Genomic DNA, 144,179 nt, shown 5'->3' on the forward strand with positions numbered 1-144,179 from the left:
TTAAAAGTATTTAAGTAATTACTCAAATACTCTTAAAATAAAGTATTTAAATACCACCCAAATACTATAAATAGTAAAGTGTTTGAGTGATACTCAATACTTTTCAGAAGTATTTGAGATCATCTTAAATACAAAAAAAAAATTCTTTTTACTAAATAGTAAAAAGAATTTTTTAGAGTGGCTTATCTTTCAGATCAAGATGCTTGGTCTCAATGTGTCGACGTAATTTATTAGGATGCATACTCTCGTTTGCAAGTATTTCATAACAAATAATACATTGTGGTCGTGGATCATCATTATCCTCATTCCAAGAAAAACCAATTTTTAGGTATTCTGAATCGTACTTTCTCGTCACTTTTTTTCGTTTTAAATTCAAATTCTCGATGTTGAAGGTTCATCTTCATTGGTTTCAAATGTTCGCTTATTCGTTAACCATTTATCCATCATCACATTTTTGTTTTTAATTTGTCGCAGAAATAGCACCAAAACGAACGCACTAACGGTAAATAATATAACAACTACCCAGCGCTGGTACAACTTAATGACTAATATTGAATCAACAACGACTGATATTCGTCGTTGTCGAGCTGCGACTTATCGTATTTTATCGAGGAATTCTTCCGATAGTGATGAATTAATAAATAAATATACAACGAATTAGTATTTATTACCCACGTAATTTACACGCATACTTTATGAATAATATATAATTATATAATAATAATACATTACTACAATAATTTAAGTATATTTAATAATATAATAATAAAGTTAATATTAATTTAACATACATTTCTTGGAATCTATATAATTCAAAAAAATGTTCGCGACCCACCAAAAATTGACTGACGACCCACACTTTGAGAAACGCTGATATATTATATTAATTTAAAGCTATATGTATTTGGATATCCATATCTCATACCGTCATCGATCGTCGTCGACGATAAACAATAATGATAATTATTGATAACAATTTTCTTGGTAAATACTTAGTAGGTACTAATAATTAGTAATAATATTTTTATATAATTATATAATTTTAAAGTATAAAGTATAAATGGCTAATAGTGAAACCGACTACAGATGTATCTTTTCGATCTTCGTCGACAATAAACTGTCTCCTGGAGAAAAAAAACATTCAATCGACAAAAACCGTCTGTAAGAATATAAGTTTGTCTACCTTTTTCAAACAAAAATATTCTACAAGAAAATCTAATTAAATTTTTAAAAGCATTTAAAAAGTTCAAATTTTGACTAAATTTAACAAATTACAAATTTAATAATAATTCCACGTGATATTGTATCATTGAATTCAAATTTAACACCTATTTGCCAGAGTGACACCCACTTACCCACATTTTTTAGTTTTTATTTCAATTATTTTAATAAATTAAGGAAAACCAGGAAATTTTACGCTAAATCGGTTTTCGACAAAATCGATTTTGGTTTTTGGTGTAATTCTAAAACAAATACTTGACATTTTCCAACTTTTTTAGTTTTTGTATTAAAGCCAATAAAATTTTGTTTACTGAATAAAGAAGCTTGGAAGTTTAATACAAGGCACTTAATCTATTGTTACAATGACATTTGCAAAATATTAAAAATCCATAGTAACAATGTTTTTATAAGCATTTGTAGTTCAAATTTTGACAAAAGGCGTAAAAAACACGAAAATGTGCAAATTATTTTGAGTTAGAAATTCCTAAAAAATTTTTTTTTTAAATTTGAGATTTTAAAACGTAATACAAGATTCCTTATAAGGTTATCTACATTTATCAAAAAAGAAAATGTCCATAAGAAAGTCAAATTAAATTTTTATGAGCGTGTGCATTATACCGATGTCGTGATCTACTTGCCCGGTGTTGTGTTCTCGCTGCACGGTGCGTGCGCGCGGACTTGGGAACAATATCCGAAACCTCCCACCGCTTTACTGTATATGGTTTACCGTGCCGATGCGATCGCACACGTCTTGGCCTTTAGCCTTATGATATATTTTAATTAGAAGTCCACTATACTCTGGCTAAGTTTTATTTTGTTATTGCCGTGTGCTCTATCTTGCGTGTGACATTTTTTTTTTATTCTGAATAAAATGTACATATCTTATACTATACGTCTATACCATACACCAAGAAATCCCTCCCGCTGTGAGCTTCGCCGACGGGCAAGATTAAGGGGAAACCCTGGGGAGGCTTGTAGACCTCCATTGGATAATATACAATGTATGTGTTTATTTGTATGCCTAGGCCGGCTTTTTGTTAGTATTTCCACAAATTGTGAATACTGTATTATTATTATATTATATGTATTATTTTGTCGGTAATTGTCCGATCGTGTCCACAGGACCGACGGCCCCTTATTTAGTTCCATAAAGAAATACTATTATTTACTATATTTATATTTATCACACTGGTATAGTGTTGCGTGTTTATACACATCTATATCACGGGGTAACGTAAGCTCCCGTCGAAATTGTTCTGTTTTTTAGATTCTGAGCGAAGCGATGGATGTATGAAAATTTAAAATGATGTGTGTTTTTTTTTATACAAAATTAATTGTAATTGTAAATTAATTGCTAACATTCCTTCTAACAGTAATCGGTAAAAAAAACCAAAATATAAAAATACAGTTTGATGAAAATTCCAAACTAATTAAGCTTAGTAATAAGGCACGGAACTTGATGATCTAGAAATAACATTTTCAAAAAATGTCCATTACATTTTCTGGGAATCATAATTTCTACGTAAGATCTGATTTTGTAGATAATTTCCTGGTAGCACTGAAAAACATGACATTTTAATTAATTAATTGATAATGACGCATGACGGTTTAGCAATTACATGAATAATGTTACTTACAAGGCTGGGCAAAGTTAACTATTTTTTTTTAACTCTTTAAGTTCAGTTAATACACAAAAATATAAGTTAAGTTTAAAGTTACCTTTATTTTAATTTTTACTTATAAAAGTTACAAGTTAATTATATAATAAAAGTAACTTAACTTAGTTAAAAAGCAATTACTTTTTTCTCATGCATAAATAATTATACATAGGTATATCTTTAAGGCCAACAAATAACATAGTAATAATTCAATAAATGTCTTAAAATGTTTAAATAAATGTATGTATTAAAATTAATTACTGTAGGTATTTATCAATGATTGAATCTAAACAAAATAATTAGTTTTTTTAATGTATTTTTTTACGTAATGGTCCACAATTATATTTAATATTATTATAATAATCAAATTCATTATTAGAATATAATTAATTGTTTACACAGCTCCACAGAAAGCAATATAAAAACAAGATTGTGAAAGATATTTCAATATATTAAATATTATTAATTATTAATTTAATAAATATACATACATAAATTTAATGATTCAGATTATTATTATTTTTTTTTTTATATAAAAATAATTTTACTAAATTGAATATATTTTTCATCTGTGGTTTAGGAATAAAATTAACTTAACATGACGATACAATAAATTGACTCATAAATTACTGAATAATATGGACATAAAAGTAGCTAACTTAGTTAAAAGCAGGGCTTTGCACCCGAATCATTTATTCGGGTTTCGGGTTTCGGGCGCTGGATGTATTTGGGTGTTTGAACCACCCGAATAAAAAATTTAAACAAACATTTGGGTTTTCAAAACCGTTATTATTCGGGTTAATATTGGTTAATATGGGTGCTGAGAAATCTGAATAAAACAGAACTTTTGATGACCCCCCCCCCCCCCTAAAAAAAAAAACAGAAAGTGTTCATGTTTATGTTATTTATAATAAAATATAAATGTTTTACCCAAATTCGCAACGTTTGTTTTTAACTAAACTAGAATAATTAATGTACAGTAGTTACCTTTTTCTATGAGCTATAAGAAATAAGACAATGGGAAACTAATTATTTAACTACCTATTCGTTTTATTATAGGAATTAGACTATAGAGTCCACGTAACTCATTTTTTTTACTATATAACATGTCTAAAATCTAAATAGGTACTGGACTTAAATAACATACTAGCATATTTAAAAAAAAAATTGTACTTATTAAAAATATTCAGAAAAATTTTATTTGATAAGCAAACAAAAAACAGTCATCAAAAATCAAAATGTTTACTAGGCTTTTTGTGGTCAAAAAATAGTTAACTTGCTAGAGCCTAATCCCATTTAAAAGTAAATACAAAAACATAATGAAAATGAATAGGTATATTTTGCAAAATCAACAGTTACAACAGATTGATATTTTAATTTTGCATAATGTTACGTACCTATATAACAGAATTATAGGTATTGATTATTTTGTGATGACTTAAAAATTAAAAAAATTAATCTTTATAAATATTATGAATAATATTATTATACTATAACTATAAGGTAATATAAAAAATATATAGGTACTTACAAATTGTACGATGAAATAATAATACAATTGAAAATTGAGTAGGTATGTAGTGAGAGGCGCGTCGTAGACTCGTAAACCGAATGTGATACAAATTACAAATGTACAATTTCCCACATGCCAAGTCGATGGATATAATAAATAATAAAATATTAAAATGTTTAAAATAGATGGCCATAGGGGCGCTGACTGTTGAGCCATAGACAAATAAAATAAAATATAAATTATGATTTCGTGATTACCGAAAAACTGGTAAATAATAAATATAGCCGCGTATTACGATATTCGGGTTACTAAATTAGATATTAATGCCATATTATAGGACATAGGTAATTCCGCTTTGGAAGTTCATCGCAAATAATGAAATAACACAAGTTATTATTAGTTATTAGTGTTTGGTATTTTGGTCACGGCTGTGGCTGTCAATACTTTCAGTTTTGTTGGGACCACGTCTATTTTATATTGCTATTGGCTATATTTGGATTTATTTTACTAATAAAGTAATAAAGTAATAAATTATATCATATAATAGGTATAAGAAATAATTAAATACTTAATATTTTAATCAGAATCAATTAAATAATTAAACATTTTAATGGATTTTATTTTCAAGGATTTTCCTATGATTGTTTGTTAGATTGTTCCTGTTATTATTATTATTGATTATTTAACTCTACAAAATCGAACTCACCACAAGAAATACATACGAAATGATATGTCGCATGAAGAATGAGAAAAAAAAATTATTCGGGATTTCGGGTTAACCCGAATATTTATTCGGGTTTTGGTTAACACGGGTGTTTTGAAAACAGAATCATTCGGGTTATATGGGTTTCGGGTGTATGCTTTTTTAAAGGTGTTTAGGGGTGTTAGGGGTTCGGGTTAAATCGGGTGCAAGACCCTGGTTAAAAGTAACTTAACTTTAACTTTTTAAATTGCTAATGCCCAGCCTTGGTTACTTGTACTCCGTTCTTGGTTTTTCTCCAACAATTTATTTAATATGCAAAATTTGCTTCTGGACGGTAAATAATTTTGTTTTGATATTGAGTTTTATCAAACTAGTAAAAAAAGTGTGACTTTTAATTAGGAAAATTGCAACTATATCTACAAAAAGTAGAAAAATACAAAAAAATTACGTTTTAACCAAAAATTACTGAAAAAATGCAATAAATGCAAAATAAAATTGGTACACCACATAGCGTTTTACATAAAATAAGCTGCATTCACCTAAAGAGTGTTGTATAAAAGTTTTAGGAAAAAATCTTTAAATGCATCAAGTACAAAAGACTTATAATATACTAATAATATAATAACTAATTGTTTGATGTTAAGTTTTTTACATTATAATAAAGTCATTATGTGTAAAAAAAAAACTACCGATTTTGGAATAAAAATTAAATTTTAATTTCAATTGACACAGATGATTTTGTATTAAATTACTTGTAAAAAATTGTCCATAGACACATGAATTATCAACGTAAGGTCAGTTAACTATCCTGAAAGCTCGTACTGCCATATCAATATGCACTGCAGTCACCCTGGATACAAAAGTTTTAAGCTTATTGTTGAACCCCAAATAAACAGCAGTTATGTTTTGATCAATATGTGGAGTACCAGCTTACATTACTACTACAATCCTGATTATGCGCTAACAAAACATGTCGGAGGTATAGAAAGAGACTTGGTCAGAGGAACGTTGAAAAAGACGAAAGTATTTACTTACGACGATGAAGCGGTAAAATCTGCTTTGCCGAGCAAGCATGCCCGAGGTAACAATCAAAATGTTAAGTCGGTCGACGTACTAAGACGAATTCGATCGGAAGCAATAAGTGCTGATGCCTATGACAGAGACGATATGGTAGACATGTTGTTGATGTATTCTGAAAATAGTAATTATATAAAACATGTTGGTTTACCTTCATATGTACATTGTTATAGTGATGAACAGTTGAATCTACTTACAAAATTGAAATCTAAATGCAAAGGAACGATAACTGGTTATTTGGAATGCTACGGGTTCTGTAGTAAGAAAAGCTAGCGACGATAACAAAAGAGTACTGTATTATGCTGTAGTGGTGAACGCTCCACTACCAGGGAAATTTAGCATTATCTGTCCAATAGTAGAAATGTTCAGCTCGTCACATGACATAGTAGCGATCTGCAAAATGTTGAAGTTTTGACATGCAAATTAGTGAGCTCCTTGTTGGCAAAAAGAGATGTCGGTGAAGATATGGATCGAAAGATTGTCATTGAAGAGAACGGTATAGTTATTTAACCATGGCATATTAACAAAAAACATTGGATTGTTGCTATTGTTGATTTTAACACTAATGAATGTAGGATCCGGGATCTCATAAAACCAATTGATGTAGATAACAGAATACATGAAAACCGTTTCAAACACTTGTACACAGAAATGAAAAAAAATTGTATCTACGGTGACAAAAAACATTTTCCATTATTAAATTTAATTTCATGTTCTGAGGAAAATATACCATTTCAGACAAATGGATATAACTGTGGAGTTTTTGTAATATATTATGTGTATACTATCATAAGTAAATCAGATTTTAATCCTCATTTCAATCATGTGGAGTACAGAAATTATCTAAAAAAATATCTTTTGGAGAAATCTGAGGACATTACCAATATGTGCCTTTACTGCAACACCTTATCAAACAGACACCGATGCGAGGGAGACCAAAGTGTTGTGGAATGGGTGTCATGCACACGGTGTTGTAGATGGATTGCCATAAATTGCATCCCCGAAGGAGATAGGATTGATGACTATGAGTGATTTTCTGTGTCTATTATGCCAGTAGAACAGGTAAAATATGTGCAGGGTAAAAGATACTTTTTAAAAGTATTTAAATACAGATATAGATTCTTAAAAGTACTTAAAATGCGTATTTGAATACTCAGTTAAAAAAACATATTATTATATTATATAACATTGCTCTCAATTTTTATATTTATTTAACATGATAGAAATTAAAATAGAAAATATAATATAAACTAAAAATAAGTATTTGAATATTAGTATTTGATCATAAATACTTTGAGAAAGTATTTGAATACATTTAATTTTAAGCAAATACTTTACTTGACTACTGTAGAACAAATGGTATTGAATTGTATATCGTTTTTCAGAATTTAATTTATTATTTTAATATGTTTTTATTTATTTATTTAATTTAATTTTAGTTTAACAGTTGATTTGTCACAATTAATGTACAAAATGTAACCACACCAATTATGCACATCTACACAGCTTATATAATATTAATGTAAATTGTATTGATTTGTATGATTGCCAGTCCGAAGTCTAGAACTCAGAACAATCATAGATTAAATATACCATAGATTTACAACAGTTGACAGCTTGCATTTTAAGACTGATCCTAGTACTGAATGCAGAGTGTATCATACTTGTTCAATTGATATATTATAACAATATTGTCTGGTATATTTGATTTTAATTCAAGGATATTTATCATCTAATGATGGTTATACATTCTTGAATTAATGATATCTTAAGTGGGACGGCATTTTGTATATTTTATTGATGAATCAAAATTATTTTTATTTGTTAAGTACTTATTGGACTTTATTGTGTAATGAGGTCATTGTGAGAAAGTTAATAAAGAGCACCCTACATGTATTATTTAAATAAAAGAAATAAAACGGAATCTTAAACAGAATCCTGGTTACACCCACATAGCAAAATTCTTCCCGGGACGTCAATTTACATTAATATCAAATAACTCAAAAAATAACTGTTGTATATTACTAGTTTCTTTCCTAATTATAAAAATTTCAAATTGTATGACCGCGCTGTTATACCAATGGAAATTCCAAACACACCCACAACTACTTGGGATGTACACAAGATTAAAAAGATATTTAAAAAAAACAGGTCTGTCATGCATTTCATATATATTAATTGTTAATAATATGCGCTTAAATTTAATATTTTTATTACTAGACGATTTTATTAAAGCTAAGGAAATATTAAGTAAAGCCGAGTATAGGTCGAATTTTGAAAGTGATTCTAGTACTGCAATAAAAATGCGCAAAGTTTGGGTTGCAAAATCAACAAGTGAAAGTGAAAATTATGAAAATTCTGAACCAAGTAATAATATTCCACCATTTCCAAATCCACCTGGTAGTTATATACATAACTCATAAAAATAAAAATAATAATTTGATTTTTAAAAAGTTAAATAATTTTACTTAACAAAAGAAAAAATATATGCATCTACCCAGATAAATAGTTGTGTGGAAAAGCGTTTGTTTAAAATACAATTTTATATAATATTATACTACAGAAATGATAAAACTATTCATAGGTAAAAAAAAATATACATCAATTCAGAAACCAGCCTACCAAGTATGTTCTCCAGTTGTTTCATCTCAAAAACGTTTAATTAATTTAGGTAACATACAATATTTAGTAGTAATTAATGATGTTACAGTTATTTAATTTCAATATTTAACTATTATAGAGTCAATGACAGTCAGTACACCATCCCAAAAAATTAAAAAATGTCTTGGTACTTTTAATGATTCAATTTCACCTTTACTCAGTACCTCAAGGGATTCAAGTAATATATTTTTAATTTATGCAAGTTATGTTTAAGTTAAGTAATTGATGTGATTTTATTAGGATTAAAAAAACTAGGAACTCAATGTTCCACAATTGTCTTTATTATCGCCAAATTTATTTGCAGATATTGATCTTGATATTAATCAGTTACCCTTTGAAATTGAACCAGGTACTTTTATTATTTTGAATTTCAATTGAAAATTTTGTTTAGCTTGTAATTTATATTATCATCATTTTATAAGGTTCTAAAAAAACAATGATAATACATCAGATTTCATTTCAATAGCAGAAGTTAACAGTTTGCAAAATAATATTAATAATGATGGTAAATATTCCTAATTACATTTTAATAGTCAGGTATTAAAAACAATTGTATTTTATTTCAGGACCATTTAACAGTCATGAATCCCAAATATGGTTAACTAAATCTATTACCCAACTTAAAAGTGACATTTCAATTATAAAGATAAGTCTGTAAATGCTAATAACCAACTTTTAAAACAACTTCTTTTTGATAATCATCTAGAAAATGATTTAGAACTTGATAAACTCATTTTACAATTTCCTATTGGGAACAAAACTAGTTTATTTGAAATCGAAGAAAAGCTGACTACTGACAATATTGCAAATAAATATTTGGTATTATTAAATTGCTATAATTTATATTTAATTATCAACAACTATGATTAATGAATTAATTCCGTAGGTTAAAAAAATGTCAAAACTAATATCAAGTGACTACAAACAAAGCATTTTTAGTCTTATGAGATTTCTATTAACCAATGAACTGGCAACAAAAATGACGTTTTTTGGGAAAACTTCCAAACTAGCATCTGTTTCATTAAAACGATATGCAAATTTTAGTAAGTTGGTTCAATCATATTTTTCATTATTATATACCTTTGTAACCATAGCATTTTATTTTTAGAAGTTTTGTTAAAAAATAATGCAGAAGTTACAATAAAAAAAAATACAAGAACCAATACAAAGCTGGTTACGGCATCCAAATGAAAGATTTACTAAACAAAAATTAGCAAAATATTGTAGAGAATGTAAGTTAAATAATTATAAAAGTTTGTATGATAATTAATTTTTGTTTGCAATTTCAATTAATATTATTAATACTTTTTTTAGGAAAAAAATTTAAAGTTGTCGTAGATGTACCTTGTAAAGAACATACAAACTATAAAATACTGAATTGTTATTATTTTTTTTAATTTATGAATTCATATTACCATAATTTAAAAATATATAATTTATGTGATCTATTTTTAAATTTTTTGTTTACCATATTATTTGACTGACTGTTCATTTATACTAAATTATAATTATTTTTTTTAATATATGAATTCATGTACATGATTTAAATATTTGTTACCCTGTGACAATATATACTTTGACTATGTGATAATTATAAGACTGTTGTATACTTTTATACTAATAAAATGAATGTTATTTTATTGTATAACTATTACTGTCATAGTAACATTTTTAATTAAATATTGTTTTTGTAATTAGTTACTATAATACCGTAATAATTATACCTAAACAGATTATTTGTTACGTTTTTTTTTCATACATTTTTATTTTTACTGAGTATTAAGATTAAGTAGTTACAAATCTTATAGTTTCAATCGGTTATTTATGAATGGGGCTTAAATGTATTAATCATAAATAGTAACTTTATCAGACTTAAATTTATTAAACTTTTATTGTGTTGAATAAACTAAATGTTTGAATCACGATTAAATTAAAGTAATTATATACACTGAAAAATAAAAACAATTTATATACTCTTAGTTATACAGATTATTTTGTTTATATTGAGTTGTATGTATGTACTAATATATTTGATTTATTAAAAGAACATCTGGACATTCTATGGGCTATGGCAGTCCTGAGGATAGTCCTGACCATCCTACTCGGACCATTTAAGTACATACTATGGATGTTCATTTGCTATGTGGACATGCCAGTTTAATCATAAAAACTGTAAATTAATGTTTAATTTGCTTGTAGCAATGTTTATACTTAAGCATAATATAATAAGAAATTATACAAGTAAACATATTTTATCACATACTTGAATGTTACTTACATTATTTTTGTTTTTACAGTTGACTGGGTAACAATGGATTTTAACTCTATTAGTAATCATTCAAAGTTGGTAGAAAAATTGAAAATGCCCAATGAGCTGTTTAATACCTAGGTTTAACAATGTCCAGCATGCTTTAATATGTTTTATATAATTACATACTTGTTTAAGCTTACACAACTTAGAAAAATGAATATTAAGTATTTTATATTTTACAATTAAAAATAATAATACAATAACCATAGATTAAGTACATTTGGAAGACAAATTAAAATACAAGATATTAAATGTCGAGAAAAAAAGTTTACTTATAGTTGTAACTGCACCTACAAGGCTTATGGACTTTGTTAGATTTCTTGGTGTCACTATAAATAGTCAATACTTATAATGGTATCTTTTTATTAGTTTAACTATGGAAACAATTAAGATGTTCTGTTTAAAACACTTATTGTACCTATATTATAACATAATACTATGAAAATGGTTTTCTATGCTCTTGTACAGTACCTATGTATAATATACTAACACAATTTGTGTCCGGGGTTAAAATATTGTACATTACATTTAACTATGTAATAATCAAAACAAACAAATATAATACCAAATTTTATTATTATATTACATATTTTTTACAAGGAAATAAAAAAACTAGGTTTGTTATAAAAAGGTATTAATTAAGGTAAAAAAAGCAATTTATTATAATATAATGTGCGCTATCTAGAGGATTTATATGAGTGGTTATAACTTAGATGCGGGGCATACCATAGGCAACTCATCGTACAAATCGGTAATGGGCAATATGTGAAATTCCTTATCAATGGCTGGGTCAATTGCTAACTTCACACACGTTAGTTTTCTTGGTCGTAGAAAACACGTTACAATTTCATATAGTAAGTATAGATAGATACTGCTATACAATCTATATAATCATTAATAGTATAGCACTTTCTTACTATATAACATATGTCGTATACTCGTAAACCATTATACATTTATGCGATTACTTATCCGGATTTGTAGTGCGTGTGAGTAACATTCAAATAATTACTTGCATGTTCTACCGGTTGTGCTTAAACATTTTTGTAATAAGTCCGGCCCTTTAGCTGCCCACTTTCCATAGCAGTGTTATACATAGGCACAGTTAAATTTTAAAGTTCCAACTACCTAAGACTTCAGATTACATAGGTATAGGCGTTTGTGTTTATGGGCTGGCTACTAGGCTAATGGTCTAATGTAAACTAGTATAGTAGGTACTACAGTATTATAGTACTATAGTACCTACTATATTTTTTTTTTTTGTAGGTACTCTGTATTATGTTTGGGACTTGTATAGGCAACATATCGTACACATTCTTATCAATGTCTGTCTTGGTCAATAATAATTATTACTGATTAGTGGGTAGTTTTAGACTTTTTGGTTTACACATTTTGTAAGTGCCTAACTCACGTTATATAGTTCAAACACGGAACACGCGTAATTAAGTAGTTGTCTGAGGTCTCTAAAGACCTAGTAACAATGTTACTGCCGTTAAATACTTTATTTTTATAATGGCATAATATACATCGGTAAGCTAGTTTGAAAAATGCTCTCATTCAGGCACCATTCAATATTAAAGAAAAATATAAATCCAATGACCAATACAATTACGAATGACCAAGACAATTTTTTTTATATTAAGCGCATCAGAATATCAGATAATCAATCAACACACAATCATTTTGATGATAATTCTTTATGAAAACCACAGCAAGCATAATTATTGTCTAATAGTGTAATAAAACAAACTAAAAAAAAAATTTTCTATGATATTATTAATCGACTAGTGAAATAAAAGTTAGTTACCGTAGAAGTGGCTTACTTGGGGCATCTGCTTAACTTGGGGCACAAACATCGTTTCGGCTTTTGTCGCAATTACCTCTTTTGTTAGCACTATAAGATAATTTTTGAATCGGATAATTAATCAACACAATATTTGCAAAGTCCAGAACACATCAAAGTCGTTGTAAGTTTAAAGGATCTTAACTATTCATATTTAAAAAGTAGATCTTTACTAACAGCTTTAACAGCATAAAATCAACCACGATTTACTCGTGTAATAATTGACTTGACGTAAATATTGTTAAGAAACATATTTATTCTCTGCATCTTAATTAGAGATGAAAAAAAAATCATCATCGTATGTCACATATTTTTAAAGTTATCGATGTTTTTTTTATTTTAAGCGTAACTTGGAACACCATCTTTTTAATTCATCGGTTTTTTTATTCAATATAATAATGTTTCTTTTCATAGGGTAGTAGATGTACATAGCGTAATTTTTTTAATTTGACTTGATATTACCTTACGTACTTGTTTTAAGTTGAATATTCAAAATTACAATTTATAAAATCGCATTTTTAGTTGTATCTATTAATCTATTTACCTTATACATAGTTATAAATTATGTACAATTTTAATGACACATTCCTATGTTAAATGTTGTAAGTGTATGTTATGTTATGTATGTGTAATGCATGTTATAATGAGTTTTTCATCTAAATTAAATAACTGCACCAAGATACGCTCTTTCAAAGATTACTTGGGGCAGCCACAAAAAAAAAATATATAAAATCAGGAATTTAGTATTGTACCTATTATAAGAAATGCTAGTATTTTTATCAATACCTATTATAATCATAAACTATTTATAGATTGTTATGATTAAATTAGTGTCAATAACCTCTTAATGTTATAATCAATTATAATATTGTGTCTTGTTGTTTTAAACGTTTTGTACGTAAAATGGATTTCTACACAAAATTCAAGATCAAAGTTAAATATTATAATATGTTGTATTAATAAATTTTATCTCAAAAGTATTACCTAATTTTTTTTTTAATGTAAAGTAGGTACCTAAATTTTATCAAGTAGTTAAAATATGCAATACTAACGAGTATTTACATACCTATTATTTTGTATTTAATAATGACATAAGTCAGACTGAAACCAGATTTACAATAAAACAAAGGTGAAATGGTACTTAAATTATTAATTTAAGCAAATAAAAGTAAACTATAAAATATTAGGAATAATGTAAGATTGAAACAGAAAAATTAATTTAAAATCCTATTTATAATGACTATAAATGATATAATGAAACAATTGATTTAAATCACTATTCTTTCAGTGTTGCAAATTATTTTCAAGTTTTCAATTACAGTTCACAATAATATAACATTTAATTTTTACAAATTGTTCCATACGATCTATAGACAATTTCCCTGCAGAGTACAAGTTAAGTAAAGTATATATTGATCTGACGCATCTGAATTAATTAATAGCTTGATATTAATTGTAAAATAATATTAAATGATAGTTGGAGAACCTATCGAGGGAAGTGTGCAACATTTTTATACTTATTAGGACGGTTATTGACCTAACCAAACAAATATTAAAATGACAACTCTTACCTAAAAGAAAAGTAATGTAACTTCAATTTTTCAAATAACCCAAAACAAATATTATATTACTTAGCAATACAGAAGTTTAAAACTGAACATAATAAATATGTTAATGTAAATAATTATTTAAACATTTTATAATTTCCAAGACATTTCTTTGTGATCTTGCAGTGATTGATTGAATTGTAATTGCTAACATAGGCTTAGCAAAATTAATTTAGAAAAATTACTAATAATTAAATAATTAAATGTATATATATCCCACAAAATCCCTTTATTGTTAAACGTAATGTATCCCCATAGTTGTAAGACCAATATTCACTTAATATTTTTTTTGTAATTTTCACAGGCTAATAACCTCAGGAGTTGAAGCCTTATTTAAATAAATAAAAAAAAAAATAATATTTTAAAATATAAAATGTTATTGCAATTAATATTGGATGATTTAAAACACATTATTGTTGTAAGATATCCTTTTTAAAATAGTAAAATCTATTACGGTTAGAGAGTGTAGTGTATTAGGGTGTAGTGTATCATAATATTAGGGCACTATAATTGCCTAAGCTCGACCAGAAATTTAAGTCTGCGCACGCCTATGTATATTCTTAATTTAATTATATGAAAAATTAATCAGTACTACCATTGATTATAAATACTAGGTACCACGTAGATGGTAGCGTAGTAGGTACCTACTTGAAAAATTGTTTATCGTCGACAACACAGATATATAATATAATATATCTGTGGTCGACGATGACCGTTGACGGCACTCAATAGAGCTATACTATATAGTATAACATAGTATTAATAGTATAATAATATTATGTTGCTATCATAATTTAATCAAAATGTACTATCTAATATAAAAAAAGGAAGTCTGTTAGAAAATAAAATAAATATTGGGCTCCGAAATCCATTGGACTGGGACTGTTTGAACTGTGTACTAAAATTATGTGATACAATTTACAGATACTCTAATTATTAAGACTAATAAAAATCCATCATAATAAATATTTATAGTGTCTCCTACACCATAATTTCTTTTCATTTTGAATTTTTGAGTTTACTTAGTTGAGATATATTATTTAGTAATAGATAAGCAAGGACTTAGCACTGGCGGACATCACTTGGTACAAGTTGTAACATTCTTCTTCGCTCTGACAGCCACTCAACAGATCGTCTACGTAGAAGTCTTGTTGTATCGCAAGCTGAGCATTTGCATCTTTGACCATATAACTTGCCTCAAGTAAACACCGTGTGGCTAGGAATGATGCAGCTCTAGTACCATAGGTGACAGTGAGCAGTCTATAACTCTTTAATATTTCATCAGCATTTGACCGGTATACTATTCGCTGCATATCACAGTCTGAATGTGCAACCCAGACCTGGCGATACATTTTCTCAATGTCCGCAACCAAAGCATATCTATAGAGACGGAATCGTAGTACAATGGATAACAATTCAGGTTGAACCATCGGTCCACATACCAATATATCGTTAAGACTTAGGCCTGATCTTGTAACTGCTGAGCTGTCAAACACAACACGAGTTTTTGTGGTTAGGCTGTCACTCTTGGTCACAGTATGATGAGGCAGGTAATAAGTAGGAAGGTCAGTGTCTTCAGCCTCTTCCATATGACCCATTTTAATATACTCAGCCATGAATTTTGTATATTCTTTAGCTAGCATAGGATCTCGGTTCATCTTTCGCTCTAGGTTGAAGAAACGCTGTTGCGCCATAAATTTTGAATCACCTAATACCTCAGGATCACGTATGAATGGCAATTGGACCACAAATCGGCCAGAATGATCCTGGGTTACTGTCCTGGTAAAATGTGATTCGGCTATTGACTGGACATTCTTGACACTACAAGTGGGACGGTCTGTCAGCGCCAGAGACGATATTGATTGACACTGTACTAATAGACTTGACATGCACATATGAGAATTTGCAATTGGCATTGAACCAGTTAGCACCCATCCTAAACAGGTATTATGTAGAACAGTGTCCTCCTGTGTTTTCTTGCCTTCGCCAATTAATAGCTCATAAAATAATTCTGCACCAAGCAGTACATCAATCTTGCCTGGTTCATGAAATCCAGGATCGGCTAAACAGTGTGTTATTGGGTCTGGAATATTTAATTGATTGATGTTTACACGGTGGATTGGTAACTTGTTTGTTATCGAATCGATTACATGAAAGTTGATGTATGCTTCATAATCTCTAAGTCGTGAACGCATGGTGGTGCTTATCGTAGTGCCAGTCGCAGTTACAGATCCAATACCAGCTAATGATATTGTACTTTGAATTCCACTAATATGCAGTTTTGATGCACATTCATTAGTTATAAGACAAACCTGAGACCCGGAATCCAATATGGCACGACATGGAATCTGTTGGCCAGTTGAATTTTGTTAAGTTGACCACTGCAGTAGCCAACATTATCTGCTTCAGCGCAGCAGGCTTATTGTTAGCTTGCTCAACGTAGGTTACAACAGGTTGATCTTGGGTTGACGATGACTGTTCATTGGCTAATGTAGGGGGCCTGAACATTGCATCATTATGTAACTTGGTGTTGTGACGTCTACCACATTTAGTGCAACTGAAACTACGACATTGACGAACCTGATGCCCAGGATGCAAACAATTATGACATAACCTGTTTTTAAAAACTACATCCGATGGACATTTTATTGAAATTTTCACACATTGTTAATCGATGGTGTTCGGGACATACTATACATTTTCTTTCTTTGGATGGACTGCTAACATCTTGATGAGCAAATAAAACCTTTTTTAGCATTGATCGTTCACCACTAAGTGGTTTAAGTTGGGTGGACTGGTTACTAACTTCACCGACTTCATAAGCAGAAACCCGGTTTGCCAGGAATTTTTCCAAATCGCGGAATTTCGGAAGATCCTTTGATGTTTGCAGTAGCTGCCATTCACCCACAGTAGTAGGATCTAACCTGCAACACAACAAGGTCACCAACCATGCATCCCACTCATGTGTGTTTTGACCAAGTGCCTGTAAGGCATTAACTTGGGATACAACATGGTGGTGTAATTGACGTAGTTCGCTGGCAGTAGGTCTTTGGACTTGTGGTGTCTGAAACAATGACCGTATGTGCGACTGTATAATAAGAGATTTGTTTTCGTATCTTTCGACTAAAGCGTTATACGCAGTATGATAATTTACATCAGTTGTTGGAATAGTGCGCACTACATCCGCTGCAGGAACAACTAGGCAAGACTTCAAAATAATGTAAGCGTTGCACATCTGACAGTCCAGTATTTTGATGAAACATAGCGTTAAATGAATCAAGGAACGATACCCAGTTTTGCAATTCACCATTGAATGTGGGAGCTGGAATAGATGGCAATTTCATGGAGTCACGAGTGATGGAATGTGACTGTGCAGTAGATACATCAGATGTTGACTTATTGTTGCGTTCAACTAGGTCCAAAACCTCAGCCTTAAGTGAACAGAAAAAGTCATCAGTACTGATACGATCGTCTAGCATTTCATCGGTAACTGAGTCAGAGTCCTCAATTTCATCCTGCAGCTCCTCATATTTGGACATGTACTGCGTTAAACTATCTAATCTTGTTTGTAATTGATTAAGTGATCTAGTGGAAGGGTCGTATTTATCGATGAACTTCTTGATTGAATTCATTGACTTTTTGACTTGATTCCTTTTCTTGATTAACTTCTGTAACTCAGCTTGTTGGTTAGGATCGGATGGTGGCATGTTGATTGAAGACAGTACAGTTTACAACAATTACAATACTAGGTAACCCACAGATGACAGGTTGAATACAATAATACAATATCTAGTGCACTATTTGCAAATTGACTATAGAATGACTAGAATGTGTACCTAATTAATTGGTAACATTTTACAGAATTGAATATAAAAATAAAAAAATAAATAAATATACTCTCAACTAACTTGACTAGTGAATGAATGCGATATAAATGTTTATTTTGAAACCTAATAATTTTATCAACTAAAACAATTGCCTAAAATATAATATCACGTCGAGGTCACCAATGTTTGGCTCGCCTTCAGCTTTAATAGGTAAATAAATTAATGAGCCTTGACGGCCGGGAGGATTTGCAACTTGATGCAAACCGTCCCAAGTGTAATAAAATATAAAAGACAACTGTTTTTGGTTAAAGTATGTTAATAATAATATTGTTGGTAGACATATGCATTAACATTTACACTTAATTATGTGACCACTTGGTCCAAATACATTAATAATAATTTATAATAATTAACAATAGTTACAATCACAGTCAAGTTGCTGGTAATAATAATAATAGTAGGTAACTAAACCAAGACCCGTCGGTCTATAATAATAATTTATTGGTGCACCACATACCCTTGAGGTTATGTCGCCTTGAGGTGCCGGGATCCGTATACTCAATTTTAATACAATAATAAAACACAGGGTTGATCCCGCACACGCCCAAGAACGCCGCTAACCTCAACACGACGAACAAATCACAAAACAAGCTGCTACAGCGGACACACAACTCGACAATTCACAAAACTCAAATCTTCTGCTGGTAATCAATGACCGCCCTAGACTAGGGGAAAAACAATTAAATGATGTGCAAATAAATGCGCTAACGATAGTTACCAAAAAGAAGTATTCACAAACACACACAAGGAAAACGTGGTTTGACAGCTGCAGCAGGAACAAGAAAAAAGGTACATAGGTGCTTTCACACCAACCAACAAAACGAGAGAGAAAAGGGTGGCCGACAAACGTTACACGAAGGCTTCGTTAGCCGGTCAACAAGATTACCTTTCAGTGTCACCACAACAAAATACACAACCAAAACTTTAAGAACCTTTGTGAGGGCATCGGGCAGTTGGGTCCCCCGAGATAACAGCTTATCATATCCAGATTTATATCATGGAATAAACGCTGAGATCGGGGACCAACGAAAATACAGGGGTACCAACTTAGAAATATAAAAATTCCCATTACATTTCAATTTTCATCCCAAATTTATGTATTTTAAAATTCAAATATTATTGTATAGTTATTGTACATACAATAATTATTGTAGAGCTTGAAAATTTAAAAATGTGACCGAAAATTTCCAAATTTGGAAAATCTCGCTCACGAGTTATATTCGTTAGTAGATATAGCATAGGCCTTTTCTAAAATTAATGTAAAGTAACCAAAAAAATAATATTTTAATATATTATCATTACTTACCGCTTGTGGATGACATTCGGGCTGAAATTACTACGTTATATGTAAATTTGGTACTCGTGCACAAGCTCGTGCACAGCTGCATAATAAGTACATAATGAGTCTATAAATAATTGTGAGTTATACGATGAATGATGACATAATGATTTATTTTTAAAAATAAACAATATGCAAATTTAGTAAAAATTCCACAAAGTAATTATTGATATTATTGATAAATAAACAGCAAAATAAATTAATTTTTTTACTAATTTAAAACAATAAAGTATTCAACACCATTTAGTGTTGAATTGAATCATAATTATTAAAATTGTGTAATACTGCACTTCTGTACTTGGCTAATTAATGATGTATTTATACATTACATCAATATAAATATTTAATGAAAGCCAAGTAGGGTCACAAACAAAAAACAAATAATGAAGATACCCATCTAAACTTACAAACATTTACAAGTTAAATGCTCAAAAATAGTTTGTATGTGATACCACTGCTGAAAGTTGTAACACAAAACTCATAATAATTTTGATTATTCTTGATTAACTATTGATTAAATAATATTATGTTTCCATTTGTACTCCTTTACAAAGCAATGACATAACGACACTTAAAGAAATACACAATTGAGCGATATACATTTCCAATAACAATATGATGAATATGGTGTAATGCTATCAATTGTATGTCCAATAACAGTTGTGTGTTTTAAATGCAGTTTCAAAAACTGACATACAAACATACATATATTATTAATATCAATTGTAAATTCATCAGAATATATAATATTAGCAATATTAAACTTTAAAAATTGCATATACTTGCCTAAATTCTATATATATTTTATGTATAAGGTACATAGTTACATAAGATACAAACATAAGTAATTTATAAAGTATAAAACTAAGATTTTATATGTATTAAAAAAAAAATTATATAGCTGAAATTTAAAATATAAATATAATATATATATTATTTGTCTAAGTTTATCAATAAATAGAAGCAAAAAAAAATACATATACATATATAACACAAAATTATTATAGATATCAGATTATTAATTGTTAGTAATTGTCGTAATATGTGATAGATACCTATAGACAATAATCAGCATTTACAATAGTATATTATAATATTATTGTTCATTTTATTAATATTTCAATCGTCAAGATCAACAATAGTGCATTTGTGCAAGAACCAAGATGTTATGTTGCGGAGTATGTAATGGAGTTGTAAATACAGTTTCCGGATATATGCCGGCAAATATAAACTCCATGTTGACATTTTTTCAAAGGTGAACCTAGAAGTTGAAGCTAGATGCCCATTTTGTTCATTACTCGTAAACCGCCATGTGGAACCGTTAGTGGAAACAGTTTTCTCATAAGAAGTTTTTCCAAACAATCTCTTAAATGGCGTAGGTACATGCATACACCAGTTACTGTAACTTCCTGACTAAAATTGAAAAAAAAAACAACTATATTAATTAAATTATTTTGAAAATTGTAATAATTTAATGGTTCAATATCATATTATTAAAAATCAATGTAGTAAAATAGTAACCAATCAACATTATTCATAGTTCCAACACATAGTTTGTTCCATTTTAATATAGCAAACATCCTTGTGTTATAGTTTTGAACATATAGCGTTTACTTGTATTATTTATTATTATATATGCCTAATGGAGAAAAATAAAAATATAAAAATATAACAATATAAACGTTTTAATTGGTAACTCTATCACCATTTACCAATACTATATAATTGATGCTTAAGAATAAGTATTGCTTAAGTAGTTAAATTAATTTAATTTTGATAATTTAAATAATTTAAAAAATAAAAATGTGTGATAGTAACCTAAAAGCAATGCTTAAAGTAGGTCTCAACCATCCTTAGTTTAAGTAATACTATTTCTTTTCTTAGGCCAAAGTCTAGTTTATGAATCTTATTTGACATAGGCTATGAATACTGCCCTAAACAATTACAAAACCTCAGGTATTAAATCCACATCTGACTGCAACTTTATAACATCGTTTTAATGTATCTGTTAAGTTGTTTCAGATGTATCATAACCAATAAGTAATACATTATAGGAATTGTAGTACTATATACAGAACTTACATGATTTGAGTTATGAAGGTTTGAATGTGATTGTAGTAACTTGTAAATGGCATATTAAGTCTGACTTGGTTTTTGAAATGATTTTAATTCTTTGTAGATACATTATACCTAGAAATAATACACTGTTGTATAACATAAAATTTACAGAATACGCAAGCAGGTTAGTAGCTAAAATGTATGTACGACTTACAAACATTTGAGGTGAACTGTTTAAATTTGTAATTTGTATACTGCACACGATAGTGAACAAAAAACCTATTGTACAAAACCTACTTAAAAATTAAAAAAATTAAATAAAAAATATCAAAATATTAAGGTATAATTATTGTTTACATTTGAATTGAACATATCCTCAATTATTGTTTGCTTATATTTGAAGTGGTAACCATCTATAAACTGAATCGTGGTTACACATGTTAATAATTCGTTATCATAATTTAAAATCTATGATTATTATGATAAAGCAAACTTTGTATAATTTTTTTGTTTTTTTATGCTTTTTGAAATCTATCTATTTAAGAGCTGAAAAATTCTTTACACCGACCATTTAAATGGAATCTCCATAAAATTTTCCATCGGCATAATTTTGATTTCACCATTTCTCGTTCTCCTATGTGGGATTAATCTTATCCACAAACAAACGACCACTATAGTTCTGAATAGAGTACATACCTAATATTATAATATACATCTGTCATTTACTAATTTACTATACGTTTATACCTCTTGTCCAGCGTTAGTAAATTTCAAGACTTGTCATATTATAGTATTATAACAAAATACATTTAGTTATAATCGTTTTCGAGACGTATAGGTGCATCATAAACTTTGATGATTGAAACTTAAAGTTCATCAATTATATAAACAATTGTTCATGTTTAACACTCTTAAATAGATTTATTATCGATACGATTATATGAATAGGTAACTACTTCTGGGAAAACTAATAACATAGAAAGTTGTATGTTACTGGCGTTATTACCAAATGCGAACTAACGTATAAATATGTAAAAGTTTTTAAAGTTCAATAAATCTATAAGTTGTAGATGACGTTCACATAAAATAATATTATACTTTTAAGTTCCCAAACGTTTCGTTTTAGGCCCTTCTAAAATGTACTCCCGGAATCAGGGGCGTCGGACCCCCCCCCCCCCCTGGGTGAATTTTGGAAAAGGTTTAGTTTTTGTACGACTTTTCTGAAACTGGAGATTTGTATAGTTTGGAGGTTGGTGATCAAATTCGACGTCATGTATCGAGACCATAGGAGCCGTTTTTCTCCGTCTTTTGCGGCTTCGAAAATTTAGAACTTGCGTTTTTCGGGGTTTTCGGTACAGACACTTGGATTTTGGGCGCTTTTGTGGTCGGACGTTATAGAAGACTTTGCGCCGTATCGATGGGTACCGAGATCGAGGTTATCCGACTTTTGGTTCAGGAGTTATGATTTTTCAAGTATTCTTTGTACTTAAAAAATTACGTAGTTACGTGTATTTTGGATTTTGAGTTTTCGTTTGATCAGTACGAAATTCGAGATCCTGGTCTTTTGGTGTACGAGGATTCATAAAGGTTCTATGGTTAAAGTACATACGACCATTATTTCGCCCGTAATCGGAGTAGCAAAAAGTTGAAAAACGCAATATGTGATTATTCGTATAACCAGACGTCTCCTTATGGTATACGTCTGTATAACGTTTTAAGTAATAATTATTTTCAACTTTTTTTTTCACACTTATTTTAGTAGGCGTGTAGCTTATTATTTATTAAGATAAATCGATAGGCATTTAAGAATAAATTATTAAAACCTATAAAATAATAAGTCAATTAACTCTAATACATATATTTGAGCTAATAATACAAAATTTGATGTACATTTTGAAATACTAGCTCCTTCAATATGGGTTGTATCATCTTGAAATCTTTGAGGTTCAATGCAGTGACACCTCTAGATTAAATTTCTGTTCTTAAAAAAGCTACTTCTCGTATTGAAGTTTGAGAAATTGGCAAAACAAAATTTCCTGCTAATTTTTTTTTTTTAAATTCAAATTTTTATCACAACATTTACCCCTTTAATAATTGAGTTAATAAACTTTTAAAAGCTGGTAACTAGTCTAGGGACGTTTTTGCTTCGATCCTCGAAGGTTTTAATAAGATAGTACTTTTTTTGAAGGATTTGTTTTTTTTCAAAATCGTAATATATCGAGAAAACCTAATAACTCCAATATTGATCGTATCGTCTTGAAATCCTCGAGGTTTAATGCAGTGACCCCTCTAGATTCAATTTCTGTTCTTGAAAAAGTCGTGTATCGACCTAAAGGTTGAAAAATAGACAAAAGAAAATTTCCCGCCAATTTCTTTTTTGAATTATTCAAAATTTTGAACACGTAATTTACCCCCTTAGTATTTGAGTTAGAAAAACTTTTACCAGATGGCAAATGATCTACGTACGCTTCTCCTTTGATCCTCGAAGGTTTCATTACGATAGGACTTTTATTGAAGGATTTAGGTTTTTAGATAGGTTTTTCAAATTCGTATTATATTGAAAACCTAAATCATTCAATATAAGTCCTATCGTTATGAAACCTTCAAGGATCGAAGCAGTCAACCCTCGAGATCAAATTTCTGTTCTCGAAAAAGTCGCGTATCGACCTTAAGGTTGAAAAATTAACGAAAGAAAATTTCCCGCCAATTTCTTTTTTTGAATAATTCAAATTTTGAATACATAATTTACCTCCCTAATAATTGAGTTAAATTTTTTTTACCAGCTGGGAAATGATCTGGGTACGCTTCTGTTTCAATCCTCGGAGGTTTCATAAAGATAGTACTTTTTTTGAAGGATTTCGTTTTTTTTAAGGTTTTTCAAAATCGTAATGTTTCGAGAGAACTCAATATCTTCAATATTGGTCGTATCTTCTTCAAATCTTTAAGGTTCAACGCAGTGACACCTCTAGATCAAATTTATGTTCTAAGAAAAGCCGCGTATCGATTTTAAGTTTGATAAATTTGCAAAACAAAATTTCCCACCAATTTTTTTTTGAAAAATTCAAATTTTGAACTCAACACTTGCCTCCTTAATAATTGAGTTAATAAACTTTTAAAAACTGGGAACTGGTCTAGAGACGCTTCTGCTTCGATCTTTGAAGGTTTTAGGTGGATAGAAATTATATTAAAGGATTTGGTTTTGTTGTTGGATATATAGAAAACGTAATAATAAAAATTAAAAAATTTAGTTTTTGGACAAAAATTCATAAAAAATTATGTGAGAGAATGAGCAGACCATTTTTATATATTCAATAGTTTGAGAGGAACATACGAAATAGTGAAGGATGTGTTGTAGGATGAGATGCCTGTACAAAACACCTTCAAAACCGTATGCCAGTGTATTGAAATACATAATGTGTTAATGTGTTTTTAAGGTTTACCGTATTTAAGGTCCACTGTATGACAAAATAATATTAATTATTCATAAACTGTATCATAGAAGAACTAACCAATGTTTTTTATTTCATAAACAATTCATATATTAGAAAACAATTAGAAATTGCCTAGTTGCCTGTATAAACCCCGGCTATTCATATTTTCGGTATTGAAATATGGGGAATTAAAATAATTAATGTAATCAAAAACAAAGTGTATTAAGTCCTTTGGGCATAGGAGTAGTTTAAACATAGTAGTATTGAGTTGTCCGGTCTCTAAATTTTAACATTAAATAGCGTAACTTAAAAAAATTAATTCTAAAATTGCTATAAAGTACTTATTAAGCTAATTAATCTTTAAGAGCAATTATTGTTAATATGTAAATTATGTTTGTCATTGCCCCATTATTACTCTTTGTTTTTTTCACTTTTCTCAAATAACTTTAATGCCAATTTAAATTGTATGTATAATCGTACTCCTCATCTCTAACACAAGCTTTGCTTAAACAAGATGAGCAAACACATTAATTTATTTATTTTTAATTATGTATAGCCAATGTTTGTTTTGTTTGCAATAGTAAATAAATAAATGTAAAATTATGGTGTAAATAATTATTAATAAAATATTTAGATTATATTAACTGGGCAATGATCACTAATGACCACAAGATTCACACTTGGGCCCACTTATGTTTATAACTAAATTATCTGCATAATTTTTTTGACAACAGTTCACTTATTTTTATTTGCTGATGATGCCAAAATATTTTCAATAATTGACGCAATAAAATTGCATTTGATTTTAAACAAACTAGTAAATTGAGTCATGATAATTACCCAAATCTAAATGTCAATAACTGTAATATTGTAATATTATATATTTTACTCACTCAAGAAATTCTATTTCAACCATACCTAATATTGATAATTTAAAATTAGCAAAAGTTACTTTTAGTAAAGATTTAGGTATTTTATATACTTAGATCAACACAATGTGTCTTTTTCTTTACACATGAATTATATTGTAAATAAAGCCTTCAAAATGTTAAGATTTTTAAACAGAAATACAATTAATTTAAAAAATATTAAACCAAACATTTAAAAAAAAAAATAATAATAAAACCAAAAATTATATGGAATAAAATTAATCTTGATAGAATTCTAAGGAAAAAAGTTTTTTTTATTAAAATTCAATAACTCTTTCCGATTAAAAATATTATACTTTTCCTTGGTTAGATCTAACCTTAAGTTTGAGTTAGTGGTGTGGTCACTAAGTTATACCACTCAAATAAAAAATGTAGAAAACAGTTAGTATAAATTTTTTTTAATGATATGCTTTAAATTAAATTTGCCAATATCTAGACTTTTAGAGTTCAATATTAATACAAATAACATAACATTTTAATTTTTAAATCATAGTTAGTAGTATAAAAACAATGTAATATGTAGTGTACGCTAGTTTATTAATTTTACAATTAGTGATTATGAGAAACATAATAATTATATTATATTTTTGAACAAAGATGTGAAATATGATTTTTAACTAATAACAAACTTATTAAATAACATGGTTGAATAATAATACATTTATAAATACAATAATTCAATAACTATAAGCTTAATAAATTACATTATTTAATAATAAAACAATGAACAATAACAGACTTCCAACAATGATAAGTACAATATTTTTATAAGTGAACAACCAGAAAATGTAATTTAAAATAATTAAAATATGTACGGTATTTAGTATTTACAAGTTACAACATACTCATGGATAAGGTCCAATTTGTTCTTGAACATAGCCATCGTTTCGGTGACCGGTCCTCCTCAAAAACATTAATAAGTCACCGTCTCTGTTTAGTTGTTGTACTGATTCTCTTATTATCCGCGTCGTATTTTGTCTTTCGGCTCTGGATGTACCATCTCTAATCTAAAAAAGTAAATATAATTGACATAAACAAAAAATCATGTTTATTCAAAAAATTAAAAAATAAACAATTACCGTGAGGTTATTTGTGCGCTGTTGAAATTCTATGAAGAACTGATTTTCGACAATAATCAGTCTTTCTGTTTAAGAAAAAAAAAAATATTTATAATAATATAACATTATTGACAGTAAAAATAGTTTAAAACAATTTGTTTTCAAGCTACAGATACTAATAAAAGTGATATATATTTAACAAAACATGCAAACTATTTAAAAAGCACAAATATTCACCACACAACTAATATTTATAATGCTACATCTACACACAAGTTAGTATTTTAAGTAATAATTATTTAAATTTCTCAAAATTGAAACTAATTGTATCAATGATTCAAAACTAAGGGAATTAATTTAATTTTACAATTCCAGGTTAAGCTTGTCAAGGCAATAATAAACAAGTAGAGCAAATAGAAAACAAATTATATATTTTATTAAAAACAAATATTGATGGAACTTACCAATTTTATTCTTAAGAATTGTTCTTACACTGTTGATTATGTTAAACATGTACCTAACAACACAAACATAAAACACATACCACATATAACATATAACACAAACATTTATAGGATAATGCAACATAGAGATCACAGTATGGTCAAGTGAAACTATGATGACTCACGAAGAAAATCCCAAATGTTAGGGTGGCGTCCAATTTGTGTGAGCAACGTTGAATGGAATGATTCCAAGTAATTGTTGGTCCGGTGATCTTGACCAAAAACGCTTAAACGCTGTGGACCTATTTGCACAAACCAATAATCCAATATGTAGTCCCTCAGGAAACGACTCATAACCTCACTGATATCAGGAAATTGTTCGGTGTACTCGACAATTACACGATAACCATCCATCATACAAAAATTAGGGCACCCAGGATTATCCCTTTTAGCAGGTAGATGAAGCAATGCTAATACCTGAAATATAAAATACAATTGAAATACAACAATATTTACTTATAATCAAAACTCAAATTTACCATTCTGAAAATATGAGCTGCCACTTCATGCCTCTTCACCAAATTCAAGTCACCATTAACTTTTCGGTGACAATATCTAACAACTGACTGTAACAATTATATAAATTTAAAATAATATTATTAGGTTTATCTGGCGCAGGTATGATCATAACAAAATATTTTATATTGCCTGTGAAAAATGGAACCAGCAGCAGAGCAATTCGCTGTTTGGAAATATTCGCTGGACAGCATTCATAAGAGCACGCTCATAATCAGTAACAAAACGGATTCTATCATAATTCAGCGGTAGAATATTGCGGATGACACTCCCCAAAAGGACATAGACCATTGGAAATGCCTAAATTGTAAAAAAAACAATTTATTAGACTATAAATATAAATTAAATAATAAATATTTAATTTAACTGTAAATTCTACCATTTAAATAATAACTTTAAATCACTAATTTTATACATCTAGGTTTGTGGACGTTGTCCAAAACATTTATTCTTTATTCTTTAAATTTATTTAAATAACAAAGGATTTAACAAATTACTGATTTAAAATAAACATTTTCTGTCAAATAACTATTAAAAAAATGTTAGTTTTATGAAATCATTTTGTTTTTATCCAAAATTTTTAGTAAAAAAAGTAGGAAACTAAACTTAAACAAGTATTATTTCAAACTGTTACAAAGAGATACAATTCAAATAAGTTCTGCAACATGTGAACCCAGTTTTTTAAGTATGCAACACATTAAAAATTGGTTGAATGTATGTTACAGCAAGGGTTAAATTAATTATTAATTTTAGATATTGAGAAGGATGTTGCCAATAACATGAAAAAAGAATCAGTCTTAAATAAGTACAGCACAATAAAAAAAGGAAAATAGTATTTTACGCATTATGATCTTATTAGGTTAGGTATATGAAATTTAGGTTTGTTATTTGTAGCTTGTAAAGTATTATATTATAATAATAAGTCAATTATTTACTTCATCAGCGTAATAACATATGAGTTGTTAATGTACAAAATACAAATGAACTATATTGTTGAAGTTGTGTTACAAAAATTTGTTATTTAGTACTATAGTTGCGAAAATGGGTAATAACTCAAATTGAATAATTATTAATTAGGTGTGAACCTGTTATGAATAAATATGAACATTCAGATAGGCACATTACAAACTTATTATTAAAGTCAAATTTAAAAATACAAGTTTTACTTACATTTTAACATGGTTGCTGAACCAAGCGGCAAGCACCAAAGCACAGCCAGCGCTCAGCAGCGGCTAATGTAAAATGAGGAACCATTTACCGTTAAATAACGGTCATTTTCGACGGATAAATGACGGATAAATAATGTATTTGGTCTTGGACCAGGGTGAGAAATTCGTTTACTCAAAAATCGTACTGAAATATTTACAATGCCTGACGGTTGGTATTAAATTGTAATTTTTTTATTTGAGGTTAGAATTTGAACTCTTGATTAAGGTTATCAATTATAATTTCTTATCACGGGACCCAACTCTTATCACGGGGCCCAACTGTCCCCATCCCCCTTTGTGACACTGAAAGCATGATTTAAACTATTCACAACTCACAAGTACAATTTACATAACAAATTTTACAGAAGACACTTATCACTTTTACACTTATCACGGAAAATAACGATCCCTCGCGCGCACCGAAGCGGTCAGCCCATGACAGCTGTTGCTATCATCGACCGCGCCGCAATACACGCGATAAGATCGATACAAAACATTGATAATAAACACATATAAAAACGAGGGCCATATTGGCACGAACACTTATTATTTATAATATAAATACATATTGTGTGGATAATATATATTACATAATAGCTACATATATTACATATGTAGCTATGTGTAGACATGCGTGAAAGTAGGTATGCATGTTTGTGTCTAATGAAGGAAAAGGAACATAATAATATATTAATATGTGCTTGCGAGTAGTTTTTTTTTTTAAGTTACCCATTTGGTCTGGTCAAAACTTTTGCCCCCTTCTATTAAAAACTGAAATGACGCCACTGAGTGTTTTTAACTGTAATAGTAATAAATATAGGCCTACTTGATAGCGATTAGCGTAGGGTTGCCATAAAAGTCCAAGTACTGACCGGGACATTTACAAAAATAATTTGAACAACCTTTTTTTAATATTAAAATTTAGAACACAGTATAATTAATATATATATATATAGAAAAAAAAATAATAGTATTGAATTATGAAAGACATTAAATTAGAAGATACATTTGATTAATGAAATATTATTTATTTATTTATTTTGAAATATTATATTTTTCTGACTTTTTCACCTGTTTCAATAGCTCTGGTTTTCCCATAACATACATATGAAATTCCGAACAAGTCATTTTGAAATTAAATTTGCATTGAATGATACTTTCTACAGTTTCTACTTGAAGACGGTTACGTTCTTTTGTCCACTGGGCCATTATCAGTGAAAATATCCTTTCAACATTAGCGTTATGACCAGGAATAGCATATAAGTATTGGCACATTAAAATTAAATTACGTTTTCTTTCCAATACATCAGTTTTTTGAAAGAAATGTAACCATTTGTCATGCATATTTTTTTAATTCCAATCTTCATCAAATTTCTGTTTGTCTATGAAGTTTTTAAAATACAATATTTCTTCAAAGCAACTATCCGTAATATCAATTCCCTTTTCTTTTAAATAAGTTATTGTCTTTTCAACTTCTTGCCATTGCAGCGAAGAAGTAAGATCCATCCATGAAAATACCTCAAATTTTATAAGAGGGTTACTCCACTGTTGTAAATACTCCCGTGCCGTTTTGTAATAATTATCGACTTCTTCGTCGAATAATTTTATCGAAACAAAAAGCTGAGCATCGTCTTTTATTTTATTATATTCAATTTTAGTTTTGATTCCCAAAAAGTTAGCTTCGGCGCGTTCTGAAAGTGTTTGTTCTAAATCGTTTATAATTTTTTTGACTTCTATAATGGTAATATCAGATTTTTCTATTCTTTTGATTTGTTTCTCAAATAAAAATGTTTGACAATGTAAAAACAAGAAATAAATTTGTGACAACGGATTTTTGAAAAAATCGACGATTGCTTTTGGTGGTCTTGTTTCTTCGAGAAAGAAATTTTTTAGTGGTTCCCATAACTGTAGAATACGTTCAATTGCTGGCAACAAAGACAGCCATCGAGTTCTCGAATGAGACTGTAAATTAGCATAATGTACATCAGCCTCCTCACAAAATGATTTAAGACGTTCATTTCTTACAGTAAATATGGAAAAATATTTATAAATTTTAAGTACTATAGACTCCACGTCAACAGAAAGTACGTCAGCGGATGTAGACGCTGTATTATGTAAAATATGAGCTGGACAACCTATGCCTTCGATATCTTTAGATAATATGGATTGAAGTTTAAAGTAAACATTGTTTGTTCCATGTCTGTCTCTCCCACCAAAATTAGTATTTGTATTATCTGCACTGTACGCGATTAGTTTATGTAAAGAAATATTTAAATTATTTAATGTATCAACACAAAATTTCACTATAGTCTCTGAAGTTTCATTTTCCAAAGAATTAAGCTTTATTAATTTTAATTGCATACCTTTTGTTTCGGAAAAATATTGAATAATAAGAGGAAACAATTTTTCCGCATTATGATTGCTAGCGTCCGTAAGAACTCCATAGAAAGGAACTTGTTCAATCTCTTCTTTAATTGTTTGCAAAGAATGTGGTGCCAATATATTTTTGATGATTGCTGTTGCTTTAGTCCGCGCAGTTGATTGTTTTGCGGCAATTTTTGAATCTGGATAGAGTTTTGAATTAAGTTTTGTGTTACAATCCAATGAATTAAATGATTGATGGTGGTTAACAACTTTGTAAGCTGTTGTTAATTCTGCGGCACAGACTAAAATATCTTCTGGAGTGTTTTCCTTAACCATAAATGTTGAAATATCTCGTGAAGAGGACGCTATCGATATATTGGACTTATGAGTATTAGACTTGTTGTGGTCATGTATTGAAGTCTTACCACTGTGACTCACGGAAATAAATATATTGCATATTGTGCAATGTGCTTCATATTCATTTCGACCCCTTTTTATGAACGACCATTCTTTGGTGTAATTATCGGAAAAATGACACTTTCTCTTTGGCATTGTATTTGTAAATTGTAAAACCATACGAAACTACAAAATCACGATAAACGAGAATACACTGAATACAGACATCAATCGACGTTGGTTAGATTCGAACTAATGCGAACTAATGCGAACTAATGCGAACTCAATGCATGCATGTTGACTGACATAAATAGAATTATTCTATTATGCCATAATAGCAAAGTTCAATTATTATCAGTGAAGATAAGATAGGAGTGTCCGACATGAAATTCATGGTTTTAGAATACATTAGCGGTAACATACCGATAGACAATGGACGATGGATGTGTTCCTATATTACAATTTATTTTTATAGCCTAAAAAAACCTAGGAGAACATTTTTAACAGGTCATAGAATTTCCGATAGCTTTCTGATATTAAGAAACTGTTATAACTAATTAATCAAAGGTTATATTATATTCTATTTAGAACTTAGAATATAAAAACTACTGATTTTTATAATAATTTAAAAGAGGGCCCTACTATAGGCTATAGCTATGTTATGATAAGATAAATTAAATTATTTATCTGAGTAATCACTGTAGTTTTTTAAAAAACCCTAGTCGATGTACAAAATGTGTCTGCTCCACTTAGCATCCCCTGGAAATAGTTCTAGTGCCGTGCCTGATAGTTATTAGTATAGTATAGTATAAACTGCAAGAATTCATATTTGCTTATATTTAGTTAATATATTATTAAATATATTCTGTTAATTAAACACAAAATAAATCCATAACATTTTCAACGGTTTTTATTGTAAATACATTGTGTACGATTAAGATCATTCTAATTAAAATAAACCCAAATTTATTTTACAAATGTTGGTAATTTTTGATTTTTTCATTAATTTTTGATAACTAAACATTATCTGCTTCGTTTAAATTAACAGGATTAGTAATTTTGACAATTTTGCATTTACATAGGTCCTTATTTCCGGCACGCCACATACCACTATATACATATGTCAGATGCCGCTCAGATTGGTTTTTTGATTCATACTATAAAACAACTGGAAACTCGAAATTTGCCCTTATCAGAAAGTCTATGCATTGTTGAAGAATCACAAAACAAATTAGAAAAATATCAAGGTCGCATAGGAAATGTAGAAAGAGAAAAATGTAAAAATGTGATAGAAAAAAATCAAGGACTGAAAAATTTAAAAATAATTAGAGATATACTCTAAGGACTAAATCCAACAGAATTATTGAATGTTGATCTTACACAACTTGACATAGTTAATATGAAGTATGCTATCATTACGTCAGTCGATGTAAAACGTTCATTCAGTCAATACAAAAACATTTTATGACCAAATTGTCGCCATTTTACATTTTTAAATCTTAGACAATATGTAGTTTCACATTGTTTTAATAATTAGATAAGAGATAAGATTTTTATATTTATTTTTATTGTTTAGCAGTTTTTACATATTCCAATTTTTTTTTACATATTTTGATATAATTTTAAGTATTATAACCAACATAAATATACGTTTATAGTTATGGAATTATCTTATATGACTCTTACTTGTTCCTTGGGTCAAAAGTACAATCGGAACACACAGCTGGCACCGAACGACCGTAGTTCATAAAACGAATATGGTTTCTGAAAAATGGATCTTTACCCGGTATCACTACTTGCAAGCACAACTCGAGGTGTATGTCTCGAGGCATGAGCTCCTTCCGGCTATTTGAACAACAGCTCACGGATTTATTACTATTCACTAAGGATTTAATATTAATTTACATTCATTAATTACGATCAATCAATATATATGGTTATGTGTTAATCTTACTCATTCTAGAAATTTCCGCGTGAGATTGATCATGGCCTACAAAAATCGTCCAGTACGCCATTGCCATCGTTTTAAAGCAGGGCTTGCATTTGAAAAAAAAATATTGTTTTACGTTATTTACAATCAAAACGTTATACAAATTTTGAGTTTATCGTTATTCAAAATTTAAACGTTATTCAACTTTTGTGTTTATCGTTATTCAGAATTAAAACGTTATACAATTTTTGCGTTTAACGTTATTCATAATTAAAACGTTATACAATTTTTGCGTTTATCGTTATTTAATATTTAAAAGTATTTAGATACCTGTTTTAAAAGTACACAGGCCGCAATTTAAAAGTATATGACTATGACCTTTTTTGGGGACATAATTTCCCTATTCTGAGTTTTAAGTAGGTATTGTGTAATTTTATTTATTTAATTAAATGGGTTAGATAACCCAATTACATATTATTTACAAAATATAGAGTACAGTGATACAGATTAAATTACAATATACATAGTTCGTAAAGAAATGGAAACAAAATAAATGATAAAACAGTATGATGATAATTAATCTTAAGTTATAAGTGATAATGTATTATTGAATTTAATAAATTGCCTAGGCTCTAAGGACTTTATTATAAAATAATAAATATAAAAAAAAAAATCATGATCATTATTTTGAAATGTTGAACGTATTATTAGGTTTTTAAATGTTAAAATTATTTAGTAAGTTTTACAATATTGTGCTTGAGAATATCATTTAAGCAGGAATCTATGTTTCAAACATATTTTACTCTGATTGTTTTGACATACTTTGTCAACATTTATTTTATACCTTCCTACAATTGACAAAATAATCAGAATCTATAATTTATGTTGTTAAAAGTTAAATAATATGTATTGGCAATATAAAAGTGTGTACATAGCTAATATACTATAGAGTGTAGACAACATAGTATAATTTATACTATCTAAATTATACTTATTACCATATTACCATTATTAAATAGAACATTCACAAATAACAAAATAAATACCAATGATCACCGAACACAATAGTTGAATAACTTGAATGGTATAAATTCCGACCGTAGTACAGATAGTACAGTACAATATTATCAGAGTATCACTATTATTAGCTATTGGTAATTAAATTATTCTATTCATACCTTCTTATTAAATTTTAAAATAAATCTAATACGGGATCTCCCGGATAGGCCGGATACGGGATAAAATTAATTCTTGGATCGAATAAATAATTGAATAATACTAAGTATTATTAAATAATTGGAAATTAATTATTTTGTTTAATGGAATACAATATATACCGTTTTGCGTTATGTTTTGTTTAATGATATATCATATATTTTGTTAAACGTTACGTTTTGTTTTGTGTTATTTATTTATTTATGTTTATCGTTTTTCGTTATAATTACGTTTACAAATTTCAATCGTTTTTTATCAAACATAACGTTATAATCATAACGTTATTATAACGTTTGCAAGCCCTGTTTTAAAGTAATCTGGTGAGTGCTCGTCTTTGACAAATTCAACCCTCAGCTTTCTAGGACTTGGTTTGTAAGACGAAAAAGAATCTTCGAAAACTTCTGTTTGGACAGTTAATGAGATTACATCATTAGATACGCACAAAGGTAAATTATAATGTTATAATAATTACCATTAAAACTATCCATATAGTTATTAAGAGCAAACGTTTATAGAGCCGTGGATGCTTTTCCCGAGGAGGAACATTTCAAGTTATTACAAGAACCGTCAAGACTACGATACTTCAAGTTCATCCTGATGCATGCAGTTTTGTTGTAATACATGGACACACAAATCTTACCCTAAGATGTCTTGTCTAGTTTCACTTTTGATAAGTCTATGGCACATTGTCCTCCAGCACTATCAAGATAATTGAAATAGTCGTTAAATTTATGCATATTAAGAATAATTTTTTTTTAATGAGATTTATATTGTATATACATTTGACATTCTCTATTGCGTATAAAGGAGGAAGCTTCAAAAATAATTTCTGCACGCCAATATAATGAATACAGTTCTTCGGAAAGCTAAGAATGGATCAATAGTCCATGCACAGGGCTTCCAATTTCCATACTCAACCCATATTCTATATCCATCCCATGTTTTCCAATATCGCGGACAACTGTTTGAATATGATCATCTAATTCCAGAAGCTTGAAGCAAGTTTGAAGCAAACAAATAGATTTCCTGTAGTACCTACTTATAAACATGAGATAAATTATTAAAAAAACTATCATTCATTCGGTTTGGATATTGGATATAAATAGTTTAGTATTGCTATTAGAAGAACACATCAATACAATTAATCTAGAAAAGCTTAGCGAAGAGTGTAATTATTGATGACTAACAGCATTATGTTGGTTATTCTGAACAAAAATTTGGTTTCAACTTACGAGGCATTAATTTGTTGTTTTTATAATGAAGTAAAACATTTTTTAGTTATTTATTTGATCATTAAATTATTATTAATATTGTCAAGCATTTATTTATTGTAAATTTAAAGCTGCATCAAGTAGAGGATTCTGTACAATAGGATTTAATGATTTGATCATTAGGTTCCCCTACTAATATTATACAACAATAATTAATATACAATCATAATATTCTAAAATGGTTTATAGTTTATACACAATAATTATATTATATTATATTACTTTAAGCTTATTTAACAAATTTTCCAACAATAAATAGTGATTATGAACATTGTTTTGCAATAATAAAAATTGTATTTTAACATTGTATTGCATGGGCTACTAAATTATGTTAAAGGGAACATTAGCTCACCATTGATTTATTTAATATTTATGAATTGTATATGTAACCAGGTATATATATTACTATATTATTTTTACAGTATCAATAAATGTTTAACTCTCTTAACAGATATTTTATTTTTTAATGTATTATAATCATCAAAAATCCATAATATGTCATTCATTGAATTATATTCTTCTCTTAAATATGCATTGAATACACGCATTTTTTCGAAATGTTGTGTCAATTCTTTTGTCATTTCCCACCAAGTATCATCAGATTTTAATTCTCCAAATAACATCATATTTTGTCCTGTTGTATCAACAATATCAGCACCTATACCTAAAAAGATAAAAACAAATTTAATTAAAAACCCTATCGTGTTTTAAAAACAACAAATATCTTACTATCACAAGTTGATGTAACAGTAATATCTATGTTAATTGGAAGTTTAGATTCATAGTCCGTGTCTGGTACAAATCTGTATATATAATGTTCTTGTAAAACATATTGTATTTCAGAAATCAATAACCATAATCCTAACTGTCACTGAAAATCATAATAATATTACAAGTTTTCAAACAATTTAATAATTACAGCTAATACAAATTAATACCAGAACTTAAAAATACATAATATTAACGTAACAATTTGTTCAAATATGTTTTTATGATGATCTTACTTGTAACATTACTATAAATAGATGGTTCATAACTTTCTTCTTAAACCTTAGGAAATGAATCCAATTATTTTACAATAGGTATTAAGTGTTAATTTATTTCCTCTGTATCTCAACATTTTAATTATCTACAACAAAATAATAATTATATAAAATTCATTATTTCTCATAATATCATAATACATTTACCTAAATAGTTATTTTAAATAGTTAAATATTAAAATATTAACAGTGGAAAAAGTGAGAGGAAGTAATAATTTAATGGAAACAAATAGCAACAACCAATTATTTTGTTATAATATGTAAGCATACAAATATTTAGGTAAAATGTCACTTTGTACGGTTGATTGTTTAAAATGCATAACCCGGACAATTTGTACGGTCAGGTAAAAAGGTAGATTGCCGAACGCGGACACTTTGCACGATCAGGTAAAACTTTAAATTGCAGAACACGGACACTTTATACTAATATACATAAAATATATTATATTTAATATAAACATGTCAGAAGTCATGAACAGACCATGTTATTAAGCTTAAATATTATTTGGTAGATTTAATTATCTTATACATTCTAAATAGGAGAGAATTATTACCTATCAAAAGTAATTTTTACTTGTCATTTCGCCATACTGTACACATTTTTAATTTACTTTTTAGCATAACATTTGGTAATAATATAATACAATTATTATAATTTATAATCATGTTTGATTGTTTTGATAATTTCAAGATTTTTAGGTCATCAAGTTCCTAAATTAATTAAAAATATATTATAGCACCAAGTAATATTTGGCTGTTATCTAACCAGTTTGTTAAAAAAACTGATTATTATGACTATTGTTCATATACTATATTTTAAAACACTTTTAATTGACTTTTTGTTTTAATTTTTAATTTTTACATTTTAATAATTGACATTATTTATACTTACTACTTAGATATATAACTTGTATTTACACTACTTATGGTTTATGTATATAATAGTACAAAGTGTCTGCGGTCTGAATTGAACATTTTTACCCAACTGTACAAAGTATCCGCAATCAGCAATGTACCTTTATACCCGACCATTCAAAGTGTCTGCGTTTTGCACTTTTATTGGTCGACCGTACGAAGTGACCTAGAACCAAATATAAAAATAAAAAACAATTGAAAACTGCACAAATCGACCATTCCTTAATTAACATGTGTAAACTTACTTACGATTTTATTTAAATATTATCAACTTAATTCCTATGAGCTAAATGCCTAGATGTGCTATATTTTATGAAACAAATGGAACAATAATAATACAACTGAGTAATATAGTTGATCCATGCAAAAGCCTATAAAATAGGAATATACTTTTCGCAACATTTTAAGTAAATGCTGCGTAAATACAATTATTGTTAAAATTATCAGTTGACAATGAGCAATAATTGGAATAGAATAAAATACAAATTAATATTGAATACTATATTATTATGTTAGAAACTCTCTTCTACCTAAGTACTCGAATAATAGAAAAACTTACCGTTATTTTTGTTATCATCGTCGACGTCCTATCATTTATCAACAAAATCAAATTTTGTCATCAACACCGCTCCGCATCGCCAGCAAATCATACGGTCGATTTCCTGGAGCAAATGCACTTTACCACCACATGCAAACTTTTCGATTATTTCTTTTGGAACTTATTTATATTAACTATTTAGGAACAATGGTGCAATCAGAATTTGTCGTAAACCATTATTTTAAAAGTTATAGCCATCCAAAGTTTGCGTTATTACGTATATACGCATGTGCGCCACACTACTTTAATGTCGCGCGCAACGCCTATAGTTAATTTCAAATTTTTTTTATACGTATTTTAACGACTTAAGAATGATGGTGAAATCACAATTTGCCCGAACAGCGCTGCGCTCGGACAAAAAAATCAAAAATATCCCCCAATTTGGTGTGTAAAACCACCTTGGGTAGGCCTCGATATTAAACAAAGATGTTCAAAAGCACATAATGTGCTAGCGTTGCACTCGCTCGCTACGCTGCGCTCGGACAACGATAAAAAAACACGATAAACGTAGCGTAGCGCTCATGCGTAAAAAACGAAAAATTGCTGACTTCCAAAGGCCATAACTTCAAAACCAAGGCCTACCGACAAATTCTGATTGTACCATTGTTCTTAAATAATTAAAACAAGTATGTTCCAAAAAAAAACAAAATCAAAAAATTTGCATGTGGTGGTAAAGTGCATTTTAGCCCTATAGGTTAACTCAGTTAAGTTAAAACACACTTTTTGTTAACTTTTTATTAAGTTAAAAAAAAGTTATTTGTTTATACAACGCTATCATACTTAATTTTTTACCAACCCAACTCTGAGTCGTCAGTCTCGAGCCGGTTGGTGTGTGATAAGGAGGTCTGGTGATAAGGAACTGTGATAAGGTTAGGACCACCACGGTTCGACGTGGTAGCCCGAGTTATGCCGCCGGAAATTCGAAATTCCGTAAAAAAAATCATATAGCCGCCGCGATTTTTTTGGTGTCTAGGAGGTCAGTCACCTCAGTTATCCGGGTAGGCAATCCGACTTCATCGGATAGCGGACAATGTGGGACGGCCGGGTCACGGCATCAGGTATGCAATCCAACTGCGTCGGATCGCTGACAACGTTCTTTACTGCCGCCGAAAACGCGATATTACGTGAAAAAAAATTCGGGCGTCCATGCAAATCATATAGCTGCAGTATTTTTTTGGGTGTCTAGCAGGTTAGTCACCTCAAATGATTTTCGCCGTAGTAATAGGGGTAGGCTATTGTTACGAACCCCTGTTTATAAATTATTAGTAATTAGCACAATAAGCACATTTTTTGCAATGCCCGTCGACGCAATAACGAAATACCGAATGAGCGTCGCCGGCAGTCGTATTTTATATCACACACAGGACTCATGCGAATGCGTATTCAATAAAAGTATTTAGTTAAGTAAATCAAAGACTATTTATTTATTACCTAATAAGATCCTCCGGGAATCAATCTTAAAATAATATAGTTGTTTCCTCATCGAAGACGAACTTACAAACCCGCAACGGATGTAACCGAAAAGGGAATACAACACTATCCGACTTTGTCAATTTGCGACGGCCGGGTCACGTCATCAGGTATGCAATGCGACTGCGTCGGATCGCGGACAACGTTCACTACTGTCACCAAAAAAGCAAAAATAAGTAATAAATTACGTAAAAAAAATTTTTTTAAATTTCGGGCGTCTATGCAAAGTGGGTACTAATCAATAAAATATATTAGTTTTTATCTTTTTAATATAAATACAAAGTTCTTCGTAAATATACCTTTTTTTTCTGATAATATTTTCTATACATCTTCAAACTTATATAATCTCTAAGTTCTTCGTAGAAATACCTTTTTTTCTGATATATAATATTACAAAGCGCCAAAGGAGCGCCACACGGGTCTATAGTCTCTGCTTAATAGTTTTAAATTTCTATATGAGTTACACTCGAATGATATAAGTTTTTAACTTTCAACAATTCACGGTAAATATTTTTTGACATGAAAACACGAAATAAATTGAAATAGAGAAATATAATTAAATTAAAAAAAAATTAATAAAGAAGAACTTTTTTTTATATAAGTGATATCAAACAATTAAAAACAATGTTACACAGCCAAAGTTTTCCTTTTCATGTGGTGAAAATCTCGTTTCTTAGGTATGACTGAACCTTCTTGGTTCTTTCCCGCGCAAAACAGATTTGGTATGTTGTGCATTTGTAAGACTGAGAAAACGCATAGCGTCCTCTTAACTGTTGCAGAAATATCCCAAACCTAAAAACTTAATAAAGTGTTATGAAATTTTGTACACAGCATGTTTTACCGTATTTAAATACTGTAAAAATGTTGAGCCTCTAACTCGAAAACCCATGCAGTTATAACGCAGTTCAGAAATTTCTTCACATATTATGCAAATCAGTAATACTGTAATAGTACGGGACGGCGCTCACTGCTGAACTGCAAACTCTCAAATCCGTAATACTTTACCAACAGTTATGAAACATTGTACACGAGTACATGGCACGATGTGTACCGTATCGTGAAAATGTTCATTGTCTACCGTGAAACCCGAAACAATTATAAGTTGTAACGCAGTTCAGTAATATTGCACACATACAAATCGTGCCTACGCGGGACATGATAAGGACCCTGTATGTTTTGTTGCATTACAACATTTCTAGGGCACTTACTAAAATAAAGCAAGGTATTACACCAGACAGTGACTTAGAATTCATAAACATCCCTGAATTTATGATTAAAATTAAAGGCTTGTCATGGCCTAAGGTAAGCCATTTTAGGTTTTTTAAATGTTGAATGTAGCAGTTTTTTGTACAACTCAATAATTTTATAATTTATAATATTTTTATAGCATATTTGAAATGCATTCTTATGACAACTGATCAAATATATATTGTAAATATGTCTTTAAGGATATTGAATTATCTGTCTACATAATAATGTGTCTAACAACTCTAACATAACATAGCATGACAATATGTCTATAGGTACAGCACCGTGTTTTACAATATATCAATAAATGCATATCAGTTAATGCTTTTTGAAAACTGTTTGTAACTCAAAGCTAGCTTTAAAAATTAAATATAATAAAAAAGCCAATGCGATGCTCTAGATAATAATCGTACCTATAAATTCTATAAATGGTCCATTAACTCTAATTTTTAAACCAACAGAGCTAAACATGATCTGCTTGGCTTGAAATGTGCTAGTTACGCACTTGTAAGACGGAAGCAACAAATGTCTGTGTAGCATCTTCTTAAGTACAGGGTATAATGTAGGTAGTGTTTGAAAATGTCATAAAATTTAAAATTGTAAAATATTTCAGTACTTTAATACATTTTTTTTTTTTTAAATAAGTTTTATATTTACATTTAATTGTAATAAATTATCTTCATGATGTTATGGTATATTTATACAATTATACCTAACCTTTTGTTCACTTATGTTTTTCTCTCTAATTCCTGAGCATAATAACTGCTGAGCTATAATAATTTAAATATTGGAAGCAAAATAAAAAAGGTGGGTAAGTTGATATCGCTCTGCTGTACCGTAGGTTACAAGTTGGTCACTTTAATGGATGGTGTTAAATTTGAATTCAATGATGTAATATCATTGTATAAGAAAAACGATTCTGAGCGAAAACGGTCAGACAGCCTATTTACTAATTATATTTGATGATATTATTGTGAATAAAGTAATTTATATATTTACCTTTTTTACGGGGAATCTTGTTTTGAATTTTAAATCCTTAACTATAAAAGATTGACTACAAAATAATTATTAAATTTTAAGTTTGATAAATTTTGTCAAAATTCGAACTTTAAATGCTTATAAAAAAATTGTGCCTATGTATTTTTAATAAATTTCAACTGCTATTGTAACAATAATATATCTGATATATTATATCAGAAGCCTTGCATTAATTTTTCACGCTTTTTTAACCTACAAATAAAATTGTATTGATATTTATAAAAAAAAAAAACTAAAAAAATTAAAAACTGACAATTTCCGTTAACAGCTCAAAAAGAGTCAAATTATTTTAAAAAAAGGTGGATAAGTGGATGTCGCTCTGCTGTACGGTAGGTTACAAGTGGGTCACTGTAATGGATGGTGTTAAATTTGAATTCAATGATATAATATCATAAACGATTCTGAGCGAAAACGGTCAGTCAGCCTATGATATAACCAAGTATATTTGATGATATTATTGTGAATAAAGTAATTTATATAATATAACCTATTTACGTGAAGCCTTGTTTTAAATTTTCAATCCTTAGCCATAAAAGTTAAAAATTTATAAATTTTTAACTACAAAATAATTAATAAATTATAAATTTGATAAATGTTGTCAAAATTTGAACTTTAATGCTTATAAAAAATAATTGTGCCTATGTATTTTTAATATTTTTCAACTGCTATTAGAACGATATATCAGGAGCCTTATATTAAGTTTTCATGCATTTTTACCCAACAAATAAAAATTTATTGATATTTATAGATAAAAAAACTAAAAAAAATTGAAAACTGACAATTTCTGTTAACAGCTCAAAAAGAGTCAAATTATTTTAAAAAAATGTATGGTGTATAGAAAATGTTAATATTATAAACATTCATAAAATTCGTAAAATTTTCATGTATCTACAGTTATACGTTTTTGAATAACAATAAAATAATAAAACCACTACATGGGCAATCGAGTGAATATCCAATATCGTAAAAATATGAATATCAAACGCTCATAAAAATTTAAATTGATTTGCTTGTAGACATTTATTTTTTGATAAAGGTAGACAAACTTATGAGGAATATTGTATTACATTTTCAAATCTTAGATTTAAAAACAAAAATTTTTATGAATTCTCAACTCAAAATAATTTGCTAATTTTCGTAATTTTTCCGTATTTTGTCAAAATTTGAACTTTAAATGTTTATAAATAAAAACTGTAACTAAGGATTTTTAATTTTTTTCATCTGCCTTTGAAACAATAACCTAGGAGCCTTCTATTAAATTTTCAAGCTTTTTTACTCAACAGATAAAATTGTATTGATATTTATAGAAAAATAACTAAAACAGCTCAAAAAGAGTCAAAATATTTTCAAAATTGTATGGTGTATAGAAAATACTAATGCTAATATAAACATTCAGTCAAAATTTCATGTCCCTACGGTCATTTGTTTTAGAGTTACACCAAAAACCAAAATCGATTTTCTCGAAAACAGATTTTGCGTAAAAATGGTCCTAAAAGGTGATGACAGACACAAAAAAAAAAATAAAAAATAAATAAAAAAAAAACACACATCATTGTAAAATCAATACATTCATCGATTCGCTCAGAATCTAAAAGACTAATAAAATTGTAAACAGAAAATGTTCCTAAACAGTTCAAAATAAATCAAAATATTTTGAAAATTTGATCGTGTATAGAAAAAGCAATTAATATAAACGACCAATGAAAATGTCATGTATATACGTTAATTTGTTTCAAAATTACACCAAAATCGATTTTGTCAAAAACCGATTTTTCGTAGAAATTCCCGATTTTCCTTAATTTATATGTTGTTTTTCCCAGTGGTTTTGAAAACTATTGAAAATTTTATAATTTGACCACCCGAATGCACCAACTAGATTCAGTTTCCCATCGAACAATAGATACAGTTGAAGAAAATCGATGCAGTTTCACTGCCCCAAACCGTGATAACAGACACAAAAAAAAATTAAAAAAATACACATCATTGTAAAATCAATACATTCATCGTTCCACTCAGAATCTAAAAAAAGAAATATACTTAACCCTTGGTAGGTATTATACATTTAAAATGGCATTCGACGTTTGTATATTGGCAAAAAACATACAAAAATGTTTAAATTACACAGATATACAATATTATACCTACATATAATATAGATACTATAGACTATAGTAATATGTCAACCACAGCACTCATTTTCCATTTATGATTTCCAATTAAAAATATTACAATTATTTTAGAAGCCCTACCAATTTCATTTTTAATATATTTAGTGAACAGTTTATGTGTTATAATATAATATGAATATTGAATATATGTAAATTATTTAATCATACAGAGCAAATGTCTAGTAGAAAATAAATTAAAAGAGTCGAAGTTCTGAATACTTATACAACGTACCTGTATTCCGGTATTCGTATATAATATTATATTATTATGCGTAAAATAAATAGACAATAGATGTCATAAAATAATAAACGATCGAAACGCTACTCGAAATGAAAGCGGTTAAAGGAGAAAAAACGTACGATTTCACGATTTTATAATATTAAATAATTATTACGGTCGACGTTTTCTACCAGAAATATTACTTCAAATGAAAAATGACAAGAGATATTTTTTGTTGTATTTTAGATTTTGTTCCTTACGGTTTAAAGTTCGGAAAATGTAAGCCATTTTTGAGCTATTTATAGACATTTTCATTTTGGGAGTTTTTTTGTTGTAATTCGGTTACAAACATTCGTAAAAACTTGAAATTTGGGTTGTTTAGTTATATTGTCCATACCTAGACATGGTAAAATTTTCAAAATATTTAAGCGTCTTATGAGCTTTTTCTTTTATTTTATATTTTTTTTTCATTATGATATTTCCTAATTATAAAATTATAATTATATAATTTACCTATTTATATAAATCGTTCTTAAGCTGTTCTTAAAACGCTTTGTTTATCACCGTAGAAACGAATAAAATTAAATAAAAAAGATTCCCTCGTCCGCTCAGAATCGGTTTTTATCGAAGGCAATCATTGCATTCAAATCGAATACAGTAAAATACTAAAATTACACTATCCTGTCCGTTGCCCGAAGGGATGATAGACAAACATCCACCACCGAAATGACCTGACCTACTTTTTATTTATTAGATCCTATTAGGCTTTTTTATGTCAATGTTTTATTTTTATTACTTTTTTCGATATGTATAATCCCATTTCATCATGTGGATATCTATATGTGCAATAAAAATTATTTCTAAAAAAGTTATTAAAAAAGTTATTTTATTAAAATAACTTTAAATTAAAGAATTGTATTACTTTATATTAAATTAAATGTAAGTATAATTTTTTTGTCACGCCTGCACTGAAAGTTTAGTTTTCAATAACAACTGAAGCATTGGAAAGTAATCTTTTTCCGTTCAGCAGGCTGTAAAGTGGGAATCCTCATAGTGCCAGGTGGTAAAGTGCAAATCTCCAAAAGTGCCGGGTGGTAAAACGGAAATCCCCCAATTGCTAGGCGCGCACATCACGCGTAATCCTTACACAACCAGACACTGAACTTTATATCACTGTCCTTACAAGACATTAACGTTTGGTTACATCTTATATTAATATTAAAACCTCCTTACATAATGCGCAAACATTTTTTTGTCACGCCTGCACCGAAATTTTAGCGTTGGATCCCAAAAAGTGCCGGGTGGTAAAGTCGAAATACTCTTAATTTTTTTGAAATTCCATATTATCGATCCGTCATAGGTTTTTAGTTTCCGGGATATACTGCCCGGATAAATAATTTCCGGGATTATACGTGAATAAAAATTCCGGAAATATATACATTCCGGACAAATACAGTCTTATGTTTTTTTAAATTCCGGTCATACAATACGGTCTGGACAAGTACATTCCAGGTTTATACGGTCCGGATGAAGACGTTTCAGAATTAAAATATTCCAGAATTATACGTTCCGGGAAAATCTAGGTTTTTAGATTCCGGACATAATATACGTTCCGGAATTTATACTTTCAACTGTAAATTTTCCGAAATGTATGACCTTCCTAAATTATGTATCAAACCGTTGTGGAGTGGTAGGTAAGCCGGTAACTGGATGGATACCTACGGTATGTCGATATTGATCCATAATAATTAGGTAATAATATTAATACATACGTATTCAGGTATTGTTTCAATTAAATTGTTTGTAACTCAAAGCTAGCTTTAAAAATTAAATATAATAAAAAAGCCAATGCGATGCTCTAGATAATAATCGCACCTATAAATTCTATAAATGGTCCATTAACTCTAATTTTTAAACCAACTAAGCTAAACGTGATCTGCTTGGCTTGAAATGTGCTGGCCGCTTTCGCACTACGCACATGTGCTATGAATGGAAAGCTATGATGCAGGTCCATAATAAAATAACTGCTTTTAAACAATTCCTTAAATACACACGTATATTCATAAATATTCTTTATAACTGACTGAATAACAACCTAAAGGGTGGCATCCGAATAATAGATCCAATTATTAATTGAAAATATATCATTAGACCTTGTCAACTTTTTGCTTGACAATCTAGAGTTCACATGATTATTTCTGATTTTAAATGAAACTGACGGAATTTACTATGGCAAACTGATTGGTTAGTGGAAGAAAGGAAGTTAGCCTCCTATAAATATTATTAAGGTACTTACATCGTCTCTTTAGAAATTTTGATTCTGTGACAAATTTGTACGACCTTTAATAATATAAAAGATCAACGTTTTTGAATAACCGTTTTAAATAGTATGACGTCAGATGTCTGACATGAGAACGGCTATGTTTGGTCGTTACAATAACAATCTAAATGGCGTCCTAGCCTCGACACACACACACACACACGTTGAAGGACAGTGGTACAATCATAACAGTATATAAAAAGGGGGGCACTGGTATGATGGTACCACTGTCTTTCATCGTAACACGCGTGCGGAATTGTGTGTGTGTGTGTGTGTGTGTGTGTCGAGGCTAGGACGCCATTTAGATTGTTTTTGTAACGACCAAACATAGACGTTCTCATGCCAGACATCAATTCAGACGTCATACTATTTCAAACAGTTATTCAAAAACGTTGATCTATTATATTTTTAAAGGTTGTAATAATTTGGCACAGAATCGAAATTTCTAAAGAAGACGATGTAAGTACCTTAATAATATTTATAGGAGGCTAACTTCCTTTCTTCCACATATATTTTCAATAAATAATTGGATCTATTATTCGGATGCCACCCTTTAAGTTATTATTCAGTCAGTTAAAAAAAATATTTATGAATATACGTGTGTATTTCAGGAATTGTTTAAAAGCAGTTATTTTATTATGGACCTGCATCATAGCTTTCCATTCATTAGTGACCGCTTTCGAGATGGAAGGTAAGGAAATAAGTGGAGTAGTAGTAAACACTTGTGGAGGATTGCTTAAAACTATTGAAGTAGACTTTGTTTATATACGTTTTGAAAAAACCCAGCTACTCTTTGATGTGATCTACAAGACTCCATTAGGTATGTGACAATTTTAGTGTAAAACTAAAAAACCTACATTATACCTATACTTTATTGATTATTATAATGTAATTGAGTATTTTTTAGCTAAAACTGGACCACCAGTACATTTAAGAATAACTTATGATAGAACGCCGTGTAATGAACAGCATGAAATTCAAAAACTCAAACTCCCCGTAAAGGTATACCTAATTAATATTTTTAATTGTTAATATTAGTAAAATTTAATATTATTGATTTTAATTTTAGACTTGTTTATTTTCATCTAAATTTAACGTAAAAAATATAAAAAGTGAAAAATTGTCCATAAGATATCGATATATTAATATTTTTTTCACATTGTTACAACTTTTTTGGTCTGAATTAAATGTATGTTTTTACCAAGACATTAAACAACCACAAAATAAATAAATAAAAAATGTGGTTTCGGCTTTTCATTTGAACATATATATACTTACAAGACTGTTGGTTCAACCCCCTCCCCACTAGGAATTCTTTTGGATTATGTACACTTAGAAATAATTAAGTATTTATTTAAAAACTCTAACAATAAAGTTCTACGGTTTTCGATTTTTATAAGTGGGTACTCTTATGCAGGTATAGTAGGTGTCGAGTGTGTACCAGATGTGATAAATTATTAAATTCGATGATTTATCTCTCTGTACGAATAATGATTCTAAAGAATCTATGTTTTTTGATATTGCTTTTAAAGAAACTTATTTTCCCATTAATATTACGAAAGATTGGTTTAAATTTTCCCAAAACCGATGCATTCATTACATATTTGTTTAAAACAATCAAGAATCTTACATGCCTATAAAAAGTTCAAAAATAGTCAATATATTTTGAAAATTTTTTCTTGTATGGAAAATTGTCATATAAACATTTTATGAACATTTTTAGTATATACGAATATTTGTTTTTGAGTGAATATAAAATCAAAGCATTTTTACTCCACCAAACGGTGATGACAAACAGAACAAAAAGACACATCATTATGAAATCACTCCGCTCAGAATCTAAATATATATAACTAAATAACTATGTGGGTTTTTGAGGCTTTCAATTATATTATGGTACCATCAGAATTATATTATGAGTTTCAATTCAATGTACTATTTGTATTTAAAGATAACATACCTAGATAACTAAATTATTACTATACAAAAATTGATATTGTATGAATTAAATATTTACAGTTCCCAAAATAATGGAGTAATACAGTATCCAGATAGGCGTTAACAGTCAAGCAATTACAATTCAATCAATCACTGCAAGATCACAAAGAAAGGTCATGGAAATTATAAAATGTTTAAATAATTATTTACATTAACATATTTATTATGTTCAGTTTTAAACTTCTGTATTGCTAAGTAATATAATATTTGTTTTGGGTTATTTGAAAAATTGAAGTTACATTACTTTTCTTTTAGGTAAGAGTTGGCATTTTAATATTTGTTTGGTTAGGTCAATAACCGTCCTAATAAGTATAAAAATGTTGCACACTTCCCTCGATGGCTCTCCAACTATCATTTAATATTATTTTACAATTAATATCAAGCTATTAATTAATTCAGATGAATCAGATCAATATATACTTTACTTAACTTGTACTCTGCAGGGAAATTGTCTATAGATCGTATGGAACAATTTGTAAAAATTAAATGTTATATTATTGTGAACTGTAATTGAAAACTTGAAAATAGTTTGCAACGCTGAAAGAATAGTGATTTAAATCAATTGTTTCATTATATCATTTATAGTCATTATAAATAGGATTTTAAATTAATTTTTCTGTTTCAATCTTACATTATTCCTAATATTTTATAGTTTACTTTTATTTGCTTAAATTAATAATTTAAGTACCATTTCACCTTTGTTTTATTGTAAATCTGGTTTCAGTTTGACTTATGTCATTATTAAATACAAAATAATAGGTATGTAAATACTCGTTAGTATTGCATATTTTAACTACTTGATAAAATTTAGGTACCTACTTTACATTAAAAAAAAAATTAGGTAATACTTTTGAGATAAAATTTATTAATACAACATATTATAATATTTAACAACAAGGCACTTTGATCTTGAATTTTGTGTAGAAATCCATTTTACGTACAAAACGTTTAAAACAACAAGACACAATATTATAATTAATTATAACATTAAGAGGTTATTGACACTAATTTAATCATAACGATCTATAAATAGTTTATGATTATAATAGGTATTGATAAAAATACTAGCATTTCTTATAATAGGTACAATACTAAATTCCTGATTTTATATATTTTTTTTTTGTGGCTGCCCCAAGTAATCTTTGAAAGAGCGTATCTTGGTGCAGTTATTTAATTTAGATGAAAAACTCATTATAACATGCATTACACATACATAACATAACATACACTTACAACATTTAACATAGGAATGTGTCATTAAAATTGTACATAATTTATAACTATGTATAAGGTAAATAGATTAATAGATACAACTAAAAATGCGATTTTATAAATTGTAATTTTGAATATTCAACTTAAAACAAGTACGTAAGGTAATATCAAGTCAAATTAAAAAAATTACGCTATGTACATCTACTACCCTATGAAAAGAAACATTATTATATTGAATAAAAAAACCGATGAATTAAAAAGATGGTGTTCCAAGTTACGCTTAAAATAAAAAAAGGTTGTAAATTTTTACCTTAATTAATACCTTTTTATAACAAACCTAGTTTCTTTATTTCCTTGTAAAAAATATGTAATATAATAATAAAATTTGGTATTATATTTGTTTGTTTTGATTAATACATAGTTAAATGTAATGTACAATATTTTAACCCCCGGACACAAATTGTGTTAGTATATTATACATAGGTACTGTACAAAAGCATAGAAAACCATTTTCATTGTATTATGTTATAATATAGGTACAATAAGTGTTTTAAACAGAACATCTTAATTGTTTGTATAGTTAAACTAATAAAAAGATACCATTATAAGTATTGACTAATTATAGTGACACCAAGAAATCTAACAAAGTCCATAAGCCTTGTAGGTGCAGTTGAACATAAGGTGCAGTTACAACTATAAGTAAACTTTTTTTCTCGACATTTAATATCTTGTATTTTAATTTGTCTTCCAAATGTACTTAATCTATGGTTATTGTATTATTATTTTTAATTGTAAAATATAAAATACTTAATATTCATTTTTCTAAGTTGTGTAAGCTTAAACAAGTATGTAATTATATAAAACATATTAAAGCATGCTGGACATTGTTAAACCTAGGTATTAAACAGCTCATTGGGCATTTTCAATTTTTCTACCAACTTTGAATGATTACTAATAGAGTTAAAATCCATTGTTACCCAGTCAACTGTAAAAACAAAAATAATGTAAGTAACATTCAAGTATGTGATAAAATATGTTTACTTGTATAATTTCTTATTATATTATGCTTAAGTATAAACATTGCTACAAGCAAATTAAACATTAATTTACAGTTTTTATGATTAAACTGGCATGTCCACATAGCAAATGAACATCCATAGTATGTACTTAAATGGTCCGAGTAGGATGGTCAGGACTATCCTCAGGACTGCCATAGCCCATAGAATGTCCAGATGTTCTTTTAATAAATCAAATATATTAGTACATACATACAACTCAATATAAACAAAATAATCTGTATAACTAAGAGTATATAAATTGTTTTTATTTTTCAGTGTATATAATTACTTTAATTTAATCGTGATTCAAACATTTAGTTTATTCAACACGATAAAAGTTTAATAAATTTAAGTCTGAAAAAGTTACTATTTATGATTAATACATTTAAGCCCCATTCATAAATAACCGATTGAAACTATAAGATTTGTAACTACTTAATCTTAATACTCAGTATAAATAAAAATGTATGAAAAAAAAAAACGTAACAAATAATCTGTTTAGGTATAATTATTACGGTATTATAGTAACTAATGACAAAAACAATATTTAATTAAAAATGTTACTATGACAGTAATAGTTATACAATAAAATAACATTCATTTGATTAGTATAAGAGTATACAACAGCCTTACAATTATCACATAGTCAAAGTATATATTGTCACAGGGTAACAAATATTTAAATCATGTACATGAATTCATATTTTAAAAAAAATAATTATAATTTAGTATAAATGAACAGTCAGTCAAATAATATGGTAAACAAAAAATTTAAAAATAGATCACATAAATTATATATTTTTAAATTATGGTAATATGAATTCATAAATTAAAAAAAATAATAACAATTCAGTATTTTATAATTTGTATGTTCTTTACAAGGTACATCTACGACAACTTTAAATTTTTTTCCTAAAAAAAGTATTAATAATATTAATTGAAATTGCAAACAAAAATTAATGATCATACAAACTTTTATAATTATTTAACTTACATTCTCTACAATATTTTGCTGATTTTTGTTTAGTAAATCTTTCATTTGGATGCCGTAACCAGCTTTGTATTGGTTCTTGTATTTTTTTTTATTGTAACTTCTGCATTATTTTTTAACAAAACTTCTAAAAATAAAATGCTATGGTTACAAAGGTATATAATATTGAAAAATATGAGTGAACCAACTTACTAAAATTGCATATCGTTTTAATGAAGCAGATGCTAGTTTGGAAGTTTTCCCAAAAAACGTAATTTTTGTTGCCAGTTCATTGGTTAATAGAAATCTCATAAGACTAAAAATGCTTTGTTTGTAGTCACTTGATATTAGTTTTGACATTTTTTTAACCCATGGAATTAATACATAAATCATAGTTGTTGATAATTAATTATAAATTATAGCAATTTAATAATACCAAATATTTATTTGCAATATTGTCAGTAGTCAGCTTTTCTTCGATTTCAAATAAACTAGTTTTGTTCCCAATAGGAAATTGTAAAATGAGTTTATCAAGTTCTAAATCATTTTCTAAATGATTATCAAAAAGAAGTTGTTTTAAAAGTTGGTTATTAGCATTTACAGACTTGTCTTTATAATTGAAATGTCACTTTTAAGTTGGGTAATAGATTTAATTAACCATATTTGGGATTCATAACTGTTAAATGGTCCTGAAATAAAATACAATTGTTTTTAATACCTGACTATTAAAATTTAATTAGGAATATACCATCATTATTTAAAATTATTTTGCAAACTGTTAACTTCTGCTATTGAAATGAAATCTGATGTATTATCATTGTTTTTTTAGAGCCTTATAAAATGATGATAATATAAATTACAAGCTAAACAAAATTATCAATTGAAATTCAAAATAATAAAAGTACCTGGTTCAATTTCAAAGGGTAACTGATTAATATCAAGACCAATATCTTCAAATAAATTTGGCGATAATAAAGACAATTGTGGAACATTGAGTTCCGAGTTTTTATATCTTAATAAAATCATATAAATTACTTAACTTAAACATAACTTGCATAAATTAAAAATATATTACTTGAATCCCTTGAGGTACTGAGTAAAGGTGAAATTGAATCATTAAAAGTACCAAGACATTTTTTAATTTTTTGGGATGGTGTACTGACTAATATTGACTCTATAATAGTTAAATATTGAAATTAAATAACTGTAACATCATTAATAACTACTAAATATTGTATGTTACCTAAATTAATTAAACGTTTTTGAGATGAAACAACTGGAGAACATACTTGGTAGGCTGGTTTCTGAATTGATGTATATTTTTTTTTTACCTATGAATAGTTTTGTCATTTCTGTAGTATTATATTATATAAAATTGTTTTTTAAACAAACGCTTTTCCACACAACTATTTATCTGGGTAGATGCATATATTTTTTCTTTTGTTAACCCTAGGTTACACGCATTAAAAATATTCACGAGATTCCACGCACACGGTGTTTTTGACCGTGTATTGAAATATTTCCATTAAAACTCGATAAATTGAAATAATAATTATTTTATTGATTTTATTTTAAATAAATAAATATTTTCAAATGATTTAATTGATACATAATATAAAAAAATTAAACTTTTATTTAAATTGTATTACATATTAGATTATTAAGTAAAATTATTTAACTTTTTACATTAATAACAATTAAAATATATGAAATGCATGACAGACCTGTTTTTTTTAAATATCTTGTGACATCCCAAGTAGTTGTGGGTGTGTTTGGAATTTCCGTTGATATAACAGCACGGTCATACAATTTGAAATTTTTATAATTAGGAAAGAAACTAGCAATATACAACAGTTATTTTTTGAGTTATTTGATATTAATGTAAATTGACGTCCCGGGAAGAATTTTGCTATGTGGGTGTAACCAGGATTCTGTTTAAGATTCCGTTTTATTTCTTTTATTTAAATAATACATGTAGGGTGCTCTTTATTAACTTTCTCACAATGACCTCATTACACAATAAAGTCCAATAAGTACTTAACAAATAAAAATAATTTTGATTCATCAATAAAATATACAAAATGCCGTCCCACTTAAGATATCATTAATTCAAGAATGTATAACCATCATTAGATGATAAATATCCTTGAATTAAAATCAAATATACCAGACAATATTGTTATAATATATCAATTGAACAAGCATGATACACTCTGCATTCAGTACTAGGATCAGTCTTAAAATGCAAGCTGTCAACTGTTGTAAATCTATGGTATATTTAATCTATGATTGTTCTGAGTTCTAGACTTCGGACTGGCAATCATACAAATCAATACAATTTATATTAATATTATATAAGCTGTGTAGATGTGCATAATTGGTGTGGTTACATTTTGTACATTAATTGTGACAAATCAACTGTTAAACTAAAATTAAATTAAATAAATAAATAAAAACATATTAAAATAATAAATTAAATTCTGAAAAACGATATACAATTCAATACCATTTGTTCTACAGTAGTCAAGTAAAGTATTTGCTTAAAACTAAATGTATTCAAATACTTTCTCAAAGTATTTATGATCAAATACTAATGTTCAAATACTTATTTTTAGTTTATATTATATTTTCTATTTTAATTTCTATCATGTTCAATAAATATAAAAATTGATAGCAATGTTATATAATATAATAATATGTTTTTTTAACTGAGTATTCAAATACGCATTTTAAGTACTTTTAAGAATCTATATCTGTATTTAAATACTTTTAAAAAGTATCTTTTACCCTGCACATATTTTACCTGTTCTACTGGCATAATAGACACAGAAAATCACTCATAGTCATCAATCCTATCTCCTTCGGGGATGCAATTTATGGCAATCCATCTACAACACCGTGTGCATGACACCCATTCCACAACACTTTGGTCTCCCTCGCATCGGTGACTGTTTGATAAGGTGTTGCAGTAAAGGCACATATAGGTAATTTCCTCAGATTTTTCCAAAAGAAATTTTTTTAGATAATTTCTGTACTCCACATGATTGAAATGAGGATTAAAATCTGATTTACTTATGATAGTATACACATAATATATTACAAAAACTCCACAGTTATATCCATTTGTCTGAAATGGTATATTTTCCTCAGAACATGATATTAAATTTAATAATGGAAAATGTTTTTTGTCACCGTAGATACAATTTTTTTTCATTTCTGTGTACAAGTGTTTGAAACGGTTTTCATGTATTCTTTTATCTACATCAATTAGTTTTATGAGATCCCGGATCCTACATTCATTAGTGTTAAAATCAACAATGGCAACAATCCAATGTTTTTTGTTAATATGCCATGGTTAAATAACTATAGTACTATACCGTTCTCTTCAATGACAATCTTTCGATCCATATCTTCACCGACATCTCTTTTTGCCAACAAGGAGCTCACTAATTCGCATGTCAAAACTTCAACATTTTGCAGATCGCTACTATGTCATGTGACGAGCTGATCATTTCTACTATTGGACAGGTAATGCTAAATTTCCCTGGTAGTGGAGCGTTCACCACTACAGCATAATACAGTACTCTTTTGTTATTGTCGCTAGCTTTTCTTACTACAGAACCCGTAGCATTCCAAATAACCAATTATCATTCCTTTGCATTTAGATTTCAATTTTGTAAGTAGATTCAACTGTTCATAACTATAACAATGTACATATGAAGGTAAACCAACATGTTTTATATATTTACTATTTTCAGAATACATCAACAACATGTCTACCATATCGTCTCTGTCATAGGCATCAGCACTTATTGCTTCCGATCGAATTCGTCTTAGTACGTCGACCGACTTAACATTTTGATTGTTACCTTAGGCATGCTTGCTCGGCAAAGCAGATTTTACCGCTTCATCGTCGTAAGTAAATACTTTCGTCTTTTTCAACGTTCCTCTGACCAAGTCTCTTTCTATACCTCCGACATGTTTTGTTAGCGCATAATCAGGATTATAGTAGTAATGTAAGCTGGTACTCCACACATTGATCAAAACATACCTGCTGTTTATTTGAGGTTCAACAATAAGCTTAAAACTTTTGTATCCAGGGTGACTGCAGTACATATAGATATGGCAGTACGAGCTTTCAGGATAGTTTACCGACCTTACGTTGATAACACACGTGTCTATGGACAATTTTTTACAAGTAATTTAATACAAAATCATGTGTGTCAATTGAAATTAAAATTTAATTTTTATTCCAAAATCGGTAGTTTTTTTTTACACATAATGACTTTATTATAATGTAAAAAAATTAACATCAAACAATTAGTTATTATATTATTAGTATATTATAAGTATTTTGTACTTGATGCATTTAAAGATTTTTTCCTAAAACTTTTATACAACACTCTTTAGGTGAATTCAGCTTATATTATGTAAAACGCAATGTGGTGTACCAATTTTATTTTGCATTTATTGCATTTTTTCAGTAATTTTTGGTTAAAACGTAATTTTTTTGTATTTTTCTACTTTTTGTAGATATAGTTGCAATTTTCCTAATTAAAAGTCACACTTTTTTTACTATACTACACTCAATATCAAAACAAAATTATTTACCGTCCAGAAGCAAATTTTGCATATTAAATAAATTGTTGGAGAAAAACCAAGAACGGAGTACAAGTAACCAAGGCTGGGCATTAGCAATTTAAAAAGTTAAAGATAAGTTACTTTTAACTAAGTTAGCTACTTTTATGTCCATGTTATTCAGTAATTTATGAGTCAATTTATTGTATCGTCATGTTAAGTTAATTTTATTCCTAAGCCACAGATGAAAAATATATTCAATTTAGTAAAATTATTTTTATATAAAAAAAAAATAATAATAATCTGAATCATTAAATTTATGTATGTATATTTATTAAATTAATAATTAATAATATTTAATATATTGAAATATCGTTCTCAATCTTGTTTTTATATTGCTTTCTGTGGAGCTGTGTAAACAATTAATTATATTCTAATAATGAATTTGATTATTATAATATTAAATATAATTGTGGACCATTACGTAAAAAAATACATTAAAAAAATTTATTATTTTGTTTAGATTCAATCATTGATAAATACCTACAGTAATTAATTTTAATACATACATTTATTTAAACATTTTAAGACATTTATTGAATTATTACTATGTTATTTGTTGGCTTTAAAAATGTACCTTAGTATAGGTACATAATTTTGCGCAGCCTTGTAAGTAACATTATTCATGTAATTGCTAAACCGTCATGTGTCATTATCAACTAATATTCCATTGAAAAAAATACAGAGTGAAACATTTAGAAATTGTCAACTTTAAGAAAATGTCATGTTTTTCAGTGCTACCAGGAAATTATCTACAAAATCAGATCTTACGTAGAAATTATGATTCCCAGAAAATGTAATGGACATTTTTTGAAAATGTTATTTCTAGATCATCAAGTTCCGTGCCTTATTACTAAGCTTAATTAGTTTGGAATTTTCCTCAAACTGTATTTTTATATTTTGGTTTTTTTTACCGATTACTGTTAGAAGGAATGTTAGCAATTAATTTTGTATAAAAAAAAACACACATCATTTTAAAATTTCATACATCCATCGCTTCGCTCAGAATCTAAAAAACAGAACAATTTCGACGGGAGCTTACGTTACCCCGTGATATAGATGTGTATAAACACGCAACACTATACCATTGTGATAAATATAAATATAGTAAATAATAGTATTTCTTTATGGAACCAAATAAGGGGCCGTCGGTCCTGTGGACACGATCGGACAATTACCGACAAAATAATACGTATATAATAATAATACAGTATTCACAATTTGTGCAAATACTAACAAAAAGCCGGCCAAGGCATACAAATAAACACATACATTGTATATTATCCAATGGAGGTCTACGCGCCTCCGCAGCGTTTCCCCTTAATTTTGCGCGTCGGCGAAGCTCACAGCGGGAGGGATTTCTTGGTGTATTACCCCATGGTATAGTATAAGATGTGTACATTTTATTCAGAACAAAAAAAAAAATGTCACACGCAAGATAGAGCACACGGCAATAACAAAATTAAACTTAGCCGGCGTATAGTGGACTACTAGTTAAAATATATCATAAGGCTAAAGGCCAAGTGTGCGATCGCATCGTCACGGTAAACCATATAATACAGTAAAGTGGTGGGAGGTTTCGGATATTGTTCCCAAGTCCGCGCGCGCGCACCGTGCAGCGAGAACACAAGACCGGGCAAGTAGATCACAACATCGGTATAATGCACACGCTCATAAAAATTTATTTTGACTTTCTTATGGACATTTTCTTTTTTGATAAATGAAGATAACCTTATAAGGAATCTTGTATTACGTTTTAAAATCTTAAATTCAAAAAGAAAATTTTTTAGGAATTTCTGATCAAAATAATTTGCACATTTTCGTGATTTATACGCCTTTTGTCAAAATTTGAACTACAAATGCTTATAAAAACATTGTTAGTATGGATTTTTAATATTTTGCAAATGTCATTGTAACAATATATTAAGTGCCTTGTATTAAACTTCCAAGCTTCTTTATTCAGTAAACAAAATTTTATTGGCGTTAATACAAAAACTAAAAAAGTTGGAAAATGTCAAGTATTTGTTTTAGAATTACACCAAAAACCAAAATCGATTTTGTCGAAAACCGATTTTGCGTAAAATTTCCTGGTTTTCCTTAATTTATTAAAACAATTGAAATAAAAACTAAAAAAAGTGGGTAAGTGGGTGTCACTCTGGCAAGTAGGTGTTAAATTTGAATTCAATGATACAATATTATGTGGAATTATTATTAAATTTGTAATTTGTTAAATTTAGTCAAAATTTTAACTTTAAATGCTTTTAAAAATTTAATTAGACTTTCTTGTAGAATATTTTTTATTTTTGTTTGAAAAAGGTAGACAAACTTATATTCTTACAGACGGTTTTTGTCGATTGAATGTTTTTTTTCTCCAGGAGACAATTTATTGTCGACGAAGATCGAAAAGATACATCTGTAGTCGGTTTCACTATTAGCCATTTATACTTTATACTTTAAAATTATATAATTATATAAAAATATTATTACTAATTATTAGTACCTACTAAGTATTTACCAAGAAAATTGTTATCAATAATTATCATTATTGTTTATCGTCGACGACGATCGATGACGGTATGAGATATGGATATCCAAATACATATAGCTTTAAATTAATATAATATATCAGCGTTTCTCAAAGTGTGGGTCGTCAGTCAATTTTTGGTGGGTCGCGAACATTTTTTTGAATTATATAGATTCCAAGAAATGTATGTTAAATTAATATTAACTTTATTATTATATTATTAAATATACTTAAATTATTGTAGTAATGTATTATTATTATATAATTATATATTATTCATAAAGTATGCGTGTAAATTACGTGGGTAATAAATACTAATTCGTTGTATATTTATTTATTAATTCATCACTATCGGAAGAATTCCTCGATAAAATACGATAAGTCGCAGCTCGACAACGACGAATATCAGTCGTTGTTGATTCAATATTAGTCATTAAGTTGTACCAGCGCTGGGTAGTTGTTATATTATTTACCGTTAGTGCGTTCGTTTTGGTGCTATTTCTGCGACAAATTAAAAACAAAAATGTGATGATGGATAAATGGTTAACGAATAAGCGAACATTTGAAACCAATGAAGATGAACCTTCAACATCGAGAATTTGAATTTAAAACGAAAAAAAGTGACGAGAAAGTACGATTCAGAATACCTAAAAATTGGTTTTTCTTGGAATGAGGATAATGATGATCCACGACCACAATGTATTATTTGTTATGAAATACTTGCAAACGAGAGTATGCGTCCTAATAAATTACGTCGACACATTGAGACCAAGCATCTTGATCTGAAAGATAAGCCACTCTAAAAAATTCTTTTTACTATTTAGTAAAAAGAATTTTTTTTTTGTATTTAAGATGATCTCAAATACTTCTGAAAAGTATTGAGTATCACTCAAACACTTTACTATTTATAGTATTTGGGTGGTATTTAAATACTTTATTTTAAGAGTATTTGAGTAATTACTTAAATACTTTTAAAAAATATTTTTTACAACACTGCAAGTGGGTCAATGTATAAGGATTGTATCAAACTTAAATTCAATGATATAATATTATCATAGTATAAGATAAACGATTTTGAGCGAAGACGTCAGTCGGGATATTTTATATTGTTATTATTGTTTATTATAGTTTGTAAGTTTAATTGATATTATATTATTATTTTTTGTTTGTTTCTATTGTGATATACAATGCTCTAGAAATTAAGATCAAATTTGTATGGGTTTTTCGTAATTTGTCGGTGGTTTTTGCAGTTTTTATTTGTATTATGGTATAAATAGTTATGTTTTTATTTAGTTATGTAACCTTTATAAATATTATTTATTTTCAACATGGTTATCATAATATATTAATATATTCATTTATCTGCAGGATATGGTCAGCAAATAACAATATATAAATAGTAATAAAAAAAAAGTGACAATCGATATATAGAGCCTATAGAGTTAAATAAAATTAAAACAATTTTATGTATTTATATCATTATAGTTGATTAAAAATGTATTATTAAGTTTTGACCATGTACCATATAATATTTTCACAAAAACAAATCAAAGCTCGTATATCAAATAAATTTAAAAAAATAAAGAAGAGCGGAAAATTTTGTTTGCCCGAAGCGGCTTAGTTCTCAATGCGGCCCTGTCTACAGCACTAACAGCAACAGCTGCAGACAGCAGTCAGATAATCTGTATTTAAATAATATATTATTTAATAAAAAAAAGATTATTGTTATTTTTGTGATTTGTCGAGTATTTGAAAAAAATATGTAGGGGTGAGTGGGACAGATTTGAATGCGGAGTACATTTGAATTTGTCTAATATAATTTGTTACAGATTGTTTACATTAATAAAAATAATAAACTAAGTTGGTGACAATGTTTTGTATACCATATGTGATTATCAGGCATTTTTGAAAAATGTTGTGATAAACAAAAATGATAATGTGATTTTCTGGCTTTTTTAAAAAAAAATTGTTGTTTCCATAAGAACTTTTTAGAAACTAAAATTCAAAATCATAAGTTTATAATTAAACATACCTATTTAAAATAATTTTTGTCTAGTCATATAAATAATGTACATACATTATTTATAATTATTACAATTTATATTACGATTATTATTGACTATTTTAGCATGGGGTAGATTTGAATCTTCATTAATAGGGTAGATAATAGGGTATAATATAGGTTCCTCCTTCTTGAAATACCTATCTTATGGATGGAATAGACTATTTTACTGGATTTATGTCACAAAATGTGAATTCATCTATAAGAGAACCCAAAAAACTAAATTTTCACAAGAAAAAAAAAGTTGACAAGAAAAAATTTAAACATAATTGTTGTAAAAAAATGTTATTATATTATATTGAGTTATTTTTATTATTAAAATAAATAAAAAGTTTAATTTAATTTAATATTTATTTATGTTCAGCATTCAAATGTGGCCCTTTAATTATATAAGACACATATTTAAATCTACCCCCTGCACGGTCAAATGTACCCCATGGGTGGGGTAAATTTGAATAAAAATATACTTAATTTTATAATGAGAAATTAAATTGGTTATTTAATATATATGGTTGTTATGAGTCAAATAGTATTCACAACCATCTAGACTACAGATTGTAATTATCAAATATAAAATTTGTCAAAAATTAAAAAATTAAAAATATTAAATGTAAATTTCATTCAAATCTACCCTACTCCCCCTTCATTATGGCTTACGTATTATACCTACCCACTTGTAAGGTTTTAATCAATATAAAATTTATGCTTAATCAGTTATGACTCATCATGAATATAAGAGTGTTCAATATTTGAACCTAAGTAAAATGACAGTGAAAATCTTACTCGAGGTAAAACTTTTTATTATTTTAATGTTTATACTTTATGTATATTAAAAATATTAAAACGTTGAGTCATACGTAATTATCTAGCCATATCTTTGAGAGTCACAAATGCTGTTAATGTATGTTATTTTATGTTATATACTGCTATGAAATAGTACTAAGTATTGTATTAACTATTAAGATATTAAAGATGTAATAAAAAACAAATTATTAAATATTGATTGGATCAAAAGATATTCCATTTGTCATGTCTTCCTATACACCCTATTTTGTACACAATACATTACTAATATGAGTGAATTAACATTACGTAGAAAGAAATGGATAATCATGAAAAAATGTTTGAAACATAAACTTTTTATACCAAAATATTATACTGCAATACAAATTACTATTACATACCATACAATATCATAATCAGGGCTTGCAAACGTTATAATAACGTTATGATTATAACGTTATATTTGACAAATAACGATTGAAATTTGTAAACGTAATTATAACGGAAAACGATAATCAAAAATAATTAAATACCGCAAAACAAAACATAACGATTAACAATATATATAATATATCATTAAACAAAAAATATCGCAAAACGTAATTTATAGAATATCATTACGAAAAATAACGCAAAACAAAATTATTTGAAAATTTAAAATTCATTTATTTAAAGGTATTTAAGGTATATTGGTTTCGTAGAAATATATTTTATTTCATGCTATTTATTTGTGTCTTAGAAAAAAATCTAAGAATTTATTATATTATATTCCGTATCTGGGACATTACCTACCCTCATTTTTTTGGAGTTATTGATAACTTTTAAACTGAATTGTCAATAGCTAATACCTAGTATAATAATAATAATAATAATTATTATTATTATTAATAATGATTAATAATGCCCCGATAATTGCGCTGTAGAAGTATAGAGTATAGACTTATTTTGTATTCACTATTCACTGTGTACTTTGTCTACTCGGTAGTCTGTACTACTGCGATCCTCTTAGTATACTGTTATTAAAACATCCGTTTTATTTATATTACCTAGCGAAATATTAAAACAAAAACGCTATCATGGGTAGTATCATATATATACTTGAATACATTACTATTTACTTACATATTGGTGTTAGTATTTATTCCATTATTTGTGTATATAGTAATAGGAATACTATAATATTATAGTCTATACTCAATATTTCTATAATTTATTAGGCAATTGTAGCAAGGTATAAATACATTTCAGGTAATGTATTTCATGTACATTTCAGGTATATGTCAAACTAATCAGTGCAAATGTGTAAAACATAAATTACTGTCTAATTTTAAATGATATTTACATAATATGAAATGTTGTAAAAATGACTATATAATTCTAACACTTATAAAACTATAAATAAATAATAATGATTGATGATCAATAAGGTATAATTGTATAATACATTTAAAACATTAAAACAATAATAATTAATGGTTTTATTTTTGCTATTATAGGTAATATAATGTGTAGTGATTTTATATAATTCCTAGGTAATTTATTAAATTAAAATATTAAATAATAATTGGTATAGTATAGGTACCAACGTAATTATATAAAATACCTAGGTGTTTGGTACATAGAATACCATTTATACCAATATTGAATATTAATAAAATAATAAATTATAATTTTCTGGTTACGATGTTGAAAAAAATTAAGTTGTAAATTATTTACTGGATTGTTGGAAAATGTTGGGTAAAATAACGTTTTTATTCTTAATAATGATAAATTCAAAACTTGGATAACGTTTTAATTCTGAATAACAATAAACGCAAAAATTGTGTAACGTTTTAATTCTGAATAACGATAAACGCAAAAATTGTGTAACGTTTTAATTCTGAATAACGATAAACGAAAAAATTGTGTAACGTTTTAATTGTAAATAACGTAAAACGGAATTTTTTTTCAAATGCAAGCCCTGATCATAATATACATTAACATAATTTAGGACTTGCAAATAGATCGCTTGATAATAACGGATACAGACAATGCTTGTTTATTATTCTCCGATACATCATGGAAATGTGTATATACTAAAGAATCTACTGGGCTATACCAATTCTTTCAAATTCATTCATTTTTTTGTACTACTGTATAGTATTACACTAATATCTACTCTGAAAATAAATTAACCTTATTTTCACTAGAATATTTAAAGAAAATATGTAGATGATTTAGTAAGAAGTTTACTGAGACGCAATATAATAGTTAACTAAAACCATTTTATTCAAACATTCACAGAATCAAAAAAAATATTATATAAAATACTTAATACATGTTCGTTCATGTATTATATTTTATAAATTAATATGAATATAATATACAACAACCAACAATGAAACCATATTGTAATCTAATCAGTTCTCAAATGTGGTGACCCATCGACGACTACTGAACCATAAATTACCTCAACACTTGTTGACAATGTATCCAAGGTCCACGTGTTGGTTTTGGGGTCGTATATTTCAATAGAGTCCAACCAAACGAGTAGTTCCGTTAAATCCGCCCATAACATACAATAAACCATTAAATGTGACAACTCCTATATTGAAAATTCAATTTAATTTCAATAAGTTTATTAGAAAGATTATTATAGTTACTTGGATCGGAACGGCACCGTTGCATATCAGCAATTGAAGACCATATTTTAGTAATTGGTGTATAGGCCTCAACACTTTTAAGATACACTGAATTATCATATTCCTGACAGTCACTACCAATAGCGTATATTACATCGCCTAAGATTACTATACCAGGGCCTCGGCGATTTGTAGACTTTTGCGTGACTGGTATCCATATGTTAAGGGTGGGATCATAACATTCAACAGATTTCAAAGCAAATGGGTATTTATAACCACCTACCTATAGAGTTTAAATAAATTAAATGTAAGAATTAAAAACTAATAATTTAAAAAAAAAAATTTTACCACTTATAAAAGATTATTGAGTACTGCAACACCGAGGTTCATTCTCCCAGTAGACATATTGTCGCCATTCTTGAACACACACGTCAAAAACCTCTGCACTATTCAACTGAGAATCACCAATAATGTCTCCGCCTACCTAGCATTGAATAATAATATTTATTGAAATAACACAAAATTGGTAATGAGTTAGGGAACCTAACCTATTAGTATACTTACAGCATAAATACGATCATTTAATACGCCAACTCCGTAAAAACTTCGATCGACTAACATGTCAACTGTTGGTTTCAATTGAAGTGATTGTGAAGATAAATCAAGCATTGCAATGGATATTAAATTAATGTACTTATTACCCAAGGCAAAAACTAAATGATCCTTTATTAAGACTAGAGCACATAATTCAAACTTCATATTCATTTTTATTGTCTTATGCAATAGTTTGATTGCTGGATCATACCAGCTAGTGTAACTATGTCCTATTCCTGATGAATTACAAATGGCAAGAAGAAACTGCAAAAAAATAAGTAAACAGAATGATATTGAAAAGATAATTTGAAATCTGAATTCAATAATACTTAAGTCCAGTCAGTCTAGGTGAATTACAAATTGTTTGTGGCATAGTAATGTGCCGATGTTTCTTTACAATATGGAAATTTGAAGCTTCATTAACAAAATCTTTACCTAAAAAATTTATAATTATTATATAATATTATAAATTTACAGTAAAAGCATAATGGCGAAAAAAAAAACATACATTTAGAATTATTTTTAATAAGAGGATTCTCGTCTACTTTTAGTGATATATACTCTTGGGGTAATTAAAGAAAACTTACAAAAAATGTATTTTTATGTATTCTTCAGAACTTGATAACAACTCCATACAGTTATAAAAGTCAGCAAATTCTTTGATTTTATATTGGCATTAGTATAACTGCCTTATATATCATACTGTAGCAGTATAGCCTAGCAATCAGCAATCAAGCTGTAAAATTAAATATTTAATTTAATAAACTGCCAACAACTTATACATAATGCAAAAATGTACAAAATATTTAGGTAAATTATCTACTCAAACGAAAGCCCATCTGTAATTAGTATTTTTGAATCATTTGATTCTATTATTTTCCTTACAAACAGATAAATAAACTTCCCATATTATATAATTAAATAAAATTATTAATTTTAGTAGCCATACTTTTTCTTCAAACGGAACATTAATGTCATTACAAGAGATTAGATTAATCATTTCTTCGGAAGACAAAGATAGAAACTCATCTGTTTCAATAAATTTTCTGTAAAGCGTGAGTTATCATAATGTATACAATTCACTGATAGTGTAAAATTAAAGAAAACTTACAAAATGTATTCTTCAGAACTTGACAACAACTCCATACAGTTATAAAAGTCAGCAAATTCTTTGATACCAAGACAATTTGATAGATTCATTTGTTTTTTTAAAAACTCAACATAAACGCCTTTTACATCATCCAACTGTAAGAGCATAGAAGCTGGTAACAAATCCTAAACAAATAAACAATAATAATGAATTTAGATCATTTTTATTATAATCTAAAATAACTAGGGTATCAAGTTTTAAAATTTCTATGTGCTAGGAACATTTGCAACTTTTAAAAATTTTAATGATGTAATGAATATTTTTTTAAAGTGTAAAATAAATTTGTAGAAATTGATTGACATTTTCATGTTATAGAGCGTTTCATTTTTAGACTTAAAGAAGAAAATGAATAGTTCAGTTGGAAATTCATAAACATTTATTCTTCAAATTGTAAATAGATAATTTCTTAAAAAAAAGCAGTCACAATTGCATTTAAAAACGTAGTTTAAGGATTGAAAATTTAAAACACGATTTCTCAGATGTACCCATTTTATTGTGTAAACAAAAATTAAAAAAATTATATAAAAAGTCTTTTCATAAGATAATTTAAACTCAAACTTAACCGTAATTAGACATATTTTAAACAGAGAACAAAATTTTAATGAATATTTTTTTAAGGTGTAAAATATATAAATAAAATATAGGTTATAAATCAAAATTTCAAAACAAATCTTTTTTATCTTTTAAACTAACAAATCTTGTTATTTTTTAAAATAATTTCAAAATATTGTTATAATTATATAGACTGACAGACTGTTTAGCTCAAAATTGTTTTCTTTATACAATGATTATTTTATATATATATATATATTTATTTATTTTGGAATAAATGACAATCTGAAATATCTATTTGGATAAATATTATAACATAAATTAAACTTAAGAATAGTAAAATATGCTATCTTCAATATTATATCATTGAATTCAAATTGAACACATCCATTAAAATGACCCACACGACTCCTCATACGTAGAGCAGACCAATCCCCACTTGCCCATCTCTTTTTTTTTTTTAATTTGTATTACCTATGGTAGGTATACCGAAAACACCACATAAAAATCTATATTGTGTGGCAATTTCATCACTACATGTCTACATCCTTTTATTTGATACATAGCCAATGGCTATTAAAAATTTAATAATTATATTATATACCTACCATTACATTTTGTTCGGTCACCATTATTTTGCCAGTATAAATAAAATCAATCAAGAGTTGTAGAATGTTAGAATCTAACATCTAAACTCTTATATTTACAACATATTTTGCTCCTTCGGCAAAACTGGTGAACATTGCACAGAAATATGGACAAGCTGATACAAAGACAACTTTATGCCCACATATTATATTACTATCATCTGTTTTTAACCTAATATCACATAAAACTTTTTCTCTAAAAACATAAAATACATTATTATTATTATTTATTTTTATAGCAACTAAAATAACATACTCAAAATGTCATACTTTCGTAAACATTGTAGTACTTCAAAAAAACTGTGAGTATCACGGCTATTTTTATATATTTTAGCTTTACATCCATTGAATTTCAGAACTTGCTTTTGACCATTTCTCCATGGTATAACATGTTTTATGGAATCCATGTCTTTTATGGACATAACACCTTAAAAATATAATAAAAATGATAGATTATTTATATTATTTTTGTGAATAGCTACTAAATTTTGTTATGTTATGTTACAGTCTATAAATTTATGACTCAAAAATAATTTAAATCTAATTATAATTATTGGTATCTACCTAATAAACAAAAATATGTTGAATGTATGATTTAATATTATTAAAATGAATAAGGTAATTACTTAGTGCCTACAAAATGTATTATTATATTTCATGCTTGACAAAATATAACATTTTATTTTTATTTTTTTAATTTTTGCTTCAATATATACCTAATACTTTTGGAATTTTGTCAAAATAAACAGAAATACAGAATAACTATTAAATATGCAGTAATAATCGAAAAAAAATCGACATTTACTATTACTATTAGCATTCGTAAAGATACTAACAAAAATTCCAAAAATGTGATAATGAAAATATGGGATTGCATAAAAATATTGCTCTAGAATAATAATGACATTAGCACAGACGTAATACCACAAATAATAAAATACCAAGTAAAATAGTTAGTAATTACTGTTATAACTATAATAATATTCTTTATAGTAATAACATAAATAATATTTTTAAAATGTTTTTAAGTTAATTCACAATTGTCCAATAAATAGAGACAGTATAATAGGTACATTTATATTTATTAATGATTAAGTATTATTAATTAATATGATTAGGTATTATTAAAGTATTTATATAATACACAGATTTCTATATAGCACAGAAGTGTAGTAAAGTGTAGTGTAGTGTAGGTAGTGTAGAAGTCTGAGATGTAATATCATCAAAAAATAATAATTTTGCTAATTTTATCAATTTGTATTTGTATTATTACATCACAATCATAATATTGTTTAGAGATAGTATTTAGTATATTATAAATGTTTACATTTTTTATATTTTACGGCCTACGATAAAATTGTTAACTACCGAAAGAACATGATATATTCTTATAAACGTTATATTTTTATTATATTTTATTACAGGAAAGTACCTGCGACTTGAGTTGTTACAGTAAATAACATAACATATTTTATGTCATAGAAAATTATAAATAATTAATACCTACATTATTTGATAACTGGTAAATATCCACCAAGACAACGATAACATACTTCTTCTTTACGTAAAAACAACAACATGGTACCTTTATGGATATAACAATATATTATATACATTTAAAAATACTTAAATGATGACCATCAGCAATAGAGATTAGTAAGTTTTGGTTTAATAAACTGTAATTAATTAGTAGCTAGAATACACCGTTTTTGGTAGATAAATACATATTCTGTACAGTTTTTTAGAAGGTAGCATACGCGAGTACCACCTACCTACCTTAAAATATGATAAAGTACTTGATTGAATATAATACACATATTAATAATATTAAGGATGTACTTACCTATTATGTTTTGTAGTTAACTTCAGTTAGTATTATACGTATCTATACTCTATAGCCGCGGTCCATAGTCTATACTCTATTACAGAGACAGCTGCATGTCAAGAGATGTTTATTTCTTATCACCCGCGTGTCGCGTAACTGCGTAAGAGAGTAGGAGACATGGCCACTTGGGAATGACTGAGTGACTGTCCGACAGAAATACAGAATCATAGACCGATAAACTTAAGTCAGTTATAAGTTATAAGCGAGGTTATAAGTTAGTTGTAATGTCTAATGTCTATGGACCGAATATTATATGACAATATTATGATAATATGATTTATGACCGAAGCCGACGTTTGGTTATAATTTATTTTTCTTATCAATTATCATAAAATATCACGATTACGAACTATTTATGATAGGTATCGAATTATAATATTTGTTCAAACTTTATTTTTCAGAACACAGAGATAATTTTTAATAGAATAAAATATATGGGTACGCTACGTACATATTTACACGCATATATTATGTAAAAGTGACAAACAAATTGAACTAAAAAAATATATTACTCCATAGAAAATTCGCTCGGTACGAATTCAGATTCACGAGACCTACCTCCAAGGTTGACGCCCAGTCCGACGTCCGAATTAGCCTGTTAGTGGAAAAAAAAATGTAGTACAAGTCTCTTAATATATTGTTACAAAGATATTTGAAAAATATTATAAATCCTTGGTCACAGTTTTTTTTTTAAGCATTTAATGTTCATATCTTAGCAAAATACGGAATTATCACAAAAATTAGCAAATTATTCTCAGTCAAGAATTCATAAACATTTTTCTTTTTCAATCTAAGATTTTAAAATGTAATACAAGAATCCTTATAAGGTTATTTGCCTTTATCCAAAAAAAAAACCTATCTAAGAGAATGTCAAATTAAATTTTTATGAGCGTTTGAAGTTTTTACAACAATATGATGGATATTCACTCGATTTCTCATGTAGTGATTTTCTTATTTTGTTGTTATTCAAAAACGAATAGCCGTAGACACTTGAAATTTAAATCACATGTTTATTTTATCAATTTCTATACGGCTGTACTTGATAACATTTTCAAAATATTTTGTCTAGTTTTGAGCTGTTTACGGACAATTTCAAATTTCAATTTTTTTAGTTTTTTATACTTCAAATATCGATAAAACTATATTTGTTAAAAAAAACGTCAAAATTTAATACAATGCTCCTGATATATTGTTTAAATAACAGTTGAAAAATATTAAAATTTTTTTTTATAAGCATTTAAGTTCAATTTTTGACAACATTTACAAATTAAAAATTAAAAATGATTTTGTAGTTAAAAATGTATGAAATGTTCAATTTTTATAACTAAAGATTAAAAACTTACAATAATGTTGCACGTAAATATGTTATTCTGTAACCAAAAAATATTAAAAATATAATTCATGTTTTTTTTTTTTAGTTATTTTATGTTCAAATTTGCATATTAAATAACCAAGAATAACGTTTTCAATTATGTTGTTGTAATTTTATGATATTAATTCAACTTACCAGCTACCGTATTAATAATAATAATTACAATATATAAATATAATATAAAATATCCACACTGACAAACCGTCACCTCTCAGAATCGTTTTTCGTATACAATGATATTATATCATTGAATTCGAATTTAATAGTATCCATCATACAGTGACCCACTTTTAACCTACTGTCTAGCAATACTGTAGAGTGACATCCACTTACCCACCTTATTTCTATGAATGTCAATAAAATTTTATTAGATTTGTACAGTCCCTAAATTATCCAAATTTTCGTACTACACACATAGTCCCAAATCGGTCAAATCTAAATTATTTCTAGATAAACACTAGTAACTAGTATACTATATACCACTGTTCACTACTAAGCTGAAAATAATAAAAATATCTACTCTCAATAACAATGAATAATAATAATAATTCATAACTATAATAAGAGTATAAGACGCAACAAGACAAAATATTGTTTACTGTGTGTCTGTGTAGTAGATAATAATTAAAACGTGGTTTGGCAAAAAATCATTAAAATATAAAAAAAAATGTGAAGATATAAAATTATACATAATACTATTAGAAAGGTTTAATTAGAATAACACACTTTTAAATATCCTACTACACACTGCACTTTTCGTACTACACAAAGTGTGACGTACTACACACAATTTTAGGGACTAGTACAACATAGAATAATATTCACTCGATTTCTCATGTAGTGATTTCCTTATTTTGTTGTAATTCAAAAACGAATAACTGCAGATAATATATGAAAATTTGACTGAATGTTTATATTTTTATTTTCTATAAATCATAACATTTTGAAAACATTTTGACCTGTTTTGAACTGTTTACGAACAATTTCAAATTTAAATTTTTTTAGTTTTTTTTTTTCTATAAATATTAATATAATTTTATTTGCTTGTCAAAAAGAGTGAAAAATTAATAGGGCTGCTCCTGATAATATATTGTTACAATAGCAGATGCTATTTTTAATTAATAGTTCCACAGTTCCTTTTTAAATTGAGCCAACGTTCCATTTTACCTAACATAAATTTCTTTAAGATGATTTGAAAAAATATCACGTATTAATCGTAAATTACGTAGGTTTATAGTTGTGTATAAAAAACTAGAGGGGGAGGCCCTCTAGGCAGTTCCGGCGCAAGGCTAAATGACGCCCCAGGCCAAAATGCCAACTGGCGCCTTTTTCGGTGCTGCTCTTGTAGGGGCTCTAAAGCCCTTCCCCCCCCCCATTTAAATTCCCTATTTGCGCTTATAGCGCTCAAACACAAAGCATAGAGAGATCATTGCTGGATGCGAAGACAAAAATTCTGAAAACGATAACGGATGAGAGGCACCACCCCACAACTACTTCAGTCCCACCTTGATCATTATTGTTGGAAGGTTGCTAGAAAAGAAGAGTCTGACTTATTCATTGCATTTTTGAGGGACATTAAAGCAGTTTATCGTTAAATCTATATACTATCAATTTTTTTAATTTTTTTTTTGACGTATTTATTTTTTGACGTGATTATAACGCGGTCTACATGTAGGTACTATACTACTGTTAGTCTATTACAGTAGACCGCATACTAGAGCAGAAATATTACGGTAGTAATACAAGATTTTTAGGTGCATTTCTTAAATTGTACAAAAAATTCACGAGAAAGTGTTTTAAGTAATAATTCTTTAGCTACGTCGTCATATTTACCCAAAAGCTTAACTAAACTTAAAACATTTTCATTACTTTGCGTATAAAATTCACTTAAACTTCCTCGAAACGTTAGATTATTCTTAGATAAAATTAAAGTTACTGATAACAAAAAGTCTAAAATTGTTATCCAATATCAGTTTCTATGTTCGTAATTCGTTGGTGCTCTACATCTACCTATATTGTTTTATTTAGTCTTAACCGTTTTTCTATTTCTATCCATGTACCATAAGTCTTAAAATGGCGCTTTTTCGTGCATGGTAAGTACAGCAGATACGTTATACCAATCAGAAAACCCACCAATTGTCAAATTTGACTTAGAAATTTCAACAAATAATTTAAAACAGAAACAAAACATTTTTCGATGTGATCCTGATTAAACGATAACAAATATTCGAGAATTTTTATATTTATAGAGCAACATAAACGATAAACATTCTACGGTAAACCATAGTAAATATACTTAAAATATACTTATATTATTTTAATATATGGCTAAGCGAAAAAACCATAATAATTATCAATATTACAGTATGAAGTTATAAGTATTTTATAATTAAAAAAAATATTACTTAACTTACAAAAATACTAATATTACTAATATTACTTACAAAAATGTGCAAAATTGTAAAAAGCAATTTCGGCGCCCCCCTGAAAATGGCGCCCTAGGCGACCGCTTGAGTTACCTTACCCTCACGCCGGTCCTGCCCCTAGGCCACAGCCTATAGTGAAATTGCAGGTTCAATCATAGTATTTAATTTATATGTATATCTATTCTGTTACAGTTTTTCACCATGATTAATTTAGCCTGTTGTAAAATCGTTTTTGAGGAATCAACAAGGAAATGTTAGATTGTCAGGACTTGCTTTGAAAACTTTGATGTTAAATTCACGGTAAGATAACATTAAAATATATATATATATGAAATTGTCAATATTTTATTAAAAAAGAATTAAAAAATTAGTTTTACATAATTATTATAAAATTTAATTTTGCAATTTTTATTTGTATTGTATAAGTCATAATTATACTACCACCCAACTTCCTAAAATATTTATAGTTATAGCTATGTTAGTCGTGCTATGCTTGACTAGTGATAAATTGGCCCATAGTGAAAATAATTTGCATATACGCCACTGTAGGTATAAAACTATAATGAAGTACAATCGCTCAAGGCTCAACTGCATATATTGGTAGGAAATATACGATTGCCGACTAAAGTGCTGTTCGAATATACGATTCGTATGAACAAGAAAAACTGATAAATAACATATTATACATATTAAAAATACAAATACATATTAGGTTTAGATATACTTAGAATTGTAACAAATTCCATTGTCATCGGTGTAATAAAGATAAGATAGGTAGGTTCATCTCTTACAATATAAGATATATTTTATATTAAAAAAAATAATAATAATCCAAAAATATTGTAATAATGCACTCACGTCACGTATAGACTTATATATAGGTGTTAAGGCTGCCGTGGACCCCTGACATGAGTATCGCGGATCCCTAGGGAGCCGCGGACCACATTTTAAAAACCACTGACTTAGATCATAACAATTGTTTATTTTATTTATTTACTGGTATTGATATCTATACTACTATATAGAATGAAGCCGCTTTTTTTTGTTCGGGATAAACTCCAAAACTATACTTATTCAACCGTCGTGCAGTTTTTTTAAATTAAAGAGGACATCACAGAGAAGGTTTTAGGCATACATTTAGTCCGATAAAGTTAATAAATAATTAGTTATTATTAATTAAAATAAACGTATAAACAAAAATATATGTAACGGTGTTTTTTCTTTTTATAAAAATGCTTTAATTGTTGATTAAATACTAATTAAATACCTAAAAATATTATAATAAAAAATACCAACTATAGGTAATCTAATAATTGAAAATATTTCTCGTTGAGTATATTATTTTTTCTATAGTAAATAAATAAAATGAAATGAATCGTAACTTTATTGTATTTGTAATATTGTCATATAAAATTCAGTTTTATAATTATTTACGTTAGAGAAATACATTGAGGCATATTGTACCAAATGCAATAAATGGCATTGTGCACTGTGCCAATTAGTTAGTCATAGAACTCACCATTGTAAAACTATAAGCAAAGTTATGGAGGAGATCCGTTCAGATTTAATGAAAAATAAAGTTAACTTATGGTATGGTTAAAATGTTTTTGTCACGCCTGCACCAAAAGTTTAGTTTTCGATGATGGTTGAAGCGTTGGAAAGCGACGTTTTTCCTTCCAGCGGGCGGAAAAGTGGGAATCCCCAAAAGTACCGGGCGGTAAAATGGAAATCCTCAAGAGTACTGAATCTGAACTCATACTGAACTCAGATGTCATGCGTATTCTCTGAACAAACAGACACTAAAATCTATACTACGGTCTAAATCCTAGCCTGAATTACCTTTGCGTGATGGCACGATCAATTACCGCAGAGGCGTGACAAAAAATAGTAAGTGTGGCTCGTGCGGGAAGGCAATTTCAGTATTGGGCGAAATGCGGCCCTCGCCCGCGACTGAATTAGCTCAATTCCCGCCCTTGCCGCACAATATACTATTATAATTCAATATATTAAATAATTTTAAAAAAACTCTACTGTTTGAATTTTTTTAGAATACCTTATATATATATATATACGTTTTACAATGAAAAATAAAATTTTGTGAATCAAGTAAAATCATGCTTAGCGTTAAATATAAATACGTTAAGAACGCAGAAGCGTGAAATAAAAGAAGAAATACAGAAACAATTTGAAGAGTAAGCATATCACCTAAATCAATAAAATGTAAACAATATTAATATTTAAGTATGAAATATGAAATATTGGCACCTACATATTATCATATTATCTAACTACTATAACCTAACCTACGCAGGTAATTCAGTACTTGAGTAGACATACCTAACCTATATTATTACAAAATATATTTGAAAAAAATCTAGATAGTAACCCATTTCAGCTCTATGCAATTTTGAATTTTTACAACGAAATATAGATTTTCCGCAAACTAAGATTTATATTCTGCCCTCAAAAAGTTATAAAGTGTACTTACCAATACGTAACGGTCGGTGGCTAGCCAAAATAACAACAGTATAGGCATTTTATAAAAATTATAATTTATATATACATATAATAGGTAACTCCAATCCTCATAATTTCTAAATGTATGTAAATTCTTATTTTTTTAGAAAAATAAATAGATTTTGATAGTTTCAAATGCATTTTGGTGGTGAGGGAATGTGAGTATATCTCCTAAGAGATTTTTAAAAAAAAAAATTACTGTAAACAAATATCACAGTTAAAAGATAAAACTGATAATAACTTACCACTACTATTACCCCTCCTGATATCATTTTTAACTGCCTAAAACGTATACCTACTTAATATAAATACCTATAGGTATACCTATAAATAGAATAATATTCAAAATAAACTGCAAGGGGTGGAAAAGTGGGTAGCGCTCTGCTTTACAGTAGTTGTCGGGCATGTCATTGTAATGGACGTAAATAATCAAGCTAAATAATATAAAAAAAAAAAATGCTAATATGAACATTTGGTGACAATTTCATCAGTTTTTTCGTTTTTGAATTGTAAAATATCAATTGATAAATTGAAAAAAATCGATTGATGGGAATTCGTTAATTTACCAATGAATAAAGGTATCCTATCCTAAAACTGTTAAATTCAAAAAATTAATATTACTTTCCGGTAAAGTGTTTATTAAGGTTAAGGTTACCTACCTACACTATTTTCGGCATTTTTTCAACATTTCAATTTCATATAATCTACTCCGTCAGCTTACATCACTGCTTCATGAATTAAAACTATTGTAATTACTTAATATTAAAATTGTTGACCAAACTTAACATGTTATTATCATTGATATTGTATATTATGAAGAATATTATCTACCTGCGTGAAACTGGCACTACAAAGTTGGCACAATAATCTAAAACCATTCCAACAAACTCTACTCGGACTTTTTGGACGTTGTTGGACAATTGTTGGAATTTGTTGAAAGCTACATTCAAAGTTATGCAATTTCAAAGTTTGTAGTGCCAACTACATGACCAGCACTACATATGCAAATAAAAACATTAAAACTCTACCAACAATACTCATATAACATTGTTGGACATTGTTGGACACTTGTTGGAATTTGTTGGAACGTATTTCAAAAGTTATTCAACTTTGATCAAAGTTTGTAGTGCCAACTCCACAACCAGCAACTACGAATCAAAAAAAAAAACGCTGAAAACAGATCCAAAAATATACTAATACAGTTTTGAGACATTGTTGGACTTTTGTTTGACATCGACTAAAAAAATATTCTGAATTAAAACGGTGTTAAGTAATTAAGTTTGGTTCATAAAAAAATGATATCTCAATTAAAATTTTTAAACTATCGTTATATTGAAATCTAGTGTCAAACAACTTTAAAAAGTGGTCCAACAAACTTGTTAACACATCGTACAAGAAGAAAAATTTCTCCAACAACTTTCTAAGTTTTTAAATCACGATTTTCTTCTAGCACTACATTTTTCGTTTTTTCACCTAATATTCACATTAAAAATTTTTAATTGTTATTATCTTGAGTTCTGGTGTCCAACAACTTTAAAAGGGGGTCCAACAAACTTGTTTACACATCATAGAACTAGAAAATTCATTCCAACAACTTTTCTATGTTTTTAAATCACCATTTCCTTCTAGCACTCCATTTTTCGTTTTTTCACCTAATTTATAATTTATATATACATATAATAGGTAACTCATCCAATCCTCATAATTTCTAAATGTATGTAAATTCTTATTTTTTAGAAAAATAAATAGATTTTGATAGTTTCAAATGCATTTCGGTGATGAGGGAATGTGAGTATATCTCCTAAGAGATTTTAAAAAAAAAAATTACCAGAACTCAATATAATGACAATTAAAAATGTTTAATATGAATATTAGGTGAAAAAACGAAAAATGTAGTGCTAGAAGAAAATGGTGATTAAAAACTTAGGAAAGTTGTTGGAAGGAATTTTCTGGTTCTATGATGTGTAAACAAGTTTGTTGGACCCCCTTTTAAAGTTGTTGGACACCAGAACTCAAGATAATAACAATTAAAAATTGTTAAATGTAATGTACAATATTTTAACCCCGGACACAAATTGTGTTAGTATATTATACATAATGTGCAAGAGCATAGATAACCATTTTCATTGTATTATGTTATTATAGCACACGTAATACAATATTTAAAACTACGCATGACACCAAAAACTACAAATTAAATTTTTTTTTATAATAATATTTGTCCAAATAAAATATGGCAATTGTTTATAATGTTAATAATATGAATTAATACTGTCAAACTTGATTAATTTGAATTTGTTTAACTCAAAATCGTCGATACTTCGAACTTTTAACATAAACTTCGAGTTAATTAAGTCTGACTGTATTATTTTTAAGTACTTTGTGTATTGGAAAATTGCTATAAGAACAACACCTATATATCACGGAGTGTAATCGTGTTGCGTCTTTTGCAGAGTATAAAGGTAAGACTGTCGCAATTGTGTTGCACTGATACCATTTGATTATTACATTTTAATAATATATAATATAGTATATCTATATATATACCTACCTTTAATGTAATTTCATAAATCATAATTTATATTTTAAACATAATATTACGTTATAACTGTTTTAAGTGTATTGATAAATCAAACTATAAGAATCATGAAATCAAAAAATTATACATATTATAATATTGTAATATTTACCATTATTTTTTTTTGTATAAAAATAATAATTTGTACAAAATAAAATATATTTAAATGGGTTATTTATAGGTTTCAATGGTTTAATATTAGGAAAATACTGCACAGACATTAAATGTCAAATTAAATATCAACAAATTTGGTTGTCTCCTTCTTAAAAGTGCGTAACATAGCAAATTGCGTTAATAAGCTTCGTTAGTTTAAAAATTAGAGTGAATTAGCCTATTATGAAAATTGATGGTAAAAACATTAGCTGTGTTTTTTTTATTTTAGTTCAATTTTTTCAGCAAGTTTTGCGTGTATAATATAGCGTAAATTAAAATTACTCATAAGTCATAACTCGCTTGAAAACTTATTTATCATACAGCACGTAATGTATTTAGTTTTTACCATCAAGTTTCATAATTGGGCAATAGGCTCACTCTAATTTTTAAACTAACGAAGCTAAGGGTGATCTGCTGAACATAAAATTTACTATGTTACGCAAATATAAGACGGAGACAATAAAATATGTCCGTGTAGCATCTCTATAAGTCTCTTAACTTAACGTGAGCCGCGTGAAACTGTGACGTGACTATAAAATTAATTAACTGATTAGTAACTAGTACCTAACTACCTATGTAGGTAATTATGTAAAAAAATAGAATGCATTTAATTCGTTAAGTTAGAAGTTAATTTAAAAACAATTAAGAAATCGCGGTCAAGTAACTTAATTTAAATTTTTTAACTCGTTATACCCGCTCTGAATTTCGATATTATTTAATATTGTCTGACAAGTTACAACGTTTGTTCTTTTACACATTCGTAATTCAAAAATCATATAGGGGTCAGCACCGCCAATATTTGGGCTCTATAATTTCGCTTATGTGTATATTTTACTATTTGCAAAAGATAATAATATTATGTGATTTCCTGCAGTATTATTTGAAAATATTATATTCTACATTTTTATACATACAAGAGAACACGTGTTAATTTATTACCTATACCTGTGTCCTATGTATAATAATTAATTATTATTATGTAGAAATTTATTCATTTATAAATATATGGTAATTATTTATCTGCATATTATATATTTTATACTCACATATAATAATATAAGTTATAATTGTCCCAAAGCAGTCGAAGACGACGAAGATGACGATGTCAGGTAATATACCTAAGTAATAAGTAGGTAATACTTGAACTATGAACAGACTTTGTCTTCTGCGAAAAAATTCAAGTGCAATAATCTTAATATTATATCTGATCCTCTAATAGAGACAACAGTAATGATGAAAGTAAATTGTAGAGACGTCTGTAATAGGACTAGTTAAACCGTTGAACTGTTTGGTACTGATTAGTATAATATATTGAAAACTGAAAAGTAACTATTGTACTGAATGTCTGACTACTGGAGAATGGAGGTGGCGTCTGACTGGGAGGAGAGATGGCTGCCGCGAATCGATATACTATTATATTATTCAGTATGCTGGAACTCGTTTCCCCCTCTCTCCAAATGTGAAGATTGCCATCAAACATTTTGTCTGTCATCGGGGAAATCGATCATCTATTAAAATATAGAAGAATTACCTTAGATACTTTAAATTTTCCCCAAATGTTTATATTAGTATTCATGATAACATTTTTAAAATATCTTGACTCTTTTTGAGCTATATGTATATTATAAACAGTTTTAATTTTCAATTTTTTCCATAAATGTGGATAATTTTTTTTTTTGCTGGGCCAAAAAGCTTGAAAATTGAATACACGTTTCACGTTTCCTGCTATTAAGTTGTTATTATAGTTATTACAGTTTTTTCTAATAATCATTTAGACTTAAAAGTTCATGATTTGACAAAATTCGTCAAAACCACGTTAATTTACAAATTATATTGTAGTTAAAAAAGTATTAATGGTTCAATCAATGGACAAAAAATCTAAAAATATTTATAAACACAGTTTTTTTATAGATAGTTTATATTGATAAATGGTAATGAAATAAATAACTTTAATAGTAATATACATATATCATAAAATATACCTTGTAATATAGACAGACCAAAATAAATACAGAGCTCAAAATCTTATTTCCTATGAAATAATTTATAATTAAATTTAAATTTAAATTATATTTACATTATACGCCACAAAACATAACTTAATACAATAATAACAACATTTAATGTGCCACTATAATAAACACAATAAAATAACTGTACCTTGTACTATATTATATCAATCAAAATTATGTATGAGGTACTTAACATTGTCATATATTATATATATTTTGTAATTAAAAATATGCAACAACAATAACACATTTTGTACCTATGTAGTATGTACCTTTTGAATAAATAAAAACAACAGCTATCGCACAAACAAGTATGATAGCTATAGCTAGGTCAATGGTATAAGTACCTACGAGTGTACTTATGCGCGGCTAATTTGAAATTTCAACAACAATATTCAGTATTAACTACTATTAATGCTACTCACTATTTTTGCTTCAATACAAAATTTAACACATACATTACAGTGACTTACTCAATGATGAATTTTCGAAAAAATCTATGTAGTTTTTTTGGAGTAGGTTCCTAACTCAACAACAAATAACGTAGATACTTTAAATTTTCACCAAATGTTTATTTTGTAATTTTCAATACATCATTTTCTGCCTATTATCAGTACTTAACTAATTTTATATAATGGTTTTAATAATTTAATAATTTTCTTGACATAATCGGGTCCAAATTATCTGTAAATGGTTAAAAATAGTTAGCTGGTTTAGCTTGAATGTTTTCTATAATCCGGTCAAATAACATAGATTAATAATCATAGTCTATAGACTTAACTACTCAAGGCAATATAATATTGAATTTAAATTTTATACAACGAAATTACAAAACATTTGAATATTTATTATTTAATATTAGTATGTTGTGTATTTTGTACAAAATCCCACTTGCCTACAATAATATGAAATCATTTCATAAAAAAATGGATTACCGCAATGGCATATTATTAGTTATTAAATTATATTTTATAGTATTGTATAGTCTTCATAGGTGGAGTCAGAAGTTGTTCAGCGTATGCAGAATCTAAATCAGCCCACCACAATTAGGTGGAGGGGGCTTGGGGGGCTAATCCCTAAAATGTTTTTAATGGTCACTTTATATTTAATAATAATTTAGATTTAAGTATGTAACGATTTAAGTATGTATATCTCTGCTCACTCCGTGGCTCCGCCTATGATAGTTTTTATAATTTTTGTCTATACTCTATTACTCTATACACTATAATTATAGTGTCGTTACTTGTTTTGTTCTTATATGTATACGGTAAACCATTGTATGACGGCATATATAGTACCTACCAAATACCAATTTTAATTTAACCAATGGGTAGGTCAGTTAACTGTTAAGTAGGAAATGTTTTTTTGAAGTGTATACTTCATAGGTGGCAGTGGACCTTTGTCAACTGCCATGCGCATGGATAATAATATATATATATGGATTGTCTACCTACAACAGTACAACCTACATACTCGTATTTAAGTGCGTGATCGAAGAGCATACCATAGTTATTAGTTACCAAAGTGCAGGTTACATATATTTAAAGTGTGGTATCATAACAAACCGTGATAAGTGAAACCACAATACAAACCAAGGTGGATTGATATCAATCCATCTTCATACAAACATAAATAAATTATTTTAGTTTTTATTTTTAATAATAAATTAAATGTGTAATAGGGTGTACGGTATTTGTACGGTCAAATACGACTGAGGGCCCGTTTTACAATCATAGTTTAAACCTCGATTACGCTTAAGGCTTAAAGGCGGGTTCACAACTGCCCGTGTCGTGTCGTGTCGTGTAAGATACTTTTTTCTGATAAGCTTACCAAAATGTGATTGTAAAAATATGATCTTGTCGACCAACACGATACCGCGAATACCGCGAAGTTGAATATATTCAACTTTTGATCGTGCTGGTCACAATGTTCACGATGTGGTAGATCGATTTAATGTTATCTATTATATTTTGATAAGAAAAAAATGTATAATAAATATTAAATATTACTAACTATAATTTTAAATTTATTAAATTATATTATAGGTACATTGAGTCAACACTCAACAATATGAGCTATGTAAAAGTAAGATATTGTATCTATCTACGTTTGTTTTGATTTATAGATTAGGACAACATCATGAACTAACAACTGTCATACTAAAGTTCAAATATACTAATAATATAATATATTAACTTTAACATACCATAACATACCTACTATATGTAGTGCACTAATATACTACTTTTAATTCATTGAATATTATTTATTTATGAACCCATAGACATGTGCAGACCTCATTGGCAGAATATGCATATTAAAAATGTGTTCCTTCTTTCTAAGAAGCAACAAAAAAGTTCACTTATAAAATTACAGTAATGTTAGTGATAAATAACATTAATGTATCAATTTTTATAAAAAAAAAAAGTATTCATATACTGTGCACACAACTATGTATAGTATATACATACAAAATATTAATACCTACGTATCTTATATTAAATCTAAATTGGTACAAAACTATAAAATATATTGGTAGGGAGCTAATATAACCCGTAGGTACAGATAAACAGTAACTAAATAGTAAAATACTCTATTATAGACATTTCAAAATTGAATATGAAATGTAAAACTAAATTATATAATATTACCTAGACGAACAAAATTTATAAGGTTCAATAAGATACGTATATGAAACTATAAGGACTTTTCGCCTGTGAACTTCAATATTATATTCATACACACTGCGTTTATATTCTTCTTCATTGTAGTTTCGTTTCATTTTAAAATGTATTCAAAATAAAGAAAAAAACTCACAAATTAGATATTACAAATTAAATATGAAAAATACATCTATGAATTAACAACATTACTCAGCCACTGACAGTTAACAACAAAGAACAACTGATTAATATGTTAATATACTTACTTATTATGTTAATAGTGATTTTTAAATTAATATTTAATATAAATATATAAAATATTAGTTGACATAGACATATAAATTAATACGTCTATGGAAGTTGATTATTTTAAAAAACCCCGCAAGAAAATTTGATAACCATGGTACCATGATACCACGGTAGAATTTATGGTTACCAAGTTGGTATCGTCGTGATTTTTGAATTCACAATTCACACGACACGACACGACACGACACGGGCAGTTGTGAACCCGCCTTTACCTATTGATTTTACCGGCTGAATTCGGCGGTTTAACCTTGGTTTAACCATTGTAATACGGGCACTAAGTATGGTATACGGTAACAATCAGAGCCGAAGTTAGGGTAATATAATATAAGATTGACAAAATGGTGCCACTGGTTGTAGGTATTATGTCATGTGGTCGTGCTCATAGGCACAATTTGGACAACTGATTTGGGGGGGGGGGGGGCTAAATTTATAAATTCTATACAGACCTGAAGGGGCTCCGCCCCCACACTGCCTCACCACTTGTTGTAATTTTTACGGTAACTCAACAGCAAAAACAAAAATATACTTGATAAATTAAATACATAATAATATACAACTCAAGTACTCAACATTAATAACAACAATTGATTATATATTCTATAAATTGATATTAATTATTACTTATTACTTATTAGACAACATACGTACACTGATTATCGAGTTGGCTAAAAAATCCCATAATTCATTTTTTTTTAATTTTTCAATTTGATATTTTTTTAATTAGGTGGGTTTAAGAATGAATATATTTAAAAACTTGGGGGCTAAGCCCCCTCTAGACCCCCCAAATTGTGCCTATGGTTGTGCAGCCGTGTAGGTTTCTACATTAATAAATTCAGTTAGGTATTAATCATAGTGCATTATCATTATTTTATGTTCTTAACTCTTGAATAATAACAGTTATATAAATAATAGTCAAATATTTTCACATATAAAGAACTCAATTTAGTCGCTAAATGCATTCAATTTCGAAAAAATAGACTAGTTGTTGATTAATATTTTTATTTTTAATACACCGAGAGTAACAATAAACATTTTTTTAGTAAGTAAAATATATTTTTAAATTTGTGTTGTGCGTGTACGGTTAAGATGTAGAAAATAGCAATACATAGTTGTACATAGTTATTAATACATATAACTAGTACATCACCGCATAAACCAAGTACATATGTTGGTTTTCTTAAGAGGATGTCAGCGCATTATTTGTATTCTGTCACGCGCAACATGGACAAAGCGCATTTACGCAGAATCATTTTTTCTATGTTTTTAAGTAATCTTAGAGTAAAATCACCCATTACAAAAAAGATAGAGAATAATATTTTTGAGGGAATGACATATCGATTTGCCTTAATATTGTGTCAAAACAATTTAAGTATCATTTAAATTTAAATTTTTTTTTTGTTTACTTTGAAAGTCGAATACGAAGTCAAACAACAATAAAATATAATTGATATGTCATTCCCTCAAAAATACTATTCCCTATCATTTTTCTTATGGGTGATTTTGCTCTAAGATTTCTTAAAAACATAGGAAAATGATTCTGCGTAAATGCGTTTTGTCTATGTTGCGCGTCGGCTAGAGAGAGAAAACAAAATATAGTGTGCTGACATCATCTTAAACGTTATTTTTAACTAAGCAAAGATAAAAACAATTTTACTAGAAAATAAAATACCATATGCTTTTATTATTTGTAATTATGGTAATTATCTTATAAGGCTCCAAAAACTTCTATAATATAGTAGCATTGATTATAAATACTTGTATTTATTTAAATATTTAATAAAGTAGTTCCTTATAATCAATGGTAGTAGTAGACAGTATTGTAGTAATGTAAACCTGTACGGAAATACTTAAAAATAACATAGAGTCAATTTTTAGCATGCTCATAGTTAAATTTTTCATGATAGGTAGTTCGAAATAGATATCCATTTTATGAAGTTCGATCCATAACGTTATGAAAACGTTTTTATGTTCATAAAATGGATAATAAATTTATTAATTTATTAATTTATTTTTTTATTTCGTGTACATTTTTGTAAAATGATCAGTGGTCATCGGAAGTGTTTAACTGTGTAGTAATTTTAAGTTTTAACAAAATAATAATATATACAGCATCACGCTGTACTCACCATGCATTCATTTTATATCAACATATATAAATTATATGGCTTTATCAGTGGTGCACCCCAAAGGCCGGAATTATTTTTATATCATATTATATAATACTATTATACATTTTTTTTTTATGGTATATTGTTTTGTACTTTTGTCACAAATAGAATAATAATATAATATATTACAATGTTTTTTTTTTTTTCGAATTCGAATATCATATTCGATACAGTCATACAGATGTATAAATGAGGTTTATACTTTGTGTTGTGTCGTATGGTAATCGCCGAACGATTATTTCATTGAAAATTATTTAGATTTATATACTGGCGGTCGTAAGCCGTCGCGTCACTTTTATCGATTGTGAGTCGTGACTGTCAAAGTCACGAAACGACGAAAGTCGAAATAACTGTAAGTAGTAATATTGTGTATTTGTGTTAAGGCAAAAAAGGTGAACTACATATTATATAATGGGACGTAGGAACATATTGTGTAAGCCCCCTCCCCCGAACAAAAATCCCGAGAAAAATAGAAATCTGTTAAGAACCATTGAATATACTGTTGGCAACAATTATTCTTTAAATGTTGTAGTTTTATTGTATTTAGTTGTAAAATAATTAAACATATTATAATTGTAAACTGATACGCGTGTGACAACAGGCGAGAAGAACTCCCTTCTCCAAGGAATCTGCAAATCTGCTGAATAAACCCTTTTTAACGGACGACCAGCTCGTATGCGGTGATTCGCATACTTAGCAGTTAGTCTTTGAGTAACGCATTATCATAACAGATCATTTCAGAGTATTTTTTTTTATTAAAACATTATTACAATTAAATAAAGAATATCATTTTGAGCCAAAGTAATGTCATATCGTTAATTTTATTTGCTGTGGAGTCGCTAAGTGCGCGTCCATAACATTTTTGGTGGCAGTTGTGGCAGCTTTAAGTAAATTAAAAACATTATAATTTCACATTAGTTAGTATCCGTTACCACGAGTAAAAGAAATTACGCCAACATTTTATTCTCCTATCGCTTTAGTCGTCAACAACTTCAAAACATTAAATGCTCGCCAGAACATTCTCAAATTTTGGAACATCTACGGAATATTTCAAGTGATATAATTTAATATTATGTAAAACGTAGCGCGTCGTATAGCGTGAGAAAGGGTATAACGTCAGCGATTTAACGCATTGCCCCGTACTCGCCCGCCAGTACAATATTAAACGTTATTGTGCAGCCGCCGCCTGAATCGCCGTCAGAAGATGTTAACGGATGACCGTGGTGTACCTACGACCGGCGGGACGGCATCGCAATAAGCACGTCATAAGGCGCCACCGCACTGCGTCGTGGGCACTACTTGTTGCGTGTGGAGGTAACGCCCTTCAGCAAACGAGAGTTGCCGCGATTCGGGCGCCACACGGTGATTTATTGACATTCGATCGAACCGCCGCGAAGAAAGTAGGTCATGACCGTGAAATCGCCACCGTCATAGTGTACGCGCCGCCGCGTATAACAAACAATGAAACAACACGCAAATACGTAATTTTGTCGTGTACACTAATACCGTTTAGTATAGATAGTACAGACAAGTACAAGCGCAACTAGAGTTAAAATTATGGGGGGGGGGCTACCAAAACTATTTATTTAAAATAACCCATACCTAGGGGGCTTATATCTAAATCAATAAGCGATATTTGTGGAGGGCTAAATCTTAGTGAGGGGGGCTAAGCCACACGTGTCGTCCATTGTGCTAAGATATCGTTGGTGACCACCCTTCGACGTTAATGTCGAGCGTCAAAGAACATATTGCACGGATACAATCTTTAACACTCGTATAAAGCCGAATATTCGTATACATTTAATTTACCTAGTTGATCATAAATTATATTGTTGGTATTTCTCTCGGGCGAGACTGTTTTCGACCAAAAACGTTCCCTTACCTTTTCGGCCGATTCACTTTTCGACCAAAACAAAAAGTTTTGTAATATGATATGTAGAATAAATAATTGATATATAATTTTTGTAAAATAGAATACCCATATTATATTAACATTTTTTTTTTTTATTACGATTATTACGATTTATTATATACGATCGGTGATCGTCGACTGTGATGGTTATACTACCATAATAATATATAGTTATTTCAGTATAATAATTTATGTAGTATGTACCTGCAAGACTGATCGTTATACGTATTGTAGAGAGTCACTATCTTTCTTAATATTATATTATACACATTACTATTAGACTTAATAATTATTGACAAAAATTTTATATTATTATGTTATTCTTTTTATAAAATATTATGCACAGTGTGACATATTAACACAAAACTAATGTTAATAATATATAGGTATTCTTATATTTAAATTTTTTTTTATATTTTATTTTACAATATTTTATTTTACAACATTTTATGTAACTTAAACTTAAATAATTTTTAAAATTATAATTGCCACAATTTTACAAAAATTATATACCAATTATTTTATTTATTTTACATATCATATTACAAAACTTTTTGTTTTGGTCGAAAAGTGAATCGGCCGAAAAGGGAAGGGTACAATTTTGGTCGAAAAGGGAATAGACCTTTTTTAAATTTGGTCGAAAAGTGAATCGGCCGAAAAGGGAAGGGTACGTTTTTGGTCGAAAACAGCTATGCCCTTTCTCTCATGTTTCATGGTTTAATCATTTAAATAGCTGCTATACGTATATACACCTAGACCTAACCAAAAGTATCTTCTGGATACTTCTGGATCCTATAATTTTCGTTATATTATTGTCTTTATTAATTATAAAGTAAAATCAAATTTGACGAAATAAACAAAATTACAATGCATAATCGTCGACTTAAAATGTTCAACAAATACTTCTATTGCCATTTTCTATGTATATAGTATATAAATATAATATTATTAGGTAAATTATTGTTATTTATTCAATAAACCATAAACCGTAAACGAATATTTATCTATATTATTTTTAACTTTGAAAACTTAACCCTGAGTCCCTGAATACTATAAATGCAAGCTGAATAGTTTGTTAATGTATAGCCTATTATAAAACAAATAGGAATATTATTTTAGTTGAAATCTCAAATCGCGAACATTACCTAGGTACTCAGTATATAGAAATAGAAATAATAAATACAAATATACAGTACAAAATACAAAATATCCTTAGAAATTAGAGAAACGGGTTGACCCAAAGCTTCCGATCAGAAAAATAAAATTAATACTTACTAGAAACATTGTATTCAATTTTCAAGCTGTAGCTATTATAATTAACACTTGAGTAATTTTTAACTACAAACTAATATTTTGCAAGTTTCCGTGATTTGGACGATTTTTCTCAAAATTTGGTCTTCCAACAAATCAATAGTGTAAGTACAAAGTACGTATATGTATTTCAAATATTTTGAATTTTGAATCATTATAAGAACAACTTACTTGGGATCTTGTATTTAGTTATCAAGATTTTTGACGTAGACTTAAAATTGTTATTAATATTGAATAAAAAACTAAAAAAATTTAAATCCTTATTAATTGCTTAAAAATTAAAATGAATCTAAATATTTTCTAAATTTCATTGTGTAAAGAAAATTATAATTCATGTAATAGTAGAATGTTTCATCGATTAATATTTTTTTTTTAATAAGAAAAAATGTAATTATAAATACGTTTGAATAATAATTTTAAATAATTTGTTTATAATAATTTTCTTGATTTTGACGAATTTTGTATTAATGTCAACTTTAACTAATTATAAAATAAGATTCTGCCTGCATTTTCGATATTTTTTAATTGGTAAATAAAGATGAACAATCTTGGAAATGGAACCTTGCAGTACTAAATGTTGAATCATTTTACTTAAAAATAGGTTAAATCTAACCACCTAGGGTTAATTATTTTTAAATAGTCCACAAATTAATATGTGTAAAAAAACACGAACAAACCAAAATATTTTGAAAAATTTATCATGTCCAGCAAATTTTCATATTAAATCTTTGATAAATAATTCAAGATTTCAAAACTCTACCTACTATACCTGAATATACTCGTATATAATATTAATAATTATTGGTCCCTGCGTCAGCTGTTTCCAGGGCTTAATTTTTTTTTTTTTTTTGGGGAGAGGGGCAAAAGTACAAAAAATACAAAATGATGCTACAAAATTAGCTAAACACAGTCGAAAAGGACAGTAGTCGTTTATAGAGGAGTACGTGATCAATCAGCATACCATATTCCCGAACATTTCAACATCGAAAACGATCTATTCAACAATGGACAGGATGACACTAAATATATATAGGTACACCGATCCTCGTGAGTTAAGATTATTATTTTTTTCTTATATATTATATAACATGTTATCACTATAAATTGTTATATTTATATTATTATTATTATATTATTTTTTTTCTCTGTCTTACTTTGCCTGTAAGTAGTGATTGCCTATATTTATAACTACTATTCTATTACTTATTAGTAAAAAAAAGAGGGCTTAATGAATAATTCTGAGGGCGAAAATAATCCATTAGAGGAACATAACGAATCAACTACTGTTATTTCTCAAAAAAGTGAACTATATAATGCGAAGTAGGAACACATTTTGTAAGCCCCTCCCATAGTTGCTACCTCAATTATAATACTTTTCCACTAATCTACTACCCGATACCTATATTTATCTGAAATTAGAAGACTTCTTACAGCCCGCATCGATCTCTGATTTTATATTTTATTTCAAATAATTGTATTAAAAAATTTGTAAAAAAATGTTTTTTATCTAATATTTTTTTGGACGTATTATTATAAAATTTGAGAATAAAATATTGAAAAACAGTGATTGACGTGGGCTGTAAAATATTTCCTTCTAGCAATTAAAAAAAAAATTATGAATTTTGGTTGTTTCGACAAGGCAGTATCGTTATTCCTGCAGTGTATTTTTGAGGACAAAATGACATCAGCACCGGGTGCCTTAAATGTTTTTAATTAATATAGGCATAAAACAATATAATAATCATGGAGTAATAAAATGTAGTAGTTATGAAATGTACCATAGGCGAAGAATGGGCGCCCTTGGATATTGTTCGATAATTATTAATCTGTTAAAATATATTTTCGTTTACGAACGTAATTTGGTATTTTATAGAACTTACGAAATTTAAATCTACGAATCTTTTATTTAATCTTTTATTTCTTTCTATATTCGTACGTATACGTATAACGCAGTGGCGTGCAAATGATTTTGTCATGAGGGGGATATGGCTGATTTTTTAACATGCATTATTTTATCATTAAAAATATAATTTATGGTTTTGTCTAATATCAATTTATAAAATTATGGTAAATACTAACTTTATTTATAACTTAGATATACAGACTTTATAATTGATATATTATAGTATTAACAATATTTTTATAATATTATTTTTTACTATTTTTTTGTTTTTTTTGCTAATTCGTCTTACTTATTTGTTCATCCACCGATCGTTTAAAAGTTTATGTTTTATTAAACATAGAAGTTGTGAAAATGCAAAATAGACAAAATAGTCAATATTACAAAAGACACCGACCGTATAATAGTAATACACATTAGTACACTACATGGACACACAGTAGAAAACACGAGTACGAAAGATCAAAGACGAATCACAGTGATAACTAAATATTATGAGCATAGGCGTAATTTGGGTTAAATTTATGGGGGTGCTAGATTTATGTCGACTAAAGTGGTCAGTGGGGTGTCTGCCCCCGACACCCCTCCCCCTCCTAGCATACAACTTAATTTTTTACACCTTCGCATTAATCTTAATATAAACAATTACCTATAACGTAATGAACTTTTATCTATATTATTATTCTGATTGGAATCTATGCATAGGTAATACATGTATTATTAGAAATAAATGTATCCAAATAACTATGGAATAATATTATCAATTCGATGATGCTATCAAAATTTGGGGTCGCTAATATGAATTTTGTGGGTGCAAAGCACCCACCCAAATTGCGCCTATGATCATGAGTTACGACAAAGAATAATAAATAATAAGCAATCGATGTTTCAAGTTTTCAACCAAGACCTAGGCCTAGAGCTATGTAATGTTGTAAAAATGTAAAATATACCTACCGATCTAAAATAATATAGTCATGTTATGTAAAAACGCATACAAATATTCTGACTTTCTGTCGAAATTTACACAATAGTTGATAATTTGTTTTTAGAAAAAAAAATAGAACAAAATTTAATGCATTATAGAATATACTTAATTATAAATTGTTATAAATATTGAAAAAAAATTCATGGGTGGATCTATCCCCCCTCATCCCCCCCGTTTGACCACCACTAGACTATAACGTCATTAATCATTATATATTATGATTTATGACGTATATCCGTATTTTAATTTCGCACCTACGCGGCTATACGAATATCGTTTGGCTGTAGATATCTTTAAAAATATGCCTACACCATATAGCACAATTTATTCATGCACAGGTATATAATAATATAAGCCCTTTATTTTAATTTTTTGTGTTTGTCATCGCATTTCGGGGCAGTAAAAATGTTTACTTTTCTGATAGGAAAATTAATTTAGTAGGTACTTTGTAGTTTCAACATTCAAAAATAAAATTTCCCAGTATTTTTCTAAAGCGTCAAAAGAAATCAAAAAGAAAATTAGGAAAAACGGTAATTTAAACGCAAAACTAGTTTTTGACCAGATTGATTTAGTTTTTTTTTTTGTAATTCAAAAACGAATAACCATAGATTAATATCACGAATATTATTTTTAAATACACAATACATTTTTCAAAATATCTTAATTATTATAATTATTTTATAGAAATTTAAATTTGAAATATTTTTTATACAAATTTTCTTAATGGGTCAAAAAGCTTGAAAAAATTAATAAAATGTTTCTCATAAGTAGTTCATACTGTAACCGAAAACTCTAAAAACGGTATAAACTAAGTTTTTTTAGATATTTTAAATAAAACTTGAACGAAATTAGTAATTACTTGTTTCATTAAGAGGCTATTGTTCGCGGTCGTTGGGTTTTATTCGATGTGTGAGTGTAGAATATCGTCTTTACGTACGCGCATGCATAATAATATTTTAATATGCCAACGTAGACACGCTCGAAAATGTACTTACGCGAGTACCTACGTGAAAATTAATAACGCCAATAAGCCGGCAAAAATTTAACATACTTCTAGTAGTCCAATTTTAATTTCGAAAAAAGATTTGAACTTGTTAGCTTTTATTCTGTGTTTTGGTAGGAGATAGATTTTCAATGTTTTGAAAAGTTTATGTGGGTACTACGGTTCCAAATGAACTTACTTAATTTCTCAAAATGACTCAATGAGTCAAAAGGCCAATGAGACAAAAAATTTAAAAGTTTTTTCTACAAAACATAGAAAAAAAGGCTAACAAATTCAAATTAGTATAAAAAATTTGAATACTATTAGAAGTATATTTATTTTTGCAGGCTTATAGGTCTAAATGCATGAAAAATGCAATCGCTTAGAGCAGCCTTAAATGTTTTGATGGTCGATATACTTAATAAATAAATAAATAAATATGTCATGATAAATTTCTTTTCGGAAAATTCAATATAATTTTAAAAACATTCAATTTAGTTTATATTTTTTATACCTACGACTATTTTCAAAATATTTACATTATAATACTGAAAAATGAAATATATATTATAAAAACTTAACTTCAAAAGAGTTTTTATTACCTAGTATAAATTATATACTTATCTAGGGTATTCGGTGGCCAGGTGGCATCTTCTTCATTAATATTTCTAAAATGCTTCTTAGCGGAAATATTTACAAACAAGTCAAAATCATCCATTTTGTCAATAAAAATAAACATAAAATTATATTGAAAAAATTCTGAATTCACAATTAAACACGTTTTTAAAAACTAACAGTTATACAAATAGATTACTTTGCAGTAATAATATTGTGTAGTTGAGATATTAATTGTTGTAGTATACGAAACCCGGCTTTCACATGCCCTACTTACGTTGCAATTATGTATTTTTGTTATATTTATAACCACTCGTATATATTATATAAGCAATTTCGTTGTACGAATAAAGTTACAAATTAACCATAAGCGAACGTTCGTTTCGTACGGATGATGTACAAAATATCATGTTTGTGACCCATGCGAAAAGTATGCGTATGAACCAAAGAGTAAAGAATATGAAAGGAAGTCAATCGTACATACGATAAGTTTTGGTACACCGAGTCCTGAGTCATAGGTGTGTATAGACTATAGATTGTTGTATTGACGGATGTGGCCCACAAACATTTCCCTGTATTGCCCTGTATTGACCTATTCGTCCTAAAGCGTCGACGATGAGATGTCTAGCGCTCTGAAATCTGAATCCAAAAAAATTAACTCGTCGACGATACGCGTTTTAAATATTTTTACAAAGGTGATTGTAATTAAAATATTTTATTATGTTATTTAAATTAACTTATAATTCTGGGAGAAGCTTATTATTATTATTCTGTATACTGTGCTTATGCTCAGCTTTAATAATATTGGAAAATAAAATATTAAATAACATAATACTTATTATTATTTTGAATACGTATATAAATAATAGCAGTTTGATCAAAATAATATTATGTGTTAAAATCATTAATTTGAAATATTTAAAATTTATAATGTTTTTTTTTTCATAAGCTGCTATTATTATTTGTCGTCGCTCGTCGTGTAGATAAGCTAAAAACGACCGTGTGACTGCCGAATGCCGACAACGACTATAATAATATTATCTCATGATTTATATTTAAATTTTATTTAATATACATTATAATCGTTATTGTAGAACAGAGAAGAGAGAACCCTACGTTGTTTTTTATTTTGAACAAAACTCTCAATATAATACGTGTCACGTGTGTGTGACTGTGTGAGATCGTTTTTGTATCACACGATTTTATTACAGCTGTACCTACGCCTGTTGTACAGTACAATTTTTTGTACAAAAGAGTCAATAGCGTACCAAAATAAAAAAATTAACTATTCAGCATTGAAAACTTGAAGCCCATCGTAGTATAATACTTAGAATTCTTCTCGTATACTACAGTGGTGCCGCCTTATCGGTAAATTGTGTCCGGCTGCATTACAATAAATTGTTGTTTCAAATCGAGATTGGAAACAAAATAATATTATTGTGAACATTTTGAAAATTATTCATTCAATAATAATTTTTTTAATGAAAAGTATACGGTAAAGAAAAAAAGAAAAAAAAGAAACAGATATCGTTATCGGTGAATATATGAAAATAATTGGTAACTAAGTAATCTAAATATACATATAATATATTTTATATATATATATTATTATTATTATTATGAGAGAAAGCACTTAGGTCAGAGACGTTCAAAACCGGTTTCTTTCGTCTCCAAAATCAGGTTAGATTCTTATATATTTAGATAGATGATATAATATAATATTATGATATATTATATATGTAATTAAATAATAATAATGTGATAATTCGGTACACTAATTAGCTTTTAAAAAATATTTAATCAATCAATTTCACGTGGTTGACAGCAATATTGTAGTCTGGGTTTTTTTTTCCAGATAATTGTATTCCACAATTCACATTTCACAGTGTCTAGTCTATATTATAGGTCAGTGCATATACTGTACGATTATCCCACACAGCATTTGTCAATCATAAATATTGAATATATGTTTGATTTTAATTTGAAAACAAATATTTAATTTAAAAGTTAATACAATATTGAATATAATATATTTTATTTGTTATGTTTAGTATCAAAACATTGCATAATTTTTAATTAACATTTATATAAACATATTAAATTTTCAATGAAAATTTAAGACTTCTTAAAAGTTAAAATGTATAATAAATTAAACATACCAGGATAAATAATTATTTATTAATGGGAAGTCAACATCTATAATATAATTATTTTTAATAATTAATTTGTATTAAACATTAATTGAAAAACAAATATTTTATTTTAAATTAAAAAAATATATAGTTAATTAATGTTAAAAAATGATATTCAAATATATATTAAATAAGTGTATAATTATATCCAACGCGCTACATAATATACAATATAATATATTAAACAAAAACTAATAAGATTGCACATAAACAAACGCAATGGAATCCATAATATATATTAATTATATAATATAGACCTAAGTATTAATATATATTATATATTATTATATGTCAAATAAAATAATTACTGCGTGTATAATATATAATAACATCAAATAACTGGTGGGCGGTGATAGTCCTGTACATATATATGTACTAATATATATATATATATATATATATAGGTTATATAATATGAAATATTGGGTATACTCAGAGCTGTAAATATTAAGTACCTATATAATATATGTATTAATTATATTAAATGCAAAAATATTGCTTATTTATAGTTATTATATATATTACAGGTGCTGATTATTTTATATATAGAGACATATAATATAGAGTATAGACAATAATAATATATAGTCCGCAAAAATTGGTTGTCGCAAATTTGTTATAGGTATTGTTTTAATGTTTTATAATAGCTAATACACAGGGTGATTCTTTTATCATAAAATAGAATCATCCTGTACCTATATTATATATGTATTTTATAATACGAACAAAATACATAGCTAGTTATAGAACTTCTATTTGAAATAGAGACTGACCCTAATTTATTGGTCTCTCTTGCTCAGAATATTTATAGAATATAATATATATAATGGTTTATAATTTATCATATTACTTCTATTCCATATCACAATAACTATTATATTTATATTTAATAAATTGTAAATATACCTACATCACTATCATGAGTCGAGGCAAGTAGGTGACTGGCGAGTTCATTGACTGCTTAACAGCAGTCAACACGCTAGTCCAATACAGTGTCACATACATAGTACAACTATACATTATATACAATACTATATTATAATACTTATATTATACTTTATAAGCTTATAGCTAAACTGTACTCCTTTTTTGTTTCATTAATTAATTTAAATATTATTAAATATCTATTGATATAAATATAATCAGCCTAACATCCCTATATTATAATATATATATATATATAAGGTATAATATAATATATAGATAGTAATGCAATAGTATTTAAATACTCGATATTTTCCAAGCGTTACATTATATGCACAATTTTTACAGTGTACCCTATACCGATAAAAATAAAATAAAATTATTATAAAGTTAAAAGAAAATTTTCAGAAAAAAAAAATAAGAAATACAGTTGAATTGTTAAGAGTTTATTAATATTTTAGGAAACAATTGAATCATTTATTTTGCGGGGGCTATTACAATTATTATTTTTTTTAAATTATATATATATATATATATAATAGGTGTATATATAGAAATATTACATAATAATACAATAATCATATAAAAATAAATGTAGAAAAGGTAATATGAGCTTAAGCTTTAAAATAGTATTTGTCTGTTAATTATATTAGTTATTTCCAATCCTGTCTTCCAAAGAAAAACGAATAACCCGCTACAGTTGTCGTGTATGGTCAGTGCCGTATTGCGGGGGGAGGGGGAAATTGCCCAGGACAGCAAATTGAGCAGACTTGGTCGTTTTCTATAAATATTTATAAATTATTTTTAATTTAATTAGCCATAGATCAATATGCGACCATTATCAATGTCATTTTTAAGAAATATTAATTTTTAATGTTCACAATTTTATAAATAGTTAAAAAAAAATTAATACATTTTACAATTTCCTTTGATTATTTTGTTATTCTTTGCTATTGAGAGTACCTACGACATTCAAAATTCTGAGGCACTAATTAGATTTTTATACTGAATGGTACTATATTACTATGTCACATTGTGAGAAAAATTGCCACCAAAAAAAAAACCGGGGAGGGAAAGAAAGGGCATTAAAAAAAATGTGTACCCAAGGCAGCAAAATCCTATAAGTACGCCACTGTATATATGGTGTATTACTCTTATATTTAATTGTGCTATTCATTGGTAGAAACACATTTTAAGTGCGTATAAAAAGTGTCTTGCGTTTTTTTCACTTAACGTTGTGTTTTTTAGAAACGTAACCGCGACTTAATACTTAGTGGCATGAGTGCATGACGTGCATACGCAGTGTAAGTGTTGTACATTTCAAGTTGTAAAATGTTATGCGGGTATAATTTTAAATTTCCAAATTCAAATTAAATTTTAGTCATGATCAAGTATTATAATGTAAAAATATATTATAATATAATTATTTATTACATTTCGTTGATGATATTATTATTTTTATATTATATTATTCTTATTTGTTGGTACCTAATCTAAAAATAACATCGTTGGTTTCGGCCGTTCCGGCCGTCAGTTGATAACAAGCCGAGAATATTCGTAAAGTGTCCCCCAGCACACGGATCGTTCAGCTCAACAATGTATTTTCTATAAATATGAGAAATAGGATGTGTGCCTTAAATCTAGACCAATATTATTTTAGATTCTGCAAGCGGAGCGATGAATTTATTGATTTTACAATAATTGTGTTTTTTTGTGTATCTATTTTGGCATAGTATACACGATATGTAGGTATAGTTTAAATAAAAATTCAATGATTTTCAACTTCAATATCTTTTCTGGCAGGAAAGTGAATCTAGTTGGGACTTTAGAGAGCTAAATATGAAAAAATGAAGTTTACAAAATCGTAGAGAAAACAAAAAAAAAAATTAAGGAAAAACTGAAATTTTTAAGCAAAACTATGCAGTTATCGACAAAATGGATTTTCGTTTTTTTGGTGTTACTATAAACCTAATAACTATAGATACTTAACATTTTCACTAATGTCTATACACAATTACAATTTCAAAATATTTCGAATTTTTTTTAGCTATTTATAGGCAATAGAAAATTTTGATTTTAATTTGTTTATTCTTTTTAACTGTCGGTAAAAATTTTGTCATATTCGTCATCCCGTTATTGCAGCGTACATATTTTTCATCGTTTCTTTGATTTTTATATACTTAAATATAATAAAGTAAGTAAATTTTTATTCAAGTTCCACTGCGTGCATAATTTTTTCTTATTATTATTCCGAACACTAGCAGCCCAGTTTTACTTCTGGTATTTTGTGATATTTGAAGCAACTATACTCATTCATATCATTGTGAGGTCAAACATAGTAAATCATTTATGCCTATATAGGCTATAAGGCTATTAAATAATATCTCATAGTAGGTCTTGCATTGTTACCTATTATTATAATTACTACATTATCGTCATACTGGCTTGGGGTTTGACACCGATTAGATTAAAAAATCTGCTTCTATCGGCGGTCGTGTGTCACTGTTGTCGTGGTTAACGTCACCGCTAAGAGGGTGCCAACGCGGAAGTCCCCCAGCAACTTCGTAAGTTCTGTGAGAGCCCGTCTACAAAGGTCGTCAACAAAGATTAGTAATAAAAAATGTGGTCTGACTTATGTGCGGTTCCTAATCACAGGCGCGGATCCAAGGGGTCATGCCCCCCTCCCCCACGTAGACTGGTGAATTTTCTATTATATCTATTTTCAGCAGCCGATAAAATTGTCGATGTTTCGGCCGTGTCCGTTTTTACCGGTCGCCGTCTGGGATTTAAGTAATAATAATTGCCTATTAGGTTACATAGTATGTACAATATTTTTATCAGACTTGGGCTGAAATTTTATTTAAGATTTATTGAAAGATCCCCCCCCCCCCCTGTAAATATGTTCTAGATCCGCGCCTGCCTAATCATTGTACCAGACTGATTCGATCGGAGACTCTCTTCCCCTCTAACTATTGTGTACCTACCATCTTAAATTCCATTTGATTTCACCCGTCATCATTAGTCATTGTCGTTATGCACATTAAGTTGCCTACTCGAGAAATCTATAAGGGTTGCCGATGAGTCGTGGGGGACCAACCGGACAATAATTTAGGCGTCAGTTATATTGCTCTCTGACACAGTACCTAGCTTATCTAGGATTTTTTCAAAGGGGCATATTTTCATAAACGTTAACAGTTGTTGAAATAGGTAAATAACTAATGAGGATTCTTCGTTAAGGTGCCTCGCTATGGCATTGATTTAAGGAGAATCATATAGGCAATTTCTAATCTCGTTGTCGCCACCTGAGATCTATATGTTAGTCGTAAATGATTATTAGTGTGTGTGGCGTCCATGTGGGTCAATAATTGACCATAGCCATGGAGGCCTCTCGCACGCACATGTCAGTATGTAATATTGTAATCATGAAAAAATGTTTATTTTTCACTCAAACACACGATTCTAATTCCAACAATACGTCGCAACGATTACCTCGATTTGCATTCTGACAAAATATTCTTTTTTTCTGCTGCACCGCAAATAGTCGTAAATAATATGTGATACAATTTATTGTGCAGTCACCGTATGCATTATTTCAACCTGTACTTGCAGCACAAAACGGACGGTGCACCAAGTCATTATAGTTATTTGCTTTGCTAGTCTGACCTATTTTAATTGCTTAATTGCTAAAACATAATATTATTTTCCCATAATATACTACATATTATAATATAATATTATAAAATTATATTATTACGGACGGTCTCGTTCAATCGTTTTTCGTTATATTCAAATTCAATACATACTTCATACACTGTATAGTACAAGCCATTAGGTACTCTATTATAGCGACTTACTCAATACCTATAACTGTACAGCAGATTGGTACTCAGTGGTTACCAACTTTCCCCTTTTTTGTTTGTTACTTGAACCATAACTGTCAATATATACGTGTGAGCTACCGCACACGGCCTTATTTTTGTAATTTTTTGTATCACATTTTAGTACAGCAGACATACACGTGGCTACAGTATTAATAATAATTATATTTAGTACATTATACTAATAATAATTTGTTTTAATTATATTACACGTTTTTAGAGCGTCGTGGTCGTGATCGAACGCCCAAAATTAAATTGTCGTGTTTTCAACATGACGCGTGTTTTTCTATATGAGCAACAATAATTCGTAGACTTAACTGAGACAAACAAGTCCACCACATCACAAAATATATAGTGACAAATAATATAATATGAAGATTTGATGTTTAAAACAAAGATATTAAACGAAGGAGTTTTCACTTACGTTTAGGTATTTGAAATTAGAAACTTCAATATTGTGCCATTGTATTATTGTAAAGCACAATATTGTCAATATGACATTTTAAAATATTAAGAAATACCTACCAACTCTTTATAAAACCCAACAATTTAGAATTGTATATACCTAAGTGAATTTGTAAAATGCTGCTGTATTCAGTGTTGGCCTGGGATCTAAAAGGCCCAGGAGGCAAATTATTCAAAGTGCCTCTCAAAAATACCAAATCTCAAAAAAATAATTTAAAAACGTTTTATAGATATTTATCACATAATATGGATCGATATATATATATATATATATAATACTAGCTGATCCCGTGCACTTCGTTGCCCGTTAAATGTATCAATTCTATATGACTCAAACTTTGTTCAATTCGTTATTTAATATTCGGTGTATGGTGTTCAAAATTCATCTTAACTTTTCCGTTGCCCCGAATAAAAATTCTGAATCGCAGCAGTACATTATAATCAAGTAGGCAATTTAACTGCAGTAAATCACGGACCCCGTTCGGTTTGTACGTATGATTTAACTCTAAAGTATCAAAGTTATACCAAGTTTATCGTTTTTACTAGTTAAATTATAAAGTTACGTACAAACAGCACGGGGTCCGCGATCTACCGCAAGTAGATTGCCCACATGATAATATACTGCCTCGAAACAGAATTTTTATTCGGGGCAACGGAAAAGTTAAGATAAATTTTGAACACCATGCACCAAATATTAAATAATGAATTGAACAAAGTTTGAGTCATATAGAGTTGATACATTTAACGGGCATCGAAGTGCACGGGATTAGCTAGTTATATTATAATTTTTATTTAAAAAGTAAAGCAAATAGTTGTTTTTTTATTATTATTATATAGCTTAAAAACCCATCATTGCTTATAGACGCATAATAATAATACTGATTGAATGTGTATACAATAACAAATTGTCGATGTATATAATAAATGGTTTGTTTGTTCTCGTGGCAACGAATTAAAACGATTCACTATAATTCTGGATTGAAATTTCTAGAACGAATCATTTTATACGACGTCACTCATGGAAACCATTTATAAACAAAAATGTCCATCTGAAATCTCAAAATTCCCGTTTGAGCACCTTCCGGGGTTGGTCCTCTCCCTTTTTAAATTAGCCTATCTTTTAAGTTAGACCAAATTACACACAGTGTAAAAATTTCATCAAGATCGGCCCAGTAGTTTCGGAGTTTATCCCGGACAAACACGGGGCACGAGATTTTTATATATATAAGATATAGTCATATAATATCGATCAAACATCTATGATTATAATATAATTATATTATTATTACCACGGACTAATAGATATTATGGTTTTAGTATCATTAAAATAATAAAATGTATATTATATTATTATTATAAAATTATTTAATGGATCCAAACGCATACCTCTGGGCTTTATAATATAGTAGGTACATTTTGATAAATAATTTCATTTATTTCTTGAAAAATATGGGCCAGGCCGACAACAGCCTTTATTGAGCCTACGTATATACTGTCTTTGAATTTTGAGAACGGCATGTACTAAAATATGGCAGTATTGAATTTAATATTTATTATTATGGCTGCAATATCTACTAAATATGAAATGCCATTTACCAGCATATTACTGTTGCATTCAACACATTGCACAAAATTAGGTTTTATTCAACGTAAGATGGCCACAACTCAAAATATTATAGCAGTCTTGTTTTGACTTCTAATTTGTATGATTAGTTGGATGAATTAAAAATCTAAATATTAAATATGTTATACTACCATAATGACTCTTTTGGAAATTACCAGCTAGTTAAAAATTGAATAATGACACTGACAAATTGTTTTGGTGAAAATTTATAATCAAATGAACAATTTATATTTCATATGGCAATCTTGCATAGTTGCATTACATAGCTAAACCTCGTTTTACACTATCCGAATGCATTCGTATCTTAAAATTGTTAAAATTGCTGTTTTATTTTGAGCGAATAAACGGGCGGGACGTGCGTGTTGGAATGTGCCTCGTGTAATGTGCCTACTAAAGTACTTCTGATTATTGATAATAATATAATATACAATATATCATTATATAATAATATTATAGTATGTTAGTATGATAATATAGTACTCGGCCTCTTGTCTCATAAAACTAGAACGTGTGGCCGTCACGGACCACGGTATATTATCTATTTTAAGTACAGAAAAAATATGTTACAAATAAAAGTATCAAATAACACCGTCGAATTATTCGATAATTAATATTGCATATTAATTATTGTTCGTTCAAACCCGTCACAATAAATATTAAATAATATTAATTCCGAAGAAATGATTGATAAATTTGAAAGAAAATAGTTTTAAAACCATTTTTTATTACAATTATTTATATTTAAATGATAGAGATTTTAATACTGTAATTATAATGAATTAATATGTGTACAAATATTTGCATTTTTACATAATTTGTAGTTTTGTATAATAATATGTTCTAACCTTATATAGCGATCGAATATTAATTTTTAGATTTTTATCGGTGTGATAAATGTATTGATTTCATACAACGTTTTCTGTATTTTTTTGTGTGTCTACGGTGTACTTAATCTGTATAGACTGATGAGTGATGACTATGACAAAAAGCAATATTAATATGTCATACCAAGTATCATACAATACCTATACTAATACATAGGCTGGCTATATATGACCTATATATCCGAATTTGCTTTTATTACGCAATGATTATGTACAACAATATATTATATACAGTACATACTATAACAGTGGCTTCCTCAATAACTATATATAGGTACCTACACTCGACACTCGACATTCGACACCTATATAGGCTGTAATATTATACAACAGCAGAGAGGTTATTGCACCTAATTACTTGTACATTTATTTTAGCAGATCCATATTTTAGCCGACAAATTTTTTATCAGAATTTTTTTTATTATTATTCCCCCGCACCGCTTAATTATAAGAGCTCAATAGTATTTTAAAAGTATACACTTAACATTGGTGCCGTTGGTACCGTGTATGGTGTGTATTGATAATGATACACAGTTATATGATATGTGATATGGACAGTAAATGTCCCGGTCAGAATGGTCAGTTTTGTCTTATTCATATACATATTTATACATTCATATATATATTCAAAATTCTATACATATTATATTCATCCATAAACGAGAGAATATACCTAAACAAAACAAAAAAAGAGCACTTAATATTCGGAATAAGCAAAATAACACTAAAAATTGAAACTCTACGGTCGACGGGTATTCGACATCTACAACATTGTCTTGCAGGTCGCCGGTATCAACTACTCGTCCACAAGTATAGTATTCACTTTGACGGTTCATAATTTTGATTGGCGATGAGGTAACGTTTTTAAATATATTATAGGCGATTAGAATCTAATGGTAAAATTGGTTTTTATTTTTTATTTATTTTTATTGTAGGTATGTTATTATTTTTTACCCTTCGAACGCCGATAACAATAACATACCATATATTATAGTATAATATACTCTAACTCTATTATTGTTGTTACGTCTAGAGGTATACAGCGTGTCCCTTCAATGTACAGAATGATTGATAAATATAAAATTATTTTCATCACTAATTATTGAATTTATTTTTGAAATAAAAATTATTAAGAGCAGTACCATCAGTATTTATATTTTATTTACTTTTACTCTTTAATTATTTATATAGCAATAAGATTACCTAATTATTATTAATTATATACAGAGGATATAATATTATACAGATTGCAGAGCGAGGGTCGCCGGTTCCGACGCATAGTCGACCGGACGTATTTTTGGCGGAGCTCAACGTGATAAAGATTAATACGTTAGTTATTATAGTTATAATAATTATAATAATAGTCATAGAGAAAATCAAATTTTATTTGGCTTATTTCGAAAGCTCAAACACTCCATATAGTCATACTGTGTAATTATTTTTAAGTTATAATCTGATATTTTGCTATTGATATATAGTTCCTCTCTAGTATTTGGGCTAGTGCTAGTCATGATACAAGTCTTAGTACAAACGCTTGCGAAAGTATAAATAATATGTGGACCATATCTACACATTATATTATTAATTTTTATTATATATTTGGACCAACTATACCCAACTATACGTTTAAGTCGTTTAAGTCCTAATTCTGAATACATTTTAGTGTGGAAACTTACGTACGGGTGTAATTTTTTCCGTGAGGGAACATACATATGTACCCGCTTACCTTCTATGTTTCGTGTGGGAACTTACTAAACCCCAGTCCATAGACCTATAATAGACCTATATTTTATAGGTCTATATGGGTACACCTACAAAACTGGAGGGGCGCTAAAATTACTAAGACTACTAATTATTTACGATCATCTGTCATACCTATATAATATATTATTATTATTGTTGTTTTAATGCAAACATATACTACAACAGTGAACGGTGTAAGTCGGTGTACTCGCAATACAACCGTGGCATAGGTATGAGGGAAAATTATAAATTTTTTTTTTACGTAACACAATTCATCGTAAGCAAATAATCGGATTGACGGCAGTTATAGACGCGTTACACAGCGCATATACTCCGTGATATACCTATATAATTAATTTATCTTTATTACCCAAATCACAAAAAAAAAAAAACGCACAACACCTATACGATAATAATAGTTATACTATAACGTACGCGCTGAGATTAATATATCGTAGAAAAATAAATTCTCTACTCAGGCGGAATAATTGAAACGGATTTGTAATTAAGTATATATTATATTATAATAATATATATGAAAATACTATGTATATTATAGGTAGGTTGTATGTTGTGCTATATGATTATATCATTCTCTGCCTGGCTAATCTCTGTATACAATTTTACATTGTATCTATAACTGCAGTTATTATTTATAATATGAAATAATAATATTATATTAAATTAAATAACTGTATACCTACGCTCCGTCGACGTTAGTATAAGAAATTTATTATTTTTTTTTTGCGGTCTCGCTACGAATTATTTGCAACTTGGTCAGTATAAATATATATAGGTAGGATATTAAAATAGAGCGATGAAAAAAAAAATGCACACTGTCTACATATATGTATTATAACAGAACCTAATCATTATTTATTGCGTATTTTAGTTATACATTACAATTGACTTTCTTTATTAATTCACTACCAATAAGCCTCGGGGACAATAGAATTTAATGTACTTCATCTTGACCGTATACATGCGATTATCACTTTTTATAGTATCAACTAGTTACAATTTTAATAAACTATATATATATATATATATGTTATTGTCACCAACTAGTTATCTAGTCATCGCAGCAATTGAGTCAACGTAAATTAGTTTTCTTCAATGCAGCTGCTATATTGTATGTCTGCCTAATGTCTACATGACGTGTTAACATATTTTATTTTTGTCTATAAGACTACGCCTAACTCTATGTCCCGAGTGACCGCGGCAAACGCGTCGAAAAACAAAACAGCTTGATTTTTGCCGCCTTTGGAACAGCGTGGTCAGAATATAATTCGCCCGCACTCTCCGCGTTCAACGTGTTCACGCAGGACATAGGGTTAGTCTTACGCTATGTCCTACGTGAACGCGGAGAGTGCGGGCGAATTATATTCTGACCATGCTGTTCCAAACGCGGCAAACGCGGCAAAAATTAAGCTGTTTTGTTTTTCGCCGCGTTTGCCGTGTTCACGTAGGACATGGCGTTATGTGTCTTTCAAAATTATCGTATTTCATAGGTATAATATTCGTCGTATAAAAATTCCTTGATGCAATGTTGTCACATAATTTTATTTATTTAAATAAAAAAAATTACATTTGCGGTACACACAGACTGCACGGTGTCACTGTGCATATTATACGATGTACATAATAAAAGTATAAGTATAAGTAGGTACATAGGTACCTATTATAGTCTAAAAACTCGCGAGTGCTTCATAAGTGTTATAGTTATGCTATATAGTATAAAAATTATATAGGTACTATATCATAATATATGAGTTTAATATATTTTTGTAATACGCGAATGGTTTAAATATAATCAATATATAGGTACGCATTAAATATTATGGGATGCACGTGCACACAGTGGCAATAATAATATTATTATATACTGTTTATGTGTTAATAAGCAAAAATGTAATATATAGGTATTATACCGGGTGGTTCACCTTATTTTTACCAATTATAACGTGTTTCGCTAATTGAAATGAGATTTTGAAAAACTATTACTATACTTAGTCATAATTATTATTTTAACTTATTACATATTTTGGTTAACCCCCCTTCGCCCTAAATAAATCCATTACTTATATAATATGTTATACCTCTTATACGCATTTATAAATTATAGATACCTGCACTAAGCCAATTTATGCAATCAATTTTGTCTACCAATCAAGGAATTCGCAATAGTTTCAGTTAAAAAAATACGTAGTTTGTAGGATGGATTTGAATAAGATGTAGGTAGACAGGTACGTAAGAGGAATCACCCTATATACGTACTAATAATATTCTGATGAACAATTAAAATGTTTACTGATTTTCATTTCTTCGTACAATCTAGAATCTAGATGTCAATTATAGTTTCAACACAGTTTTATCACAAAGTGACTTATAAAATCTTACGTACTATATGCGAAAATAGGGGTAACTATAACAACTTAAACAGCCCTCCCAAACATTTACTAAATTTTTTAAGCTTATTCAGTTTTATAATAGTATGGTTTTAGGCTTCAGCCTCCCCAAATCTCAAAATTATCGTGAGTATACCTAACCAAACATAATATTTTTTAATGTTATCCAAATATGATTTTTCCCGACAATTGTATGTAGGTACATTTAAGTTAAAAAAATACAAAATATGGCACAAATATGCAAATTCAAACTTTGTATTTAATTTCACCATTTCATAAGACAAATTTATAACTTATCTAAAATAATCTACGACCACTACAATACAACATGCAAGCAGTCCCGAACCCTATAAACAATATATTTATTAGGGGGGGAGGGAGGGTTAAACACCCAAAAATCCGCTCTGGCTACGCCACTGTACGTGTGTAAAGTCGCGTCCACGCTATAGCTGTGCGTCACAAGAAATATTTGCGACACAAATTTTTAAACAATGTAATTTTGCTAAAGTGTGGACCCAGCTTAAAATGGAGACAACACATTATTATGCGGGTACGACGACGTAATTATTTACGGTCACCGCACCGCGTAACCCCGCGAGTCTGGCATGTTCCGTCTATAATAAGGTCTATGGTCACGTGAGAGCCCCCGCCAATGGCGTGAACTCACGAGGACTACAAACGGCGCGCGTCGGTCGTGGGTGTTTCCGCGACCGTCTACGGTGTAATGGACGGGCCCTGTGGCGCAGTGCTGTCCGACTGTTAGGGCCTTCCCACACTTAAATACGTCGGCGTCCGTTTTGATGACGTACGTCAACGTACTCTTTTTGAATTCAACGTATTCAAATATACGAATCCGCACACTAGATACGACGCGTCATAAGTCGGTTATGCAAGCTATTTTTTTTTATAATAATATAATACCCAGGCACCAGCATGCATTCCAGCATTTTATCAATTTATGCACTAATCAGTCACACAGTCACCACGAATTTTGCACACGTGCCCCAGTGATAAGTGGTGACACACATAATAATATTGTATAGTTTACGTATTTTAATATATAATTTAGGTATATCGTTATTAAATATTATACACGTTGCAATTAACAATTTAACAAAATAATAATTTTCTCACATCAAATTGCAAAATGGCCAAACCGTCAAACTGGTGTGATATAAACTACGAGTAGGCATATTCATATTGTATAATTATTACAGTACGAATGTCGTCATAGTTGCATCTACGCAGGGCCAACGCTAGAAGAATTGGCACCCTGGGTGAAACCATATTTTGGCACCCTTAACCCCCTCCCCTCCTCCAGTTGATAATAGTAATTAAAATATAATATTTTTATGAATTGTCAATAAATTGCACAAATTATTGTGCGATAGAAATCATCACATACACTATATAATATTATACTATATTATAGTATACAGCCACAATACGGCCGTCGCTGCCGAAAGTATTATATAGGCTGCCGCCCGAATTGGACGACGAAAATAATATGATATTATAATATTTATATAGATACTGCGAAAACACGTTTAAGTGTTTTCATAATTATAAATGTGAGAATGTGCGATTCATCACGTTGTATCGACTAGCTGTTGCGCCATATATATTAGTTAACGCATTAACGCAGAATCATTTTTTCTATGTTTTTAAGTAATCTTAGAGTAAAATCACCTATTACAAAAAAAAAATAGACAATAATATTTGTGGATGGTATGACATATCGATTTTATATTTTATTGTTATTTGACTTTGTATTCGACATTCAAAATAAATAAAATATGTTGTAAATTTAAATTATGTTTAAATTGTTTTGGTACAATATTTGGACAGATCGATACGTCATTCCCTTAAAAATATTATTTTCTATGTTTTTTGTAATATGTGATTTTACTCTAAGATTACTTAAAAACATAGAAAAAATGATTCTTCGTAAATGCGTTTTGTCTATGTTGCGCTTGGGCCAGAGAGAGAAAACAAATAGTGCGCTGACATCCTCTTAACAAAAAATATCAAATCCAGTGCCATATTTATGGAAGGACAAATGGGAATGGCACTGGGCCCACTCATAAGAGGGGCCCACCGACTTCCAGCATACAAAGTTTATTGTATACCTTTTTATCATACTTTGGGAAAACCAACAAATAGATTTGGATTTTAGTTGGAGATTTTGGTGGGTTATAAAGTATGAGTTTTCCCTGAAAACGACGACCTTAATCGACTTTGCAAATTACAAAATCTAATTGCCGTTATTATAGTAATAATATTATTATCGTCGTAATATTATTATTGACGTTATTGTATTGCGTCGTTATATCGTCAGTCGTATTTATTGTATAATCTATTAATTGTCATTTGTTTATTATATTTAATAATTTAATATTTAATAAATAATTAAGTGGTTCAATGAAGAGAAAATTAAAGGATTAAACGTCATGAAAAAACAAAAAAAACTACACGGTAGTTAGAAAAAATTTAGGTTTATTAGAACTAGTTTATCTACTAGCGCACAATCGAAATGTTTGTGAAAACTGATTAGCAGAAATCAAATTTGACTTAAAACATTAAACTTAAAAACATTTAATTTGATATATAAGTGTAATAATCAAAAATTGCTTTTTAACTTGTACATTTACTGGAATAAATATTAAACATTAATTATACGCATTGAAATAGTGTAGTGTTGTTGTATATAAATAATCAAATTTTTAACAATACAATTTTATTCTATGATCCAATTATAGTTGCCTATAGCCACTCATATATAAGCAACTAATTACATACGACACTAATTTAAAAATAAATTATGCATTCATTTTATTTTAGCATTGAAGAAAACAGAGAAGGACAATTTGGGGCCCAAAATTGTAAATTGTACGGGGCCCATAAAACGGTAAATCAGGCCCTGATCAAATCAAAATATATAGGTAATATTATTTCACAATTCACGCCACTACTCCCTAAGGGCTGAAGCCCCTCCCCCCCCCCCCCCCCCATTGACGTATTATTATTACTTAAAAAGAATAAATATTTATCAAGTTTCAACTGTCAACTATAGTAAGCAAGACGTAAATTACATAAACGTCTTACCAGAATGAATTCATTTTTGAATAAACATTGTATTTGCATACCAATTTTCCTAAAATTATCTGTAATTTTTCGGAAAAAATATAAACTACTTGTATGAAAGACCTTATATTCAATTTTCTAGTGTTATAGCTTATACACATTTAATATTTTATAAGTTTTAAACTACAAATTAACTGTAGTTTTTACGAAATTTGAACTTCAAATGCTTATAAAAAATAACCATGATGCCTATGTTAATATTTTAGCTATAATAAAAACTTACGTATAACATTTTTAAGCTTTTTGACCGGATAAATATTTTTTTAACGACATTTACAGAAAAAAAATAATTTTAATTAATCAAATACAATCCAAGTGAGGACGGTATAACCAAGCTGGTTACCAAACAAATTTAATAAATTTTCATTTTTTTCTGCAATTATTCTAGAAAGCACTGAGCATTTTCTAATTCGAACTCTAAAAGTACAATTTGCGTCCAAAAACATTCATCGGGCATCAAAGTTTATGATCAGAGCATTTTGTCTACAAGAAAAGTTGAGAAGTTATAAACATTTTAAAATACCTCAAATAAACGTCTCCAATTATTAGACTGGACAAAATAAAAATAAAATTGTAACTAATTTTCAAGCCCCCCCCCCCCCCCCCCCAATTGAAAAATCCTGCGTACGCCACTGCATTTGACGTTACTTAGCAGACCATACGTAGCAATAGTTCGTCGAAAACAATAAATAATTGTGTGTGTAGTATACTATAGTGTGTGTCAGGCAATTGTGTCTTTTTGATTTGTACAATTTTATTGATATTCATAAAAAAAAAAACGAAAAAAATTGGAAACTAAAATGTACGTAAACAGTTCTAAACAAATTAATATTTTTTGAAGATTTTATCGTGTATAGAAAATGGCAATATAAACAACCAGTGAAAATTTCATTTGTTTAAGAGTTACACCAAAAACCAAAATCGAAAACAGATTTTGCGTAAAATGTTGTCCCTCCCAAATGTACCAACTAGATTCACTTTCCCGTCAAACAAGATACTGTTGAAGAAAATCGAAACAGTTTTACTGTCCCAAACGGTGGCGACAGAAAAATTAAAAAATTAAAAAATTAAAAATTAAAAAAAACACACATCATTGGAAAATCAATATATTCATCGCTTCACTCAAAATGTAAAACATGTTTTAAAAATATTGATTTCAAATTGTTATGTTTATTTGTAATGCTTAAATGATTCACTTTTACATTTTAAGTCATGTGTGTTAATTAAATGATTCACAATTACTGCTAATTTAGATTATAATATTATAATACAAAAGCAACACCTTTGATTATCAAGTAACCATATATATATATATAATAAATAGGACAGAGGACTTTTTGCTCTAAAAAAGCTCTAAATATGCACTCTAAAATTTTTTCTTAAACTTTTTAAAAACCATAATCGAATAAAAGCCTGCATTCTGCGCACACTGCTCTCTGCAAACGATTATTATCTATCTATTGATTATTTATAAAATTAATTACAGCAAATTATATTATTGGATTATCAGCGATCCTCTAGTCCTTCTAGGAAAAACGTATGCACACGGACAGTCAACAATACAACAAACATTTTTAACATTTTTGTCCAAACATTTTGACTGTATTGTTTGAAATAAAAATGTCGGTGTGGAAAAAATTGATTTAAGTAAATATGTCTCAAAAAGTATAAAATATGCATTTTTATACAAAATAACATTTTAAAACTAGCTTTGTGAAAGCATGAAACGTTATTTGTACTCTTTATATTTTTGTGACTGTGCAAAATAAATATGCAAATGCTATAAGCCCTCTGCCCTAATAATAAACAATAGGTAGATAATTTAATTTAATTTAATTTAAGCGATTTGTAGAATATAACATTTTCAGTTTATGATAATTTGAAATCTATTTAATATGGCAATAGGTTACATTCTCTACAAATGATACATCCATATAAATGATTAACTTGAATAAGTTGTATAAACTGCAATGTAATTTTTAAGACAATGATTGAAAAAAAATCCAAATGGTTTTGATTTAAAATTATAATTGGTTATACAATATATAGGTAATAATATATGTAAGTGCTTGTAGATACAGGGAGTACAACTTATAAGATTATACTGATTAGATTTGGGATTGGAGTTGCCGAGTATACTTATCCGATTGAATTTATTTCTACCAACATTTTATTAAAAAAAGTGCATTTTCGAATGACTTTTTTTAAAATTTATCATTATAAACTTGTTAAATGAAAATAAAAACAGAAAAATAAAGGTTGTCAGGTGTGGGTTTCGAACCCACGCTCCCGTTTGGGAACCAGAGCTTAAATCTGGCGCCTTAGACCGCTCGGCAAACCTGACTACGTGACATAGTGTTTACAAGCAAATCAAATTAAATTTTTATGAACGTTTAAAGTTTATATTTTTACAAGATTGGATATTCACTCAATTTCTCATGTAGCGATTTTGTTATTTTGTTGTAATTCAAAACCGAATAACTGTAGATACATAACAATTTCACTGAATGTTTATACTTTTATTTGTATACACCATAAAATTTAGCAAATATTTTGACTGTTTTTGAGCTGTTTACGGACATTGTTAGTTTTCAATTTTTTTGTTTTTTTTTCTACAATTGTCAATAAAATGTTATTTGTTGGGTAAAAAAGCGTGAAAATTTAATACAAGGCTCCTGATATATTGCTTAAATAACAGTTAAGAAAAATTAAAAATACATAGGCACAATTTTTTCTTTATGAACATTTAAGGTTGGAATTTCGACAACATAAATCAAATTTTAAAGTTTAATAATTATTTTGTAATTAAAAATGTATTAAATGTTCAACTTTTATAGCTAAGGATTGAAAATTTAAAACAAGCTTCACGATCAATAAAAAATAAATAAATAAATTACAATACAATTTATATTTTATTTCATTATTAATAAAATTTTCATGTATTTACAGTTATTTATTTTTGAATAAATTACAGCAAAATAAAAAGTCGCTACATGAGAAATCGAGTGAATATCCAATCTTGTAAAAAATATGAACTTCAAACGCTCATAAAAATGTAATTTGATTTGCTTGTAGACATTTTTTTTTTTTGATAAAGATAAACAAACTCATGAGGTATCTTGTATTACATTTTCAAATTTTATATTTGAAAAGAAAAATTTATATGAATTCTCAACTCAAAATATTAGATAATTTTCTTGATTTTTTCCGTATTTTGTCAACTTTAAATGTTTATAAAGAAAAACTGTGACTAAGGATTTTTAATATTTTTCAAATGTCATTGTAACAATATAGTACTATAGTAGGATCCTTGTATTATAATTTCAAGCATTTTTACTCAATAAATAAAGTTTTATTGACATTCATATAGAAAAAAAAACTAATAAAATTGGAAACTGAAAATGTCCCTATAAACAGTTCAAAACGAATCAAAATATTTTGAAAATTTCATTGTGTATAGAAAATGCTAATATAAACACTCAGTCAACATTTCATGTACCTATGGTCATTTGTTTTAATGTTAAACCAAAAACCAAAATCAATTTTGTTAAAAAATTTGTTTTTCATGGCGCTTTTGAAAATTACTGGGAATTTTAAATTTTGACCTCCTCAATGCACCAACAATATTCACTTTCCCATCGAACAATTTTAATTATAAAATACAAATAGAAAATGAGAGATTAATTTATAATAAAGGAACTTTTTCATTCAATATTACTTATTAGTACTTAGCTGTAATATTTATTAAACAGTTATACAACCATAGCCAAATAAAAACAACAATACAATTTAAAACTTGGGATCAGCTTTGTCATATTATAACCCAATGTATGGCAAGGTCAGAGGCTAAAATATAATTTTGTTCATAGTACATATTTTGAGTTCCTGCGGGGGCTTCGCCCCTCCCAAAAAAATGTATTTGATCCATACGCACATAAGCAAAGTGTAATAGGTAATCAATATCTATTTTTCTTTATCTACAGAGTATACTGCAGACTACATTACAATAACATTTTATGTCGGTACCTATATTGGTAAGATTATTATTTATTAAACGTAATTTTACAATGTATGCACTGAACAATAATATAATATAGATACAGTGAATTGCAGAATAAAAATCCTGACCCTAGGAAAAATGATCTACAGACTACAATTTATATTACTCACACTCACATAAAATTGATTGATCAAATAATTCTTAAAAACTAATTAGTATATTACCACATTATTAATAATAAATTACAAATGTACACTAGGTTTAGATATACTTATCGTTAAAAATTAATATTTAATAAAAAATTTTCAAACATTAACAATAATTTTTCTTTGTATTAATTGTATTTTATAATATTTTAAATATTGTATCTATAAGTAAAACTTGTGAAAAATGACTCCTAATCATAATAATAGTTAAATTCTTATCTATCTATTTCCCAATGTAACATTAAATAATTTTCCAATTAATGAAGAAAAAACTGTAACAAAAGTTACTAGTTATTACAGGCCGTTACACACTTTTTAATTTCGTATTCAACACTTCACATTTACTTGTTTATTTAACTTTTGTAACTTATAACAAGTTACTCATTTTCAATTTAACTTATAACTTGTAACTAGTTGCAAATTTCCCTATAACTTTATATGAAAGTAACAAGTTACTTAGCGACCGTTGTTCTTTTTGTGCTTTGATAATTCATAAGTATATTCATAGGTATAATTCGTTAATTTTGGTTTTCACCATTAATCTGGTCAGTGGATATTCAGTGTTTGTACGATTATGGTTGGAATATATTTTTGATATAGTTACAATAAATTTAGGAACTTGACCAACCCTGCAAACATTTATATGTTAAGGCGCCCGGTGCCGATGCCATTTTGTCCTCAAAAATATACTCCGCGGGAATATCGATACCGCCTTGTAGAATCGACCAAATTTTTGTCGATGCCACTGAGGCATTGACCAAAAATAATATTTATAAGTTATGTTACTCATAAAATTATATATTTATTTACAAATAAAAATAATCAAAATAATATGACGTAAATAATATCACCAATATCACTGATATGGATAACAAAATAATATACTCCCAGTCATTGCTGTCGGTCTGAATTTCCTTAGCTATTATTAGACTTAAATATCAAACTCGTCGCGCTGTAAATACGAAATCGCTGGTGGCCACCGAAAATGTACGACGAGAATAATTATCGCACCATAATATAGGTATAAAAAAAATAGTATAGTCCCGCCGTGCTGCTACGACCCGCGGCCCCCGTCGTTGAAGTCCACAAATTGAGATTATGCTCGTCGCACTTATAGATACAACAGCGCACAGGTCGCCGCCAAAAATGTGCTACGAGAACAAATTATCGCACTATAATAATAATAGTCCCGCCGCGGCTCATATATCAATATAATCATAATAATAATATAACACACATTATTTTTTTTTGTGTGCACCACGGACCATACAGTATACACGCTGAGTACGCATCACTCGCGTTAGACGCTGAGCCTTCGTTTATTATTCTTATCGCATTGGAATAATTACCGGATTAAGAAGATATTTTCTTCAAGTATTAATATTTTCAAACACAATTCTGAATCATATAAATTATTTCGAAAAAAATATAGATCATCGTGACTTCTATTTAGTAACTATAAGAAGTATAAATACGAATATAATTGTATTTAAAAAATTACACCTTAGCACGAGCCGCCACTGCAGCCTATTATTATGCTTCAATATGCAATTTTTTTTTTACAATACCTATAGTGAAATACCTATAGACTTCCATAATGGAATATTTATTATAGTAACAGTTAAAATAGTGTTCCGAAATTTAAGTTTCCAATAAATATAATATGTTCCATTCCATGATTGGTTCGAAAATGGTTTTTTCTGGTTGAAGATTTTCCATACAATTGTATTCAAAAAAATATCATTCTATATCGTGATAAACTTTTTATCTTTCAACGGTATTGTTTTACATGACAAGAGTATTCAATTATAAATAATTCTTAGCATTGATAGGCCTCCATCAATGTTTATATTTGTCAACGAGAGTCGAGGCACACACGTTATTTAAGGATTGTATATTTGACGTGTAGGTATACGTCGTGTATATAATGGCGGCCTATCGAAATAAAATAAATATTGATTTCATCTGGACGGAGCCACCCCTGGTTCAAAAAGTATTATTCTCATTACTGTATTCTCTCAAAGTTGTCAAGCTAGGAAAATGTTTTGAGCGTAAATTACGTAAAGTACAAATATTTTAACAGTAGCAAGAGCTTCAGCTTAGACAAATGTCATTAGGCTGCAGTGTGCACTATATGTACACCTATGTACTTATACAGTTATACCCCTGTAAAATGTTTTCTTACTTTATTTCTATATTTATAAAAACGGAAATACTACCGAAAAATACACTAAAATGATGGTTAATACATGGAAAAAATCACCAATGGTCTCCCACTCCCACCCGCAAATACGACGCTGCTATGTAGCTATATTGAATTACATTTACTAACCATCCATTTATTACCTATTAATTCTTATACACAAACACTCATTACTTTTTAACTATTATCTTGATAATATAAAAAAAAAATGCAAAAAAATATCGATAATGTCATTTGTAATATAATAAAAATAAAAAATTTAGTAGAATAAATATTAATTATTACTTTTACGATTTTATACGATGTCAATTGTCGGAATAACTAAAATCGTAATTAAATCCAATATTAGAACTATCAGGTACTTATTGGGAGAGAACGCTGTTTATGGACCTTGTTTTCGTAATATCTACCTACGTACTAATCGAACTATTTTTAATATTATCACTATTCACTACATATTATATTGATATGTGTGGATACAATAATTCATAGCTATAACCCGTATAGGTATAGAATATACCATACACCATAAGTGTAGCAAGAGTAGATAACTAATGAGTAGATAATCATATAGTTTTTTTATAAGTATTTTGTATAATTTTTGTTCGAGTTTGAGTTTTTTTTTCTAAAAATATCAATAAAAATTATTCGTTTGGTCAATAAGCTTAAAAATATAATACATGGTTCCTCGTGACTTTTTACCATACCTATTTCAAAATATTTACGATACATAGGCATAATTATTTTTTATAAGCATTTAAAGTTCAAATTTCGACAATCCAAAATTATTAATAATTTGTAGTTCAAAATGTATTAAATATTAAATTTGTATAGCTTTAGCTTTGCCCCCCCCCCACACCCCCCAATACTTATTACTGTTTGTCTGTTTATTAAATAAATATACCATATATATAAGTCCATGTAAAATTTTTGAGTTTTGAATTATTTCATATAATATAATATGTTTCTATCATAAACTTTGTAACAATAATAAAACCATGATTAACTAACTAGTTATGTTCACTAGTAAACTATTAAATTGCCGACATAGGTACCTGATAAACATGATTACAACAATATACAATTTATATTTAAGAATTATAAACATGACAACTTATTATGGACTGTTAACAGTTAATTGTAATTAAATAAAATGTTATTGCGAGATTACAAAACCTAATCGCCTAGGACTTAGCGCCATTTCATTAATAATTGCATCCACTTAGACTACCCCCCGTAAATACGCCATTGCCCTGCGTACCGGTGGAAGACATAAGTGCCAAAATGAGATAAGAAAAAAAAAGTTGTATCGTACGAAAGCGCCAAAATTGTATCATACATAATATGAGCCAAAATCCTAGATGGCAAGATACCTGCAGTGTGCCACGGTCAATAGATATTAAATAGGTAATTTACAATATTAATTTAGAACTATATATATTATATTTTAACAATTTATTAATGACAATTTTTTATAATATCGAATTTTTTTAATAGCTACTTATATAAAATATTATGTAGGTATATAATTGTTGTACCTTTGGCACTTGGGTGGGGGAGGGGAGTGTTTGATATTTTTTTTCAAACAAAATATTTGTTAAATTTATTGGTATAAATCAAGTTTAGCGATCACACGAATTCTTCAACTTTTTTTCGGACACCTATGTATTTCAACCAGTTAAGAACGATGGTGCAAAAATGTATTACCTGTAACTATTAGTTTTTATGGTATATAGCCTTATACTACCTAAGTTCACGATTTTCGGTGTTTACTGTTTAACGCATATAAATAAGTACATCGCTTATAGCTTATCACGCTTATGACGAATTTTAATTTTTTTTTTAAACCTAGGTAAACGTTTTAAAAATGATGGTGCAAAATTAATTCTGACCCCCACCCATGGTGGTTTTACATAACAAGTCGAGGGATGTTTTCGATTTCATTTGTCGGAGCAAGCGAGTGACCACGTCGGGTGTAAGTATCTGAAAATACCAAAAATTTCAATTTTATAGCTATAACTTTAAAATAAGTCTGACCATCATATTCAGACTTCCCCATAGTTTTCAGAATACTTAATCTGGCATCGGAAAGTTGATTATCAACTGTCTGAAAGTTCCACAACTGAAGTTGATAGTTTGACCAAGAAGAAAAAGTACAATTTATAGAAGATAGTTCTGATGGAGGTTCCAATATTTGTTTATTACTTATTTATAATTATAAATATCTAAATATTATTAATTTTACCAATATCTTTTTTCATACCTTATAAATGTTTAAATAATTGTATTAATATTATTAACCTTTTGAATGTTAATCAAGTATTTCCTTTGTACCAGATAACCATACTTCATCTGTGTTATATGCCAAAAAATATACCAAACTTCAAAATTATAAAACCTTCAACGAGTAATGAACAATTTATTTCACAGAACAGTGCGGCTACTGCTATAGGTATTACAATTATTATTATAAATATTTAAAATTAACAAAACAAAAATTAAATATGTAAAAGATATTTGTAATTTAATAATAAATTTAAATTTTCATTTTCCTTTTTTCCTCCATCATCTGCTTGATTGTATAAAGAGTTCTGAGGTGTTAAACGTGTTGGATCTACAACATACATACAACAATGATAATCATAAATTCATAAACTAGTATAGTCTTGTAAGAAACTAAGAAATTTAACAAAATTAATATGATAATCTATAATGACAATTAATAATCTTGAGCTAGACTAATTTTAAGAAATGATTATAGTATTGAAACTAGTCTTTTACCTTAAAAAGTTTTTATACAAAAATACTAATAAACATAGGACTAGAAAGTAAGATTTTTTTTTTACACAATAATATATACAATTCGTACAATTTATGTACAATTAGCATATTTGATAAGAGTTACAATAATATGAGTAACGTGAGTAAGAAGCCACCCACTAGTGGCACTTGACTGGGAATTGTATGAAACTAGCTATATATATATATATATATATATATACAGATTTTTTTTTATGTATTAGTTACAGAAAGTAAGATACATTTTAATTTTGCCGGTTTAAATTTAAATAAATAGTTCATTTAAATATTTGGAGTTATAAAGCGGAAATTCTAATGGGTATAGTTTTTGAGTTATTAAAATGTTTATGCTAAGGATAATAATCCTTAAAAATGGTTTTACAAAAATATAAACTATATGTAATATTAGATAAATGTAGATAAAAATAATTATGTAGTATTTATTAGTATCATTTTTACAAATTATTTATATTGTTAGATCAATAGTAATAACCAACATTTTAAAATCATTTAAGCCCCCAATCCCATAGGTATATACTTAGCCCATTACCATAACATATATATTATCCTTAGTATACTAAGGGCCCTATTCTATTCATATTCGATGCTTAAAAATAAGTATTGCCTAAGCTAAATTTGATAATTAAAATAAAAATAGATTAAGCTATACTTATTCTTAAGCATCGACTTCATGAATACGGCCCTAAGTTATATATAAATATATAACTTAAGAACTACTTAATCGAATTTTGATTTAGATACATCGAAATTCTTTAAAAATATATCTGCTGAATAATAATTAATAAAATTGAAAATGGGAGATCAAATTTAAAAAAAAAGGTAGCATTGTCGAAGAATCATCCTAAGTGGTGCAAAAGAATCTAAAATATTTGAAATTATGGTCTTCAACTTCAAATGTATATTTAAAAATTCCAAAAATCAGAATTTGTATACATGCATAATTTAAGCATACAAACAGATTGAGCATACTTAAAAAATCATACTGTATAATATAGTGTAATATATTATAGTATATATATACTCAGTACTCACATTCGATTAACTTACGCAGTGTATCGTCAGACACATCTGTTAATTTAATACAATTTTAGATTCTGAGTGGAACAATGAACGTACCTATTGATTTCACAATGATGTGTAAATTAAGCTAACAACAGTTGTACCTATTACCTATACCAGAATCTATTACTGATGCACAAAAGGTAATAATACATTTTGAATATTCATTATATTTAATAATTTAGTTCGTTAATAATCCATAAATATTAAATACTTAAGTTCATACCATTATCGTTTTTAACTCGTTTATTTGAATATGTACAAACCACGTATTATTATTATAAATATTTTTATTTCTACGTATATACCTATAATCAATATAACCCATTATTTATTTTTCTATGTACCTATATATGTCCTAACCGTGGGTTTGAAGCGACCTTGACAAATCACTATGCTTTTTCGCGTATATGGCCAATCGTGGTTATCATTATTAAGTTTTAATATCTGCTGCCGTTTATTACAAGACAATCGTCTAGGAAATTTGATGACCTTAACAATCTTCATGATCTGCACTACGCTTACGTATAATATTATATAATGCAATTACATTTCAAATCAGCACTCTATAACCATTCGGTCGGTTGAATAAACTTTAGCAACATTTAGCGTATATATATAATATATATATATACGCACTCTGTGAATAAAATAATAATATGTATAATAATGAACAATAATAATAATATTAATCCAACAACAACAATGTGGCATTAAATAAGTGTCATATTGCATAATAATATTATAGGTTGTCTGCAACACGGGTTATTGACACCTAAATTAAAGTGTAGAATAATAATGTGTTTTTTGTGTATTATCACTTTTTATACCAGAAAATATGGATTTTAAAATCTTTCTTACCCAGTCAAGTGCCACTAGTGGGTGGTTTCTTATCAAATACTCGTGTATTATTGTAACCCTTATCAAAATTAATATGCTTATTGTGCATCAACTATACAGATTGTATATATTATTGTGTAAAAAAAAAATCTTTCTTAAACATTTTCAATATTTAAGATGGTTTCAGGGTAAAAAAACTCCACAAATGTAATGCATAAGTTATTATTGTTACTAGAAATAAAAATGTATTTTAGGATAGTCGTTTAAATTTGTATGGGCTCTTATAGTTCAAATTTTGACGAATTTAGTTTTTATAAGTTAAAACAAGGATACATCATATGAATAAATATATATTTACTCTATTGAGATCATAATTCATAGTGTAACATAGATAAACATGTTTTATTTAACACGATAATAAGTACATTATGATTATTTGCAATTGAACAATCAGCACGCATAGTACAGTAGTACGTGCCAAATAAATGGTACGCTATTAGGCGTAACTTTATACCTACAATCTACAAAATTTTTTATAAATAATAATACATTAAATTTGTTTTTATTATTATTTTAATTATTTTATCAAATAAAAAACATTTATAACAACACATTTTGTTATACGTAAAATCCATTAACTAATGGAGTTATTAAAAAAATAGTCTTATAAATGTATTATATTACACAGATGACCTACATTGTAAAACTATAATATACTGCTTTATTTTTTTAATGGAAAAATGTAAATATTTGAGTTGCGTATTTCATTACATGTTTTAGACGTGAGTACATATTTCAATAATAATTGAAACGCAGTTTTTATGACACGATGCAGACTGGCCGAAAAAAAAAACGTTCCTGACAAAATACTATAATTTATAATACAATAAACAGTTATCTTAGCTAAAACATCCAATTTTTATTCCCTCATACTGATCGATCTAGTAATGCGATAATACTTTTTAAAACTGATTTGAATTTGTTATTACCTATGTCTACTTGAGATTGGTCAGTCTACTTTCCCCAATTTTACCACCCAATATCTATTATTTAGCTTGAATATTTTGAAATTTTGGAATTTTAAAACGTTAATTATTCGGGATTTGTTCGGAATATAAACAGAAATCTTAAAATGTGGATTGACCGATATCAAAAAAACATTTAAACGAATTCGGATCAATTTTCTGAAATATTATCGCATTATATAATCGATCGGTTGGATGGAACAAAAAAAAAAAATCGGGAGTAGTAAGTTGGAGTGACGGTCCGCGATAAATTGGTTATAAATATCTTTCGTATATATTGATAATATAATTATTGATAATATGTAACTACACTACGTATATTATGCATTTATAATTATTTTAATTAATAAAATATATATTATATATAATATAAGTAATAGGTAAGTAATAAGTATATTTAAGTATAAGTAAAGTGAAAATCCCTAAAAGTGCCGGGCGGTAAAGTGGAAATCCCCCAAAAGTGCTGGGCGCGCATATCACGCGTATTCCCTGCATAACCAGACACTGAAATCTATACCACGGTCCTTACAAAACACAAACTTTTGGTTACGTCCTATATACATATTATAACATCCTTGCATGACGCGTGCACATTTTTATTTTATGAAATTTTTTTCGTAGAATAATCTGATTGTTGCATATATTACTGCATAGTAATCAGTATATTATCCTACTATCCTAGTATATACCTAGTATATCACTATCATTACCTTTGCCGTAATTACATTTTTTTGTACGTCGCGTTTGGTATAGACTAGTTAATAGAATTTGAAACAGCCTAATTAGGTCTGAATATAGTGCATTTATAATTATTATAATTTCTAAATTATAACAATTTGGTGGTGACTTTAACAACAATTTTAATGATAAGAAATCAGAGACATTTAAAACTGTCCTTTTGGACACATTCAATTTACATTTGATAAACAATCCAGCAGAATCTACAACGAGAGATGACACCCCTATTGATGCAGTATTTTCAAGATATTTTGAAAAAATTTCATCACAAACATACGTATCATATTATAATTTCGATTATTGAATATGATTAATATAATAGTAATTGAATATAGTAATAATAATTATTTTTATTTGTATTCATTTTTCACATTTACCTACTAAAATTCATTAAATACTTAAATACATGTACTTATTGATATTTACTTTTTTTTAATGGTTCCACTAAAATGTATTTGTAATCTATAATATTTATTGGAAAAGAAACTTCGTTTCTACCGGGCGTCCCATGACATCACTCACTTATTTATTTATATTAGTATTTTCGTTGCAAATCGATTGTAGTTGTCTGTGATCTGACACAGGGGTAAACTGTAGATGTTTTGTACGGTCAATCGTTTAAGACGCAAACTGTAGAAACATTCACGCACACAACCACAAATACGCGCGAAGACGCACACAGAGGTTTTAAAATCGGTTGTTTTTTTTTAGCTAAACGATCACTTATTTATCTTCGTTTTTTTTTTTTTATTACCCAAGGGCTTTGAAAAAAACAGTACCTAGCTGGTTGTTAAATTGTTTATTGTAAAAATGTCATTAGACGTGAACATGTTTTTTTTTTGCGCGTTGGATTACTTAAGTATACGGTTACGCAGACCGATAAAATTCGTGAATCGCTGTGATACTTTGTATCCTAATTATTAATTATTTAAATATATATTATCTATACTATATATATACTATACATATAACTGAGACAATTTGAAAATCACTTGATAATATGTATGGTACATGATTAAATAGTCATCATATATAGGGAAAATTCGATTTTTTTATACACGATAGATGCTGGCTTTCATAAGTAAAAAACTTCGTGTGTGTTTTATTTTGTTCATTAATATAGTAGAGTCTATACAAAATTTTAAATATTTATTAGAAACAAACACAGATGCTTTTTTTTATAGTGAGACCCACTATATCTGAAAAATTATATCGAATCAAAACAACTTAAAGAATTAATTATACAACTAGGTGCTATAATAAACTTGAACGTATAATTATATAATATATCCCAGGTAGCATTTTGTAATGATAATATTATTATATATTTTATTATTATAAGTTAAGATAGAAGACTAGTTAAGATTTTTAAACAAAAAATTTCTTTTAAATTTCATTATATGTTTTGATTTGATATGATTTTACATATTATATGGTCATATGGATCATACCAAAAAAATTTTAATGTATCAGTTATACTGTAACTAAATAATTATATAATATAATATTAAATAATATATATTATATTATATAATTATATTGATAAAACAATCACTAATCGTCGGGTTATTTCAAATAATTATGCTATAATATTGTCGTAAGTGCGATTGCCATTGAAATCATATTTTGTATTGTTACATTACTATTGTTTTGCATAAGGGTTATATTTAATTATTATTTTAACTATAGTCTGGTTCGAATAGCCAGCGATTTATATTTATTATTTTGTCTCAACTTGTATTATTGCTGTATTAAATTATTATACCAGCTGTACTCTACAACTGTGAATTTTATTTGTCTAGGTATTGTTATTTTACATATATGTAATATTTACTATTATTGGTTGTGCCAAACTGGCAATTTATTCACAATTTAATTATTTTTATATGCTTTTTTGTAGTGCTTTAATTTTAGTGAGGTACGACAGTAGGTATATACACGATATTGGACTAAGACGACGCTAAGACAACCGGCTGAAACAATGTTCCACAATTAAAATATGTCTTGCGACTAGCTAATCCTTTATTATTCATTTTTCCTGACATTTGCTATGCCATTAACTATATTATTATTTATATAAAAGAAAATTATTATGTCATCATTAATTGCACCTTGCCAATATTTTTTATAAATTTTGGTTAATGTATCATTAATGTATTATTTGTGTTTTTTCGTTTATCTTAATTTTATTTTAGGTATATAAGACCTATGTTTTATTGTAGTTTTTATGTTATAGTGACTTATGGCTAAAGTTTAAGAAATTAATGTATACAAGTAGTAAATAGTAATAATATAGTTAAGTTATAGTGGGTATATCAGGGGCAGATCTAGAGGGGGGGGGGTTCAGGAGGTCAGCTGACCCACAGTTAATATTTGCTAATCAAATCTTTTCAGATCTTGGGTAGTTGGACACTTGGACCCTCAAATAAACACACATACAGTATAAATGAATTTTTTGTTTTATAAACCAGTACAGAAGTATAGTTTTCTAATCTGGTTTTAATAAGTGGCCCCTTGAAATGTCCTGACCCACAGTTTCCTACATCTGGATCCGCCTCTGGGGTATATATTATATTTTATTTGGTATATAGCTATCATAGAGGTGATATCTTTGTTATTGTTAATTTGTTATAATATAAGATATAACGTTATACATATACTTATATAAAGTATTATTAAGTATGGTATTCCGTTATGATTCATAATTAAATGTGGTTCAATAGGTTATGAAAAGCTTGTTGTAGTGTTTAAACTACTTTAAAGTGCTGGTGTTTAAATAATAAAATGTATTGATTTCTAATGGGATTAATGTGTTTGGTAAAATAAAATAAGTATATTATAGTAAGATATGATATTATTTGATTAGCTTATTTAATAAGTTTTATTTAACGGTTAGTGTCTAATGTGTTTATCAAATTAAGAAAAATGAAAAAGATTTTATGATTTTTTCGTTTATTATTTTGAATGTAAGTATATTGTAGTCATTTATAAAAGTTTAATAAAATAGTAATTTTATTCTAGTTGTATATTATAGTTTACTTATTTAATTATGTATTATGTATATAAAGGATAGTGTCTAATGTGATCATGAAAAAATATTATATAACATTGTTAATTTGTTTCTATTAATTTTTTATTATTTGAATTTTATTAAGAGGATGTCAGCGCACTATTTGTTTTCTCTCTCTGACCCACACGCAATATAGACAAAACGCATTAACTAATTTTATATTTTATTGTTATTTGACTTTCAAAATAAACAAAAAAATGTTGTAAGTTTAATTTGTTTTGTGACAATAATTAGACATATCGATATGTCATTCCCTCAAAAATATTATTTTCTATCATTTTTTCTATATTTTTATTAACCTTAGAGTAAAATAATCTATTACAAAAATGATAGAAAATAATATTTTTGAGGGAATGACATATCGATATGTCTAAATATTGTCACAAATTAAACTTACAACATTTTTTTGTTTATTTTGAAAGTCAAATAACAATAAAATATAAAATTGATAAGTCGTTCCCTCAAAAATATTATTCTCTATCTTTTTTGTAATAGGTAATTTTACTCTAAGATTACTTAAAAACATAGAAAAAATGATTTTTCGTTAATGCGTTTTGTCTATATTGCGCGTGGGCCAGAGAGAGAAAACAAATATAGTGCGCTGACATCCTCGTATAAGATATTGAAATGTAAGTATATACTAATAATAATTAATAAAGGTTTGGAAAAGTTGTAATTTTAGTTAAAATAAACTTTGCTAATAACTTTTGTTTTAATCAATATTTAAATTTTTTTTATATATAATTAATAGCCACTTAAGCTACACATATATTATACAAAAAATATTTTTATTTTTTAACACTGAAAATAATAAATTAAAAATTTGATTTACATTTTTTTGGATATATTCTACAATACGACTGCTCTTTTCCTGAAGTACAATCATCTGTGAAAGTGGTGCAATTTTTGTTGAGTGAACAAACTGTAGAAATGTGTAGAATTGTGTACTACACTGAATTCACCACGAAATGTGTAGAATTCACATTTTAAGACATCAACCACACAATTACATACTAGATTAGCAATTAATACGGACAGTATGGACAATCTTCCGGTTTTCTCCATTTTTCTGCAATTTTCAGAAATATTATATTACAATTTATTTTCACTTCAAACTTGTAATCTCTATAGTCTGAAGACATAATAATATATAGTTAAAACATTTAATGCATTAAAGATATAATTTTTAATTTAAATTTATCATGCATTTTAATAAAAGAAATGTTTAACTTGCTACATATAGACATTATATTATACGCAATAGAGTCTATTAGAGTTTATCAGGACATCCTGACCAAAAAAATAATAATATTTCTATTCCTTTTTACAAAAAATAGCGAGAAAAAAAATGTTACCTACCCAAAACTTGTTTACAAAAGTTATAAAGCTGATTTTATCAAGACACGCCGTCTTACACGCGCACATAAAGATATACTCTCACGTCATTTATGCACAAGTCAGTGATGACTTCTATGACTATTAATTATCGAAGCACTATATTTTGATGAGCAAAAATGCTTCTACAGGAAAAACTCTCATGCCCCGTTGATACGTCGGATTTTGGTAATTTTTTTTTTTTATCTGAAAGATGAGAGGTTTTTGTAGGTCGGATCAAAGCTCGAATTTGTATTTTACTTTAAATAGTAGTAGAAAAATACGTTTGAAAAGAACAAATATTGTGCATTATTCAAATGCATATTCCAGCTTCTATAATTATAATTTTTAAAATCGGGTATAACATAAACAAAATTAACAAAATCCGACTACTCTACAGGGCGTAATAGTTTTTCCTGTAAGACATGTTTTTGTACCAAAATACGCACCGGTTCCGACCCCCTTAAATCTTCCACTAATTTAAATAATTATTAATCGTCAGTTGTTATTAAAAATATCTAATGAGAATTTTATACTGTATACAATAGAGTGTATAGTGTATACCCAGCTACGTCAGTGAATATATAGTACGAGATTCTGGATTGTGATTTCAAGTCCCACAGTCCCACGTTGTGCACTACATTGCCATCGTATACATAATATAAGAACATAAAGTCCCGCATTTTGGTTTTCTGTCCCGTTGTCCTCGGCGGAATCGTTTTAATACTAAAATGTATCATTCCCAAAAAGTAGGATAAAAAAATCAAAATTTTTTTTTTGTCGATTGATGTTTACGTCCTATATTGTACCGTGGGAAAAACTTTTTTTGCATATTATGATGCACAAAGAAAGAATAATAAAAGATTAAAAGTAATATTGCAGCGGACGACATAATGTATTATACCTCTTATAAATTAAAATAATATTATAATCGCAGTGATATCAGCATACAACGACAACACACCGTTTCGACCTAAACGTATTAGCCCCTTCCCCGCTAATTCCTAATGTTTTTAAATTACCATTATATTTGTGCACTATATTTATAGTTTTTTAGTTTTATAATAATGGTATAATGTAATATAATATATTACATTATTAAAGTAAAATATTAAATATAATATAAATATTATGCTGTAAGTCCATTACACACTATAAGGGGTCTTTGAACTCGTGCGTCAGCGTTTTTCATAACTTATAATATTCAAATGTTATTGCACCCAAATGATACCTGATATCACTGTAGTCTGTACAGGTGCTGAAATGTCATATACCCACTATTGTGTGTGTAATTGTTTGTGTGAGAGTACGGTTATTACTATTATAATATATAGAAATAAATAAAACGACTGAGTTGGTTTATTACATGGCATAATATGCATTTTTATTATAATGCGTAGAAAGAAGGAAAGCAACTCCGTAGACAGAGAACAGGGGTATCGGGTGCAATGACATCTGCAGTGGCAGCCTGGTCACACATTACTTGGTCGGCTAAATAAAAAAGGGCCCCTCGTACACGCGTAGTCCCTGCCAAGGGATATTGTGATATCGAGCTGTAATATTGTGTACATTTTGGTTTGAGTTTTTAAACAGCAAATACGATAGTTAAAATCTATTTGCATATTTCCATCCATCATAAAAAACATACAATTTTTAAAAAAAATCAAAAAGTTTTATCAAGGATATCACGTATTTTGAAAAATTTACTTTTTTATAGTTTTTTTTGGTATAACTTTTAAAGTAAAAAAAAATGCGAGATTTTTTGAATTAGACTTTTGTATTTCAGTGCTTTAAAACACACATTTCGGGAATAAAATAATCGAAAAAATCGCGTGGGAACTAAACTGCATTATACGGTAAACGTATAAAATACGTATGTCGCGAGTAAACTAAAAATAAACGTAGAAGTGATGGCCGTAACAATGTAACATAAACCCGATGTACCATTATAATCTACAGATAATAAGGAATAATTTTATATCAATATCATAGGAATACAAAAAAACCAAAATACAATGAATACGTAAACATGGATAGCGTCAAAAACGTGATGTCTTGACGTCGGTCACCGTGGCAAGATCGCGAACGTCAACTACCTATGTGTTGACATTGGCGATCGGCAGTGAACGTTTTAAATATAAATGACAAAACGAAAAACAATTTAAAATAAATAATTGTGATTGTATTCATATAATATAAATCATAAAAATTAATAAATTACGTGCTTTGGCTGGAAAATAATATTTAGTTTTATGCAAACTGAGGTCTGAGACAACTAGACAAGTGCAATGCGCAACAGCTCCGGGATAAATGACCTGATGTAAATCGGCGATCACGTAATTTCAAACATAATGATAAATTCTTATACTATTAATAAAATAATAAACTATTATTAGCACTATTGAAAGTGCGTCGTGGGTCAAAATGAGATACGGGCGTCGGGCACGCAATTTTTTAGTTAAGGGGATTCCATACCGTGATTTTCTGTTTTTGTCTAACACACGCGCGACATAGGATTTTAGACGGATTCTTTTCCAAACATATCAATTGATCTAATGAAGTGAACAAAATTCTGAAAACAGATTTGAATTCGTCGTCAAATCTTCTTGAAATCGACTTTCCCACAATTTTGATTTTTTGATTTTAGATTCTCCAAAAATTGAAATACAAAAATGTTTAAATACTCTTTTTTAATATGACGTTTTCTGGAATTTGGGGGATAATATCAAAAATGTGGGAAAGTCGATTTCAAGTAGACTTGACGCCGAATTCAAATCTGTTTTCAGAATTCTTATCGCTTTAATAGATCAATTGATATGTTTGGCAATGAATCCGTCTAAAATCCTATGTCACGCGTGTGTAAGACAAAAACAGAAAATCACGGTATGGAATCCCCTTAATATTTTATATATATAGTTATTACAATATATAATATAACATTAGACAATCATTATTTTTCGTAACAAACGTGTACTTGTAAAACTGTATTACAAAAATATTCATGTTCGCTCTTGATTATAATTTAGCAATATATTAATTGTTTTCTTATGTTTAACTCAAAAGTAATTGTTGTTGTTTGTAGTATCTACATGCAATTTTTTCCTGACTATTATTATGATATATTAGCCGATTGGGATTTTTTAACCGATTGAAATATTTTATACATAAAATTCCTAGTTTACTAAATAACTAAATCTAAAACATTAATATAAGTTAGGTAATTAAGTACCTGGCTAATTACAACCAAAAATTTTTTTTACGAGTTATAATTTTCCATTTACATTTTTTTTTTTTTGATAAAATCAAACATTTGATTTATGTTGTTTTATATTTGAGATCAACTGGATACTATTATTAGTCTTCTGCTGGTTGTGTGTACGCATACATTTGCATACTATGGTCTCTGGATATGATAGGTATAACTAGTGAGTATTAGTACTATTACTACTATTAAATGGCAAGGTACCAAGCAATAGTAATATGATAATGTTATTGATTATAGAACAAACTTGAAAACAATTCCAACATCATCAAAAATACTTCAATGTTGACAACCACTTAGCTTAGATTATCCTTCAATAACAATAACAATATAACATAATTGGATTGAGTATAAATTAATCTAAAACAAATAATACTCATATTGTAATAAAAATGTTATTTTGCTATTAAATTAAAATCCTCATTATATTTTATTTTGCAATTTTTTCTTGTTAAGTAATTTGAAGTTTTGAGAAATTGAAAATGTTATTTGATGTTTTTATTTTTGGATTTTCTTTAGTCATAAACTACCGACCAAATGTTTATAAAGAATGATATCATAATAAAATATAGTTAATTAGGTATTAAAATAGTTATAATTTACTAACTAATGATAGGTAGGTAGGTACAAACATATTTCCAAGAATATCTTCAAAGAAATTGTGTTAAATCTGATAAGCCCATGAAAATATTACTCATACATCACGGACTATGATATATTATATCTTAGTCCGTGTCGTTTATTAAATACAATACAATTTTTAATGTAACAGGTACTGCAAAATTTGTTTGACACATAAAATAATATCAAAACTTTATTAAATAATATAATAGGTACTTTCACGAGTAGAGAATAATTAACATTCAAATCACATGTTGATCTTTGTTACTTTGTAACTTTTTTATAAGTATTATTTATTAAGATATTGAGCAATTACATAATTGTTAAACAATGTAAATGGTACTTTAAAAATACATTTACGATTTAGAATTTAGAGTTTATAATACAAGTAAATAGTAGGAATAATTATTTAATTATTAAAATGAAATGGTAGACATAATATTTTGTAATTTAAATTTTTGATCAATTGAATAATTGTTTAATTGTTATCAGACGATAATTTTTTTTTTTTTTTTATCGGGTAACCTGCGGCAACATAGGCCATTGGGTGTGGGGGAGGGCACTGTAGGTTTTTAAATTGGGTAGGTTGGTACACGTGTGTGTTGTGTTTTGGCAGAATTTCTAATGGGGCACCCGTAGGTTTCTGCCGTGCCCCGGGTGGGGGGATGGCGGCACTTGTTCTCCGGACACCGTGACTTGCCCGAAGAAGAATGCCGCCGGCGGCCAAGGTATCGAACTCGGGTCGGCTGCGTCGCGGCCGACGCCTTAGTTGGCTCGGCCACTCCGTCCCCCTAGACGATAATTAATTGTTAATCAATAAGTTATTTATTAAATCTTATCAGAAAACGATATAAATTATAATAATATTAACTATTACGTATTTATAAGTTTACGGACAAAACACCTTTTTTTACTAAATCCAAAATAAACAAAATAAATGTATTTTATCTATTGATGATAATTATTATAATATAACCGTATTTAATACTTTAGGCATTACTAAGATGTACATATTGATTTTTCGTACAATAATAATTTAAAATGTCATCAATACATTTTGAAGAAGTAAAATAATATGCTTACTGCGAGCCACACTGAAAGCGTTCACGGGCCGTCCGAGCACGCGGGTCGCGGGCCACATATTTGATACACTATGGTATTAAATAATTCGCTGTTTTTCTAGAAACTAGAAAAAATATTAAAAATCAGGAGATAAACGAAATCAAAATGTTGAAACGTCAATATTATCAGAAAAACTAACTCTACAAACTCTTCGATTTTTTTTAAAACAATTAAATAAAAAAATATATTTTTTAACTTTTTTACCAAAACATTAGAAAAATGAAAACATGAACTGTTTGTAGTTCTTGTCCCTGCGAGTCTTACTAAAAAAATCAGAATTACGATTTCTCCATTTTTTCAGGAGATATCGCAATGCGTAAATTCTCACGGAACCCCCTGTATTATATAACACGAGTCGCGAACACATCGTTTCGATAACGATTAATAAAATAAAATCAAGAAAAATATTTTTATATTTAGGTATTGTACATTATCTAGTATTAATTTTATAAGATATAAATCGCGCGAGGATAATAACTTATGTCTAAGGCCGGGGCTATAGGTACACGGCGTATTCCCTATTTATTTATATAAAACGCGGCGGAATACGCCATGTATACCTAGCCCCGGCCTAATAATATATTACTGTGGTCGTGTGATCGTCCCGTGCGATTTCACTGAGAAATAGGTAGCTACTATTTTTATCAACCGACAATCGACATAAATTTCAAATCAAGGCACTATACGTTCACTGCCTGTACAATTACCTAGTTATTTAGTTATTAGTTCATTAGGTACTCAATTCAATATAATCATAAGATTACTAATCTTATTATTAAGAATCTTAAATTACTGAAGATTTTACGGATTATTATATTTTATAAAAATAGTTTTTTTTAACCAACCCCCCTCCAATTCCTAATAATCCGTCTCGCCAACCTGGCCAGGCTACCACTGGACATCTGAAGGGTATAGGACATTTCGGCACAGCCGTATCGGCGCGAAGACATATCGGCGCTGGCAATTTTGGCGCGGCGTTTTTTTTTGTTAATACAACACTATGCAAAATAACTGTAATAAAAAAATATTACTATAACTATTATTATTATTAAAAACAACCATAATAAAATCGTCAGTACTACAATCCAGTCAATATAGCTGTTGTCGTGTAACGTAAGAACCAACTATATAGGTAAGATAAAGGTAGGTACCTACAGCAGTTATAAGATAAAGCGATGAATGTGTAGACGTGTAGTGTATCAATACTGCAAATAGGAAATAGGAGATTAATTAATATTGAAATGGTAGTGTGCGGCCTAACAATTTGGATATTTATAAATTGCTTGAGAAGAGTTCAAACAGGCAACGATATTTATACAGTGCAACTAACTGCTGGAGAGAGTCCACCAAAAACTAAAAAAAATATACTGACCTAAATCGTCGATTATATAAAATAGTAAGCGAAAATAATATAAGAAATCGCATTGAGTATTGAAAGGGAATCGCACATAATATTTCTTTAAAATAAATTTCAATTTTAAATTATTAACATTTCATTTAAAATATTATTGATTCATTATTTTTTAAATTAATTTTACCTACTTATTATTATAGTTTTTTTTTAAAAATTATTATCAAATCACATGTTTAACCATGTAATTATGTATTATTAAACATATTTATAAAACTTTATTATTATTTCGTATTTTTAAAATTGTATTTTAATTAACCTGCAGCGCCAAGATATAAAGATATAAAGTGTTTAAAGTGTTAAAAGAATAAAAACAAATGCTACACAATTATAGTGACCGGATATGTGCATAATTTCACCTACGCGCATGCACGAGTCATTATACATAATATTACTTTATGCAATAACAAACACTTTTTTAAAAAAAATACTGCCAGTGAATTCAATCTCTACGCTCAATAGGATGTTCCAATTTAAATTTTAAAAGCAGATTTGAATTTTCCTTTAAATTTACTATGCTTTAACTGTCGTACATTTTTCATATTCTATATCAATGTATTTAAATTTGAATTATGATTATGATCTATTTTTACTCTTTTTGTCAGTAAATTTTTTAAGTAAAAAAAATAGTAATCAGAAAAATAAAATTGTCAGTGCATAGATAATTTAGTGAAGAATTCAAATCTGCTTTCAAAACTAATATCAGAAGACGCGTCGTGAAACGTAGACGTGAAAAAATCGTCGGCCTGCACGAACGCGCGTTGTTGGATTATCGAAAAAACAACAAAATGTCATCAAAATGCTGTTTGGATTATGTTGACAGTCTGGCGTATACGGTTCACCGACTCGTTCATCACGAACAGTCGCATTTGGCGTATTCGAGACACCGACTCGTCAAATTGTCGTGGTACGCCAAAACGTGCAAGCAGCGGAGCGCCGAAGACCGACTGGTCGAACGCCTGTAGGACATGTCCAAAACTAAACTACCGATATTGGTGTGTCTCTGAGACGGATCGTTATAAGGATAACACGAGCTATGTAGGCAATCAGAAACCTACGGTATGTTCGTTGCGTCAAGCTTTCCACCGCCGGCGCGATCGTTGCCAGATCGTGGACACGGACAAATACGTCATAACTACGCAAAGCTGTTCGAGGTGCGCGGAGCGTACGCAGACGCCGAGGTGCGCAGACGCCACGATCACAGGTTCCAGTTTTGCCCAAAATGTGGAATCACTTGGAATCGAGACGCCAACGCCGCGCGCAACATCGCCCGAGGACTCGTGGATTACAGAACAAAATATAATAATAACGATATAAAAAAATAATTATGTAATCGTCGGACGAGGACCCGTTACGGGTCGTTTGTCCGACGGACGCGTTTATTTGTTGTATTTTATTTGATATATTTGTATATTTTAATTTGCATCTATAAACGACGTCTTAACCCGGCTATACACGGTCTAATTATAGTATTCCCGAGGTGGGAAACTATTGCCCGTTAAAGGGTTAAAGTAATTAGTTTTATTATTTTATACTTATTACTTACACTTTTCACTTTCCATCATGTTGTGATATTTTCCCTTTTTTAACACTTTTTCCGTTCTCATATATAGGTACAGTCCACTATCAGTGCACGGCCGTCTACATCGCCGGGTCAGTAACCGTACGCCAGCAACAGCCCGTCAGCGGGCAATACCTACCTGACGACACCCGCACTGCTCCGTCAACCTATCACGGCTGCTCAATGCTCAAACCAGGTTGCTCTCTACACAATTAGTAAAGCTACGGTTTCCTTGCAGCGTCAAACAGTGGAACAGCATGGCCGGGCCGACGCCGCGTCAGACGCCGACCTACGTCCAGACCGGTAGTGAAGCTGGACGCTTCATACGATTTGTCGAATTAATTTTTGCTGAAAATATTGCGTTTGAAACTTGAAAGTCCCTATGAATAATATTTTATAATAATATTATTTAACATAAAAATAACTAAAATCATAATTTTTGTTTAAATATTAAATTTTGACAAAATATGAATAACTTAAAGTGTCTACAAAAAAAAAAGTTCATATATTTATTAGATTATTTTTTACAGGCCCGTCATCTATATAAGTTTAAAATTAATGCACACACGTGCAAGTGTTACGAGTGCTGCTTGTATAATATACGTGTACCTATACTGTATAGGCTATAACCGTAGTGCAGCATTTGTTATTAACTATACACCCGCAATAATTGTCTCGGACTTACAAACATGTTATGAGCTTTCTAAAATGTATGCCTGAATCATTGGTGCTATTTTATTTTATATAGTTGATGAAATGGTGTTATAACCTAAAGGTTAATTTGTAAATAGTAAAATATTTAAATCTATATAAATAAAAATGAATGTCGCTTATTTTTTCCACACTCGAAATCTTGAAAACTACCCGTCCGATTCACTTGAAATTAAATTAAATTAAATTTTCAACAGGCATAATTTTTAAATTAATACGAATCTCGTGTTTTTTACTGACAAAAACAAACATGTTATTGACCTGTACTGGATCATTTGAATTAAAACAATTATCACGATACAGGAATAACTGGACAAATTATTTATTCATTAATTAATTATATAGATATTACTAGCTGACCCGGCAAACGTTGTTTTATGCCATATAAATTATTTCTAATGAATATTTTGATAGCCAAATAAAAAATAACTAAATCATTGTAATTGTGCGTTGATGTGTTATACTGGTATATATGATGACTGAAAAAGGAATGGAGCACTGTGAACAATAACAAAACACCAAATATGATCAATTCCCTTTTTCAATTAGCCTAAAACGTATTTTCAGACCTACCAAATATGCACAGAAAATTTTCTACTCTACTCCGCCCTGCCATAAAATCACGGGAATCATATAAGAGACAGAAAGGAGAAAGTATGAAGTGAGAAAAGAGAGAAAGAACACAAAGGGGGTAATCATTGACGTATGAAACTAATACTATATTTCCCACACGTTCTCTTTTCTCTTTTACTCTATATCGTACCCCTAACCCCTCTCTCTAATCGCTGTCCATTAGTTTATAGGTCTATGATTATAACATATAAGATAAAAGTGATCTGTGGACTATAGGTTGGGAACCACTGTCTTAGTGCTTGTAGACATACGTAGATAATATACAATGTTCATAGTTCTATAATTTTCACAATTTAAGATTTTGTGGATCATCCCCTCTTCAACATGCCTGCACATATAACTGACCATGGTCGAAAACGGTGTAAAGCAGAAGTCCTGTGGTTTTTAATGATTGTCCTTGAGATTTATTTATTGTAAACGTGAACAGATAATCGAATGACGACCCGGGCGAAGACCTTGTGACCCCAACTACAGTACTAATAATACATTATTAAATACTATTGTATAGTACACCATAATTTATAGCTTGAGTGTGAACATTTGTCTGGAGTGAGTATGCTAAAGGTATAGTCGCATCTTTTACAATGAAGATAGGAATGGTCCATCCATGCTTTTATTACCTATCTATATGTTTTAAACACGCCCACTTAAATGGCCGATAACCAGATGAACGATGCGTTAATTCGTCTCTAATCTATTTGTAAGCCTCGCTAGGACGTATTCAAATGCAGTCTCCGTCACGGGCGGCGCACGGCGGCGGCTCGTGCGTGACGATGCCACTTCTCCGTACAATGCCACGCCCCGGAATTTGATGACCACGCAAAATATTCTTATTTCTCCGCGCTCGTTAATGTGAACGATTATTATCATATAATATTATTATAACATTTATAGTTCATATATAGGTACCTAATACGTAAAATATAATATATAAATAAGTATGTGTATGCTGTGTGCGACTTATTTGTAAAATATTCAAAGATTTTATTATTTTATTTTTTTAACATATATTAGGTGCCTTATGTTATACCGTTATATAACTATTTGGGTTTATATGATCTGCTTCAAATTTCATTTTGTTTTATTTTTAAAAGATACTTCTTAACGTTTCCGCTCAGTTAGGTATGTATTATTATTATTTCTCTGCATAGTAATACGATACTGAAATTTGTCGTATTGTACACCACTGCCCTAAAAATTTTATTATGGATTATCCAAATAGCTTATGTCCATGTATTAAATAATTTAACAAACACTTAGAAGTCAATGTTCAATCAGCGAATTTTTTCAGAACGACGATGGTCTACGAAAATGATATATACAATATTATTAGCGTTATATACTTATATAATATATAGATAAATTAAAACGGTAATTTTTACCCGCTATAGAAATAAGCGGAAATTTGGTGAAATTACGGGGGAGGGGCTCATCATTATATGCTCATTACACCTACAGGTACCACTGTACTAGAGTCGCTCGCAATTATTTATTTCATCAAGACAATTTACAAAGTTCGAAATAACAAACAATTTGACCATAATTAAGTACAAAAAAAAGTGTGTGCCTTATGTTTAACATTTTAGAAGTATTCTAAACAGAAATTCTTAAGCTATTCATTTTTAATTTAGAATTATAACTAATGGTGGATTTAAGGGTTCAAATAAAGTCGGCAAATCCATAAGAGGTGCCTCGTACAAAATGTATAAGTCACATAGTTACCCCCATACCATATTAATACGTAATTTCATCGAGTCCCGGACGATGGACGATTGCTGATAATAACCTATGCGGGTATTATTACTTATTATTAATACTACATAATTACGACCGTCCAAAGTTATGATTATAAGTTAGTAAAATCTTACGAATTTAATTTAATTTTTATAAATTTTTTTATTATCAATATTTTTTGATAATTTTTTTTTTAATTCAGTAATCAAATATGAATTTTACAATTATAACAATAAATTATTGTATATTCAGTCACTTTAAAATGTTGTGGGCCAGGCTCGGCCAGGGGAGGCTAAGACCTGTACTTTGAAGTTCTGGGGGGGCAAGTCCCTTCAGCCCCCCCGATTTCCACCTATGCAGCTAGATAAGTACCTACCTAGATTCACACTGGTGATACTATAGTATAGGGATTAAAAAATTAAAAATCAAAACAAGTATACTTACTTTAATTTTTAATTTTTTCTAAAATGAAATAAGGATTAGAACATTAAACCAAGTTTAATATCACGAGAAATCTATGTATTATTAGTTATTTATTATTATTATTATTGTATGCATATACAAACTACAAAGTGTCCCTTGGGGATATACCTACTAGCCATAGAGAGCCGCCCGGACAAAAACCAATTTTTTGCCGTTTTACCTATAATATAAAAAATTATTAAAAATCATGAGATAAATGAAAATAAAATATTGAAATATCAAAATGTTCACAAAAATAAGCTCTATAAAATGGAATGATTATCTTCAATTGTTTAAAAAGAAAAAAAATATATTTTTTAACTTATGTAGTCCTTGTGTCTGTGAGTCTAATAAAAAAAAAAAAAACAGATTTATAATATATTTATTATCGCAATGGGTAAATCCTTGTGGTTCATATCGTATTATGCACCTTTGCACATACGAAAAAAGTCAAAATATATAAATATTTATGTTATTTTTTTGTAAAATGTGTATTAAAATACATAAAATATTAAGCAAAAAGTTTTTATTCAACATTTAATTTTAAAATTAGAGTCTTATAAAAGGTGGGTAATAGTGATTACCGCTCTGCTGAACATTATATGTGTCGTGTGGGTCACTGTAATGGTTGTGTTAAATTTGATATAAAATCATTTTAGGCATACGAAAAACAATTATTACCATTAATTGTAGCTATTATAGACTATAGACTATTTTGCGGATATTCTAAATAAAATGTATATTATAAATAATAACATATTAACATAGGTACACCTATATTTTGTTCTGAGTTTTGCGCCCCATGGCCAGGGCCAGTCTCGCTAAGTCTTTGTTACAGTTCTGCGCGTCATAATTATACATACTACATAGGTTATAGATATGAATATAATACATACCTAATCTACATTATAATATACAGTATTATCAACAGTATTATTTTAACACGTTCAACGCCACCCGTGATTTCAGAAACGACGGCAATAACAAAAACTAAAACTACCCATACCTTCAAATTTAGAGTTCATTGGTTCAATGGCCTATTTAAGTTTCAGAGTTTATTAAAAAAAATCCTATTTAATTACGGCGTATATAAACGTATACCCGCCCCCCCTCACCACCTGTGGGAATAAACTCTGTTGACGCGTATACACGTCAGCGGCGTTGAAATGTGTTAAGTGGTTTTTTGTGATTACCTATTTAGTATTATTTTGCAGTGTTTAAATTTGTCACGCATATCTAATCCAAATAATTGTTACCTACTTAATTTCGCTGCAATCACAATTTTCTTCTCACACCATAACATATTATTCTTCCGGCATTCAGTATTATATAAGCCGCGGTCAGCACTCCGCAGTCCGCAGTTCGCTGTTAGTTCTTGGTGACTTTACCTACTGACAGCGAATATAGTTAGTACTTACGGTTCGTCGTATTCGCCTGTCTTAGCTCGTTCGTTCATTGTATTCACCTGCTTGTTTATATACACCTTGTTTTATTCGTGAGTATAAAATATATATAATAATATATTAATATAATATACCTACCTATATTATACGTTATGTCCGTAATCGAATATATTATAAATAATATTATTTAGGTACATAGCAGTGTCGGCCTGGCACACAATAGGCCCACGGATCAGTTTTTTTTAATCTTCATGACCCATCATGAAATACAAAATTTACTTGACATTTTGGGGAAAAAATTCCCACTACCTTTTTTCTTTAAAAATACATTTATTCAAATTTTGATAAATATCTGTAACCTACTTTTACAACAGAGCGACATCCACTTACCCGCTTTTTATACATTAAATTCTAAGTTATGATAATATGTAAATAGGTACGTAATAGTCTTGTTGATTCGGATTTGAAGAAACAGGACGCCGTCTAGATAAAATCAGCTTCATACATTTTGTAAACAAATTTTGGATAGGTAAAATTTTTTTTTCGGTATTTTTTGTAAAAAGTAATAGAAATATTATTATTTTTTTGGTTTATCTATCAGGACGTTCTTATAAACTCTAATAGACTATATTGTGTATATAATGTCTATGTAGCAAGTTAAATATTACTTGTATTAAAATGCATGACAAATTTAAATAAAAAATTATGTTTTCGATGAAATAAGTGTCTTAACTATGTATGTCTTCAGACTATAGAGATTACAAATTTGAAGTGAAAATAAATTGTAAAATAATATTTCTGAAAATTGCAGAAAAATGAAGACAATCAGTTCATATTTTGTAGTAACCCTATGCAGTTGTGTGGTGGATGCGCTAATATGTGAGTTCACCGATTTTAGTTTGTGTCCTCCACTCGGCACTAACTGCTCCAATCCCATGAACGAATGTGTTGTGGGAAAAGGGCAAGCGTATTGTTATGCCACTTGGTATAACAATACGTTATTCAATGAAGTGGCTATACAGTTTAAGGTAATATAACTTAATAATTATAGAATTGTATTTAATTGTATCATGTTTTTATTTTAATAACAATTTATAGGGTTGCATTTACTCACACCACGACGACTGTGAAAAAACGGAATGTGTGGAAACGAATAGTTTTCGTTCCAAAAAGGTCAATCTGAGTTGCTGCTGTAATATGGATGGTTGCAACTCAGATATTCGATGGAACCCGGACACTATTAATAGTAAACACTACATAATTTATCATACACACATATATCGTTAACTAAAAAATGTAATAATAAATTTATTTTTATTTTTATCTTAGCTGAACCAAGTGCTCAAATAGTGAAAAAAGTGTTGGTTGAGACGGCCTGTTATTTGATGTTCTTCTGTGCTATGTATGTAGCATACAAACTATATCAAGTAAGTAAATTTAATAATTATTTTTCTTTTGTAATAAATATTAAATAGTATTAAGTATGATACTTTTATTCATGGGCGGGTACGTACTTTTTTTACCGTGATATATTAATTATATATTATATATATAAAAAAAAAATGATCGCTTCGCTCGCAAACGAATGTATAGTATATTTATTTATATTTACATTCTATACATTATTTAGTTTTAGTAGTTAGTACCAATATTACACAGAGGGCTATAATGACTAATTGAGTATACAAAAATTACAAATACGCAGGCACGTAGCCGCCAGCCGGTATTATAAAAATTATTTTTTCAAATTTTTTTCATTATTTTTTTTTCGGGATTGGGGGCCTCTGAGTATAACATTGATGGGGACTACCGGGAAAATCCTGATTTCTGAAAAGTTTTATCATTTAAAAATGTATTATCATATAAATATGTTTGATACAACTGCTCTAATAATTGTAAATGTAATTATTATCATGTTAGCTACGTATCAATTTTGGATAGGTACACACATACCACGGTGCTATAGGTAAAATTACTTATTTGTACGTGTTATTATAAACCTCAAAATAGTAAATTACACATATATCCTACTATGCGCAGAACAACATTGACGAAAAAAAAGATTATATCTTAATACTGGCCAAAATAATACTAATAGAAAATAAATTTAAAACCGTCATCAAACACATGCGATCCAACGAAATGACACATAAAGGTGTCAGTGCAGCTTATTACGTATTAAAAATAACTACACTTTAGAAGTACGATTAAATTTGATCAAATTTATAGTTTAGAATATATTGCACTAAAATCCTTCCATTTGGTTTCATTAATTTAATTTTATGACTGTAAATCAATTATTATTTCGTGGTAAAGATTACAAAACAAGTAAAAATCTAAAATTAA

General features: G+C 28.5%; 4 protein-coding genes, 1 long non-coding RNA gene, 1 other non-coding gene and 3 pseudogenes across 15 annotated transcripts in view; 4 read left to right on the forward strand and 5 right to left on the reverse strand.

Annotated features, from left to right (window-relative positions):
• The first annotated feature begins 7,669 nt into the window (after positions 1–7,669).
• Positions 7,670–9,013, forward strand: LOC132933734 (uncharacterized). The gene is made up of 2 exons (XR_009662933.1): positions 7,670–8,843; positions 8,913–9,013. It is a non-coding gene; the product is annotated as an uncharacterized LOC132933734 (long non-coding RNA).
• Positions 9,014–9,268: 255 nt separating this feature from the next.
• LOC132953576 (uncharacterized) lies at positions 9,269–11,222 on the forward strand (annotated as a pseudogene).
• A 4,412-nt stretch (positions 11,223–15,634) lies between these two features.
• On the reverse strand, positions 15,635–18,301 carry LOC132953577 (uncharacterized). Its single transcript, XM_061025965.1, has 4 exons — positions 17,828–18,301; positions 17,287–17,658; positions 16,907–17,174; positions 15,635–16,836 (listed from the first exon to the last, which is right to left on the reverse strand). Exons 1-4 carry the CDS (start codon positions 18,299–18,301, stop codon positions 15,635–15,637), a joined length of 2,316 nt encoding a protein of 771 aa, XP_060881948.1.
• An 8,373-nt stretch (positions 18,302–26,674) lies between these two features.
• LOC132936086 (uncharacterized) lies at positions 26,675–40,039 on the reverse strand. Of its 10 annotated transcripts, XM_061002776.1 has the most exons (14): positions 39,217–40,039; positions 37,704–37,828; positions 37,429–37,570; positions 36,209–37,363; positions 35,901–36,127; positions 34,238–35,829; positions 33,970–34,165; positions 31,887–32,087; positions 29,486–29,668; positions 28,448–28,615; positions 28,279–28,365; positions 27,925–28,216; positions 27,318–27,382; positions 26,675–27,245 (listed from the first exon to the last, which is right to left on the reverse strand). In XM_061002776.1, exons 10-14 carry the CDS (start codon positions 28,604–28,606, stop codon positions 27,084–27,086), a joined length of 765 nt encoding a protein of 254 aa, XP_060858759.1. In that variant the 5' UTR covers positions 28,607–28,615; positions 29,486–29,668; positions 31,887–32,087; positions 33,970–34,165; positions 34,238–35,829; positions 35,901–36,127; positions 36,209–37,363; positions 37,429–37,570; positions 37,704–37,828; positions 39,217–40,039; the 3' UTR covers positions 26,675–27,083. The 10 variants fall into 10 exon arrangements, with proteins under 10 accessions (XP_060858759.1, XP_060858758.1, XP_060858757.1 ...); XM_061002775.1 differs by lacking the exon at positions 31,887–32,087; XM_061002774.1 differs by lacking the exons at positions 29,486–29,668; positions 31,887–32,087 and having other exon boundaries at positions 26,676–27,245.
• Positions 40,040–48,002: 7,963 nt separating this feature from the next.
• On the forward strand, positions 48,003–49,937 carry LOC132933730 (uncharacterized). The gene is made up of 4 exons (XM_061000011.1): positions 48,003–48,178; positions 48,331–48,539; positions 48,627–48,721; positions 49,739–49,937. Coding segments are annotated over exons 1-4 (318 nt in total). The 5' UTR covers positions 48,003–48,176; the 3' UTR covers positions 49,751–49,937.
• Positions 49,938–51,922: 1,985 nt separating this feature from the next.
• On the reverse strand, positions 51,923–57,710 carry LOC132953578 (uncharacterized; annotated as a pseudogene).
• A 7,498-nt stretch (positions 57,711–65,208) lies between these two features.
• Positions 65,209–70,794, reverse strand: LOC132953579 (ring canal kelch protein-like; annotated as a pseudogene).
• Positions 70,795–113,838: 43,044 nt separating this feature from the next.
• Trnal-uaa (transfer RNA leucine (anticodon UAA)) lies at positions 113,839–113,922 on the reverse strand. The gene has a single exon. It is a non-coding gene; the product is annotated as a tRNA-Leu (tRNA).
• A 28,808-nt stretch (positions 113,923–142,730) lies between these two features.
• Positions 142,731–144,179, forward strand: part of LOC132936653 (activin receptor type-2B-like) — a 4,458-nt gene continuing 3,009 nt past the window's right edge. The window contains exons 1-3 of the mRNA XM_061003409.1: positions 142,731–142,861; positions 142,932–143,079; positions 143,163–143,260. Of these exons, the coding sequence (XP_060859392.1) occupies positions 142,769–142,861; positions 142,932–143,079; positions 143,163–143,260 (339 nt within the window). The 5' untranslated portion in view covers positions 142,731–142,768. The remainder of the gene's footprint in view (positions 142,862–142,931; positions 143,080–143,162; positions 143,261–144,179) is intronic.

This window comes from Metopolophium dirhodum, chromosome 1, assembly GCF_019925205.1.
Source record: "Metopolophium dirhodum isolate CAU chromosome 1, ASM1992520v1, whole genome shotgun sequence".
In the NCBI taxonomy this organism is placed as follows: Eukaryota; Metazoa; Arthropoda; class Insecta; order Hemiptera; family Aphididae; genus Metopolophium; species Metopolophium dirhodum.

Coding starts and splice junctions, on each gene's coding strand:
- LOC132953577 (XM_061025965.1), bottom strand. CDS start 18,301: ATGCCACCATCCGATCCTAACCAACAAGCTGAGTTACAGAAGTTAATC. Junction 17,659..17,827: donor AAAATACTGGACTGTCAGAT/GTGCAACGCTTA, acceptor TCATTGTTTCAG/ACACCACAAGTCCAAAGACC. Junction 17,175..17,286: donor CCAAAGAAAGAAAATGTATA/GTATGTCCCGAA, acceptor CCTGGGCATCAG/GTTCGTCAATGTCGTAGTTT.
- LOC132933730 (XM_061000011.1), top strand. Junction 48,540..48,626: donor GATCTACAAGACTCCATTAG/GTATGTGACAAT, acceptor AGTATTTTTTAG/CTAAAACTGGACCACCAGTA.
- LOC132936086 (XM_061002769.1), bottom strand. CDS start 31,884: ATGCAATTAAAATTAATAAAGCTTAATTCTTTGGAAAATGAAACTTCA.